This window comes from Xenopus laevis, chromosome 2L (assembly GCF_017654675.1).
Source record: "Xenopus laevis strain J_2021 chromosome 2L, Xenopus_laevis_v10.1, whole genome shotgun sequence".
In the NCBI taxonomy this organism is placed as follows: domain Eukaryota; kingdom Metazoa; phylum Chordata; class Amphibia; order Anura; family Pipidae; genus Xenopus; species Xenopus laevis.
This window is the reverse complement of record NC_054373.1, coordinates 144,328,906-144,473,084: the sequence shown is the minus strand read 5'-3', so window position 1 is coordinate 144,473,084 and position 144,179 is coordinate 144,328,906. Positions and strand designations below refer to the sequence as shown.

General features: G+C 40.4%; 3 protein-coding genes and 1 non-coding gene across 6 annotated transcripts; 3 read left to right on the top strand and 1 right to left on the bottom strand.

Annotated features, from left to right (window-relative positions):
- The first annotated feature begins 2,455 nt into the window (after window positions 1–2,455).
- Window positions 2,456–57,363, top strand: esyt1.L (extended synaptotagmin-like protein 1 L homeolog). 2 transcript variants are annotated; one of them, XM_041582500.1, is made up of 32 exons: window positions 2,456–2,614; window positions 5,477–6,158; window positions 22,807–22,848; window positions 25,828–25,962; window positions 26,839–26,912; window positions 27,058–27,130; window positions 27,231–27,320; window positions 28,343–28,398; window positions 28,658–28,778; window positions 29,438–29,614; window positions 33,138–33,220; window positions 33,418–33,466; window positions 33,549–33,638; window positions 35,986–36,081; window positions 37,864–37,935; window positions 39,616–39,702; window positions 39,803–39,952; window positions 40,633–40,767; window positions 42,018–42,194; window positions 43,753–43,835; window positions 46,282–46,330; window positions 48,280–48,369; window positions 48,455–48,550; window positions 49,400–49,471; window positions 49,663–49,749; window positions 49,830–49,976; window positions 50,280–50,407; window positions 52,659–52,757; window positions 54,062–54,193; window positions 55,024–55,129; window positions 55,547–55,596; window positions 56,486–57,363. In XM_041582500.1, exons 2-32 carry the CDS (start codon window positions 5,874–5,876, stop codon window positions 56,517–56,519), a joined length of 3,165 nt encoding a protein of 1,054 aa, XP_041438434.1. In that variant the 5' UTR covers window positions 2,456–2,614; window positions 5,477–5,873; the 3' UTR covers window positions 56,520–57,363. The 2 variants fall into 2 exon arrangements, with proteins under 2 accessions (XP_041438434.1, XP_041438435.1); XM_041582501.1 differs by lacking the exon at window positions 5,477–6,158 and having other exon boundaries at window positions 2,459–2,614.
- Window positions 57,364–80,871: 23,508 nt separating this feature from the next.
- On the top strand, window positions 80,872–87,595 carry myl6.L (myosin light chain 6 L homeolog). 2 transcript variants are annotated; one of them, NM_001094104.1, is given in 7 exon segments: window positions 80,984–81,004; window positions 81,292–81,319; window positions 83,937–84,080; window positions 84,292–84,465; window positions 84,790–84,867; window positions 85,062–85,103; window positions 87,188–87,595. In NM_001094104.1, coding segments are annotated over 6 exon segments (456 nt in total). In that variant the 5' UTR covers window positions 80,984–81,001; the 3' UTR covers window positions 85,091–85,103; window positions 87,188–87,595.
- Window positions 87,596–91,181: 3,586 nt separating this feature from the next.
- On the bottom strand, window positions 91,182–138,469 carry smarcc2.L (SWI/SNF related, matrix associated, actin dependent regulator of chromatin subfamily c member 2 L homeolog; the record flags this gene model as incomplete). Its single annotated transcript, NM_001091927.1, is given in 29 exon segments — window positions 91,182–92,719; window positions 96,092–96,175; window positions 96,323–96,644; window positions 97,024–97,158; window positions 97,694–97,848; window positions 98,038–98,167; window positions 103,504–103,568; window positions 103,827–103,952; window positions 106,110–106,271; window positions 106,491–106,749; window positions 106,855–106,917; window positions 107,041–107,157; window positions 107,355–107,508; window positions 107,706–107,819; window positions 108,489–108,560; window positions 108,657–108,787; window positions 109,967–110,004; window positions 110,622–110,681; window positions 110,764–110,888; window positions 111,828–111,943; window positions 115,003–115,134; window positions 118,666–118,741; window positions 119,191–119,260; window positions 119,352–119,421; window positions 120,810–120,902; window positions 122,026–122,107; window positions 122,729–122,814; window positions 128,387–128,506; window positions 138,348–138,469. Coding segments are annotated over 29 exon segments (3,330 nt in total). The 3' UTR covers window positions 91,182–92,657.
- A 587-nt stretch (window positions 138,470–139,056) lies between these two features.
- trnas-cga lies at window positions 139,057–139,138 on the top strand. The gene has a single exon. It is a non-coding gene; the product is annotated as a tRNA-Ser (tRNA).
- The last annotated feature ends 5,041 nt before the right edge of the window (window positions 139,139–144,179 follow it).

Below are 144,179 nucleotides of genomic sequence, written 5' to 3'. Positions count from 1 at the left end.
AACATAGTAACTATCATACCTCCCAACAGTCCTGTTTTTCGCGGGACAGTCCCGATTTTGATAGCACATCCAGCAGATTGTTACTGAAATGTCCCGAGTTTCTTTTGATCTCCTGCACTAGAGTCCTGCAGCGGGTCGGGTACAAGCGGGTTACCCGCAAAAACCTGCGGGTAGAAGTTCTGGGTCGGGCCATGGGTCTTCTCAATAGCGATATTTACTCCTTTTTTCTGGTCATGTCTACTTCCGATGATGTCTTTTCCGGTTTACAATGATAGCACTTCCTGATTCTTGGTGGTCAGCAGATCACGGGTCCAGGTTGCGGATAAAGTACTTGAGGGTCGGGTAGCGGTTCCAAGTGGGTAAGAATGCGGGTTGCGGGTCCGGCTTGCGGATTGCAGGTTATGGGTCGGGTATGTGTCTCAAAAAATGGACCCGCGCAGGACTCTACCCTGCACAGAACAGCCAGAAAATGATATAACATTTCTGAAATGTAATTAAATGAGGCTTTTGGCAGAGAGCCCAGAAAACTGAGCACCTTTTCAGAATATTTTTACTGGCCAGTGGTGGGGGCGAGAACATAAAGGGGAGGGCCGTGACATAAAGGGGTGTGCCGTGATGGAAAAGGAGACAGAGCCACAAACTGTGATGCAAATGGAGAGGAGTCACGTCGCATGATGGTCAGAAGATGGAGAAAAGGTAAGTTTACAGTGGAGGGCCAAGGGCTTTTGTTAAGGGTATTATACATTTTTAATACCAGCCTTGGCAGGTGTTTTACCGCCTAGGCCAGTAAAATACCAGCCGTGTGGCAACCCTAGTTACATGGCTGGGAGCACCAGGGAAACCAAGAACATGTCTAACCCAACATCAAATTTCAAAATTAAAAATAAAATCTGGTCTTCTGAAAAACAGATTTAAATGCAGGATTCTGCTGGAGGAGCTATGCATTTTGTTAAAAAAAACAAACCAAAAACCTGTTTTCCTGTGACAGAATCCAGGGGTGTAACTACAGAGGAAGCAGACCCTGTGAATGCAGGGGGGAACAGGAGGTATAGGGGCCCCCTGAGGCCTAAATAAAGAGCAATTTCAACATATACTGATAAAACAGGACAACCTCTGGATATGTTGGGGGCCCTAAAATGAATTTGCTGTGGGGCAAGGCACAGTATATTACCTGGGGTACCAGACCTGGACTGGGAGTCAAAATAGGCCCTGCCATTCCAAGTACGCAGAGGCCCAAACAGCCCCCAACCAGCCCACTCTATGGTAACTTTCTATGGAACCATACAGCAGCCCCTCTGGCATTTGCCAGAACCTACAGATTGCCAGCCCGGGCCTGTGGGGTACAGGCTCAGGTAGCGATTAGCAAAGTTGGTGGTGTAATTGGCGCATGGCCAAGGAAGTAGAGGCTGGACCAGTAGGGTTGCCACCTTTTTTTTTTGTAAAGTCCAAAGCACTTCATGAATACAAACACAATCATTTTGTCAGTGTGCCGCAGTGCTTTGGACTTTGCATGTGTATTTCCTAACCTATCCCATGGCAGGTGGGATATTTTACTGCTGAGCACCTGATTTCAAAAGAAAGCATACAGAGGTAGAGCACTTCAATACTGTGTGGACCTTTTTTTTGTAAGGCCTGTTCGGGTCTGAACTTTCTGATCGGTTGGCAGCCTTATAAAACCCGAACAATAATCTGCTCAATACATGAGAAGCATTTAAATACTAAGATACTCACCTCAACATGGCTTAGTTACTATCAAGTACAGTTCATTTTTATTATTACAGATACAAAAAAGAAGCAAAGCAATCAAAAATAAGAATGTTTTTTTTTTCTAAATTAGATTGCTGTATTTCAGAGCTTTCTGGATAACTGATTTCTGTATAATAGATCTCATACCTATAATTAAAGGATTGGGCTTAATCATCAAGCAGAATATAGGGTTGTCTTCTGTGTGGTTTTGAACTGAGCATCAATACTTCAAAATGGATAGAAATCCAGCCAGTTGCATTTAAGTGCAATATTATTATTATGTGTCATAACTCCACCAACATCATTGCAACCATCTCTGATGTCATCATACCTGCTCCTACATCACTGCCTCACCCCCAATGTTATCTGCCCTGCCCCCCCCCATGTTTGGGTTTAGCCATCAGCAAAGGTTGCAACCCTATGGACCAGACTGGCCCCTGTAAATTCAGGCAAAGGCTATAGGGGGCTGCAGTGAGACGTCACTAGTTATTGGAATGGTCGGGGGCTGCTTAGGTACCTGCACTTCAAATGCCAGGGTCCAACAGAGACCTGACAAGGGGCGTGGTCAAAATACACCAGAAAATAAGTTCCCACGTGTTTATGTTTCTGCATAATACATTTATTTATGTTGCGTTTCTCAGAGCCGTAATTTACTATTTTGCTCATCATCATCATCATCTCCATTGCCCTCCAGCCCAGGTAACCAAGGGGAGGTATAACTGTGGCGGGTCGGCTGAGAGAAAAGTCCCAGTCAATCAGAGTTATGACGACTTCCTCGAGGGCGGGACTTTCTTCCACCCACTTAGGTGGCACTGGGGAAGACGCTGCGAGTCTGATTGTGTAGCTGCTTCGCACAGACGGAGACAAGGTAATTGGGTTTATTTGTGTTATGTTTCAGCCACAGTCAGATGCAGCATTGGAAAGCTCAGCTAGAGGAACAGTGTTTGTCCAATGCATGCGTGTCTGCTGTGCTGCTGCTGCTGAGGGACTTGTGTGATCCCGTTAGCTGGCTGTCCTGCCTTGTCTCTATGTGCGACTGTCTGTCCTTGCTGCGTCTCTCCTTCTCACTCACTCACTTACATCCTATATAGTCCCATATCCAATACCTTTCTGACACTATGGCTCCCATTGACCTGTACTATATATATATATTTTGCTTTTATTTCGTGTTCAACTAAATCTTCAATGATCATATATGAAATAACAAAATAACATTTCATTCTGCTGTTCCCCAGAAAGTAACATTTTAGTTACCTGAGAAGGTGAACTAATCTGCCCCCATCCCAAACCTCTTTATGTGCCTATTACGAGAAACTGGAGAGCCACATACAGTGATGCTTCTCTCATTGATCATATGCATTCTCTCTTTAAAGGATTTATTCATGCACATTTTAATCTTTTTTACTCTCATATTTCTGAAATGTTAAGCTCAGACGGCAGGCTTCCCACTGCTGATTGTTTCTTTGTTCCCGTAGATCCCTCATTTTTCTCATATTACCAATTTTAGAGAAAATGTTGGAACGTTATAAATGAATCAATTAAATGTAATTGTAGTTCTGAACTGACTCATGTAGCAGCGTACTTGCCTTACACATTTGGACCAGTAGGTGGTAGACTTCCCATTTCAACTACATAGGTAAGGCTTGCAGGGAATATTGCTTTCTGTAGTCTCCTGCTCATGATGCTTTTTCGCTCTGTTATATGGTTTACCATAATTTTAGCAAGGTAAGTGTTTTTTCCACATCATGTCCTCAATCTCTAGTGATTTCTTTCTTTAGTTTAGGAAGATGACTAGGTCTACAAGTCTACAACATCTAAAATGACTACATAGAAGTGTTCTGCCACTCATGCATTCATGTGGCAGTTTGTAGTGTGTATATAGTGCCCATACTTTACTAATGCGAGGTCTACTTTAAGCGATGTTTTCCCATTATGAGCTACATCTATAATAGCATTGTTAGCATTCTGTTCAATGGAAAATATTACTTAAATATTGATGAAAATGTATATTGATATATTTTATAACTATTTCTTATATTACCTTAAAATAATAAATATCTGAATAAAATGCATGAAACAGGAGGGTGATTTAGACAAGCTGTTTGTTGACAGTGTCTTGAGATCTACTGATCACCAGCTAAAGGTCTTCTAGCAGATCCCGATCTACCTTTTGGGCACCCCTGGTATAGATTGTCTATATCTCAGATTACATTAGTCTCTGATGACCTTGTTCCTCCAGAGCCTTTTGTTCAGCCTCCAATTCAAGGTGAACACGCCCAACATGCTGCAGGACCCATCATTACACAGAGAAATAAATTGCTGCATCAGGGTGGGGTGGGGAAATATACTGCTGATTATTAGAGATAGGTAATGGGCAGAGATGCACCAATTCAGTTTAGAGCTGTGTGTTTTTCTTTAAAGAAATTCACTGCTGCAGAGGTGGAAATACATCCATGTGAGTTGGGAGAGGGATGGACTGATATACAATGAAAGGCGATAAGGAGACTTGGTATACTAGGTGCTTGTTGGGGAAAAGTGAATGACTGATGCTTCTTGGTGGGGAGGTGGTGGAGGTAAGATACATAAATGTAGGTAAGAAAAAAGTAAAAGGGGAAGACACTGATGTGGATATGTGAGAAGTGGTGGAAGGGGAAGAAAGTGATGGAGGGGGAGACACTTATGGGAGTACATTTGAAGTGGAGGGGGACAATTCTGAGGGTTAACGAGAGGTGTAAGAGGACGATACTGATGCTGGGTAGTGTGAGGTGAAGGAGAAAAAAATACAGATATGAGTTAGAAATAGGTGAAGGGGCAGACACTGATGCAGATTAGTAAGAGCTGGAGGCAGGAGAGACTAAGGCTGAGAAGTAAGAGAAGGAAAGGGCAGACACTGATGCAGGTTAGTGAGCTGTGAATGTGTGAAACACTGAACAGTGGGTTGAAGGTGGGTGATGCAACCAATTGGCCAGTCTGAAAGATTGCTTGGATTTCAGGTATTAGGGGGTAGGATGCACCCTTGTACCTTTATATAGTTTGGGACTTAAAATGACCATCTCTTTTACAATCGGGTGTGCATTATTCCCAGGGCAGCCATCAGGGGGGGACAGGGGGGAGAGTTGTAGGGGGCCCAGAGGGTAAGGGGGGCCCTGGCCACGCCACACTTACTTGATTAGCCGGCCCCCCATCTTTCTGAGAGCTGCTGACTTCGGGAAGGCATGGACGTTTAAGGGGCCCTGGCCACCAATTTTCTTATAATGTGGGGGGGGGGCCTGGCCCCCAATTTTTTTTTCTCATGTGGGGTCCTAGCCACCAATATTTTTTAATGGGGGGGCCCTGGCCACAAATGTTTTTTTTTTATGGGGGGCCCTGACCACCAATATCTTTTTATTTTTTATTAACATGTGGGAACCCTAGCAACCAATATTTTTTTTGTTTTTTTATTGTGTGGTGGGGGGCGGACCTGTGGGGTGGGCGGATCTGTAGGTGGGGCTTGCGGTGGGCGCAGCCAAGGGGGCCCAGGAAATGTTGTCGTATGGGGCCTTGTGATTTCTGATGGCGGTCCTGATTATTCCTATATGAATCTCAATTACTGTATACAATTGAAGAGGCCCCGCATGCTTTAATTGTCCAAAAAAGTAGACGGCAGTGTTTCTGTTTGTTCCCTAAAATCTCAGATTCTTTCATGTGTTTTTTGTGAGTCTCTCAACACCTTTCTGTCATTCTTTTGCAGAGCAAGATTTGATTTGATCTGCGGTTCATTAGCCTTCTCATTTAAAAGCTGTGGTCTCCCCCTTAAACTACCAGAAAGAGCTCTGGAGTATGTGTCTGTATGGAATTTTGTGTCCATCACTCTCAGACCTCATGCAACAAGGAGCAGCACACTTATTAGAAGAGCAACAAAGACAGACTTCAAGGAAAAGCCGCAGAGTGTAGAGACCCACTGGAGTGCTCACTTGAGGCACCTCTTTACTCTTCCCACTAAATACACTTATATTTTTATCAGCGAAATGGCTCTGAAGAGCAATTTTTAAAATTAATTTTATATTCTGCAATTGCAGTATTTACAACACATGTAACTGAAAAAAAGCAGTTATCGTTGCTGTGAAGACTTACCTGCTGACCTAACCATGTCTGATACGGAAACCCTACCTGTGCCCACCTCTGGGTCTGAACTGGTGCCCCATTTACTGTCTATGGGAAAGAAGCTGCTGCTTCTGTTGCCCATATACTTATGTGGTTACTTTGGGATGAGCATATTTTTTGTTATTGCTGGCCTGTTTTTGTACCTGGGCTGGAAGGGTTCTCGTGAAAACAAGTTGAGCAGATTGAAGTCTGCTCAGGAGGCACTGGAGAAAGAAGTAGCCGTCACTGCTAGCACCATGTTCATGAACAAGAGCGAATTACCATCTTGGGTAAGGTTCTTAATTATTACTGCTATATGAGGTTTTTGTTTGATCTTTCATATCCTTTATAACTGGGAATTGGAATATATTTATGAGTAATTTTAGGTTAATATGGAAAAAAGTCACCATTTGTTACATGGAAGGTGCCCTGACTGATGCACAACAAGATTTAACAGACAGCCCTCAGAAAAAAAACATGCTGAATCTTTTTTGCAATTGCCTTGTGACCAGGCCACATGATGGTTTATTGAAAGAGCATAGACAAATACAAGAGGTCCTCTGAACTCAACCCATTATTAGGGGACCTCTTGTATTTGTCTATATGCATTTTGTGGTCACAGCCTCATTGCACCCCTGCTTAATGGTTTAAAAATTAGTGGTGAGCACAACTTTCCCTTGTTTGTTATTGAATGAGCATCCATATGCGTGGCAACAATGGCCTGACAGGCACTTTTCAAACGACTCCAATTGATCTAATGGAGTTTTCTTTACCACAGTATTTTTGGTCTACTTAAAACATAGCTTGATAGAAACAACCTCTTGTACCATTACCCTTACAAGTGCATTATTAATTTTACTTAAGTTCTCTAGAATTTCATCAGATATTTTCTTTTGTTTACTTTGTTATATTCCTACATTTCATAAAGTAGTCACCGTAAGTCACCTGATCCTCTTTATCCCACTTTGGACAGTTCTCAAGGAGCATTGGGTATTTGCTTGGCTGCAACTAACCCTTACATTATTGTTCACTGCATTCCAGAATCAGGGCTCTAGTATGCTACCAGTCAAATGGTTGCACAGCTTGGACCAGCTGTAAATTTTTTTGTACTTCAGCATATGTTAACAAAGCCGTAAAAATGTTAGAAAGACGACTAGTTGTAATCCATTATAAACAACAGAGGCATAGATCGATTTATTGAAATAGATTTATTTTAATATGTTTTCAGAGCTTGTTGTTTATATTTAGTTTTAATGTTTGTCTGTTTGTAACCCTTGTTTGTTTAATTATTGTAAGATCCCTGTTTCTTATAAGCTGCATAAATTGCTGGCACTGTATAAATAAATTATGATCCACATTAGTCAACAAAACTTACCAGGGGTTTCTAATTATGATGCTTCTTACTGTTCCCAGTGAGGGGATATTAATAGTGATCCTTGGCAAATACAAACCGCTATTGTACCATATTTTTAAGGAGTGTTCAATCAAGTTAATATCTGGCCAGTTTTGCCCTGTGATTTTAGGGGTCCTCTTTTATGTGTATGTATATTTTTATTTGTATAGCGCTACTTATAGAAGTAGAATTCACTGTATCTGATATGGTTGGTAAACAGTGGTTCGAGTATCTTCCTGCTCGGTCACGATTTGTTCTCATGTTTGTTTTTTGCCTGGTTTACACTGGTATGTAATCATGTTACTAACATCATGTGCTAAAAGTATCTAAAAATCCAGCTTCTGTAAATTTCACTTTGTAATACTGACAGTTTGCCAAAAAAAAAAGAAGTGTCCATGTCATCTCAAGACCCACTCTTTCGGGTTGTTGTGTACTAAGCATTACAGCCTCTCAGCTGAGATCCTGACGAGAGCACTGCTTGTGAATTAGCAGCTGACAATGAGAAATTATTGGTAAAAAAACAGAGTGCCTTCCGTTGAATTCAGTGGAAACCACTTGACACTGGTGCAACAGGCCCTTTTCAAACGCAGGCCTAAAAACACCTCGGGCATAGTCAGGTCCAGGCTGAGAACAGGTGGGTAAGGGTTGGAAAATTTCCAACCCACACATCACTTAGGTGCATTTATTTACACAAACGATTTCTAGCAATAATCACTACTGAAATCACTGGTTGCCAACTATACTGAGCATTAAGGCCAAAGTCAGATCTGGTATATGATTTGTTCACATCCGCAGCTCCATGTAGCTGTACTGACAGACAGCTTCATCCTGAGAGCAGCTACGTGGAGCAGAGATTGTGCCGGAAAATGTGACGCAGGTATTTTTGGGCTGATCCCTGCTCCAAACGATAAAGCTCCATTCAGATGAAATAGGTCTGTTAGACAGCTACACGGAGCTGTGATTTGTAGGCAGGCAGAGGGGAGCGGACAGTACAATAAGTCTGATTGTAGCCTTACCTTTGGGCAGTTTGTTGACCTGCATAATCCAGGCCTTGGGTGCAAATAATGCAAAGGTTTTAGCTGTGTTGATCACCAGAGTAACCTATATACAATCTCCCAATTAGTGTTGGCAGATGACATGGGGTGTGGCATTACACAGCATTTGCAGTAAGGCAAACTTTTAGGAACAATATAATTATTGTGTATCCCATGGCTGGAAAGTTCACTGTAAATATCTTCATTACAAAAATCTATTTACTTATTTAAACTACAGTTGCACTGAGTTCATACAGAATCTGCCAAGGACTTTAAGCTGGAATTTTTTAGCATCTGGCTGTTGTCTTTGGAACATTGTGGTGTTCTAGATCAGCATGCACTTGGCCAGTGGGAAAAGCATGGCAACAGCACCAGTGTGTTTTGCCACTTCGGGGGTTATTTATTAAAGGTAGAGTTGTGTTTTTCCTGAAAAATTCAAGTTTTCGAGGGAAGTTTCAATAAAAGCTTACATTTTTCAGGATAAAAAAAAACTTGAATTTTTTGAAATTTATTATGCCCAGAATTGGTTTTCACTCAAAAGCTCTATGTATTCGAGCTATTTGAGTTTTTTAAATATTTTTTTTTTTAATAAATAAGCAAACAAAAGTTGTGAGTTTATTCCAGGTAGAAAAAAACCTATCAAACTCGACATTTGATAAATAACCCCCTTACAATAACGTTTTCAGGCAGCTTTACTAGCACTGTCAGGTCAGAAAACTCTTGTTGTGCCATAGCCATTTAAGCATTATTAATAAGCACAAGAGAGTCTTCGTTTTAAAACAATGTCGCTTCCCTTTTATATCTCTTCTAATAACTGTAGAAGAGTGTTAACCACAGGAACTTGTTACTCACTGTTTCAGAGTAAAAATACCCGCACAAGCACGCAGCACATCATTTTGACACTTATTCCCTGTGCTATGTTTTCAGTATCGTCATGGAGATAGCATGCCAAGCGTGGCCTGACTTCCCTTTTGAGTTTCAAATACAGTGAAACCTCAATTTTAAGTCCCCTGATTTTAAGTTTTCCCGCATTTTACATTTTTTATTTGTGGTCCCACCAATTTATAATGCATTTCAATGGGTGCATTTCCCTAATTTTAAGTAATGCTTTCCCAGATTTTACAAAAAAATTTTGTCCTGATGTTCCCAAAAACTGCTTTTTTTTCCCACTATGAATGTTATTTTTGAAATAAAGAGGCTTAAAATACTAACCAGATGTATATTTTGCAATGGTTCTGCCTGCAAATGGTCAATTCCAATCAGTCTGCCCTTTATACAGTCCTGCACCAATCACTTATTGCTTTAGGTTGTGTGACAGAGAGGCCTTGCACATGACCCCATAGTGTAACATTAACCCTGCAATGCTTAACCCTTGTTATTAACACAGTAAATATAGTATATCAAAGTAAAACAGACCCCTGTGCTTATATCCTTTCAGTACTTGAAGAAAAAGTTGGACAGAGGGTGCATCACTCAAATCTGTAAAATCAGGGCTTATAGTTTGGGGCAAGGGAGTGATATAGTGTGCAATGGAAGGTTACAGTGAGGTGGATATGTTGGTGAATGGAAGGGGAGTGGAAGTAGAAACAATATGCAGTAATTGCAGATCAGGGTGGGTACATTGCCAGGGTAATAGAAGAAAGAGGATGTGTTATTTGGGGTCAAGGGAGGAGATGCAATGTATACAAAGGTGTCCATATGATAAAAATAGTAATTTTGCTACTTGGGAGAAGGGCTAAAGAATGAGCACATGGGACCCCCCCCCCCTCAATGTGCAAATGGGCAAAAACTGTGCAGTGTCTAAAAGGGAGTTATAATTCTTGATAAATAACCAGAGGTGATCTGCTCAAAAGAATTTGCACCTTTACCCCCATATGTAATAAATGGCGCTAAGTTTGCCCAAGGGCAGTAACCCATGGCAACCAATAAGATGCTTGCTTTTAAACATGTGACCTGTAAATTCTACCTGCTGATTGGTTGCTCTGGGTTACTGCTCCTGGGCAAACGTAGTGCCTTTTATTGCATAACCCCGTTAGAGTTGTTAAATTGCACCATAAGGTCCTTTGATGAACAGGCTTATGTACCTTTTTATGAAAGTGGCACCACTTGATGAACAGGGCCCTGAGTCTTCCCAGCTGCCAGATTTCCACAGAAAGCTGGAATGCAGAGTTGAAGACCAAACAAGGATGGAGTCTGTGCGACAGGGCCAAGAGTCAAACATTGCAAAAATAGTTTGAGTTCGTAAGCTGTGACTGTGCAGCAATACATACTGAGACTCTGATGTGTGTGCTGATAGAGCTGCATAATATCTCATTGTTGGCTCTAACACTGCATTGGTAAAGGAAATGAGAGCATTATTTTTCTGTTGCGAATATGTACAGTTTTTAATATCATTTAGCTGACACAAGTTTTCTCTAGTGACCTTTTGCAGAGAAACACTGATATCCTTTACATAGCATGGACACATTTATGAAGTGCTTTATTGAAATCATTCACATCAGTCTATGCCGCAGTAGAGCTTACAATCTAACTATGGTCCATTAAACTCCATGTATGTATCTGGAGTGTGGTAATAAACCCATCTTTTGGACTTGAGTCCAAACCGGCGACCAATCTCCCCTACTTCGGGCAATTAATCTCCCCAAATGCCTTCCCGCCGGAAAGAATACGAATTGGCGGGATGGCATACATTTCCAAAGTTGCCCGAAGTTGCCTCACTAGGATACTTCGGAAATCCGAAGCGTTTCGAATGACATCCCACCTGTGATTTGTATTCTTGCTGGCAGAAAGGCATTTCGGGGAGATTAGTTGCCCGAAGAAGAGATTTGTTGCTAGGCGACTTATCTCCCCCGAATCTTCATGTGTGCCACCACCTTAAACTGACTATACAAGCACCAACTTTCAAGATATCTAACCAATTAAACCATTGATCAATTGCTTTGATATCTGGAAACATGGAGGACCAAATGTTACTTATCCCACCATTTAGATTGTCGACTGTACAGTCGGATAATATGTAAATCTGTTGTTTGGCCAGGTTTTCATTTTGACTGATAACACAACTGACCACAATTTTGGAAAAAGGTCAGCATGTGTCCAACTTAAATGAGATAAAAACTGGTTTGACATGTTTACAGCACTGCTATGGTAAGCCTTAGGGTAAGGACACACGAGGAGATTCAGGGAGATTTTGTCGCCTGGCTACTAATCGCCTCGTCTTTTGAGCAACTATCTCCCTGAACTGCCTCATCGTTTTTCCCCATAGACTACAATGAAAAGTTGCCTGCGTTAAGGGTAAGGACACACGAGGAGATTCAGGGAGATTTTGTCGCCTGGCTACTAATCGCCTCATCTTTTGAGCAACTATCTCCCTGAACTGCCTCAGCGTTTTTCCCCATAGGCTACAATGAAAAGTTGCCTGCGTTAATGCACACACGGCGATGCGTTTTCAATAGTTGCCCAAAGTTGCCTCAGTGAGGCAATTTCAGGCAACTATTGAAAACGCATCGCCATGTGTGCATTAACGCAGGCAACTTTTCATTGTAGCCTATGGGGAAAAACGCTGAGGGTAGGGACACACTGGGCGATTTGGGGAGATTTAGTCGCCTGGCGACTAATCGCCGCGACTTTCCACGACCAATCTTCCCCGAATGCCTCCCCTCACTCTGCGCCTGGATAAAATGAAAAATCGCCTGCGCTAATCACACGCGGCGATTTGTTTTCCGAAGTCGCCCGAAGTTTCCTCGTGAGGCAACTTCGGGCGATTTCGGAAAACGAATCGCCGTGTGTGATTAGCGCCGGCGACTTTTAATTTTATCCAGGCGCAGAGTGAGGGGAGGCATTCGGGGAGAAAAGTCGCTGCGATTAGTCGCCAGGCGACTAAATCTCCCCAAATCGCCCAGTGTGTCCCTCCCCTGAGGCAGTTCAGGGAGATAGTTGCTCAAAAGACGAGGCGATTAGTAGCCAGGCGACAAAATCTCCCTGAATCTCCTCGTGTGTCCTTACCCTAATGCACACACGGCGATGCGTTTTCAATAGTTGCCTGAAATTGCCTCACTGAGGCAACTTTGGGCAACTATTGAAAACGCATTGCTGCATGTGCATTAGCGCAGGCGACTTTTCATTGTAGCCTATGGGGAAAAACGCTGAGGCAGTTCAGGGAGATAGTTGCTCAAAAGACGAGGCGATTAGTAGCCAGGGGACAAAATCTCCCTGAATCTCCTCGTGTGTCCTTACCCTTAGAAGTGCTGCTACTCAAGTGTTTTTTTACACCAACGTAACTATCACTTGCTATTAAAAAGTAGGATAATCCAAGATGGTGCTTGATCCCCTCCTGCCCTTACCCTATAGAAGTGATCCCCAACCAGTAGTTTGTGAGCAATAGGTTGCTCTCAGTGGCCTCAAAGCAGGGGCTTCATTTTGAATTCCAAGCTTGGAGACAAGTTGTGGGTGCATAAAAGCCAGGTGTACTGCCAAACTGAGCCTCCTGTATTCTGACAGTCCACATAGGGGCTACCAAATAGCTAATCGCAGCCATTTTTCATGCTTGTGTTGCTCCCTAACTATTTTTCCCTTTGAATGTGGCTCACGGGTAAAAAAGGTTTAGGACCTCTAATTTAGGGCAAGTAATTGCTACTTCTGTCTCTGATTAAATGTAAAGGCCCCCAGCACCTTTAAGCCTTAAAATACTGCATTGAGTAGTGGCTTGGCTATAGAACTGTCCAATCCTAATCATAATTGGCCTCAATCCATTTTCATGACCCTCTTGTAGCTGCCTCATAGGTGGCCATATTTATGCAACTTTCCTATTGATTTTGTACTCCTCATGAAATTAACCTGTCAGTATGCGTTTGTAGGTTCATACAAGAATGTTACAATTCATTTAATGTAAGGACCCAGTACAGGAATAAGTGGCAATGTGCTCCCTTTTGGATTTTGAGAAGTGGTGTATGGATAAATATGTATATAAAAGTATCAGTATGGTGGTTATCTGATGGGTAAGGAAGGGTATAATATGCAATCAATCTGCATTAAATGTTTTAATGATATAGAAATTATTAGATATAGATTGGCAGATTTTACTTCATTGTCTTCAGTGCTGTCTAATATGTTGGCTGAGAGCAAGTAAAAAAGATGAGTTGTCCCACAACAAGCAGCTCTGTTCCTCTTTAAGGGGGTTGTAATCCACAAAATTAATTGGTGTCAATTGAGTGGTCCATAGAATATTAATTTAAACTGCAAATACTTAAAGTGGTTTCTGAGATATAAGCAGTTTTAGACAGGCAGACATTCAGCTCTACAGCTACCCTGAATTGGTTTAGATCCCCTTTAAAGGGATCCTGTCATCGGAAAACATGTTTTTTTCAAAACGCATCAGTTAATAGTGCTATTCCAGCGGAATTCTGCACTGAAATCCATTTCTCAAAAGAGCAAACAGATTTTTTTATATTCAATTTTGAAATCTGACATGGGGCTAGACATTTTGTCAATTTCCCAGCTGCCCCAAGTCATGTGACTTGTGCCTGCACTTTAGGAGAGAAATGCTTTCTGGCAGGCTGCTGTTCTTCCTTCTCAATGTAACTGAATGTGTCTCAGTGGGACATGGGTTTTTACTATTGAGTTGTTCTTAGATCTACCAGGCAGCTGTTATCTTGTTAGGGAGCTGTTATCTGGTTACCTTCCCATTGTTCTTTTGTTTGGCTTCTGGGGGGGGGGTGAAGGGAGGGGGTGATATCACTCCAACTTGCAGTACAGCAGTAAAGAGTAATTGAAGTTTATCAGAGCACAAGTCACATGACTTGGGGCAGCTGGGAAATTGACAATATGTCTAGCCCTATGTCAGATTTCAAAATTGAATATAAAAAAATCTGTTTGCTCTTTTGAGAAATGGATTTCAGCACAAAATTCTGCTGTAGCAGCACTATTAACTGATTCATTTTGAAAAAAAATGTTTTTTCCCATGACAGTATCCCTTTAAGTTTCAAACCCTCAAGCACATGTTCAATGAACCATTGGAGCTTAGAATAGAAGGGTGGAACCAGAGGAACCAGAGGAACCTGGAAGTAGGGGTTGAATAGGGCTGGTGGCAATGACAGGACCCTATGCCATAATACAAATAATCCAGGGTTGCTATGATCAAGGGTTGGTTAATTGGATTTTCTATGTGCTGTAGATAGGGTTGCCACCTTTTCTGTAAAAAAAAAAATTCCGGCCTTCCTATATATTTATCTTTTCTCCCTATAACATTGGGATCAACCATCATTTTTACCAGCCATGCTGGTAAAATACCGGCCAGGTGGCAACCCTAGCTGTATAATATTGAGAAATATACAATTATGTGGCTCTGGTGCTCTACATGAGAATGAATTGCTTTCACTAAATAAACATATGTTTTGTGCTGAACATTATTCAGCTGCTGTCTCACTGTGGCTTTTTACAGCAACTGGGTGCGTCACCATCAGCTGTTTCTTCTTTTCTGTAGAAATGGTGGAGTTAATGGTTTTTGCTCTGAATTTTTGCCCCATCACCCAGCTATCACATGCTCAGTGATTGCTGCATCCAGAAATGACTGCCTCTAGCACAGGCTGACCTGACAGCAAGAACATCCAGGATTAATAAATGTATTTATTAAATATTTACTGAGGGAAAGCGCAGCTGAGCAAACTTCACATTCATCTCTACTGCCAACACATGGCTTAACTCTTAAATTATCTTCTGGGTGTTGCTGATATCTGTTCTCATCTCTTCTTATCCATCATTGGTCTCCTCTTATATTCCTGACCAGTAGAGTTTGGTTCCGCTGCTCAAGTAATTTCTAGGGACATTATACCCCTATATGTATAACCTTTCTTCAACTTGAGCACAATAAATAGGACTTTGATTGTAAAATGCATTCTACCTAGATGCATAGTGTTTTCATTGATAATTGTTTTAACACTCCTCCTCCACCTCTCCCTGTAATGAAAACTGTGAATATTTGTGATGTGAATATTGTTGGTTTTTGGAATTCATTATTTTGCCACTAAGGAAGTGGGTACGTAACCCCTGAAAGGCTGTTCAGTGTGAGCACTAGGATTTAGCACTACCTGCCCTTAATGTGCAAGTAAATTCATTAGGGCTGCTATTAGAATCTCTGTAGCCATGGGGGGCAGCCATTCAGAATTGAAAAAGGAGAAATGGAACAGGATACACAGCAGATAACCGATAAGCTCTGTAGTATACAATGGGATTCTTCTGTTCTACTGTGCATCCTGTGCATGAATGGCTGCCCCCATGGCTACACAGCAGTTTGTTTATATAAACTATAGTAGTCTTTCTGAAGCAAACACATCCTTCATTTCCAGTGCAGGGTAAACGTACATTATATAGTCATTCCTTTAAAACACTTTCATTTTGGGTGTTACTGTTCCTTTAATCAGTCAGCAACTGGACGGAGGGCCACATGGGACATCACTCCAGCCTTAATAGATTACATGTTTGGCTAATTATATTGCAAACCCTTTTATTTTGTGCAGCCCTTCTCTGGGCATTTGAATTGCTGCTTGATTGGAATACTGGTTTGATGCTATAATGAGCAGCTCAGCCCTAGAGTTACCTGTATATACAGTTGAAAGTGAACCATAAGTGTGTGTGAATTCACAGTTTGCATTGTTTACAGCAAAATGGTTAAATAAAGCTATACAAGATAAATATATACTTGTTATCTTTTGGTATTTATGTAGCCCGTATTCTGTTTACAATTAAAGGTCACAATTATCACTTCAAAAAGTCCTTGTAAAAGTCAAATTGTACACTTGCAGATTTGCATGAAATCCCAAGCAAATTATATGGCGGTGTGAAGAAATCCATTCAATCAGAAGAGAGTAGGGTGGGCATAACTAAGGAACAAGAGGGACATTGTCTTAAAAAAATTAGTTGTTTTACTTTTCCTCCCTCTCATTTCTTCTATTTCATTTTTCTTCTTGTTTCAAAAGGTTGCTGCTATTTGAAACCGTTTAAATTTGATACATCAGTTCATACAGTAGCGAACAGCATCAGAAGAATGGCAGCATGGAATGTATCAATTGTAACATTTACTCAGAGAGCATGCCCAGTAGGAACAGAAGCTACTGCTTCTGGGCATAGTATGAGAAACAAACCAAAAAAACAACAACTATTGTCTTGTGGAGTTAAATGTATTTTCACACGTAAAAAGCTTATAAAAGGTCTAAAATCTTGTATCTGCTCTTATCAGCTCTAATTTTCATAACACAGCTTCCTGTTATGCTTTTTTGTAGTGTGCAACTTATCTTGAAAAAATCTGATAGTGTAAAATAAATTCCTGTTTCTCATGCATCGTGCTCTTCTGCCACATGATCTGAGGTTTTAGACTTTCTCACTCAAAAATGGATCTCATGAAAATTGCATTTTTGGGAGGGGATCTTGTTCTATTCTTTATTTTATAAAAACTATTCTAATCTTAAAGATTTCAACAATCCCAAATCATTTTGTTACTGAATACAGTGTTCATAAAGGTACATATTAAATTCTCATTGGATTTTTTTTTTTTTTGTTTAAAGCATTAGTAACACCGAAGAAATTAAATTGCTTTATATGCACTTAAATATACTGTAATGTGCGGTTACCCTGCAATGGTAAAAGTTATTTGCTTGCTTCAGAAGCACTAACACTTTTTAGATAAATAAAGTGATAATATATAATATAGTTTTATATAAAATATATGAATAAACTGAAATTAGGCTGTAGGGCATATGATACAGATTACACATATCCTCTGTACAGTGCAATGGGTTTAGTGCTTAATAGTTTTCTACAAAACTCTAGAATCTAAAGCTAAAATAGTATATTATTTGCCAATAATTAATGTAGGTAGTGGATATTTCAGCCCCACATATAGGATTTATTTACATTTTGGATTAGAGTTAAATGGACTGATGTGTTTGCATTTTTCAGTTCAGTGCCCAATTAGCTTGGACAGCAGCTACAGCAGCATCTGGTTTTATTGATCGAGGATTACTCTTATTGCTTGACTGGTACATTGATCTTGATAAATGTGTATGAACAGGTGGATGTGCTCCCCCGTCAGTTTTTGCTAGGTTTCACCTTCCCAAGGGATTACGCAGTGCCATATTCATCTGCATAGCACATTTCTACTAGGTGTTCACCACTTTTAATCCCTTCCCAGACTTTCTCCCATATTATCAATGACATTGTCATATTAGGGAATGAAAGTACTGCACAAAAACGTTCAGTGGGAGCACTTACCGGACTGCTGGCTCAGCGTGCTGCACATTCCACCGCTATCCCATCGGCCGATACATGTCCAGTTTATATTAGGGAATGGCAAACCCAATTTTCCTCAGCCTGAAGGTCATATGGGGTCATTGGTCAGGTTAAAGGTCAGTTCAGTTAAGATTTGAGAATATGTATCTGCTGTCCTAGATATTTTTGAAGCTATGGCTGCTGCACTGTTTGTTCTCTAGTGATGTCTCAGACTGGATCAGTGCAGAAAAGGGTCGGACTGGGCTGGCGGGACACCAGGAAAAAACCCAGTAGGCCCCAGCCTTTGTTGCCCCCCTCTGTTTCTCAAAGACTTTACTCAGAGACAGTTACTGGCTTTTTTGTTCCCTGTACTGAGCCAAAATGCCAGATCCCTATGTGTGTGTGTGGTAGGTGTGAATACCATATATACTCGTGTATAAGCCGAGGTACCTAATTTTACCTACAAAAACTGGGAAAACTTATTGACTCGCGTATAAGCCTAGGGTGCCATAAAGCAGGACAGGACTGCTGCTTACAATGGGGATCAGATAGGATCTGTGCAGCCACTGGGACAGAATGTTCTGTTATACAGATAGCTAGAATCTCAGCTGCCATAAAGCAGGACAGGAAAGCTGCCAAGAGCTCAAAGCCCCCTCTCCTCCCAGGAACCTAGCCCAGGCTGAACACACAAGCAGGGGGCTCAGGTTACTACTGGGGAGGAGGATGGGAAGAGCAACACAGCTGTGTGGCACTGAAAACAAACTGGTTACAAACATAACCGGTAGGACTTGTCTTGAGCACGCACAAACAGTAGGGGCTGTAGTTACAGAGGATCAGAAGATCTGTAGAATGGAAACATGAAGCAAAGGCATTTCCTTCCCATTAAAAAATCTGAGCTCTGTCAGTATCACTTTAAGTTGTTTTTAAGGATGCACCAAGTCTATAATTTTTGGATTTACCGGTAGACAAATACTGACCTGGACGTCACAGACGTCACCCAGCAGGGAGCAGCGAAGCACAGCGCGTTATACACGTCACGTGACGCACTGACTGGCACCGCACTCCGCACATCACAGCAGGACGGCAGCCAGGCAGCAGTCAGCAAGAGGCGCAGGCGCATTACGCGCAGCTGCGCATATTTAAATTTTTTCCTTACCGTACTGCAGCAGTCTCATTATAGAAGTGCCCCTGCCTGCAGAGACGCGCCAAAGATTTTAAACTGTCTGGTCGGGACTGTGTACCGGTAAATGGCAGCAGTAATGGAATCCAGGACAGCTGCAGGTCGGAAGCGCAGCCATCAGCACGCGCATCAGTCAAATAGGTAATTTTTTTAACTGACCCGCGTATAAGCCGAGGCACCATTTTTCATCTTATTTTGGGTGCTGAAAAACTCGGCTTATACGCGAGTATATACGGTATGTGGTGGGAATGTGTGAGAGCTTTATTGCTCTGTTTATTAATTTTAGCTGCTGAAAATATTCATGTAGAACAGGGCTGTCCAGCTGGCGTCCCCCCTTCTGTGGCCCCCCCACATGCAGTGTCTGCTTACCATATGTAAAATTTAAAAGGTATCACTACAGAGATTAACTGGCCCCTTCATTGTTTAAACCTCAAATGTAGACTGTAATCCCCTGTATTGTTCACACCTGTGATCCCCTTGCATTGTTCACACTTGTGACACCTCTATTGTTCACTCCCCTAAAGCCCTCTACTGTTCACACTTGAGGCCCAGACTGAAACTGCCCACATTGTTCACCTGTTCACACCTTATTCAAAATGCTAATGGGACACCAGCACTGTGTCACTGTATGTAGTACATATTAGAGTGATGTCTTTTCCTGTCTCTTGCTCTGTTCTGCCTTCCCTCCCTGTGTGTGCCATTCTCGGCTTGCCCGGTGCTGCTTGTGTGTGCCATTCGCTGCTTGCCCAGTGCTGCTTGTGTGTGCCATTCTCTGCTTGCCCAGTGCTGCTTGTGTGTGCCATTCTCTGCTTGCCCTATGCTTCCTGTGGAATGTAAGCCTGTTAGGGGTTTGTTCTTGGGGTTTGTTAGCATTTGGAAATTGTTGTTAAGGGCCCCTAAGGTGTTTAATCATGTGTTGGGGGATTGTTGTATTATCCACAGGGGAGGATGAGGCATATGGATTTAAGGGTATGTTTTAACATGACTTAAATTTTTCACATATGAGTGATGAGAGATTTCCCTGCAGTGAGCACCAACCATTTGGTTTTTTCGGTGTGCTACCACCGTTATTGTGGATATGATCTTAAAAGTTCTTGTGGTAACATGGGTGTGGTTTACAGTGGGTGTGGTTTAAAAGGGGGAGTGGCCAACAAAGACTTCCATTATCGGCCCTCCACCACATAGGCCAGTAAAATTTTGGCCCTCGATACCACAGAAGTTTGACAGCACTGATGTAGAAGGTGGTAGAGACCTATTTAACATGGCACAGATGGTTTGAGCTTGAGGCTTGGCTGTAAATTATGTTGTTCCAAAATCTCAGCTACACTGAAAGGCCACTTTGGTTTTCTGTACAAGTTGTGTTTGAAGCCACAATGACCAACAGCTAAGCCGTAGGGCTGGGTGTAGCTGATAGATCCCATTTAAAACTGAATTATCAGGTTATCTTTCTTGTTTAAACCAGATTTTCAACTCTTTTTTTTTAGCTTTTGCTAGTGGCAGTTGGCTGCCTATTTAATTTGCTGCCTAAAGGTGGCCATACACGGAGAGATCTGCTCGTTTGGCGATGTTTACTACCCCATCATAAATTGCTTTTTGTAAACTGCTAACCTACTAATGGTATGTAGTCCTGGACTGCTTTTGGTGGGATGATGTAGAGCTGAAGGAAAGAAATTGAGCTGTGCCCTGACACCCAGTGAAACAAACAACAGGAAAAACAGCATTTGCTGTGATCGTGTTCTTCTCTAATTTCCCTTTATCAACCATAAATCAGTCAACACGTGCCATCTCCTCCCTCGCTCGTTTAGTGGGTAACCTCAGTCTTCACAAACTAATGGTGGCACATTTACTTGTACTATCTGCAGTGAAACCAACGGAAATAAACATAAAGTGGGACAAGCTAACAGCGATGCTTTGCACGTGACTCAACTGCATGTTTGGGAAGGATAACATCTCGGAATAGATACTGTATCTGTATTAGAATTTTAGAATGTTTCAGACTCTATCTCCTATTTGATTGGCAGTTCAGTTTGCATAGGCATTTTATTATTATTTTATGGCTATACTTTATTTATACAGTGCTGGCATATCCCCTGTAGAGAAATACAAAATCCCTATCCCATTCGTATGCAGTAAGGTCAATTTTATCGGGATCCAATTAACCTGACTGTGAGGAAACCAGAGTACCCAGACATGGTTTGTACTTCTTTTTACATTTTAAAGCAAACATAATGATTTGCATACCTCAGTTTCATTTCTTTTGACAAAGATAAAATTCTCCCTGGTAGATCTAAGAACAGCACTTTTAGCTTTACAGAGCATTTGTATTTAGATGGGGTCAGTGATCCCCTCTGAAAGCTGGAAAGAATAAGAAGAAGGCAAATAATTTAAAAAAAACGATAACCAAAAAATAATGAAGACCAATTAAAAAGTTGCTTAGAACTGACCATTTTATAACATACTAAAAGTAAACTTCATGGTGAACATCCCTTTAAAAATATCAATCCTTGTTGTTAATTCTTTCAGCCTCCCATTGGAGATAAGAGATATCTTGTAGGGAGAGCATGTCTTTATTTTCATTTGGTTTTGTCTAATGGTAATATAAGGGGAGATGGATGACATTGCCCATACAGTGTAATAACAGCAGAAACGATGTGTCACTCAGATTCTTTTGAAGTCACACTATTATCTTCCCCTTTACTTTCCCTGCACTTTGCACCTTAAAGGGGAACTCTGGCTTCAAAACCAAAATTTGATAAAGAGGCCCACATAACACAGAAACCCCTAATATACCCATCACAGTTACCTGTTTCTTCAGAAAGTATGAATAAATTCCATTTTCTATGCTGCAATCCAGTTGGTTAACATTTCTTCTCTTTCTGCATCATTTATCCTGGTAGGAAAGGAGGGACTAAACATTGATGTTACAAATTGTAACAACTTCTTACAGACAACATGCAAGAACTACATAACCCACAATGCATTGCACTATGATGTTCTGTTCCTTATTGAAATCACATGTGCAGGGAATTGTGAGGTTTGGAGGATGCAGTCTAAGGACAGCTGGCTGTTGATACAAAGTAACAGTAGTCAGCCAGCTCAGCAAAGAAGTCAGAGAGATCAGCAGAAGAGCAGGGGGTTAGGCTTAGGGAACTGTCAGAAACCATTAAATAAATCATGAAATGCATATTTTTTTTTTTATGTATATTGCAAAGTTGCTTGAAATTATGTTTACTTTTAAAAAAGCTTGGTGCACTTCGGGGTGCCAAATGTTAGGCACCCCAAGTGATTATATTGACTTACCTGAAACCCGGTCCAGTTTTCTGCTGATAGGAGCACTGGCCCGGGGTTATACCAGTGAGAACACGGAGTGATCCACTTCCGTCTTCTTCTTTCTTCAAATTTCCCAAGGCAAACGCATGCGCAGCCGACTTTTTAAAATAGCCGACTTTTTAGTTAAAGTTCGGCTTTTCGCTCTACTGCGCATGCGCAGCCGCGCGAAGGAAAGAGGAAGACGGAAGAGGATCACTCCGTGGTGCTCACTGAAATAACCCGGGGCCGCTTTAGTTTTCTGCTAATAGGAGCACTGGCCCAGGGTTTCAGGTAAGCCAATACAATCACTTGGGGGTGCCTAACATTTGGCACCCCCAAGTGCACCAAGCCTTTCCTTCTCCTTTAAGTTATGTTTTTGTGGAGTTCCCCTTTCATTTTTATCCTTTGCCACTGAAAATCACTGAAACTTCCCTGAATATATCCCATTATACCTCAGAAACAGGCGGTCCATGTGATGTGTCCAAGTTGCGGCCACCTGTCCCTGTCAGTGCCTGCCATTCTTTGGAATGAAAAGCAGACAGGCCTAGAAGAGTCATGTGACTAGTTTGCACTGAAGTTGCACTGAGGCAATTGGAATACCACATATGCCTTAGCCCTGACACTTAAGTATTAAATATATTAAATTCCCTTCCAGGCAGTGGCATTATCAATTTACAGTTGTTTGGAATGTTAAGATCTATCTCAAATAATACATGCAATTGCAAACGCAAGTTTACTTCTGTGTCTTTCTGAATCTCCAGGTCTCTTTCCCTGACACGGAGAAGGCAGAATTCCTCAACAAGGTAAAGGACCCATCTCTTTTATTGTTTGTTTGTGCACAGGGCATTGTGTATAATCCTATGTTATCTAAGTGTGTTTGTCTGACATTGAGAAATCTCTGAACAGAAGCAATAATATATTTATAAAAGGTTAGTGAGTAACAAAAGCATGTTTTATTGATTAAACCACATTGAAACCTAAAATGAGTCATTTTGCAACCTTGGTTTGCAGTAAAGTGCAGTTTAGCTGTTTCTCCCAGTAAATCTCAGCTTTTGGTGCAAATCTGTGATATGTCTATGTTAGTCCCCAAAACACTGAAGGTTACTGAAAACCATTAATAGGAAAAATCATGCAACACATGAGCAGATATCCGTTGAAAACTTTTGTAAGTAATAAGACCACACAATTCCTTTAATATCAGAATTTCAGCACTTTCTCATTACATGGGAAAAAATGCAAAGACAAATGTCATAAGGTACATGTACCTTATTGTGACATGTACAGAGGACTTTGCAACCAAACAGTGGAAACAAATAGTTTTATCCACTCTGCATATTACGTAATTGTGACCAGTGTTTCACTGTGATAAAGCAGTGTCTATGACTTTCAGATGGACTTGTATTATATGCCTAGTATTAAATTCTTGCATTTTTGTGTTACATACTTTATCTTTTTTAACTGTGATCTTTTGGCGTTGGGAAATAATAAATGTGTGTGTGTGTGTGTATATAAAATAAATACCTTAGCTTTGTGTTTGTTCTTAACCTTTGTGGTGTGAAGGGTAATATTGGAATAAAATAAGTGTCCACCAAGTATAATAATGCACGGGTGTTTGATTTTAAACAGTTTACCAGCACTGGGTTACAAGACTTGCTACAATCATTGGTCTCACTACCTCAAAAACTATTTGTTTGGTGTCCAAGCTGCCTTTTGTCTCCATTTAAATTTCTCTTAAAATACATTAAATGTAAGTCCAGTGTCACATGGACACATCTTTTAGTCCGTGTATTTTGGGCAGCTGAAAAGCAGCCACGATCTCTACTCATGACTCCCTTTCACTTGAATGGAAAATGTGCCCGAAGTGCAGGTGTGAGCACAGAAACCATTCACCAGAGCATCTTATATACGCTGAAAAGCTCTTAGACCAGCACTTCCCTGTTTTCATATTTAAGTAAATGGAAGCAGAGAGCTGATCTGCTGTTTATTCTGGCTGAAAAGCGCTGTGTGTGACATTGTACTAAAGGAGACAAGTAAAGGGCCCTATGAGAGAGTTGCCGACACTGCCATTTTCATGGAACTATTTGTTCTTTATTATGTACTGTGTTTTTTATTATGTACATATGTTGTTAAGGTAAAACAATGCCTCTATTTACTTTGGCAAGATACACAGCACCCATTGCTCCCTTTGTCAAGATGTGCCCCGAGAACCATTGCTGCAGAGCATGACACAAAACAAAAGCATTTGTAACTGCATTCAGTAGTGCAGTCACTTTAAGTTGTTTGTGGATATGCAGCTGTTACAGAAGTCTCACAGCAAAAGGGAGTCAGTGGGTTACGGTACAGAGAAATTTCCATCACTACACATAATTCTGTAAATGATGCTGCCTTTAGCCGAAAATGCATCCGCTACTGCCCTGTTTGCTTTGTCGAAGGTATTTTCTATGGATTTTAAAGATCTAAACCCAAAAATCCAATTATTGTAATATTGCTCACAGCACTTTTGAAATGTATAGTAATTGCTTTATGTCTTGAGATTTTGGCAGCTTTTGTCTGTTAAAGGGCCACCCCCTTGTTCAATGCTGAACAAGCTTTTCGCCTTTTTGTTTACACACAAGAATCTATAGTATTCGTTGAGCTAAACCAGAGCACATATAATCCCCATGCATAAAGACAGAGACACGCTGCTATTTTGTGAGATTAGCTGCCCAACGACAAATCGCTTCTTCTTCGGGCGACTAATCTCCCCGAACTGCCTTCCTGCTGGCTAGAATCGAAATCGCCGGCGGGATGGCACTTGGATTTCCGAATTTGCCTGAAGTTTCCTTGTGAGGCAACTTCAGGCGACTTCAGGAAAACGAAGCGTTTGAAGTGCCATCCTGCCAGCGATAACATTCTAGCCGTCAGGAAGGCAGTTCAGGGGAGATTAGTCGATCCGAAGAAGAAGCGATTTGTTGTTGGCCGATTAATCTCCCGAAATAGAAGCGTGTGTCTCTGCCCTAATAGACTTCCTCTAACTAATGTGTCACAAGTTCAGGAAAACAAAGTGACGCATATGTTTTCCCACTGGCGATTTTCCGATTAGTTGCCCATGGTAGTGCAGATTTATGACAGGTATATAATGCCAATGTGTGGCAATATCCTTAGAAGACTATGCAAAGCTGTTTTCAGCCCCACTTTACAGCACACTATGATTGGACTGAGCGGAGTAGTATTTATTACAGATGCTGCCTGTACAATCAATTAACCGCCAAGCCCGAATCTTCCTCTTCGGTGTCCCTAAGCCACCAGGTCCTAGCTCCCACTTACCTTTGCTTTCACCAACCCCCCCACGCGCAAGTGCCAGGGTACTCCTATAATGTAGCTGGCCTGCATGCCGGTCCTGACATTTTGGCACCCCAGGCCAGGGCCCTCTCCACAAATCCGAGCCTGTTAATCCCCAGCAACAGAAGCAGAAGATCTGAAGTTGAAAACTGCTAATATCTCAGGGAACGCTTAGCGTTGTGTATACAAATACTGCTGTAAAAATATACATTAAAACATCAAAACCAAAAATGAATAAAAATTGTTTAAGTGCTCAAATGAGCATTCTAAGCAAATTTATATTTACGGTATTTCAGTTTTGGATGTTTGGATCCCCTATAATGCAAACTGCCATATATTTGTAGGGTTGATATGGGCATATCAGGCTGCCTATAATATGGTTCTGCATGTAAGCAAAAGGGAAATTGTGTACACTTTGTAATGCTGTGTAGTAAATTACGATTCCTGCACTCTTCTATCAGATGGTGGCACAGATGTGGCCTTTTATAGGACAGTATTTGGAGAAGTTGCTCACAGATAGTATAGCACCCACAATCCGTGCCAGCAATCCACATCTATCAACATTCTACTTCACAAAGATCAATCTTGGCGAGAAGGTAAGATATCTAATGTAAACCCTTTGGATTACTACAGTGGCCATCATCACATGGTTTGATGATAGATGGCAAGGGAAAGAAGACATTTTATTTAAAATAAACGCTGATTCAGAGGCTGTGTCACATGACCATTCCCCATATTCAGCTGGTGCACAATGTCAATCACAATATGGCACTCGTTTGCACTCTTGGAACCACTGTTATTGTCACTCATAAATGAACCCCTCTTCAGAGCCAAGCCAAGAAGCTTTAGCACCTAAGGCAAGTGTAGTAACGTGTTTTTACTTAAATGTTGCTATTCTAGTGCAGAAAGCAGAAATGACTCTAGTTTGTGTACAAACTCAAAATGGAAGCTTTTATGAAACTGTTAACAAATCTTCTGTATGTGAGTAAAGGCCCCACATACATGAGCAGATATAAGCTGCCGACAGATTAAGTCGGCCCTCCGACGTGCTTCCTTAATCGATATCTGGTCAAAAGTCGACCAGCCAGGCTTAAAAATCCCGTCGGATCAAGGACCGCATCAGTTTGTTGATGTGGCCCACAATCCGACCGCCAGTTTTCTTCTCCTTAAGATCCAATCGGGCCCAACGATCGGATCAGCCTGATATTGCCCACTGCATATCGGGGAGAGATACGCTTGTTTGATGACCTTGTCGAATGAGTGGATCTCCGTTTGTATGACCAGTTTATGATTTATAGGGTTAATGCCATTGACCGGAAAAGATGGCAAGCTTGTAGTTCTCCAGTTATATTGAATTGCAACCACCTCAATCATAGCAACAGTTGAAGAGTTATGAATTGTCCTTGCCCTCACTGAGACATCCTGCTTGGGGTTCTCCTACCAAACTCATAGCACTCCCATGTGTTCTCTAGGCTCCAAAAGTGACTGGAGTGAAAGTTCATACAGAATTTGACAAGAAGCAGATAATCCTGGATTTGCACCTCAGGTAAATTCACTGCTTGTGACATTATAGCCTGCACCTGATATGTGTTTTCTTTTTCCTGTTATCTCCTCTCACTCATCCCATTCTAGCATGCATCTAGTCTTTGTTTGCCATACCTCCTACAATACATTCATTTTTTGTTCTGCAGTTATGTTGGTGACATAGAAGTAAATGTAGAAGTAAAGAAATATTTCTGCAAAGCTGGAATTAAGGGGATGCAGGTATGTAATGTACAAAGTCCACTGTTTATTGGTGTTTTAGTAATACTTTAACATTCCTTATCTTCTTTATAAATTATAATTAAAATGTATTTTCTAACAGCTGCACGGGATGCTCCGTGTTATCCTGGAACCACTCATTGGTGACGTTCCTATTATTGGAGCCATAACATTATTCTTCATCCGTCGACCGGTAGGTGAATAATAAATGGTGCCCTAGTTCCTGAGAACTGTTCTTTACAAAAACAGATTGTAGGGCTTGCGTTCCCATTGTGCTTTTCTTCATGTTCGGTTAGTAGAATTATTTTGCCAGGCACTTAGGGGCAAATTCACTAAGGCGCGAAGCGCCGAACGCTAGCGTTAATTCGCTAGCGTTTGGCATTTTCGCTACTGCGCAAATTCACTAACGAACGCTGGCGTAGTTTCGCTAGTGTTACTTCGCAACCTTACGCCAGGCGAATTTTCGCTAGCGACGAGACTACGCAAATTCACTAACTTGCGCAGTGTACTGAACGCTACCTTTTACGCTAGACTTCCTTCGCCACCTCAGACGTGGCGAAGCGCAATAGAGTAGATAGGGATTGTTTTAAAAAAAGTCAATTTTTTTTCTAAGTCCCAAAAAACACTGGCGTGTTTTCTACATGATGGCTGATAGGCTGAAAAAGATCGAAAATTTTTTGGGGCTCCCCTTCCTCCCCCCTACATTTCCTGACTCATGGCAACTTACCTAGACAGTGGGCACATGTGTAGGGCAAAATAAAATTTTTATTTGCTGATTTGAAGCTTTTCTAGGCATTTGTAGTGCAGATACGTGTTCCTCCATTGAAATTAGAATTTCGCGCCGTATGCAAATTAGCCTTCGCTAGCGTAACTTCGCTTTATATAGCGAATCAACGCTAGCGCAACTTCGCAACCTTACGGTACCCCTGAGCGCAACTTCGGATTTTAGTGAATTTGCGGAGCGCTGGCGAAACTACGCCTGGCGAAGAGCGGCGAAGTGCAGCGAAGCTCGGCGAAGTTGCGCCTGGCGCAACTTTGCATCTTAGTGAATTTGCCCCTCAGTGCAAAGCTGTGCTGACAGAGCTTGGTTTGAAATGGGTTGAGTTTTTCCATAAACACCATAACCACCATCAATTCACAAATCGTTGGCCCTGATAAAGGGAATCTTCTTTAATGCATGACATAAAGCATCCCAATGTCTGAATATGTTAACAGGTCCTAGACATCAATTGGACTGGACTTACAAATCTGCTGGACATCCCGGGACTTAAGTAAGTAGCCATTTCACCTTGCTTGTAGCCTTACGTTTATTTTCCAGTTTTGTTTTTTTAATGTATTCTCCCTCCCTTTCAGATATTTTAACTATACTTAATGACAAAATTAGTGACCATGGATTTATTCTCATGTATTTTATTTTCCCCTAATTTGACCTTGTGTTTTTTTGTGTTATGATGCTGAATATTTCTTTTTTGTTTCCCTTTTCTTTTTCCTTTGGCTACCAACATCCTTCCTACATCTGATCTTCTAAAGTGTGATGTCTGACACAATGGTTATGGATATTATCTCTGGCTTCTTGGTTCTACCAAATCGTCTTGCCATCCCTTTAACCAGTAATCTTCATGTGGCAGAACTACGCTCCCCACTACCCAGGGTAAAGCTCTCCTCTGTACATATTACAGTAATTTTTGGCTTTGTACTTGTAATTAATTTGCTAATTCATTCATTTTTTCTATATCTTTGATTTTCCTACTTCCCCACTGTGCCTCATTTTTTTTTTTTTACATTTGTCCTACATTTCTGTGACACACACATTTCTTCATCTGAAGCTGGCCTACAATAAAGCAAAAGTTGGGGAAAAAGAGCCATATCTATATGTATGGGCCACATGAGGGATGGTTTTGACAATCATTTTACACAGGATTGACATCTCTATAGGATAAAAATTCATTATTTTGGTTGTTCTCCTTGACCTAATATGGCCTAATAGTCAACCCTTGTGTAAAGGGGAGGCAGCACTCTCCTGCTACTTATTTTGTCGTCATCATTGTGTGCATAGGATATTTTCTCCCAGTTTGAAAGCCTACTGATTGGATTGGCACTGGGGTATTACCTCCAATATGTTCTACTCCTCACTCTCTTTCCCTTTTTCATTTGTTTTATTTATCCTATTTCTATCTTAACAGTTTTTCATTAATCCCCATTTCTTCTTCTTTCTTTTATTTGTTTTTTTCCTGTCTCCGCTGTTCACATTTTTATTTATTTAATCCAATCAGTCACCATGGCCATACGCTTTCCATCTGAACTTTTCAGGGCATTGTCCGTATTCATCTTTTGGAAGCTCGGGACCTGAGTGCCAAGGATCTCCAACTGAAAGGACTATTCGCTGGAAAATCAGATCCATATGCCATAGTGCGCGTAGGGACACAGGTTTTTAACAGTCAGGTCATTAATGAGAACTTGAATCCTGTCTGGAATGAGATGTATGAGGTATGTGTATTAGTATACGTAGAACTGTAGTATGGATGTGGAACAGATCCGAAGCGGCAGTCAAACTGCAAAAAATCCGTTTATTGGGGAGTGTACAACATGTTTCGGGACAAGCCCTTTATCAAGTGTATAGGAACAAACAAAACATCCAACATTTAAATCCTATGTGACCAATCACACCTTCTGTGGGTTGTTACTTCATTTAACCCTTGTGTTAACCCTAGTCATGTGACATCTGAATACAACCAATGCTGCTTAACGCAATAAAAATTTTTCATTCATAAAAACCGTGATAAGTTAAAAACTATTCTAACATAGTTAACATTTAGTGTAAACAGAAAAAACGGTGAATAAATATTTCTTATATTTAAATATATTTAAATATAACAGCCATTCAGCCCAATTGATAAAATGATATTTACTTGATTCTCCTTTTTTGGATAATTCAAAAATGTCCAAATCCGTATATAAGTGCATTAGTGCCAAAAGTGTGAATAATACAATAAAACGTGGTGTCAATAAAAAAATTTATAAACAGCTTAAAATACAGGGAATTGCTCCATTCGGCCTAACCTGTAAAGATAAAGAGAAAATGCTGAACCAGCCTATCTAACCCACTTGTTTCATAACAATGTTGCAAATTTAAATGATTACCATCTACAATTGTTTGGCAACAATAGTTGCTAACTCACTCTATGCTATTAGTTACGTTAGGAACTCTTGCTTAGTTTTTAAATGTATTATAGTAAGACTCCTGTCTTGATGGACTCACCCATCTATGATTCGTAGTATACGTATTTCTATTTCTAACCTTCTCCCTAGGCTTATCTTTGTGCTCAGACTCCCCCTCTCACTCCAATGGTAATGCTCTGGATCTCATATTTACCAGACTCTGTTCAACCTCCAATTTTACTAACTCCCCATTTCCCCTCTCTGATCACAATATGCTCACATTTCAACTCTCACTAACTCCCTCCTCACCCCCTGCTATTCCCCAAACACGTACTTACCGTGACTTGCAAGCTGTAGACGTGTCACATCTCTCTTCTTCCTTTGACTCTCTTCACTCTAATATCTCAGCCATCTCATGTCCTAATGTGGCTACCTCTGTCTACTATAGTACTCTCACCACTGCCCTAAATGAGCTTGCTCCTATAAAAACTAAACGTTCTCGACCCAAACCACTTCAACCTTGGCATACTGCTCATACAAAAGTGTTCCAAAGACACTCACGTGCACTTGAGCGTCGCTGGCGCAAATCCCGTTCAGAATCAGACTTTTGGAGCTACAAATCCGCCCTGCGCTCTTTTAACACCAGCCTCTTCCAAGCCAAACAAACATACTTTACTTCACTCATTAACTCCCTTTCTAAAAAAACAGCACAACTTTTCTCCACCTTTAACACTCTCCTTTCCCCTTCTCCACCCCCTCCATGCACATCTGTCTCTGCTCAAGATATTGCTGAGCACTTCAAAAACAAAATTGACACTATCAGAAGGGACATTACACTACTCAACCCCCCTAGACTTCCACCACCCTCCCTCCACACTGCCCAGTCTCTCCTGTGCTCCTTCACCCCTGTCACTGATGAGGAAGTCTCAAAGCTTCTGGCCTCTTCTCACCTTACCACCTGCCCGCTTGATCCAATTCCCTCAAAACTTCTCCGCAATACCAATCCTTGTCTAATCAAAGCCTTAACTCACCTATTTAATCTTTCGCTCTCAACTGGACTGTTTCCTTCTCAACTAAAACATGCTCTGGTCACCCCCATTCTGAAAAAACCCTCTCTTGATCCCTCCAATCTTGACAACCTCCGACCTATCTCTCTGCTACCTTTCATCTCTAAACTACTTGAGCGCCTAGTCTACAACCGACTTAGCTCATTCCTCTCTGACAATAACCTGCTGGACCCCCTACAATCTGGTTTTAAGCCACAACACTCCACTGAAACTGCCCTGACTCGACTAACGACCTTTTAACCGCTAAAGCCAACAATCATTTCTCACTACTAATACTGCTTGACCTCTCAGCCGCATTTGACACTGTAGATCACCCTCTCCTCCTCCAGTCCCTCCAGTCGCTTGGCCTTCGTGACACAGCCCTGTCCTGGTTCTCTTCTTACATCACCAATTGTTCCTTCAGTGTCTCCTACAATGGAGTATCATCGTCTCCCCTACCTCTTTCTGTTGGAGTTCCTCAAGGCTCTGTCCTGGGACCATTACTATTCTCCCTCTATACTTCCTCCCTTGGCAAATTAATAAATTCATATGGTTTCCACTACCACCTCTATGCTGACGATACTCAGATCTATCTCTCATCTCCTGATCTCAACCCAGAACTCCTAACTCGCGTCTCCTCCTGCCTGTCCGCTATCTCTACCTGGATGTCGCAACGCTACCTTAAATTAAACCTCTCTAAAACTGAAATGGTTGTCTTTCCTCCAACTAACACCAGTAGCATCCCCGAAGTATCCATCATAGTTAACAATTCCACTATCACCCCCTCTCCCCAACCCCGGTGCCTTGGGGTTATCCTAGATTCTGCCCTGTCATTCACTCCTCATATCCAGTCAGTTATTAAATCATGTCACTTCCACCTAAGGAACATATCCAAAATACGATCATTTATCACCCAAGACGCTGCCAAAATTCTTATTCACTCTCTCATCATATCGCGTCTAGACTACTGTAACTCTCTTTTAATTGGCCTCCCCCTCCAGAGACTGTCACCTCTCCAGTCCATAATGAACACTGCTGCGAGGCTCATACACCTCAGCAACCGCTCCTCCTCTGCCTCGCCATTCTGTCAATCCCTGCACTGGCTTCCGTTACATTTCAGAATCAAATTCAAATTAATGACACTGACTTTCAAAGCACTTCACAACTCTGCTCCACCCTACATCTCTGAACTCATCTCTATATACTCACCCACTCGCTTACTACGCTCCTCTACTGACCTGCTACTCAACTCTTCTCTCATTACCTCCTCACATGCTCGCATTCAAGACTTTGGAAGGGCTGCACCCCTCCTCTGGAACGCTCTCCCACGATCTGTCCGACTTTCTCCCAACCTTTCTGCTTTCAAAAAATCTCTGAAAACGCACTTCTTTCGAGAAGCCTACCCTCACTCTGCTTAACTACCAAACGCAACACCACATACAACACCACATTTCTCACCCACTTACTTCGATCTTGCCCACTCCCACACCTTGTGTATTACTCCCTTCCCTTTAGATTGTATGCCTATGCATAGGGCCTTCCTCACCTCTTTGTACCTGTATTGATTGTGATGTTTGTTACTCCATATATTCTATATATGTAATTCATGTGATGTAGTTGTATAATCACATTTACTTTACAGTGCTACGCAATATGTTGGCGCTATATAAATACATGTTAATAATAATAATAATAATATTCAGTATAACTGTACAGGTTTTGGTATAGGTGCATCTCTGTATGTACACATATGTGTTTATGTAGGTATCATTGTAATGTTGCTTTTTTCTTTAATTCCATTTTAGGTAATTGTGCATGAGGTTCCTGGGCAAGAGCTAGAAGTGGAACTTTTTGACAAGGATCCTGACCAGGATGACTTTTTGGGCAGGTTAGAAATGCCTCATTGTTCTCGTTGTCAAACCAAACAAAGTTTTAGTTTCTTTAGTACCCTGTAAACTGAAAATAGGTGTTGAAATTCAATGTTGTCCATTTTACTGTAGAGAAAAAGTGGCCAACTGCTCCATTTATATGGAAAAGATTTGTACTTTGTATTTTAGAAGCAACATATTTTTTTTTTTTTTTAAGAATGAAGTTAGATCTGGGTGAGGTGAAGCAACATGGTTCTCTGGACAAGGTTTGTGCCTTTAAGTGTATTTGGGAAGTGAAGGCCATGCAAAAATGCAAAACGTAATTAGACTGACTTTCTTTTTTTCTAGTGGTTCACCTTAAGCGATACAAAATCAGGGAAACTACACCTCAGACTGGAATGGCTCACACTTATGTCTAATGCTTCACAACTTAAAAAGGTATTAAACTACATTGTGTATAATGGGTTACAAGGCAGGTTTAGGATATGTTATCCGGAAACTAGTTATCCAGAAAACATTGAATTACAGGAGGGCCATCTCCCATAGACTCCATTTTATTCAAATAATTCAACATTTTGTAATAATGAAACAGTACTTGAAATTGACCCCAACTAGGATATAATTAATCTTTATTGGTGGGAAAGCAATCATAATGGGTTTGTTTAATGTTTAAATAATGTTCTGGTAGATTTAAACTATGGAGATCAAAATTACAGATTCTGTATCCAGAAAACCTCAGGTCCTGAGCATTTCCCATACCTGTAGTAATGAATGGGGTTTCTCCAACTTTGTGGGTCTGTTTAAAGATTCACTTCATTTAAGGAGGAGTTTTAGCTGAACCAGTAACAGATTTATATTAATATGTTAAATAAAGATGTATCTGATTAAAAGTAAATCTTTTATGACACCAATATTGCTTTTTACTCCTACAAAATGCTGCTGTGGTCACATATATTCCCAGTCTTGAAGCAATACTGAGATCATGGCTTTGGGCTTAGAGTGCATGGTATGTTTAATGCATACAGAACCCTTTCTATTTTTTTAGGACTACTGGCTGTTTATGTTGGAAAACAACAGACAGAGGTTGTTCCAGTACATGTTACTTAATGCAGGGAGGGTCTATTGTTGCTTAGCAATGTGATCATGTTTGACCAATAACCCTGTGTGATTTTCTTCTTCCTGCGTTTTCTCTCCCTGAAAAGTTCCTGTTGCAGACATGTTATGCTGAAGTGTTATGCTGAGCTCTATAAAGCAATAGGGTTGCCACCTTTTCTGGAAACAAAAACTGGCTTTCCTATATTCTTGCCGTTTTTTCCTATTAATAACATTGGCATCAAGCATAATTTTTACTGGCCGTGCCGGTAAAATACTGGCCAGGTGACAACCCTATAAAGCAACCAAGTTACCGTTCACACAGAAGTTGGTGTGTGTCCTCACTTACAGAGAAGCTGCACATGCAGTTCAGATCAGCTCTCTTTAACGGGGAAAATGATCCAAGCAGTTCTGTATTTTTTCTTAAAGGTTATGGATTGTGCCACATCTTTCTAAGCATCTGCATTGCAGAGCTCGGGTACCCCAGTGCAGCCAGAAACCTATGGGTCATAGAAGGACAAAACCCCTGTTATCTTTTTTTTTTTTTTTAAGTGCCTCATAAAGGGACCCCCTCCGCAGCTGCCCCCTTCTATAAGTGATACTGATACTTAAAAATTACTCTTATAAATATTAATTTACATTAAAATGTACCTCTAAGTTATGCTAATCATTAATTGTGGATAGGGCTGCTTTTGCAATTGTTACTTGAAGTTCCTAAACCTGATTGTTTTGCCAACCTGACTGTCCCTTCTCAGCCTGTCCGTTAGAGATTCTAATGCTAATGGACTACTGCTGCACAAATATGGCAGCCCCCTCTTAAAGGAACATGGGGGATAAGATAGGTAATGTAAAAGCATTGGGCAAATATTTTTATGGCAAAATTATAAATACTATGTTAAGACAATATTATGGAAAAAAGTATTTTGTTTCTGGTGTCGGTATCTCATTAAAGGAGAAACAAACCCCTTATTAAAAAAAACCTACCCCACATAGACCCCCCCTCCTCCCCCCCAGCCTAGCTGCTACCCCTGGCAAATGCCCCTAACTTTTTACTTACCCCTTGGTGCAGATTCAGGGTTTGGAGTTCACGTTCCATCTTCCGGGTCTTCGTGTCTTCTTCCAGCGCTTCTGCAATTTCTGACCATTTCGGTGAATGCGCAGTTGTCCCGGAAGATGACTGCCATGAACTCTGATCCCTAAATCTGCACCGAGGGATAAGTAAAATGTTAGAGGCATTTGCCCGTTGTAGCAGCTAGGCTGGGGGGGGGTAGGAGAGAGGGGGGTCTATGTGGGGTGGGGGTAGGGGTCTTTTTAATAAGTGGTTTGTTTCTCCTTCAAGCGGAAAATGCAAGGTAGTACAGCTGAGTTGGCGCCATTATGTCTGGTTGCGTCATGTCGGATGTGCAGGCTCTCCCAGGAGTTGATTGCCAGAAGGAGCATGTGCAGTTCAGCAGGCCTTGATTTGAGGTGCATGTTCCATGTTGGCAATCAATGAGGGGAGGCTGGACATCAGATGCAACGTGGCCAGACCTGGTGGCTGCCAACCCTGCTGTGCCGCTCTGCATTTTCAGCTTAGACATGTGGCAATGGAGAGTGAAGCCTCCCAGGTTGTTTTGGATCATTGTCAATGATCTGACGGCCCTATAGTTTGTCTGAAAATGACTTTTCTGACTGTTTGTCTGCTTTACATCAGATATTGGAGATCAACCAAGCGATAACTGCTAAAACACAAGAAGAACCCTCTGCAGCAATCCTGATCGTTTATCTAGACCGGGCACAGGACCTTCCTGTAAGTAGGATGTTTATTAAAATACAGTGTTAGAATCATAAGAAAGCCCACAAGGTTAATTTATATAGATGGATGTATAAAGCAAAACAAAAATTCCTTATGAGGTGTTAATGAAATACACTGAAATGGAGGCTTATTTGATAAGGCGGTATGAAGCTAAGAATAATAATGATAAATGCTGTTTAACTCAAAACAACTGTGTGTATGTGTATATATATATATATATATATATATATATATATATATATATATATATATATATATATATATATATATATATATATATATATATATATATATATAAACTATGCCAAAGGAAATGGACGGCACTCCACTTGAAGAGGAAAAGGTACTTTATTGCAAGCTAAAAATAGGGATCAAAAGGCCCTACGCGTTTCGGGATACAATCCCTTAATCATAGCCTATGATTAAGGGATTGTATCCCGAAACGCGTAGGGCCTTTTGATCCCTATTTTTAGCTTGCAATAAAGTACCTTTTCCTCTTCAAGTGGAGTGCCGTCCATTTCCTTTGGCATAGTTTATATCAAGCGGTGGGGACGCTGCGGACCGAGCACCCCTGAAGAAGGATAGGAGCTGTTACAGGAGGGGAGGCTGAGCGGTCTCCTAGGAGCGGCAGAGGGATATATATATATATATATATATATATATATATATATATATATATATATATATATATATATATATATATATATATATATATATATATATATATATGTGTCATCAGTTGCAAAATGATTAAAACATTTACCCCCTGTATGTTATAAAAGGCACTACATTTGCCCAGTTACAGTTCCCCCAGCAGCAAATAAGATAGTTGCTATTAAACAGGTGACCAGTAATTCAATCATCCAGTCATTAATTAATAAAATGTCACTGCACCTCTTATTAATTAATTATTAATTGATTTAGTAATTAGTAAAAGCATGCTTGACAATACTGAGTAGTTGCCATTTGCTCTAATTACACCGCCATTCCCATATGAGTCATTGAAGAAGTCTCTAGACACAATAACAAACAACCTGTCTGCTTTTCAGAAGCTCTGCCCCCTCTCTTAATCAGCACTTCTCACTCAGTGCAACACTAGTCTTTTCAATAAATGTATTGTGCTAAAATATGTATCAATTGGGGCACTGCATTTGGGTTGATTCTCTGCCATACATACAAATACAAGTAATTTTAGATGAGTCCTTAGGGGTATATTTATCAAAAAAGTGAAGTTAGAGATCGCCACAGTCCTCTAGAGTGAAATTCCGCCTTTCTCGATTCATTTCTATGGGATTTTGGAAAGCTTATTTATCACTTTCACCCATTGATAAATACTTTTTAAAAAATCCCATAGTAATAAATGGAAAGAGGCCTGTAGCAATCTCTAACTTTTAACTTTTGATAAACATACCCCTTGTGTCTTATTTGGCTGGCCTGTTAAATAGCTACACAGAGACTGTATTTTGGGAATACTGCTTTTTTCAGGCTGTTCATATCCATTGGGTCTTGTGTGAAAGATATAGCAAAAGGGCATGTTGCTTCTCCTCTACAGAACATATAGTTAATCCAGTATTGGGAGATAGCACTTGACTGAGTGTGTTTGTTATCCTGTATGTAAAATGAGTTACATCACAGTTTGCTACTTCTTTCCAGTATATTAAATGGATTTGTGTATTAATGCATTAATACTCACTAATTTGTAACTCTCCCATTTTAACCTAATTTGTTTAATACTTGGCTAAAATCAAAGTTTATAATGTTTATATATCGTTTTAGCTTAAGAAGAATGTCAAGGAACCAAGCCCAATGGTGCTACTGTCCATTCAGGACGTGAAAAAGGAGAGCAAGGTAACTGACAATAGGGCAGTTGCACATATGATCTTAACATTACTGTCGTATTTTTGAAAATTGGCCTTAGATGCAGCTAATGGTGCCAAACGCCATGTTTTCATGTGGTCGTTGGTCATGTTTTTCTTAGCCTAGAAAAGTAACTTTAATGAAATTTGACTGTTCATATACAGTTGACTCCTAAAGTTTACATACACCTATGCTAAAGATGTTCAAAGTCAAATTTTTACACCTTCGCTCTTATCAGTCAGATAGGGCATCTGCTTTATTTCTGTGTGAGGCAGTGTCAGACTGGCCTACCGGGATACCAGGAAAACTCCCGGTGGGCCCAGATGTCAGTGGGCCCTCAGGCTGCTAAACTTTTGGCTTATTTCATGGTCAACAAAGTGGCTAAATAGGTAGCATAATAGATTATAGTATGTAAAGAAAAGAGACTAGGTGAATAGAGGTTGAGTGAGGAGAGGAAGAAAATAGTACTGAGAGTGGGCCCCTGGTCTAAAAACTTTTTGTGGGCCCCTGGTCCAAGGTTTTTTGGTGGGCCCCTGGTGTCCCAGTCCGACACTGGTAAGAGGTCATTTAAAATTAATAGCTTAGAAACAGTTTTATTTCAGCTTTTATTTATCGCATATAACTTGGGCGAGTCTGGTTAAGTTACTGCAGGTTAGGGTCGGGTGTGGGTCAAACATCACTAATTTCTATGTTTCGTTGTCGTATGTTTATATTTCAGCCTTTATTAATCTGTAGTACCGAAAGAAATATTTTACTTATTATTGTATGCATACGGTTAACACGTTGACTTCTGTTAGGAGAGTGCTGTCTCATACTCCTGTGCTAGCCTCCTCAGCTGTTACTATGATATTTAGCAAGTGTACTAACCATTAAGTGTACTAACATTTTTGTCAAATGAAAATGAAATGAAAAGAAAGACCGAGAGAGGAATGGTCAGTCCAGTTCAGGTTCATGGGTTCTACAGGGTTATGAGACTAGAAATGTCTGAAAGAAATGTTTTATTTGCAATCTAGCTTTTCTTACCCGTTACAGACCATTTTGTTGGGCATTTTGGTTTGCCACATGCTGTTAAAGGAACTATATAATGACATAAGTCACCAATAACATTTTGGTGATTCTCAGTAAGCAGCCAATTGATAGCCAAGCCAATAGTAGTAACCAATAACTATTTGTCTTCTTGTAAGTCTTTCAAAATCTTCTTTATCACCTTTCATTAGTATCCTACAGTTTAATAATGTCCAATAATGGTTCAGTAAGCAGCACTTGTGCCTTTTAGCTACAGGATCCTAAGTTTGATTTCAGTTTTGACACTATATGCAGGGAGCTTTTATATATTCTCCCATGTCCCCCATGGCAAGCTCTACAAGTGACTGGGTAGCACTTGCCCTACCCTCCGATGATGTCTGAGAAGGGCTGGTGCTGGTATATAAACTGTCAGGCTGTGTTGGGTTAGGTTACTGTGGGTTAGCGTCAGGTGCTGGTCAAATATACAGTATTTATGCACCACACATCGCTAGTTTCCATGTTTCATTCTCTTTAGCCATCTGTTTATATTTTATATCAAAATCTGACCAATAGAACACACATTACATCCAATATAGTTAGGTTTTTTTCACCTTAAGGTGCAGCATTCAGTGTATAGTTAGTAATATTTTATATTGCTCCATACAGACTGTGCCCAGCAGTAGCTCTCCTGTTTGGGAAGAACCATTCCGCTTCTTCTTACGTGATCCAAACATTCAAGACCTTAATATTGAAGTAAGGGTGCTGTAATCATTTTTCTTAACTCTTTTCTTCTGTTCTGGATGCCATATATGTAGCACATACTCACAGACGTGTTTCTATCTCTTCTCTCCAGGTAAAGGATGATGACCGTCAGCACAGTCTGGGCTCTTTGTCAGTACCTCTGTCCCGCCTCCTGTCTGCAGATAATCTTACATTAGACCAGTGGTTTCAGCTGGAGAACTCTGGATCTAGAAGTCGAATCTACATGAAATTAGTCATGCGGGTAAACTTGTAATAAACTCAAACAATTTACAAATAATTCAGACTTTATATTCAGCAGAAAAATTATATTTTGCAAATGAATGTCCTGTTTTTAGCATGGTGAATTGTCAGTTATTGTAACCAATCTTCCTATGCTGTTTATTAAAACCACAGGTTATCACATAATAACCTGCATTTATTATCATACCATATCATTGTTTACTCAATCTCCGTAGCATTTTTCATATTTTAGCGATTCAGATTTGTATATATGTATATAGTTCAGGTTGATCACCTGTCTGGTTTTTTTTGGTAGGCCCTGCCCAGTTCTGGAAAGATTATCTAGTTTTTTAAATGTCTGAAAACTGGACAGACTTATTAGTGGACTTTGTAGTTTGTTTGACTACTGTCTCCTCCTAACACTGTTGCTTGTGAAGAAGCACAGGAAATTGGAAAGTCAATCTGTATCCTGTTTAGTGCAAGAAATAGCAAAATCAAAGATATTTCTTTAGTTAAACAATAGGCAAAAATATGCTCCAAAAAAGAATATTCCCTGAGCCCATGCCACAGAAGAAGGCTTATTTCAGCTAGAAGAAAAAAAAGTCACCAGGCATTCATGTATCCCTTTTACACAATAAATGTTAATCAGTTTACCAGTATTATGCAAATAATACAGCTCATGCTGTTTTCTCTTGCATGCAGATACTGTATCTTGACCCAGTAAGCACCCTTATGACTGCAGATCCGGAGAGCATAATTGCCGATGAAGCTGGATCTAGCGTGGATAATCCCCCAAGACCAAGTCATACTACAATTCCTGAGAAGTTTGCTACAGAAGTAATATCATCTCATCCTGTTGGGGTTTTTTTTTGTCTTTATTTTGTCGGGGTTGCTTGAGCTAAAAAGTGTCCATATCTACGTGCCCTAGATATACACGTGGGTGCAATGTATGAAATGGTATTTGTAGGATTTATTGGTATGTAGTTGAAGCCACAAATTATGGCTGTGGTGCTTTCTCCGTATTCGGTAGCTCTCAGTAATGAATTTGTTAATACAATGTTATAGGAAATCTAGATACTGTACTACATTTTTCTTATGCAAGAGGGCATTTTGTAGTATGATTAAATATAATTTTTCTACAGTTCATAGATCATACCCTTGTGCTTTTTTTTAACTCAAGTTGAATCGACTGTTTTCTCCAGAATGTGCTTTGAGACAGAGGAGGCTTGCAAAGGGCAAAAGCTTTGCCAAGAATCTGCAAAACAAAGTTTGTGTTCAATATCTTGCCCGTTGCATTCCTTCTTCTGGGAAAATGAAAATAAGAGAAAAATAATTTTACCCCACTTCTACAAATCAGAATCATCTTAAATATGGCATATAAATAAATTCACAAATGCACCTTATTGTATTATTTGTCATTTCTATGTGTTTCTGTATGCAAGGGGAAAGTAAGCATATCAGTTGGGTTATGCTAATGGAGTACGCTACTACTGTGCAGTTTTAGACCGTGGGTAAGTCCATAATGATCAGCATGGCAGTTCAAGAATGACATCAACCCCCATATGTAATAAAATGCACTAAGTTTGCCCAGGAGCAGTAACCCATTGCAACCTATAAGATGTTTAGTTTTATACAGATGACCAGTAAATTGTACCTGCTGATTGGTTGCTAGGGGTTACTGCTCAAGGGCAAACTTAGTGCCATTTATTACACAACCCCCCAAGAGTTTACCATTCTAAGCTTATTTTTGGGACACAAAGTAAAGCATCTGTATACATCAATTCAATTGAGCACTAAATTTCTTCTCCCGATTGTTGTCAGTGTACAAAGTTGCTCTATTGTTTTGTATTTATTAAAAGTTCAGGCTCCTGATCCCCACCCACCACATCTTTTCTTGAAGGTGAAAACAATGAATTGGGGGGCCATAACATAAGATGCATACAGCTGCCCTTTGCACTAAAAGAAAGCAATAGTAAGCTTTAAGTTCTCACATTCATTTGGTGTGGTTCACTGGTAGAGGGTTTAAAAGGGATATGGATATTTGCTCTGTGTTTTTTTTTTTTCTCTTAAACTCCTTTTATTTGCAGAACCTGCTTCGAATCTTCATACTTGAAGCAGAAAACTTGATCGCCAAAGATAACCTAATGGGAGGTTTGGTTAAGGGCAAGTCTGACCCCTATACCGTGATTTCCAGTGGAGGGAAAAAAGTACGCACCCGCGTTGTGGACAATAACCTAAATCCGTGCTGGAATCAAGCTTTTGAGGTAGCACATTCAGACAATCTCTTTCAACTGTAGTTATTAGATAATGGTAGCAGTGCATAATATGCAGCCAAGGCTTGAGGTAGAATCTCTGTAGCTGTGTGAATAATTTCTGCAGCCCCAAACAGATGCTATATTTATAGTAAACTAACTCCTGAAGTGGCTACACTGCCACTGCCAGACATTTAGACATTAGTGTCTGCACTATAAGTGCTGTGTGAGTTAGTTTCCTTTCTGTTACGTTGCACGTGCATAAGACATGCTCAAACAACAACAAAGCTCTGCTGGTAAACCAATGCCTCGGTTCTTTCCTTGCTGTCCTCCGACCTATAAAACACTGCCATGGCTGAAGTTTATTCCCATGCTTGTCTGAAATTTTAACATTTTTGTAAACAACCTGTTAGGGAAGGGCGTAATTCACAGCAATTCAATAACAGGCAGGCACAACTCCGGAACAGCCATCAAACAAATAGTAGAATCTAAGAGTCAAAGTTTAAATATAAAAATAAAATGTTTCTTTATTTTACATTATGTCTAAAAGATAAAGCCTAAAGACAAGTGGGTAAACCTAGGTTTACCCACTTGTCTTCAGACTTTATCTTTTAGATATAATGTAAAATAATATTTAAATTTATATTTAAACTTTGGCTCTTGGATTCTACTATTTGTTTGATGGGTGTTCCAGAGTGGTGCCTGCCTGTTATTGAACTACTCCCCTATGCTGAAGGTCTGGGGCATGAGCACCCGGACCCAACTGGGAAAGCGGTAAGCTTATCCTGATGATCCTACTGATTCATGCTTTTCATGATTTTCTAGTTAAATGTAACTGGTTGGCAAGGGCATTCATTTTCATTTATATATTGGTTCATGGTTATGTTGAACATTTTAAAAAGGTGTCATCACCTTTTTGTTTTTCTCAAGGAAATTCACAAATTATTTCCCATGGTAGTTAATAAGAGCCTTTAACACCATAAATTAATATGTTTCTCCTCTTTACTCTTTGCAGTTAAATTATCCAAGCTGTTTGGATGAATTGTCTACAAGCCGCCATATAATTGTTGGCTGCTTTTATGTTCTCAGGCCCCTCGGCTGTCAATCTGTCGATTCTGGCAAGTGCCAGAGGGGCTGCTATAAGATGCCATAGACAGTCACTATTTGTTGGGCTTTTTTTGGACCTCTGTTTACTTGAAATGCCAGGGCCTGTTCTGAATCTCAATGTGGACCTGTATGCTTTCCATTTTTTAGCCCATGCACCAATCTGTTGCAGAGCGTATCTGATTATCCTGTCTATGGCTGCCTTTAGCAAATGACTGCTACATGCACAGATATGATGCATTTGTCAGCTGGATTTTAAACTTGTAGAATGTAAACTGAAAGAATGTAGTTCCAACGAAGCTTTACAGCCAGTTGCAAAGAAAAAACAATACAGTTCTATATTACGTTTGTATTGTCATTTTGCAAGAAAGTGGGAGGGGGCCTGATGGAGCGGCAAACATGTTAGCAGCTACAATGAAGTGTGCCAACACAATGCATGACCACCTTCAACTAATATTTTCCCCAGATACTGGTTACTGATGTCCCAGGACAGGACATTGTGTTTGAAGTGTTTGATAAAGATGTGGACAAGGATGACTTTTTGGGAAGGTCAGTATTTTTTGTGTTTTTCAGTCTTTCTTGCTTGACACTTTAATAATAAGCATATGGACATTGTGCTTACAGCAAATACTTAAATGGATACTGTCATGGGAAAACATGTTTTTTTTCAAAACACATCAGTTAATAGTGCTGCTCCAGCAGAATTCTGCATTGAAATCCATTTTTCAAAAGAGCAAACAGATTTTTTTTATATTTAATTTTGAAATCTGACATGGGGCTAGACATATTGTCAGTTTCCCAGGTGCCCCCAGTCATGTGACTTGTGCTCTGATAAACTTCAATCACTCTTTACTGCTGTACTGCAAGTTGGAGTGACATCACCCCCTCCTTTCCCCATCCAGCAGCCTAACAACAGAATGGGAAGGTAAGCAGATAGCAGCTCCCTAACACAAGATAACAGCTGCCTGGGAGATCTAAGAACAGCACTCAATAGAAAAATCCAGGTCCCACTGAGACTGATTCAGTTACATTAAGTAGGAGAAAGAACAGCCTGCCAGAAAGTAGTTCCATCCTACAGCACAGGCACAAGTCACATGACTGGGGCAGCTGGGAAACTGACAATATGTCTAGCCCCATGTCAGATTTCAAAAGTGAATATAAAAAAATCTGTTTGCTCTTTTGAGAAATGGATTTCAGTGCAGAATTCTGCTGGAGCAGCACTATTAACTGATGCATTTTGAAAAAAACATGTTTTCCCATGACATTATCCCTTTAAAAAAATAAAAAGAACTGTTTCATTTTGAAAAATGTATTGCCCTAAAGCTAATTGCTGTGTGTTTTACAGTTAATAACTGTGATGAATAGTGACTTCCTGTTTCACTTTAAGTTGTATGAAGGTTTGTTCCGTGAGTCTCTGATGTGGTGGACAGTCAAATGTGTACTTTCAAAATGGAAATAATGGCTACATACAAGTTGCTCATACATCAAAGACACACTGGTACCTTCTAAAATAGATCGCAAAAAAAATCTATTTATAGATCCTGGAAAGCCCAGGTTCCAAGCTTTTTGTATAATAGATCCCATAGCTGTATTTGAGTTTTAGATAAGCAACCTTACTCTGTTTTCTTCAGTCGTAATGTGTACAATTTCCATGCACCTTGCTGCTGTGGAAATGTGCTTAAGGCACATCAGAGTGAGATATTTCCATCCCTTTTATAAACAGGAGTTGGAAACAGTTTCAAGGTTTTCCTTTGTTTGTTTTTTTTTTTTTTTTTTTAAATGTTAAACTACTCCCACTGCCTGAGTTAAAAATATACCCAAGATCAGGAATGACGGCATCAGTTTAAAACCCAAGGTTAACATTGCACTTATCCTTTTAATATAGGATTTTAAAGGGAAATTAATGTTCTTCTGTAAAGTAATCTTCGAATAAATAGCCTTGAGTTATGAGAAATATTTTATATTCTTAAAGGATCAATATACACCTATGATTACGTTGAGCTACATAATTAAAATGGTTTATCTTTTAATTTTGAAAAAAATCCATATTGTCCTTTCATGTTTACCATAATATTCTTAACATTTTAATTATTATTATGGGTCATTGATCAACTTTTAATACCCCCCCCTCTGAACAAGGGAGTTACTTTTGAGAGAGAAATAATAAACTCTGTGTAAGGCTTACAAATAAGGAGTAGGGTATTTAATGTAATTTAAGGACCATTGTTGTTTAGATTTTCCTAATGAAGATATTATGAGGAGGCTTGTGCGGAGTGATCACCAAACAAGCAGATCTCGCTCAGTTTGATCACACAGAAGGGACTAGGGAGACTTGGCTGACATGATTTTTGGCCAGATATTGATAAGGCTGGTCCTTTGGACCTATACACTAGCCAATAACCTGCAGACTCATTCAGCAGATTTTATTGGCCTGTGTATGGCCAGCTTTACTTTCTATTCCTTTACTAAAGTTCTTTGAACCTAATAGGCCAGTCTTTATTACAAGAAGCCAGAAGTAATCTGTTAGACAAATGATCAAGGGGCAATATGATGTCATTTTAGCCATGGTACGTCAAAGCCACAGACCCAAATATGCCACCCCCTCGACCAGTAATTTTATTTTTTTTTGCACTGGAGGTGGGGGCACTCTCCATTCTTTGGGGGGGTTTACATCGGAGCTGATCGGTGTTGGGGCAAAACTCACCTCAGATGGCAGCACCCCACGTCTCCAGGGGCAGCAAAAAGCTGCTAATGTTTAATAAAGTAAGTGGCAGAACGTCATCACAGCTATTCTCTAAATGCTTGACAAAAGCAGTGGCTTTATGCCCAAAACTTTGTGTTGCCAGTCCACCGGTAACTGTATTATGTAGGTAATCATATATAAATGTGTTCTTCATTTAATTAACACAAAAACCTTCATTGTGCAGGTTTCACAGATACCTCCAATGTGATTTTGATGTAAACATTTTTTTTTTTATTTGTCACCCATGGCTAGCTGTAAAATTAGCGTGAAAGATGCTGTGAAACAGAAATTCATCAATGAGGTAAGAAATCCCAATATGAACGTATCCTTCAAGGATGTACATAAATGTAGGAGAAATAAACTGGTCTGTAAATCTCTCCATTCTATATGTCCCTTTATGCAAATAACTATTGTAACAACAAGAATTTACAAATTAAGAGATATGAGTGGTAGTGATAAGAGTCTGGTCATATCAAGATGTTTGGCAAGTGAGCAGATATTTGGGCTACACACAGAGTGGTTCAAATTTGTACACATTGGCTGTGGTTTCTGGTAAGCTAGTGTAGATGTCCTCGCACTTCTCCATAATACAAACTGGTGTGCAGTGAAAGCTATATTATATATATCATCATGTTTGGCCCATAAGGTTGGCCCAGACTGGGGACTTTTTGGAAACGTTAACTGGCTTTGTGTACCAGTGTCAGTCTGGGGCCCCAAAGGTCCTCCAAAGAACCCAATATCAAGGTTCTACCAATCCTATGAGGACAGTTGTTATGTGTTGTTCATTGCATTGTGCTCCGCTTACAGCCATGTGAGGGCACAAAGCAATACGGTGGATACACACAAGCCTACAAGGGAGAGCACAGACAGCCAGAGTACATCAAACACTGTTTATAGCGCAGATTATTTGGTTTCCCGGCATATCCATTAAATCCTTCATACTGTGAAAATTCTTCCTGAAACACTCACCCTACCATTCCGGTATAATTTGCAGCCTCCCTGGATTCTCCTGCTTATATATGGCAATACATTTGATGTGTACAAGAGACTACATATTTTTTAAACAATATATTGTTTCTTAGATATTCGGGAGAAGTCCTATTATCAAGGAAATACCCCCATTGCTGCATGATGAGCGGAAGTAAAAATATTTTCTTTTCCATGTCAGACTAGGGCTGATCTCGGGCTGCTGAAAAACGCAGGCACTGATATACAAACTCCCACCTTCTAGCACCGTAATCCACGGTGTATGTCTGCACCCAGGTTAATGCAATGGATTGGGTGCAGGCAAGGAAGGAAGGAGATTGGAGCGTGGGGGCTGATTCTTGGCCTATGGTTTTCAGCATGCTGAGATTAGCCCACTGTCTGACATTAGGCTACAGACAGACAATCTCCAGAATCTGCTCCTCCACTACTACCCAAAGTGCCTGCCCCTCGAGCGTAGGCATTGTTTCTGGGTGCAGACACGTCAGGCAGCAGTGGAGGAGTGGATTCTCTGCCTGCAATTCTCCACATGCTGAGATCTGCATTGTCTGTGCCATCTCCCGACCTGTCCGTAACCATTCAGATCCAATAAAGTAGTACTGATATCGTCAGATCAGCAATACATGCAGAGATATTATAGTTAGCCAACAGAAATTTTCTAACCTGTCCGATTGTCTGAAGAACCGATTGACATGGCACGAAAAATGTCAGGACACTCCAAACACGGCCCAAAAATCATACAAAGCGGAGATTTGTACGATCAAATCTTTGCGTCTATGGTCAGTTTGAGTGGCTTTGTTAGCTAGTATATCCTCCAGTATTTTTTTCCACAGCTAGAGACTGTTTTTTGATTCTAAACATGCGATGGAGATAGTGCTCCTCGAATAAATTAAAGGCTTTATATGTATCCAAAGATGCTGTGGCATCTGTGCCTAAAATTATCGTGATTTATCAGGTGATAGCAAGTTCATGAAGAATAAGTTGATACTAGTTGATTTACTTGAGATGAACTCCATTTGTTCTGTAATTATGTTGAGAAGATGGATCACTGCCACCTTTGTACATACAACTCTTTATCATCTATTAACTCTGGACGTTGGGCTTGTTGGGCAGATTTGAGCAATGCTGTACTTCTTCCTGCAGTCTAGTTCTAACAGAGAAGCAGAGTATTGAAACCTTACTTTGCTAGCATGTTAATGAATTTCAATACCTTGCCTTACCGTATAAATAAGGTTTCTTGTGTTCTGATTCGTTGTGTTCTTTTAGTGGCTGCCATTGGAGAAAGTAAAATCTGGGAAACTCCATGTCAAGTTGGAATGTCTCTCACTTGTTGCAGACTCTTCGCAGATTGATCAGGTAACATCCACCTTCCTTTTCACATACTGCTTCAGGCTTATTATTGTATGTTCTCTTTGTGAGGCTAAACTGTTTGTTTTTGTAGGTACTGATGATGAACAGCCTGTTTCAGCCAGCTCACAGTGATAACTTTTCTGCAGCTATTCTCTATGTTTTTATAGAAAGAGCCAGTGGCCTGCAGGTGAGATTGTCAAACAGATTATGCCTTACACTCTTGCCCTTCTCTGCATCTTCTACATGTATGGGACCTTTTGTCCAGAATGCTTGGATAAGGGATCTCCATGCATTGAATACTAAAAATGATTGAAACATTAAATAAACCCTAAATGTCCAGTTAGGATTAATTATATCTTAGTTGAGATCAAGTACAAGGCCTGTATTATTATTAAAGAGAAACAGTAATTCGTTTTTCAAAATGCAAATTATTTGATTAAAATGGAGTCTATGGAAGATGAGCTTTTTGGATAACAGGTTTCCAGTCAACGGACCCCACACCTGTATTTCAGTCTTGTTATTCATTGTGGTCTCTGTGGGACTGTGTAAAGGTTCTGGATTATGGAGGAACAGGTTTGAATTAAAAAAAAAAAATTCCCTTTTGCCCCTTCCCCCACCCCCTCCATTCTGTAATCTGAGCCCAGAGCTATGAGTGGGCAGGGAGAGACTCAGTCAGGAAGTGATGTCACACCAAGCTAATATGGCAGCTGCTATGCTAAACAGAGAGCTTCTAGAGCTGTTTACTCAGGTATGGTAAAGCATTCTACAGAATAGGTATAGTGTTATATCTTGCACTATTGTGGCTAATCTATTGGCAATAATCTGCCTCAGTAGCTTTCCTTCTTTGAGTATGAAGCACTTTTGTCTTTCTCTTTTATTTGGCTGTGATTGTATACCACATTGTTCTTTATCTCTCCGTTGCCATCTGAAACCTAAACCTGTTATTCTCCTAACACTTTCTTTCCGTCTCTCTCACACTTTATTTACATTCTCAGTGACCGATTCATGTTAAATGACTTTTGTTTTTATGTAACAGATGCGGAAAGGAGACAAAAATCCATCACCAAGTGCAGAATTAAAATTGAGGAACGATGTATACAAGACCAAGGTACGGATAATGGCTTATCTGTGTCTGACCTACTGCACTGCAACACTATCATATGAACAATGCTCAACGAGGAGCAGCAATAGTGATGTCATGGGACTTCAGTGTATTTTTGTGATATTGTTAATTTTCCCACCGTTTTGAGAATCTTTTGTTTGAATGTGTGTTTTTTTTTTATTAATGGTATGTTCCAGGTTTCTCAAAATACCAATACACCAGTGTGGGAGGAAAGCTTTGTGTTGCTCCTGAAAACTCCTCACAGTGAGGAACTGGAGCTTATGGTGAGTAGAAAGTTCCATTTTACTCCTACTCCTGTTGCTGTCTGTTGTCTCTATACTACTTACTCAATTGATTTTTGCAGATTCGGGATGAGGGTAAAGGCTCCCTGGGTTCCCTCACTATACCCGTTTTGGACCTCCTGAATAAAGAAGATCTTACCATGGATGGATGGTTCCCACTCAGTACCTCTGGAGCTAACAGTGAAGTTCTCATTAGATTACAGATGAGGGTAAGAAGCTCCCATCCACACCTTAATACAAATGGCACACAATTTCCTTCTGTATCTACAATATAACCAAATTGTATGCAGGAACAGCAAACATCTTATCGGTTGCTTTGGTTTACTGCTTTTGGGCAAACTTAGTGCCTTTTATTACATATGGGGGTTACTGTTTAGGCACCCAGGTGTTCACCTGACTGACGTTTTTGCATGTACTGAGAAACTATTGTATGGTGTTTTATTAAAAAAGAACAAACCTAGCCCTTGAACCTTTTCCTACACCAAATTAATTTAGTTTTATTTGGACCTTAGGTTTTGGTTTCTCCCAGCCCCCCTAAAGAATCTGAAGTGGATCCCTGCCAGCCTACAGTTGAAGACAGTAGCCTCAATAAACAGTTTACAGAGGGGGAGCTCCGTCAGAGACAGCAGCTTGCAAACAGGTAAGGATGAGTCAGATACTAATATGACCGTCTTGGGGTAGTTTCTAAAACATATTACCCAAAAATATCTAATTTATAGTATAAAACATTTTACACCGCAATGCAGTTAAATATAAATAAAATCAACCCCAGTCCCTAACTCTTGACTCTGCATTAATGATCCCCATTCAGTAATGAGTGACTTATAAACCGGTATTGTCATATAATTTACAATATTGTCATTTTCTCATGATCCATACTGTAAATTATATTCATAAGATACACAACAGCCATGAATGTTCTTTAAAAAGTGATATCAACCCCCCCCCCCCCCGCAGCCTAACAACAGAACAATGGGAAGGTAACGATATAGCATCTCCCTAACACAAGATAACAGCTCCCTGGAAGATCTAAGAGAAGCACTCAAGTAAAAGACAAGTCCCACTGAGACTGATTCAGTTACATTAAGTAGGAGAAATAACAGCCTGCCAGGCACAAGTCACATGACTGGGGCAGCTGGGAACCTGACAATATGTCTAGCCCCATGTTAGATTTCAAAATTGAATATAAAAAATTCTGTTTGCTCTTTTGAGAAATGGATTTCAGTGCAGAATTCTGCTTGAGCAGCACTATTAACTGATGCGTTTTGGGAAAAAACACATTTTCCTCATCCTACTTTAATCTTATGTATGCTGCACTCGATCCCTTTCTGTTGCTGTAGATCTCCTCCCAGCTGGTGGTCCTACCCTTTTTTTGTCGCTCTCCTTCTGACTCAGGCCCACTGGTTAGGAGAACAGGAAACATTTAAAGTACCTATGCTAAGTAGAAATAAACTGACCAGAGAATACAGGCTTCAGACAAGGAAGGCCTCCTTTAATATGCAAAGCAAGTCCCAAATATGTAAAGCAGTGAAAGAAGACGAGGAGAGCTGAGTGGCAGCGAGGGGGTCAAGCATTCTAATTACAGCTTGTCACTATTCAGTGTTGCAGATTATGGCCTTTGTGGTTGTGTTTTTTTTATGGTCATAATACTCCTCATTGGCTTCCAATATCTTACAAAGTACAGTGCTGATTACACCAATGTTCCTTGTGGCTTTATTTGTTATATGTTTGGTTTGCTGGCAGGCCTGGACTGGCAATATGTGAGTTATGGCAAATGCCAGAGGGGCTGCTGTAAGACAGTCACTGTGGAGTGGGCTTGTGGGGGGCTGGTTGGGCCTCTGTGTACTTGAAATTCCAGGGCCTATTTTGACTCCTAGTCAAGACCTGGTTGCTGAAAGCTCAAATGCGGAACACTTAAAATTCATCCACAGAAGCCAGGGGTCTTAGCTGTCATTGAAAGTGAGAAGAATGCTTGCCTGCCTTTATGGAGGTATAATATTTGAAGCATCTGCCAAATTTAACAGTAGCCAGGTTTTACTCATCAATTCTTCCTCTAAATACATAGTTACATAGTAGAGCATGTTGAAAAAATGAAAATGTCTATCAAGTTCAACCTTTAAGCTCTGGGTTGAGTTCACTGCTGACTATACATCTACAATTATATGTTTGCATACATTCCTGCTTACAATCAAATTTTGTAGTAGAATGCAGGACAAATCCAAGGCAGTAAACCAATGCTTTTATTGGGGAAAATGTTCCACGACATGTTTTCTTCCTTGGATTTTTTAGCATTCTACTACAAAATTTGATTGTAAGCAGGAATGTATGCAAACATATAATTGTAGACGTATAGTCAGCAGTGAACTCAACCCAGAGCTTAAAGGTTGAACTTGATGGACATTTTCATTTTTTCAACATGCTCTACTATGTAACTATGTATTTAGAGGAAGAATTGATGAGTAAAACCTGGCTACTGTTAAATTTGGCAGATGCTTCAAATATTTTCAGGTGTGGACACAGGACACCCTTGCAGGAGAATCTACTAACAAAAACTGTTCCTGTAAGATACAGATTACCCTAATCTAATACATTCCTGTTTAGTAATCTAACAGAGATGAGTTGGTCCCCTTTAAGACTGTTTGGTTGCATTGTCAGCATCCATGGTCCTGGCTCATTTGAATCTTGAGCTACAGTGACAGATGCCAGACATTCGCATGTGGAGCCCATTAAATCTGATCCACTGAAACCCAACAAATAGGTTGTAAGTTATTGCCCTGCTGGGACTGTATGCATGGGCTGAGTGAAAGTCTCGAATTTGGTTCAATATTGAAGAATAAGGGGACTGAAATATTTGATTGTATAATAACTGCACTCCTCCTCTCTCCTTACAGTGACATGGAGCCCAGTGCCTCACAGTTTGGCCAGTTATGTTTGAAGCTGTATTACCCTGCAAAGGATGGCAGACTGGTGGCTGTTGTATCCAAATGCAGGTATGGCAACCGTACGGAATGGCAAAATATACGACCTCAAGTTGATGTGAAGTCCAGTTGCAAGCCAAAGAACTAGTGATGATGGGAGTTTTTCTGTTCTGAACCATGAGTTTGGAATACCAGATAGATGCACATTATTTTTAAATAATGGTTTCATAGAAAACCTTGTTTTCTATGATTAGGAATGATAAAATCATAGTGATAGTCTGTGCCACTTTGCTTCAGGTTATGGGTAGATGATCTGACAATACACATCCCCATATAATGTGTATATAATATTCCTGCAGCTAACTTTTATTACATGTTGTGCTCCTGTCCCATTATACAATTGCAACAAACCATGGGAGAAACAGAACATGTTCCTGTTTCTCTGCTATTTTACTCCAGGAAAACATTGCCATGCATTGGATGGGGCCACCCCCAGCATACCTGCATTAAAGGGGTGTTTCACCTTAAAGTTATCTTTTAGTATGTTATAGAATGGCCAATTTTAAGCAACTTTTCAGTTGGTCTTGATATAGCTTTTTAATTATTTGCCTTCTTCTTCTGATTCATTCCAGCTTCCAAATAGGGCTCACTGACCCCATTAAAAAATTGTTATTGCTACATTTTATTGCTCATCTTTCTATTCAGGCCTCTCCTAGTCATATTCCAGTCTCTTATTCAAATCAGTGCATAGTTGCTAGGGTAATTTGGACCCTAGAAACCTGATCGCCAGAATTACAAATTGGAAAGCTGCTGAATAAAATATAATAAAAATTGAAAACAAATTGTAAATTGCCACAGAATATCACTCTCTACATCATACTAAAAGTTATCACAAAGGAGAACAACCCCTTTAAAACAATTAGTAAATAAAGCACTGCCATTAATCTTATAGAAAATGCCAGAGGGACTAAAAATCACCAAAATATGGTTTCTCTGGTGGGAAGCAGGACTGGGCTAGGTCTTCCTAATGATCAGGTCAAGTCTACATTTCTTACAAAGCTTATCTCGGCTATATAATAGTCATTGTATCTTGCTCTACTCTGAAGTGCGTTGAAGGTGGGTTTTTTTCTCTGTGGCTTTTTCCAAGTGTCGCAACTTTTTTTTTTTGTTTTACAATCCATGGGGGGGGGAGTTTCCTGCAAAAAAAATGGAAACCTTTACTGGTGAGATGCCTGGATGCAGCACCACACTTGGGAGTTTGGTGTATGAGTTTTTAGTCTTGGCTTTTTCTCATTTGCTTGGATAGCGCCTAGATTTTCTCACTAATTAGTTTTAATTTGGTCTTATTGTATGCTTTCTGGCCCCTTCCTTCACAGAAATCTCAGCACATCTGCCAAGGAGCCGCCAGATCCTTACCTTTCATTCCTTTTGCTTCCGGACAAATCTCGATCAACGAAAAGAAAAACCAGTGTGAAGAAACGCACCCACAATCCTGAGTACAACGAAAAGTGAGTACTGGAATATCCTTCCCTTAGGAATCCATATTCCAGCATTTTCCATTTTCAGGTCAAAGTCCACCTTGTGTATACAGTGACAGACATATTGCATACTTATCACTGCACATGCACAAATATAGGACCGAAGAAACCACTGCCTGTGATATAAGCTTCAGGTTAGTGTCATACTCTGCAAATATAAATACAGGTGAAGAAAAGGGCATTCATACTTTTGTGTCTTTGCACCAAAATCTGTAGAAGCAGACCTGTCACACAGAACAGGGGACAGATCAAAGCAGATTACCCTTCCCTTGGTCTGTGTTTATAGGCAGGCAGAAAAAATGCAGTTTTTGTCGCTAGCCATAAAATAACTTTATAGCTGGAGATAATGGACCTCCTACAATCCTCACCCACAGTTCCCTATTAGTAATGACACCCCCCTTTGTGTGGGAATATTTGGTTATGCCTCCTTAGCTCAATACAAGTTACTAGATGTATGAATTTAGCCGGCACCATTTTTAGTTCCAAGATTATTCCTCTATATGATATTGATTGTACTGCCACCTTTTATCCATTGGCAATGGGCCTTCTGGGGGGGGGGGTGCCTGGGTATATCAACTATGCAGGATATGGGGGTTTGTTTCTACCTTAGCAGCTTTTGCAGGGTTCATATTTGGCTGAATCCTATGTGCTTAGCTAATCTGAAACCTAAAAGTTGTATGACTGTATTATAATTGTGGGTTACTACTTTTTTTTCCTGCTTCACAGTTTGTGTCCACCGAGAGGGTTTCGTTTTGTTTTTTTAAATTTCATTTCATTTGAATTTTTTTTACTTCTTACAGAATTGAATGGGAAATGTCACTGGAAGAGGCCCGGAAAAGGAAACTTGAGATATCCGTAAAAAACAGTGTGTCGTTTATGTCAAGGGAGAAGGAGCTGCTTGGAAAGGTGAAGAGCCTGTGTCATTACTTACCAGATATGTTTCACTCTCTGACAACTTGTTCTGTTCTCCCACCCTCAGAGGGGACTGATTTACTAACACACCTTTGAAAATTCCAGCAGACCCATAACCAGATATTACTAAGAGCCTACACTGAAATTTTTTTTCTGTCATATTTCAAAGCACTTTTCCAATGTATTATTGTTTTATGTGAGAAAAAAATATACCCCCCTCCTTTTTTTTTATTTTTTTTTTATTTTACATGAGCTTATTCAGTTGGGGTTATGTGGATTATGTGGATAATGTGCATAAACACTATCTGAACATCCAGAAATAACTATAAAGGTTTTCCTTTTTACACAGACAAGCTGGGGCTATAGTAGCTACTCACTATTCTTATGTCATGATTCTTACTCTCTTTCCAGGTCCTGATTGACCTCTCTGATGCTGACCTAGCAACAGGACAGAATGGATGGTAGGTAGATTTATGTCTTCCTTGTTGTTTTATTTTATACATCTGTGCCTTTGTCTTAATCCCAGAGGTGTCCAAAATGTAATCTGCCTGGTAGTAAACTATAATTCCCTAACATTCCTAATTAGACGTTACAATACCTTGACAGATTAGACATCCAAGCTGTAGACCAGGGGCCCCCAACCTTTTTTACTTGTGAGCCACATTTAAATGTAAAAAAGTTGGGGAGCAACACAAGCATGAAAAAGTCCATGCTGCCAAATAAGGGCTGTGATTGGCTATTTGGTAGCCCCTATGTGGACTGGCAGCCTACAGGAGACACATGTTACCCGTGAGCTACTGGTAGGGGACCACTGCTGTAGACAGTCAGCCAAAGTCAAGCATTTGGGCATCAAATGTCCAAGCTCGGCAAGAGCAGCAACAGTATGTCGGTTATGTGTGTCACCTTCCAACTCCCCTCTCTTCTTCTATACAAATAATCAGGACACATGAAGAATAGACATAGAACAAAGGGCATGTGTCCCCACTCTGCAGCTGATAATAAGAATACGATACTCCTTCTTTATGCCTCACTACTTTAGAGTCTTAGTAACAGCAAAGGACATTTAAGATGCACTCTACAAATCAATGTGCAATAATTTTTTATTGGGATTTCAACACAAGGTTTTAGAGATAATTCCTCATCTTCAAATGTCCTTAGATCTGGAACCCTTCCCTATTTTTAAGGTACATTATTATATTCACTGATGCAGAACTTAAAAGTATTAAAACACATGAATACTTATAATAAAGTTTTTCCTTTGTGAAATACTAAATCGTAACTAAATTCCAGGAATTTATTTTCCATCAAAACCTGTATCAGTATCTGATCTGTAACACTCTCTTCTAACAGGTATGACGTGGAACCCGAAATAACTAGCGCCTGATTTGATTCCGTGAGAAGAAACCATTTTTGAGGGAGAGCTCCCAGGCAATGCTACTGCCCTATCCAGTCAATTTCTAGAAGCTGAGGAAGGACGACCACAGGACCTGCTTTATTGTGCATTTAATCAAAACTTTCTAACAGAATGAACTTCGTGATAATCTGAAATTTATACAGATATCTGGGAAGAATCCAGGCACAGCCTATAATTAAGCACTGCCTCTTATGCCTCATCATGAACCTGTCCAAAGGCAACTTATTTGTAGTTGTTGCTTCTTAGTATAAATAATGGCTATTACACACTGTTTAGAAATATTTTTAAAACGTTTTTGTATTGCTGATTCAGTTATATAGAAATGCTTAATGGATAACCATCCATCACACATAAATACTTTCATGCTGCTTCACCACAATACCAAATCAGTATTTTTTACTCTGCGCATCCCTTGTCCATTTTGTGACCTGCAGGAATTAAGTACATATTGGGCTCAATATACACAAATCCTGAGTACAAGGAGTGCCCCTGCTAAACATTTTAGTTTGTAGCATTTTTAAAGCTTTTTGTTTACATATTTTAAGCATTTTGTAGTTTTGTTTTTTTAATACTTTCTGTGGCAATTTGTCATTTTATATTTAAAAAGCAGCTTTGATTCCGCAATTATGGCAGCTGCAAGCTCATGACAGACATGGCTGGAGGCAATCTTCATGTTGGAAGTACAATCATTCCTATATAGTAAAAGTGTGAAACATTCCTAAAGCATGTTTATAAAGAGTAGCTCTTCACACCTGTTTCTGGCTCTCTTCACTATGTTAAGATGTGTGGGAAGCAGTTTCATGTGTAGCATTCTTCTGCTGGATAAATGACTCTATAGGTGACAGGGTAGGTCTCTGCTAAAGGTAAATGTATAATGCTTTTTATTTTAAAATCAGACTTATCAATGCCATTGTCTCATTTGGAACACACAACAGAACGGCTACAAGTTTAAGGGGCACATTTACTAAGCTCGAGTGAAGGATTAGAATAAAAAATACTTCGAATTTCGAAGGTTTTTTTTGGCTACTTCGACCATCGAATTGGCTACTTCGACCTTCGACCTTCGACTACGACTTTGAATCAAATGATTCGAACTAAAAATCGTTCGACTATTCAACCATTCGATAGTCGAAGTACTGTCTCTTTAAAAAAAAACTTCGACCACCTACTTCGTCAACTAAAACCTACCAAGGTACAATGTTAGCCTATGGGGAAGGTCCCCATAGGCTTTCCTAGCAATTTGGGATCGAAGGAAAATCATTCGATCGATGAATTAAAATCCTTTGAATCGTTCGATTTGAAGGATTTAATCGTTTGATCGAACGAATTGCGGTAAATCCTTCGACTTCGATATTCAAAGTCGAAGCACTTTGTTGGTCGAATATCGAGGATTAATTAACCCTCGATATTCGACCCATAGTAAATGTGCCCCTAATTCTCACGTTTAGAAGGATTACTATTGGCTGGCCATTAGGTGCAAGTAGGAAACTACAATCAGCAGATTAACATTTTGCTTTCACCCTTCACTAGAAATATATCATAGTTACATAGCTGGGATGAAAAAAAAGACACCTGCATATCAGGTTTAATAGTTGAATATCAGGTTTAATAGCTACTAATGCCAATTGTGCCTCTAGAGCAGGAAAAAGAATGTTTCATCCTGACCCCCTGTGTATAGTCACATGACCGTATTTATGTCTGCCATTGTAATGTCTTATAAGGAGAGAGAAATGAAGGATTCCTAAACAACACATTTGTGTTTTACAGTATTTTGTCCAGTAGGATATACAGGTTTTGTGCCTTTAGATTTAGGTCTAAAACCTGTTTTTTGAGGAGGGGTTGGTAAGAAGAGAGTGAACATGTACAGCACCTTAAATCCAATGCTGATCAGCAGCTGCTGGTCAAAATATCTAGTATTACTTTCTGCAGTGCAGTATCTACTAATGCTTAGAAGGCAACTGCTTAATGTAATAAATCGCTGACATTCTCAGCAGGCCTTAAATGCCACCTTTCATATCTACTGATGTTTGTGGTGAATTTCTATAATGTGATTTACCCGCATGTATTTGGGGTTGACATACTGTTGGGCGTCTTTTATGGGCATTGGCATCTTGCACTCTTATTTATATTGAAAATATTTTATTTGATTTTCATGATAAACAAATAATAACAGTATGACAGCAAATTTTATGCAGATGAAAGACAAGTTATAATCGATACAATGGCATACATCTTGCACTCTTGTTCACTCTCCTGCCCTATTCTATCATAGCCCAAAATATTTTTTGTTAGATCTTATGCTGTTCATTATATTTAAAGTGCAAGAGGAGGGGCAGCAAAATCAATTCTCTTCTATTAATTCACATTCTAGTGTGACATTTGAGAAAATGATTTCTTAGACAGTCGCCATGTTCCTGCTGTTGAAATTCTACTGTCTCCTTTGTTTACCTGAGAGACCAGTCACGTTTATTTACATGTGTTGTATATATTCTGGACCAATGTACCAATCGCCCAATAAATTTTCATTCTGCATCAAATTGTCTTAATTATATGGCAAGTCTGTGTGTATGTATATGTGCATATATAGTGCTTGCACTCTAATGCTTAAAATCCAAAAATGGGGTGCACGGTCAATAAGTGGTCATAACGTGTTGTACATGTTAATAAATAAAGATAATTTATTACAGGCCATGTTACTTGGGGCTGAAATATTTAATTGAATAGCTTATCTAGTTATTGAGCAATTTGACACTGAGGTGACCTGCAAATTTAGCCACAAACTAAATGTGAACGTTACTGCTAGGCAGGGTATCTTTCCACTGACCAATAAAGTTAACGGATGCAACTGGGTACTGAGAAATATAATGAGCCAATGGTAAGAGCAATTGTTCCTAATGAAACGGACCCTCCCTAGTGCATGTGCTTTGTGTGAATGGGATGGCAAACTTAGATTGCTAGCTCTATATAAATAAAGGATAGTAGCAATTATCCCCACCTGACATATCATGAAGGTAATGGCAGCCAATTAGACAACTGATGGCCAATAAACAGTGAGGCAGCGACCACATCTGATAACATGAGTATGAGAACTATGTAGTCTATCACAAAGCGTCTGCACACAGGGGAACAATATAGGCGACTAGACACATACATTGTATGTCAGCACTGTTATTTATCTGTATTGTCCCCTGCAGCAGCATTCTATAGAAGCAGCATTGCCACTTCCTACATCTGCTTTCATCTGCCACAGACCTGATAACAAAACTGATTGAATTTGTAAAGGGCAGTTGCAAATCACATTTACCTCTAGCTATTTTGTATGTAACTGCAAATGATGCTATGCTCACATATACATAAACAGTTTCACCCTATAGAGGGCTTATTCACCTTGCAACAATTTGTTTAGTTTAGTTGTATTCAAGTAGATCACCAGAAATAAAGACTTTTTTTCAGCTACTTTCTATTTTCTGTTTGTGACTTTTTCTAATATTGGAATGTAAAGTTTCATTTTTCACCGTCTTTAAGAAAGCAGCTCGGGGAGGGGGTCGCTGACTCTGTAACTGTTTTTCAATTGATTTAGTTGATACGTTTCTTATCTTTCTCCCTGTTGAGCAGAATCTCTGAGTTTCATTAAAGGCAACTGTTAGAATTGATACAATAGTTGCTAATACTCCACAAATACAGCTGAGAAATGGATCAACTAAAGTAGCAAAATTGTAACCGTTTAGATTCTGCATCTGCATTAATGAGCTGCCAGGCAAACACCAGAGACATGATCATTAATCCTTAAACTTAGATTTTGTAAAGATGGTAAAAAATTTAAATGAATTGAGAAAAGTCTTCATTTCTGTTGAACAATCTGAAAACAATTGAACAACCTCTATAGGTACTAGTCTGTATAATAGAGAAGCATAGTAACATAGTAAGTTAGGTTGAAAAAAGACATGTCCATCAAGTTCAACCTTTTAACTGTTAGTTAGCCCATGCATGCAGTTCGTTCCAAATCCGTTGCTTTTTGAACAAAAGAAATTAAGCTCATTCATTTCATTAAGTCCATACTATAGCTAGAATATATGAAACGCCGTACTATCTGTATAGATACCCAAGTGCACATGCTTAAAGTTGCAACTTTACGTGACCCATGGATGCCTATATAGAAAAAAAATCCCCCATGCCCACTACTGGACTACTAAATTCAGCAGCAGCAGAGCTAACGAAAAAATAAATGGTATTCCATTTCTATCAATGTTGGTGCTTGAACAAAGACTGTCCTGTGCCTGTTCCTAAGGGGAATGGAGTGGAGGGCTGAGCCCTGCAGTACACGGTCTTTACTACTATATATATATATATATATCAGTCTGTGGAGGAGTCAGCACTCGCATAACTTGGTGCAAACGTGCCTGGGTGCAGTGTCCAAAATATAGAATTTCTATCCAACAAAGAAGGTCCGCATTCTCAGGTCTTAAATAAAAATCAAATATGGTTTATTAACTTAAGGACTAACGTTTCGGCCTCTCCGAGGCCTTTCTCGAAGGCCGAAATGTTAGTCCTTAAGTTAATAAACCATATTTGATTTTTATTTAAGACCTGAGTGTGCGGACCTTCTTTGTTGGATAGAAATTATATAAATATAGTAAGAAGGATCAGCACTCACTGTATTTATGTGAAGAAAAATCGCTTTTTATTTTTAAAAATTTACATCATAATCCGACGTTTCTGTCCCACCTGGGGACCTTTTTCAAGTCCTTCTTACTCTATACATGAATGCCTTCATGTATGAGTTTGAAAATAAGCACATATATGGTCATGAAACTTTTAAAAGGCATGGTAGCTTTTTTTGGCGCTACATAGACGATATCTTTTTTCTGTGGACTGGTACATCAGAACAAATGGAATTGTATGTTGATTATCTTAATAAACTGGATACGCCTGTTAAACTCACTTTGAATTACAGCTCACAAGAGATCAATTTTCTTGATGTCCAGCTGTATAAATCCAATCAGGGATTATATACACGGTTATACTCCAAAGAAACTGACAGGAACACGCTACTACATTACACAAGCCACCAAATAGGCATCTTATGGAATCACTTCCCAAGTCCCAGATGATGAGAGTAGTACACATAGATAGTGACCCCAAACAGAAAGAGGTGGACCTGGAGAAAATGGGGCAAACATTTCTGGATAGAGGATATCCAAATGCACTAATCAGGGAAACCATCAACACAGCATTGGCTATGAATCGGGAGGATTTATTAAGTCCAAGAACAAATCGGGTAAAAGTTGAAAACCGTCACGACATGTATTATGTCAGCACATTCAACCCCTATAGTAGCGACATAAGGAGATCTATACTCAAACATTGGGAGATAGTATCCAACGATGAAAGTATAGGTAATAAAATTCCACGCAGACCCAGGTTCAGTTACTCCAGAAATACTAAACTTAAGGAATATCTCAGTCCATCAGACCCGGTGGGGAAATACACCCAGCCCCAAGCCCAACATTTTCTAAGTACCCATCCAGGTGTATACAGATGCACAGGATATGTAGTATGTGGCACATTGATATTGGGATCAGAATTCAGGCATCCAAGGACTGGCAAAAAATACAACATTAAACATAGGTTATCATGTACCTCCTCGATGGGAGGCATTTTGGATATATGAATTAGACTGTGTGACCCCCAAAGGTCTGAATGGACAACTTCAATTGAATTGTTTTTTGGCATAAAGATGAATCTTTTTGTTATTATGAACCTTTTTTGTATAGACACAATTGTTACTAGAATTTCTTTGATACTATATAGGGCATTGGAAGTGCAAACACTGACACCCAGTGGTGAATTGAATTATTGCACCAAGTTCTTCAATGAACTAAAAAGGACAAAAAGACTTTTGGACTCAAATTTTACTTTGTACTCATTGTATGACGTCATGTTGGTGCCAGAATTCACTCAGGGGGTGGGTATTTAAGCCATTGTTTGTTACATCACATTATCCTTGAAAAAGGTTGGATAAGAATGTACTTCACTTAATAACAGTGTGTGCTAATCCTTCGCAAAAATATATATGCTTTATTGATCGTGCACCACTGGCTACATCTGTCTGAGTGCTGGTACTGTAGGACTATATATATATATATATATATATCTATATATATATATATATATATATATATATATATATATATATATATATATATATATATATATATATATATATATATATATATATATATATACACACACACACTTCCAAATGAGTATCCGCACTACTAGGCAAATAACTTCAGTAAAGGGAGGGGTGCACGGTAATTATGTATACTCCAATTATTCTCAGACCAGCACTCCCTATTTTAAGAATCAATCATTTTATTGTTACATCGTATCAACTGCATCAGCCATCACAACATCACCCGGCAGTGCATTCCACAACCTCAGGACAGTGAGGTTGTGGAATGCACTGCCAGGTGATGTTGTGATGGCTGATTCAGTTAATGACTATAAGAATGGCTTGGATGATTTTTTGGACAGACATAATATCCAAGGCTATTGTGATACTAAGCTCTATAGTTAGTATAGGTATGGGTATATAGAATTTAATTAAAAGTAGAGAGGGGTGTGTGTATGGATGCTGGGTTTTCATTTGGAGGGGTTGAACTTGATGGACTTTGTCTTTTTTCAACCCAATTTAACTATGTAACTATGTACTGTATAATAAATTACCCCCTCTTGTAAATTATAAGGATATTATAAGTTACCTCGGAGTTTCATGACCATATAAAAACACGAGGCCGAAGGCCGTGTGTTTTTATACAGATCATGGAACTCTGAGGTAACTTATAATATCCTCATATTTTGCAAAAGGGGGTAATTTATTATAATACACAAGTATCAGTGAGTCTTGTGACAGAAATTACATCACTACTCACCGTTTATAGCTGATGACATCAGAACTCACCGTTTATAAGTATATAATATACAAGATATTCATGGCTTTTGTGTATTATATAGTGAATAAAGTACCCCCTATTGTAAAATATAAGGATATTATAAGTCACAGAGGAGTTTCATGACCATATCAAAGGACAAGGCAGAGTGCTATTATAACCAATGACATCACTAGTCACCATTTATAAGGTTTTAATTTACAATATGCAGGGCTTTTGTATATATATATATATATATATATATATATATATATATATATATATATATATATATATATATATATATATATATATATATATATATATATATAATCTACAGTCTGGCAATTTCCCTATGAGACCAGACTGTAAATTATATCCTTATAAATGTCACGTTCTGACATCAGAACACGCCATTTATAACAGGGGTCCCCGGCCGCCAAATTTGACGCCGGCGACCCGAATTGGATGCCGACCTTTCTGACCCCCCTCCCGACATTTCACACAAAATGTGACCTGTATATGGTCACATAACTCCTCGGTGACATAACATCTTTATAAATTACAGTTGTTGGTACATTATCCACTATATAATACACAGCACTGCAATTTCCCCGCTGTATGTACCTGCCCCCAGGCCGATGTAATGGATCCGCATGCAGACAGAAAGGGAGGCTAATGTCAGCATAGGGGCTGATTCTTGGGCCGGCGTATTGCAGCAGCCGATTAGCCTTAAGGCATACACACCTTTACATTCACGTGCCAGAATGAATAAATAATAAATGCAATCAAAGTAACTTCCAAACAAGAAGTGAAGCATGAATGGAAATCCCGTAACTGCTATTTGGGCTGGACACCTGGCAGCTCAGTTTAGGCTACTGAGCTTTTTAACATTTCTTTTGGAAGGCTGGGGGTAGGAAATTTATGAAATAGGATGTAGTTGTACTCTGGACTTCTTGTAGACCTTCAGGCAAAATGAAATTATACACAAAGTACTCTCTTGAGCATTATTGCAATTTCCTTTTGTAACAGAAACAGAGACATCAAAATCCTCTTTGTTATAATTCTTGTAGCAACCAAGGACTGTCGCATGGCTGATAGCACTGGTATTAAATGCCTATACAGAAGGCTTCTCCAGTCAGAAACTTCCTATAGGGCCGCATTCTGCCCCCCATTGATTCCATAGCTGCACAGAGCTGTAAATTGGGGAAGCAGCTGTTGCCAGAGATATCAGTCTAATAGCAAGTACAGTGGTTATTATTACATATAAATGTATCTATTAAACTTCTCTAAAATTGTTGCTGATCACACTATTATACATATTAAAAATGCAAAGAATTTTCATACATGTAGTTACTAAAATGTATAAATTAACAAAAGAATATATGCAGAATTTATATGCAGCCATACATGGTGCAATACAGATTTCCCCTGAAGGAGAAGCAGCAGAGCAGCAGCAGCAGCAAAAAAAAAAATCTATGGTCACATAGTAACTTGTTGTTATAGTGAGTCAGTTTTAAAGCTATTACCAGTGGAAATATCATTTAGGGACCTTCTGCCATTAGGGACCCAGATTAACATACCTGAGCACAGGGTGGCAGTTGTTTTAGGGCTCTTACACACAGGCCGTTTTTCCTGCGCTCCCCTGCGTTACGCTTTCTTCCGTTCAGCCACAGGGGAGCGCAGGAGTAGACGCAGTCAATTATTCTGAAGGGGGCTGTACTTCTACAGATGCATGTAAGCGCCAAACGCAGGTGGGATGCAGCATGTTACATTTCACCTGCGTTCGGCACATACATGTGTCTGTGTACAGCCCCTTAAAAATAATTGAGTGCGTCTACTTCTGTGCTCCCCTGCGGCTGAAGGAAGAAATCAGAATGCAGGGGAGCGCAGGGAAAACCTCCTGTGTATAAGAGCCCTTAGTCTCAATGTGCATGGGGTGGTGCAGAGAAGTGGAAGTTGATTAAATTTTATGAAAGGCTGTGGCACCTTTATTACAGTGTAATCCACAGAATTGGCTCCCAGTGCTCTGGTAAATTAATGCATGTTGGAATATTAGACCTGTATGTGCTGCTGGACATGGGAGTATGATAGGGAGGAGTTAAAATAAAAATAATAGCACATACCCTATTGAAAGTGATACTGCCACATATCTCTCAACCCCATCAATCAGCCCTTATGTATTTTTATAGATTTCTTACAAATCTTACCCCTAGATTTAATTATAGTCAAAATCTGCATATATGGAGTAAAACATAGAAATACAGCACTGGGACCCCTATAGTAAACCAATGGCACAATGACGCCTAGTTATTAATGGCACAGAGACACCTGAAAACTCATTGACACATAGAAAATCCAACTGGAAGGGCTGCACTCTGCAGTTTATACAAAAACTTCTAGCACTGACTAAGGAACAGATCAAAATGTGCTGCATACATGTGCCACCTGGAGGAAGATATCAGAATAGCACTCAGATAAGAATTGAACAAAAAGCTAAAGCTGGCCGTACATGTAACCATTTTTCTTTACCTAATGACCAATTTCAGAGCAATTCGACATGAATGATTGTAAGGTTTGGGTGCACTGAAATGATTGTACATCTGGTGATCTTTCTTCAGATATCAATCAGAAAATTTTCATTTTTAAACAATAAAATTTGTCTATTGATGGGATGAACAAATTACGATCATTTAAAAGTTTGGAAATTGCATGTACTGCCCATTTGATCTTTGGTATGAACATTTCAATAAATTACAGCTGTAAAGATCTCCAGGGTCGGATTTAAATAGCAGGCACCCCAAGGCCCGCTGCTTTTCATTGCCTCCGTCCCCTCCCCTTCCTTTATGCACATGCACAAATTTTCAATTTTAAAAAGGTATTGTATCTCCTGCAAATCCCCAATGCTTCTGAACCAATGCGGGTGTGGTTGGCCGCATGCCACACCTCTTAAATTTTGCTGACCTAGGCCTGGGCCAATTCACTTTTTTCTTATCCCAATCTTTTCCCACTATTTTCCCACTCTTTTGGAGCAGGACCACCATGAGGCAAGGTGAGTTACCAGGGGCAGCAAAAAGTTAGTTAAAATGGAAGTTTGGCTCAGCTAATGCAAAGGGTGCCTTTGATCCACTCTGATGCTAAAGTTTTAGGCACGGAAGGGGGCATAGGGCAGAGTATGTGCAGTGAATCAGCAGTTAAGAAGATGGGGAGCTACTGGGGCATCTTTGGAGACACAGATCTTTACTGCTAAAGGGCTTTGGTTGCCTTGGCTGGTACAGAAACCCAAAACATAAAGTACAACATTTCTAGCTACTTCTTTAGTTAAGCATAAGTTCTCCTTTAAGCAGGGGACATTATTTGCTCTGTGATGCTTGATTCTTGCCAGTAGTTTAAAGATTAGACTTTGTAGCTCAGTTTAATTTTGTCAGTCATTGACCATGTCCTGGGGCATGTCATTCCTGTACTTATGACGTGTAGGCAGTGTCGGACTGGCCCACTGGGATACCAGGAAAACTCCCGGTGGGCCAAGGTGTCAGTGGGCCCTCATGCTTCTAAACATTTGGCTTATTTCATGGCCATTCCCTATTTCTATGAGAATAAAGAAGTTAAATATATGAATAATAGGTTATAGTATATAAAGAAAAGAGAATATGAGAATAGAGGTTGAGTAAGGAAAGGAAGAAAATAATCCTTAGAGTAGGCCCCTGGTCTATGGGTTTTTGGTGGGCCCCTGGTGTCCCAGTCCGACACTGCGTGTAGATTTTCATTTGTCATATTAAGGGGCTGTTATGTCAGCTGCCCTGTTTCATAGCTGTGAAGCTGACTGCCTTGGAATGGATGCAGAAGAAAATGAGAATTTCAACTTCATATCATAAATTCCATTTCTTCTATTCCCAATATGTCAGTCCAGGGTTTCCCATCCCAAGTTTTTAATATTGCTTACTATATATAAACAGTATATATTAATATTGCTTACTGTACTGCTATGGCCAGGGGCAATGATGCCATGGGGTGAGTTGAGAAGGAGTGGCAGAAAAAAATCCACTCCTGGTAAATTCAAGAGTCTAAATTAGTTTTTTAAATTGAAATTTCAGCTCTGCTAGTACAGAGAGAGCATTTACCCCACTCCAACACTTGAAAATGTAAGTGCTGAAAGGCTGCTTGGGGGTGGCAATGGTCCTGGGAACACCCCTGGCTATGGCAGATATATAACAGTGGTGAGGAGGAAGTCAAGTGGTGTTTTATGTCATATGTCATTGATTTTGATTGGCTATGCTATAGGCCCTAGCTCCTAGCCTGGGAGGGGTAATATTGCCCAACTGTACTTTCTCATTATGTTACACCATACCCTTTTAGTTTTGCCTGAGCTTATATTAAATCTCAAAAGAGGTGTATTATCCTCATTGTTAGGTGGGGAAGCCTCAGTCTTTATACAGTGTATATAATATATTAATTGTACCTGGCTGGCCACAACTTCCCACTCTCCTCCATAGTCATCTAATTGTATCTTTCCCAATGTCCCTTGAAATTTAATTATAATATATCATTGAATATTGCTAGAGCTTGTGATGCCAGACGACACCCCACATAAAGCAGGAATACATCATTTAGTCTGCAATATGTAGGTCTGCACAGACACACAGAGAATAATTGGCCTGTATGCAGCTCTAAGAATAGTTCTTGAAGTGGCATTTCCCCTGCCATACTGACAGTTTCCCATATTTGGTATTCACATCTACAATGATACAGATATTCTCACAGCTGCCTGATTCTACTAACCATCCTGTCTGTATATTGAATGAACATCTACCCAAGTCTGTACAATTTAAATAGACATGGAATTATGGCTAAGCCTTCTTTCTCTTTTTTTCACTTGTCTTGAAGATGATTCTCTTATGTACAGTTGAATGCAAAGGTTTGGGCACCCCTACCAAATTACATATTTAGTTAATGTTGTAATTGAACAGTAGTATCCACAGTGGAACACTCTGCCATCTTGGATTATTTTCTTCAAATACAGGAAGCAGAGAGCTGGCTGGTCGAAGCAAAGAGAAGCCAAGCAATGCATGACTTTAACATCACAATGTGGACTCAAATTAAGGGAGTTGGGAGGTATGTGGGGAGGTATCCGTTATATTTTGGGGTTGTGTATATACGTCTAGGGAAGAATAGACTCCACCAAGTGTTAGAAAATTCTGGATAACAATGTGAAACAGGCAACAAAGAAGCTAAAGCTGAAAAATGTTTGATTGAAATATAACTCAAAAGCTACCATGAGCTATCTGAAGAAAACCAATGTTTCAGAAAGGCCCTCACAGTCCCCTGACTTTATTTTATTTAAACCATGGGGGTTGATCTTAAACATGCAAAAAGTCCCAAAAAGTTCTCAGAATTAATGATCTGCAAGGAAGAATGGGTAAAAATCCCTACAACAAGAACTGTGAGACTCTTAGCTGGATACAAAGGACATTAGAAACTGTGATCTGTTGTCCCAAGCCCCTCCCAATAATCTGTGCACTCGTTCTACCATATACCGAATCTCAATAATGTCTAATCACTCCACCATATGCCGAACCCCAATAATGTCTACTCGTTCCACCACAAGGGGTAAAGGCCCTTTCTCCCCCTCCCCTATATCCTGCTTTGTTGTTCAGGCCATGGAGGGGAGGGTGTAACAGACTTTCTCCAGTACCTACTGATAGGACCAGTAAACTGAGAATGCACTTATTAACCTGATGAACTTGTGTCTCCATCCCTCCTGCAGTGCCAGCTGGTTGAGCTTTGTTTGTCCCATGTAAAAAAATCCACTGGGCAATTGCTGTTGTGTATATTTGTATATATCTGCCTTGTGCTGATGCTGCAGTGGCCTGGCATGGAACCCGGGAGTGTCATTTCATAGGATTTCTTTCTATATAGCTTCTTGGCCACACCATGAACGACAGCATCTATTACACAAAGTGAATAAGAGTCAGCCTCCATGTTGTTTCCTTTTACTGTCTGGGAAGACAAAGTTGGGTACCAGTAACTACAACACACGCCAGTAACAGCACTCGCCAAACCTTAAAGGGGTGGTTAACCTTTGAGTTAAATATTAGTATGTTATAGAATGATTATTTCTAAGCAACTTTTTGGCCTTCATTTTATCTTTTTTATACTTTTTTTTCAATTTGCCTTCTTCTCATTCTAGAAATGTATTCATATTGTTACCTATTATTACTCATCTTTCTGTTCAGACCCTCTCCTATTCATATTCCAGTCTCCTATTCAAATCAGTGCATGGTTACTAGGGGAATTTAGACCCTAGCAACCAGATTGCTGACTTTGCAACCTGGAGAGCAGCTGAATCAAAAGTTAAATAACTCAAAAAAGACAAATAATAAAAAAATTACAACCAATTACAAATTGTCTCAGAATATCACTCTCTACATCATACTGAAAGTTAACTCAAAGGCGAACAAACCCTTTAACAGCTGCCACTATAAAATAGTCAAAAAGGCCAAGAGCAGATGTCAGGCTGTAGAACCATCCACACTGCCCTGCTCTGTCTGTTCTGGAATTTCAAATAAGCTGCTGACGTAATACATGTGTGCTAACACTGATGCCATTGGTAAATGCATACAGTATGCAAGGGTAGGATCAGATTAATTAAACAGCAAAAAGGACATTTACAATTGGGTCTTTACTGGAACTCAACAATGCCTTAGAGTAGCCCAGTCTGAGAGGTCAGCCATTTGCTCAATACAATATTTAAGAATAGTAACAACAGAGGGCTTCTTTGCTTCCTGTTGTAGGTTTGCTTGGGCCCTAGTAGGGTTCCCACCTGGCGGGAATTTGACCATCCTAACCGATAAATCACCAGCTAAATCCAGCACCGGTATTATAAACTCACCAGCAATGTATTTGGCAATAAATTAGAAATGCCCTATAAATCCCTCCTTTTCCTTTACCCTCTCCGCTGCCGATCTCCTCTTCTAACCACAGGTCCGCCCATTTCCTTACCCAGTTTGCCTATTTCCCTACCACTTTCCTGTCCCATTCACCTTTCTTCTTCCTAACCTGCCTGTTTCCTCACCACATTTTTCATAGCCCTGCCCCTAGTGACATCACAACTCACCTTTCTTAGGTAAGAAGAAAAGGTGGCACCCAAGGCTATGGTCACCAGGGGCATATTTATATGTAGGCACCCGAGGGCCTATGCCTAGGGTGGCAGCATTAAGGTGATGGCCCTTGGGTGCATATATATAGTTTTTTTGTAGAAAAATAAAAGCTTTCCCAGCTGCCCAACTGCAGAATTGTGGCAGTGTAGTTGGGGGGGGGGTCAACCACGGGCGATCCTGGGCCCTTTGCCGCCCTCCCCCCCTGTACTCACCTTTTTGGTGCCAGAAGGAGTACAGGGGGTCCACGATGCTAGCACAGAGAAGTGCAATTGCACTCTGCGCAAGAAGAGCTGAGTTTCCTGTGTAAAATTTCAGAACCCTAAAAATGAATGTGGCTAAAAATGGCATATTTTATATACTGAACTTATTGCACCAGCCTAAAAATTCAGCTTGTCAATAGCAGCAATAATTCAGGACTTCAAACTTGTCACAGGGGGTCACCATCTTGGAAAGTGTCTGTGACACCCACATGCTCAGTGGGCTCTGAGCAGCTGTTGAGAAGCTAAGCTTAGGGGTCGTTGCAAATTATCAAGCAGAAAATGACGTTGGCCTGTAATATAAGCTGATGCTACAGGACTGATTATTAAATTCTGATGCTAGTTGCACTGGTTTCTGTGCTGACGTGTAGTAAATATCTGTATTAATCTCTAATCAGTCTTATATTGTGACATTTCTATTCTATGTGTATATTGTGAGTGGGTCCCTAAGCTCAGTAAGTGACAGCAGCACAGAGCATGTGCAGTGAATCAGCAGAAAAGAAGATGAGGAGCTACTGGGGCATCTTTGGAGACACAGATCTTTAATGCTAAAGTGCTGTGGTTGCCTTGGGCTGGTAAAGAAGCCCAAGCATAATGTACAATATTTCTAGCCTACTTCTTTAGTTAAGCTTTAGTTCTCCTTTAAAGTTACCAGGAGCAGAATTTTTACCGCCCCTTGGGTCAGCCTGCAATTCCCTGATGGCCACACCAGGTTCATTCTCAGGCTGCAGATAAGGCCAAGAATCAGCCCCTGCGCCCCGATCAATAGGCACACACAGGGCCACCATCAGAAATCGCAGGGCCCTATATGAAAAAATTTCCTGGGCTCCCTGGGCTGCGCCCACCACAAGCCCCACCTACAGGTCCGCCCTCCCCACCCCGCAGGTCCACCCCCCACCACACACTAAAAAAAAACATTGGTGGCTATGGTTCCCACATGTTAATAAAAAAATATTGGTGGTCAGGGCCCCCCATTGAAAAAAGCATTTGTGGTCAGGGCCCCCCCATTAAAAAAAATGTTTGTGGTCAGGGCCCCCCACTAAAAAATATTGGAGGCTAGGACCCATGGGGAAAAAAAATTGGTGGCCACGCCCCCCCCCCACACGTTATAAGAAAATTGGTGGCCAGGGCCCCCCTTAAACATCCATGTAAAAAAACTTGCACCCCCAGAAGTTTAAAAAAAATATGGTGCCCAGGGCCCCACCACACAACAGGGACCACAAAAGGTTACCTTTAGGGGGGCACTGCCATGTTGCACTTCATTAGTGTGGCCCACCTGCTGTCAGTGAGCAGCCAACTACAGAAGGGAGGAGGGGAGCACAGGTGGCTGCATCTTCTTCCAGTGACAACATTTTCTTCCCTTATTGGTCACAGAATTTAAAGTCCTGGTAAAGCTGCATGGTGATTGGATGAGCTGGAGGAGAAGTTCAAACCTCAGCTATCCAATCCCTGAGCAGCTCAACCGGGACTTGAACTCAGTGACCAATAAGGGGAAGTAATGGACAGAAGATACCTCCCCCTGTGCTCCCGCCCTGCCTTCCCGAATTCAGCAGCTCTCAGAAAGCAGGGGGGCCCCCTTACCCTCGGGGCCTCCTACATCTCCCCTGATGGCTGCCCTGGGCACACAAACAAGATTTTGGCACCAAACTAGATACTTATGCAATTAGATGCCTAAATCCACTCTGTGTGTCTGAATGCAGGCTCATGCACTGGCTCTGGGTTAAGGCACATCCAATAGCTGACATAGGGGCTGTTTCTGCATTTAATTGCAGGCTAAGAACAGCCTGGTGTGGAATTAAACTGCAATTCAAAGCCTCTGCTGTGCCCCACCCCAGCATTGCCTATATTAAAGAACACCACTAACTTGCATGTTGACTAAAACATATTCTTTTTTGTATCTAGATACACATTTGCATTGTTACACTATTATGTAATTTTTGTTCTCTTTTCCTTTGTTAAATTTGAATTTGGTAGATTTTGTTTGCTAATTGTATGATGTAACTTCATTACTGCCTACAAATGGAGTTTTTTTTTTCTTGTACTTTTCTTTATATATTACCTCTGGAACTTACCATACCTCCCATCATTTTGGAAGTAAAAAGAGGGACAAAAAAGTTTTTCGCCACACCCATGTCTGTGGTCACACTCCCTAATTATCATGTTCATTTTATAAAATTTGGCAGGTTATGAAAGTTTGAAAATATTTTTGTGTCTCAAAATTGTTACAAAGTATCTTATTTGCACCTGTTAGCTGTACTGGCCTCTCTGCTAAAAGCCAATTAAGTGAGAAACTTTGTTTCTTTTTCTGGCTGTTCAGTGCAGAGAAAAGAGGGACTTTCCAGTACAAATGAGGGACTGCAGGTTGAGCTGTCAAAAGAGGGACTGTCCCTCCGAAAAAGGGACAGTTGGGAGGTATGACTTACTACTAAACTAAATGCCTTTTTCTTTGGTTTGTAATAATAAATTGTTATAGACAAAGAGTTCTTAAAATGAGCTATAGAAAACATACTGAAAATATTGTTACTCTACTTCCACTGAAGACATTAACATACTTGTATATTTTTTCAGAGCCAGAATGCCTCAGCCACATCACATCCCTTATAAACAGCTCAAATTGTCACAGCTTTACCACCATCTAGTGGATACCTTCATGGGAAACATTCATTTTTTCCTTCAACATAAAAACAACGTGCCAAAACTACACATTTATCATCATCATTTATTTATATAGCGCTGTCAAGATACGCAGTGCTTTACTGCAGTTATAGCAAACAGGGAATAAATGGTGGATAACAGACAAGGATTACAGAGTACAATAGGGTTAGAAGGACCTAGAGATTAGAGTTTACAAACTAAAAGGTCAGGGTACAATTGAGACATTAGGATTGTATAAACACTTTGTCATTTTTGATACAGCAATGATTAATTAAGGTACATTGAATAAGCCTCTTTAAACAGATGGGTCTTTAAGGAGCACTTGAATGTTTGGAAGGAAGGAGAAAGTCTGACAGCTTGTGGCAGAGAGTTCCAGAGAAAAGCAGAAGCCCGAGAGAAGTCTTGTAGACGAGAATGGGCAGAAGTGACCAGAGGAGAAGTCAGGCGAAGATCAGAAGCAGAGCGTAGGTTTCGTGAAGGAGTGTATTTGGAGATTAGAGATGAAATATAGGGAGGGGTTTCATTATTAAGGGCCTTGAATGTGAGTGTAAGTAATTTGAATTTGATTCTAGAAGAGATTGGGAGCCAGTGAAGGGACATACATATGGGAGCAGCTGATGTTGAGCGGCGAGCTAGATGAATGAGTCTAGCGGCCGCGTTTAGAACAGATTGGAGTTGTGAAAGGTGACTTGTTGGAATACCTGTGAGGAGTCAGTTGCAGTAATCAAGGCGGGAGATGATGAGAGACTGAATCAGTGTTTTAGTTGATTCTGAACTGAGATAGGGTCGTATTCGAGCAATGTTGCGCAGTTGAATACGGCAAGATTTTGCAAGTGTTTGAATGTGTGGTGAAAAAGACAGATGAGAGTCTAAGACGACTCCTAGGCAGCGTGCCTGTGTGGTGGAATGAAAGGTGGTGTTGTTTACGGTGAGTGATATCTGAGGGACAGGGGAAGATCTTGGAGGAAATATAATGAGTTCTGTTTTAGAAAGGTTCATTTTCAGGTGGCGCTGTGACATCCAGGAGGAGACAGCAGAGAGACAGTCTGTGACTTGGGAAAGGACAGAATTAGAAAGATCAGGAGTAGACAAGTAGAGTTGGGTGTCATCACTCATCAGCATAAAGGTGATACTGAAGTCCAAATGACTGAATGAGTTTTCCTAGTGAAGTTGTATAGAGCGAGAACAGCAGGGGGCCAAGAACAGAGCCTTGAGGAACTCCAACAGAGAGTGGGAAAGTAGTAGAAGTAGAGTTAGAGAAGGAAACTTTAAAGGAACGGTCAGACAGATAAGATGTAAACCATAAAAGAGCAGTGTCACAAATGCCAGATGAGTGTAGAATGTCTAGGAGGAGTGTGTGGTCAACTGTGTCAAAGGCTGCAGAGAGATCTAGAAGGATTAGAATGGAATAATGACCTTTAGACTTTGCCAATAGAAGATCATTGGTTACTTTGGTGAGTGCAGTTTCAGTTGAGTGTGATGGACGGAAGCCAGATTGCAAGGGGTCGAGGAGGGAGTTGTGAGTGAGATGCTGGATCAGGCGTTTGTAAACAAGCCTTTCTAGTAATTTGGATGCGAATTTATTATTCTTATACACAGCCCTTAATTAAGGGAACTGAGCAGCTTTTCAAGAAGATCGGCAACAAGACTGGGTGTAAGTAGGCATGGCCTTGGGTGGATGGGGGTCTTCTCTCTAGTGTCCTGTTTTTTATTTTCAGTTTTTGCAGACTTTCCTAAAAACTGAAAATTATGCATACACTTATGAGGTATAAAATGCTCGTAGTGATTGGCTAAAATGACCAACCATCAAGTCAAGTGGGGGCCTTCCTAAAATACAATTTTTTAATACCATCTGTCCTGAAGATCACTAGACATTTTGTCAGTTTCCCAGGAGCCCCCAGTCATGTGACTTGTGCTCTGATAAACTTCAGTGACTCTTTACTGCTGTACTGGAAATTTGAGTGATATCACCCTTCACTGTTGTACTGCAAATTTGAGTGATATCATGTACACAGCAAGGCCACCAGCCCACCTCTCACATAGATCTTAATGCATTTGGTTTTTTAACATAACTGGAACACTGGTAACAAAATTTACATAAAACTGGGTAAACAAAAATTGATACAGCATATGTGTAAAACAGCAGGGAAATGCACAGCCACTGTTGTGTTACACAGCAAGGCCACCAGCCCACTTACATTACAACAGGCAGTTATTACTAGATATCCCTGGAAATATATTACAGGATTTGTATAGAGTATAACACAAAATACATTATATATACAGTATAACATTATATATACATATTATTTTATTAATCCAAAGCATGCCAGCACTCTCGATAAAGTTGTTAAATATGCCTGGGTGCAGTGCCAATAAATTATCTGTAACTACTGCAAGAAGGTCCGCACTCACAGGACTTATAAAAAGTAAAAAATATTTATTCCATTGGACTGACGTTTTGGCATCCCCAAGGCCTTTCTCAAAGTAACAAACTGAACACACAACCGCCTTAAATTAAGGGCAGGAAAAGACAGCTGGTACATGTCACATGATCAGTATTGCAATCACTAATAATACGTATCACTTTAATCCAAGATCTACATTTAAACACAGAAAAAACTAGACAATATATCCCCTAGTCATAACACTAACAATTAAAAACAAGACATTTTGTAACCACAAGTGTTTTCTATTAAGTTACTTAGACATATAAACAATCTAGATTAATAATGTTACAATAATGTCAAAACTAGCGAGTAAATAGCACAATATATCAATATACATAACTCCACTGGGTTATTGGATCCATATTTCATTTAGTTATATGCTGAAAGTTCTGTATTTCCCCATTCCTCATATCTATTCATTAAGAGCTCTCTCTGAATTGCAATAGCCTATGGCTAAACAATTACGTGTCACTGATTTAACACACCTAATTTAATTTAATTTGTTCTTTAGGGAATGGGTCCTAACTTAATCGTAATTATTTTATTATATATACATTATAAATATAGTATAACACAAAATACATTAAACACTAGTAGATAACAAACAATCTCCTTGCAGTGTGATGAGAAACTCATAATCAGGAAAGAGGGTGCTGCTCAAACTGGGCAGAATTCTTGGGATGTACCATGTGCTCTGCAGGACTTCGCTATATAGTTAATCTGCAGTGCAAACTCACTAAAGTTGCTGCACAACACACAGTAACTACATCAGAGCACATGCAACATGAGACAGAGTTGATATTTACTTCTAGAACAGAGTTTTATATTTTTTTCATTAACAGGACACTGACAAAGCTCTTACCTCTCCATAGATCTTCATTTCATGCACTGGCAGGACCAGACCATTTGGCTGTATTCACTAGGGGGTTTAGGAAGGGCTCATTATAGTGACATAGTCTGATATACTGTATGTTCTCTACTGATTTAATCTATGATATCAAACAATTAGGTTTAACTTCTGTCAGAAATCATTTTTCAGTTTTCATTGCAAATCCTGTTAAGCAAATTCATATGCATACATTCACTGTGTTACAGCAGCATGAAAAATGTTCAGAGCTCAGGGGTATTGCAAAATAAGGGATGGGATTATTCATCTGGTAGCCCCTATGTGGACTCGACTGGCATCCTACGGGAAGGTCTGTTTGGCAGTACACATGTTTTTTTATGCAGCCAAAACTTGCCTCCAAGCCTGGAATTCAAAAATAAGCACCTGCTTTGATGCCACTGGAAGCAACATCCAAGGGGTTGGAGAGCAACATTGGGGACATTGAGGATCACAGATGCTATTGGCAGAGAGCCCAGAATATTTTCTTTTTTTTTCATTTGAACATTTTATTGATTTTCAAAGAATTATAGGTTAAACAGTCATAATACTGAGAACACCGTACAAATAAACGTAGGACAGTGTCACTTCGTATGTCACAATTACACATTTGTATGCATTTAGTCATTGAGATAGATATGATTAGGTATTGCGCTCATTGGCAACATAATGTGCTACAGTTTATCTCTTTTGTCAAGCCAGTAGTGGAGAAGGGTAGGTTTGGAAAGACAAAAGAAATAATAAGGGTTAGGGTAAGAGTTTTTGTACAGGTTCCATAATGACACTATAATCTGACTGCAATAATAAAAGTCATGAGGGCTGAATAACCGATATATGTGCTAAATTGTGCAAGTCGAGTTGCCAAAAGCAATCATTTAGAAATTAATTTTTCAACAATTTACTACAAGTTGGAAAATTGAACCTGACAATTGTTTTGCTATAAGAATGGCCAATAAACATGTCACCGTGCATACTTTTTTTCTTCTTCCAATTAGGGAAGCAATGGCAAAGGCCTTGTGCAGGGAGCAGGTCTGGACCAAATTTATATTTTTTTATGCTGGAAATTCGACTCTTCTAGTGCAAGAGAGTGTAATTGCACTCTCTGCATTAGCAATGTGGTCCCCTTTGGACCACCACCAGCACAGGGAAGGTAAGCACTGGGCGACATTGCAGGATCCACATCAGCCAGCTCCAGACACAGAATCACTGCTGTGTGGAACTCATTCTATATTCTCTATGTTATACAAAAGCCAAGACTAACTGTAAATGATGGTTCTTTGTGATGTTATCAGTTATAATTGTGCTTAGTAATGAAACATGTGCATTATAATAAATTATAATAAATAAGTATCCCATCTTTTCTGGAAAAAATACCGGCCTTCCTATATATTTATCTTTTTTCCCTATTAATAACATTGGGATCAACCAGGTGGCAACCCTAGTTGTAACATATAATGGTGTTAAAAGTCATCTTGTCATTCTGTCACCTGTTTAAAAGTAGCCAGCCTTTGGCCTTGTGCCTTTATAGGATCATGAAACTCCTCAGTGACTTATATTTTACAGTGTTGGGAGGGGTACATTATTCACTATATCCACAAAAGCCTAGCAACCAAGTATAGATAATATTTTTAAATGTTGGCTATCACAGAATAATACAATTCATTTTATAATCACTCCACTGGTCACAACCTCCATCCACTTAAACACACAAGACCCCAGTATAAAATCACAAATTGTATGTATAAACATATAGGTTTAGTTAGTTCATGAGGCATCAGTAAATGCTCCAGTGTCCAAAGAGTATCTAGCAGTTCTGGACTGAGAATCAAAATAGGCCCTGGCATTTTAAGTACACAGAGGCTCAAACAGCTCAAATAGAGGCCCAAAGGCCCCACCAGCCTAATAAATAGTGACTGTCTATAGTCATTTACAGCAGCCCTTATGCCATTTGCCAGAACCCACAGACTGCCAGTCCTGGCCTGGTATTTAGTCAGTGGCCTGCAAGTTTTTAGTCTGCTGCATGAAGGTACAGACAATATGTTCCATCCAGACTGGGCTATTTACCCAGCACTAAAAGTCCTGATGCCCAATAAATCCTCAGCACTCCTACAGTGACAACAGTCAGTATATAATGTAGGTAGTCACAATCATCAGCCAACAACATATGTTTTACTGTTAAGCTTCTTTCAGGCCTCAAATTTGTAAATAGCCCACTGTGGTCATAATCCATTTTCTAGACCAAAACAGGGAGGTGATTGGTAGTGACTTGTTCTTCAAAAAAGAAAGCTATTGGAGTCATACGCTGGGTACTGTAAAACCAAAGGGACACTAATTTTAAGTTATCTTCCATTTTGCCTACTCCATTGGCTTAATAAGGGTAGAACTACATGGGCGACTTCAGTGCATTTCCAGCGCGGAACCAAAACGCAGGCGTCAAATCGGAAGCTATGGAAAATAAGTTAAGAAATACAAATGTCGGATCTTGATGCAGCATTCATCCGACAGAACACGACTGCAGATGCAGACAATCTGAAGCTATTGCTTCTGATTTGACGCGTGCATTTTGGTGACCGAAAACGGTGCCGGAAACGCACTAAAGTCAGCCATGTAGTTCTACCCTTAGCGTGTGCTGGACCTCCTGGCCAAATAAAATCTTCAGAGGGCCACCGTGCATAGCGGCCAACAATCGCAACCCCCACCCCTGCCACATGCGATTGCAAAAAAATGAATGTAGAAGAGCAGTGGGGAGGGGGATTTTAATGCTATAGGGGCATGACCCCTGTTCCCCATATCCACCGCAGAGTCTGCTTATTCTATAGTTACACCACTGGCCTACTCAGTAATTGTATTCGGTAGACAAGGGGTTAACATAGTAACATAGTAAGTTAGGTTGAAAAAAGACACACGTCCATCAAGTCCCCAGAAGGAGGCAAAAAAACCCATATGAAGCCTCTTCAATTTGCCTCAGAGGGGGAAAAAAATCCTTTCTGACTCATTAAACATTATTTGGACAGGTATTGGTGGGCAGAGCTAGATTTATAGGTAAGTAGCAAAGACGAGCTCCGCACAGCTGGGGACTGGGGTGCAATAAAAGGTGAAACGCTCGTGGGGAACCCCTGTGGGTAGTAAAATGGTAGCTGGTTAGTGACATGGGGACTGGGCCAGAGGGTGGCACTGGGGGACTGTTGCAGAATGAGTGGGTTGGGGTAAGTGTAAAGGGCTCGAGATCAAGTAGTTTTGGCTTGGGTGTCAATACTTTTCAGCCAAGTTCTGTTGGTGGGAGGGATGTTCATGGCTAATTGTGATTGTTGCACTAAAGAAGGGTCACATTGCTTCTCTGAAACTACAGTTATTTTAATAAGGATTTTTTAATTCTATAAGTACAATATGGGAATATGAATGGGACGTGCTATCTCAGTGAGCACCAAGTCATTTTTATGCTGAATGCATGTTGATAGGAGTTTACTCCATTAAGTATATGCCTGGAGCAGCATTTTTCTGACAATTTCATTGGCATGAAATATCTATTTCTCCAGGTGGGGTCATTATGGTGCCACTGGCAAAACTAATGGTGGCTCTTGGATTGTTATTAACAGCAGAGGATGTTCTCACTCATGTCAACATATCTGAAATGAATTTCCGGTGTCATGCAGCCATGGGCCACCTCAGACCCATATATGGACTGTGAGCAGCAGCCAGGAAGTCCCACTGGCAGGCGCATAGAACAGTTTACTTTTTCTAAACCAAAAAGTGTCTTTATATCCAGGGGGTTGTGTATTTAATTATGTTGGGCCTTCCTTGCAGAAACCACTTTAGAACTATAAACCAACAGTAAAATGTTACGTAGTGAAAGAAAATATATTATAATGTATACGGTCAATTCTATTTGTTGTACGAACCCATCGCATGCAGTACCCTTTATTCACCAGCAGAGAGCGCACGGAATAAAGACTTCGACGCTAAGCTCTTCCTTATTTTTTGCATTGGACGTTGATGGGGCTTGGGCTCATTTGATTGGTTGTCGATAAGTTGGGATGGGGCGATGACGCAGTTAGCGCTAGAAAGGTAACAAGCCGGGAGCTGCAGCTTACATTCCGGAAGGGAGAAGCCGAGGCAAGATGGTGAGGAAGGGCCGGGAGTTTCTGCTTAGGAATAGTCCAACGTGCGGCCTCCTAGTAGCTGATAAGACAGCAGTCTCTTATATATACATTATGTGAAGTCCGTGGGGTTGAATTAGTAATAACTGTAGGGCCGCACGTTGGTTGTGTCATTGTTAGTGAGGAGATTACGCAACGTTACAGGATTCCATTGACCTTGCGCTGTTACATTTAGCCCAATGCCGCTCTTATACGTGTAGCGGGCGGGGGAGGCTGTGTCTGTCTGATGCCTTGTCTTTCTCTTTCTACAGTGCGACTTTTCAGAAGATCAGATTATCGGTAAGTTCCCCAATTGCCACTTTCCTTGGGCTGGGCACTTAGTGATGCTCCCCCTATACTCATCATACTCATCACTTGTTCTCCTCTACTTCCTAATCCATTTCATCCCTGCGCCTCCATCTGTCCTTCCTCACCCTGTGTCTCTCCTCTCTCTCTTCTCAAGATTGTCTTTAGCCCAGAGCATCCAGATGGTAAGTGACTGTTCTGCCCCTCACACTAACTGCCATCTAACCCTAACTGCCATCTAACCCTTGCACTTATCCCCTCCCTACTCAACTTGTTCTCTTTTGTTTTTCTAATCTTGTGCTTTTCAACTGATCTGGGCAACCCTTTCCCTCCCAGATATTGTGCCCCTTATATACCAGCAGTGATTGGCTGCCTGTCAGATGTGGAGCTGTCTAGTTCAGTTGCCCCTCCCTGTCGTGCAGTGCTGCATGCTTCTCCCCATATCAAAGTTAGCCAGAGTGATGTGTTTCTTTGCTAAACTTTGGAATTGGCATGAAGTGCGTTGTTGTCTCTGCCCTAAATTCTGTTTAGTTACTTGCGTGAGCTGCAGGAAGTTGTACTAACTGGCAGTTGTGCAAGGCCGCACCATTCTTGCAGTTGCACAGCTGGGGGTGTTGTTGCAGAAGGCTCAGTAGTCTGATGGCTCAGGTGCACATCCCAGCACTACATGTAATTAGGGTTGCCCCCTGGATGGTATTTTACTGGCCAGTAAAAATGATGCTTGATGTCAATGTTATTAATAAGAAAAAACTGCAAGAATATAGGAAGGCCGGTATTCTTTTTCTAGAAAAGGTGTCAACCCTACATGTAATAGGCTTGTGTCAGAAGTCATGTCGTTTGATGCGTCCGAACTAAAGACGCCTGTGTGGGTTTAATGCAGGGCTCTGGGTGTGTTGGTGCACACAGTGTTTATGTTCCTACTGCACCTATATTGTTCTTTGACACACACTCCCTCCCTCTCCCCTCACAGTAAAATGGCTGCCAGGCTGTTCTCTGGATGCCTTATATGGTAACAAAGCCTCATTCTGAGTCTGTCAGTGCACAACTGTCAGCGGAGGAGGATGGGGCTGAGCTCCCTGCATTCCTGTCGGGCTATCTGCCTGCGGGCTGCATTATCTCTGCTTGGGTTGTGTGCTGCTTCTCTCAGTTGCTGCAATGTTGCCTCATATCTGATGTGGGTTCTACTGGGCTCGCTCTGCGGGAGATAAAGAGCAAAGTGCCCGGGAAATGATTTCCTCTAAAAGGAATCCAGCAGGAGGGGTCAGGTTAGGGATTGGCACAGGAAGGAAACTGCTGGGATCCCCCCCCCCGCTTAATTGCTTACAGTCTCCTCTAGCCAATAACAGTCTGTACCAGAATCTTATGTGATACTGACATTAGTATAGATCTTACAGCTGCACAACTAATATTGGTGGAAAATTATATCTATTGTATTGAATATTCTGTGCAGCAGAGTCCTGCTTCTTAACTTTAGTTCCCCTGATGTTGCTGTACAACAACAACAACCACCAATATATTGGCAATATTAAAAGGTTGGTCACCTCCCAAACACTATTTTTAGTTCAATTGTTTTCAGACTGTTCACCAAAAATAAAGACTTTTTTTCAATTACTTGTTTTAATGTTTCCAAAATCTAAGTTTAAAGTTTAATGTTTGAGTCTGGCAGCTCAGTAATTCAGGTACAGAATCTGAACTGTTACAATTTTGCAACATTTAGTTGATACATTTCTCAGCAGCATCTCTGGAGTATTAGCAACTATTGTATCAATTCTAACATCTCTCTTTAATGAAACTCAGAGATTCTGCTCAGCAGGCATAAAGATATAAGAAATATATCAATTTGGAACAGTTTACAGGGTCAGCGGCCCCCCCGCCCCATCCCAGAGCTGCTTCAGAATTTAGTTATAAAAATGAAACGTTAGACTTCAATATTAGAAAAACAGTCACTCATAGAAATAAAAAAGTAATACAGGCGTTTGTGAGTTCAGGTGGCTGCCAGGGGGCCCATGGAGGGTGATTCTGTGCTGTCTTCTTGGGATTATTAAACAAAGCTCCTGAAATGTTCTTGTCTTGTATCATTGCTTCCCAAACTGTGCTGTGACCCTGCAGTGTTGGCATGGGAACTTGTATGAACATTTATTAGCAGCTCTAGATATTCACCACTACATGTATAATTAATATAAGAAAGCAATGACAGAATATTGAGCCTGCATGCTTGAACTGGAAAAGGGCCTAAATCTTTATTTGGTAAATTCCAAAGCGTGCAAGTGGTTACTGCATGAGTGAGTGTCACCTTGTGATAGTGTTTTGTTAAAGCTCTGCCCTCGTCTGTGAGGCAATAGATCTGTCAATGCCCAGCAGGCCCAGACTGGCAATCTGTGGGTTCAGGCAAATGCCAGAGGGGCTGCTGTAAGTTGCAATAGACAATCACTATTTATTGGGCTGGTGGGGGGCTGTTTGCTCCTCTGTGGGCTTATGTAGAATCCCAGTTGGGTTGTGCAGCCCTGTGATTGAGCAGCCACTATTATATCACTAGGTGAGTTGCCATTCGGTGCTTTCTTTCCCAGCCATTCATGCTCTAAAATGATTTCAATCAATTTTTATGTGACAGACTTCAAGGAGTCCTTCCAACTATTTGACCGTGTCGGCGATGGCAAAATCTACTACAGCCAGTGTGGGGACGTCATGCGGGCACTGGGGCAGAACCCCACTAATGCCGAGGTGATGAAGGTTTTGGGAAACCCAAAGTCTGAAGGTGGGTGGAAATGACAAGGAATGAGTGCTGTCCTCCGTGCCATAATCCTGTATGGTGGGCAGTGTCCACTGTTTCTTTAATGTTGAAGGAGAGTGTCCCATTCCTTTGCTTATATTATATACACTTTTTCCTTTAAAAAGCTTTCTGTCAAACTATTGGCTTCAACTGTATGGCTGGAGTGCTAGTTATTTCTGTCTTTTCTTTCCTACAGACCTGAACACAAAGACCCTTGAGTTTGAACAGTTCCTCCCCATGCTGCAAGCAATTGCCAAGAACAAGGATTTGCCTGGACTGGAAGAATTGCTCGAAGGGTTCAAAGTCTTTGACAAGGAAGGAAATGGCTTTGTTATGGGCTCTGAGATGCGTCATGTCCTTGTTTCTCTGGGTAATAATGTTTTCAAAACTGTGTTGCTTGTTGACTCTCCCCCTCTGTTGTCCTCAGAATCACTGACTGGCATAGCATAACTGATAGCTTTTAGTAAGTCTTTCTCTCCTGGTGTGAGATGCCATTTAGCTCCCCATTGAATTGACAAAGCAAAACTGGACTCGCTATATAAGGCATCTAAGCTTATGGAGCACACTATGTATTCTCTGCTGGTGTTTTTCAGCTTGCAGAAGGCCTGTTGGGAAGCCCAAGCCCTACACTTGTTTGTGATGAAAGGTGTTTTATATCTGGTGTTATATATCGCTGAATTTGTCTGTTCCATAGGAGAGAAGTTGTCAGAAGATGAAGTAGAGACCCTTTTAAGTGCTCATGAAGATGCAAATGGCTCCATTAATTATGAAGGTGAGCAGTTGGCAGGCGTTTTGCTGTAGAAGTGTTTTATCTCCTTAATGAATGATATTGACAACCCATACTGGGCTTCTGAATTAGGAATGTTCTGGGGGTGTTACAGGGGTACAGCTGTAGTTTGGGTGGGAGGCCCCTTTGTGCAATATTGGTATATGATATCTTGTCTCTGATGATTTTCGTTCCCACAGAGTTTGTCAGGCAGATCTTATCTTCGTGACTTCACTCCGTGGGTATGCTGGTTCCTACTACTAGTTTCAGTATATTTGGCCCCGTTTTTCTCTTCTGGGTGCCCCTGGCCTGTCTGCATGTTCCTTGCTGTATGTAGGTAGCATTTAACAGACTGCTGCTAACTCAATATATTATTGCAGCTTATCTGGCTTGGCTAACGAGCGTCTTCGGCTGGTAGCCAGCTACTGTCTCTTAACTGACTGTGTTTGCGTAATTATATGTATTCATGTATGTGTGTTTGCTGTGCATTCTGGGACCATTTTTTTAGAACAGGTAGCTTCCTTCATCTGGAACTATAGTGACAAGTGACATGCCAATTATGTGAAATTTAGTGTCTTAAATGTCACTGTCAAATAATCTGAGCTGCATAATCTTCATTAACCTAGACTACAAACTGAAAATACTCTAAAAGATGGGCCATTCCTTTAAAAGGAATTGGCAACTATTATATTTTAAATTTATCACTCGTAATATTTGGTTGTGGCATGTGCTATATGGCCGTGACCAGTGGCTTGGCCGCAACATGTTTCTCACCTTGGCTGTTGTTCTCAGTCGCGTCAAGGTGCAGTGATTATTTTAGAATTCTTGACGGTAAGTTTTGGTTACAAAAAAGCAGATATACTGCCCAACAGAAACGCATGTGGGCTGCAAGTAAACATCACGGCAACTGAATAGCCAATCACAGCCCTTATTTGGCATCCCCAGGGACTTGTGTTGCTCCTCAACTCTTTACAGTTGAATGTGGCTCATGGGTAAAAAAAAAAGGGTCGGGGACCCCTGCTCTATAGATAGACTGCTCCCTAAACTCATTGGGGTAAATTTATCAAAGAGTTAAATTCCGCAGCTCTCAATTCATTTCTATGGGATTTTGAAAGGCGTATTTATCAATGGGTGAAAGTTTAAGTTCACCCTTTGATAAATACGCCTATAAAAATCCCTTAGAAATGAATGGAGAGTGGCGGAATTTCACTCTAGTGGCGGAACTTCACTCTTTGATAAATATACCCCATAGTGACCAGACAAGACAATGAAAGGTTGCAGTTATGGTATCAGAGGGCACAGTTATTCATGGAGGTAACCCAAAGGAATCCGTTCTTTGCTGAGAATATGTGATGAGGTTGAGCTGAATATGTTCCCTGCTGCTTGTGCAGATTGGAAATAGATCTGACGATTGCGTGTATAGCAGCTTCCTTCTGCTCCAGCATAGAACCCTTTTGCTTCTCTTGCCTCCAGACCTTAGCCCTGCTCTAGATGTTAGAGACCTTTTCTGGTCTTTCATGCTTTTGGCCGAAACTTCCATACTTCAGTCTTGAATTGATGCCATAACTTCCTGTTCTGCTGATTATGTAGACAAACTTGATGTTGGAGCATACCATTCTTAAAACATGTGGGGATTGGGTCTCCTGTGAGTGGGTTTGTCTTTTTTCCATGCAGTGCCATCTGGGTTCTTTGTTGGAGGAAACAGACTGGACTGCACACAGGAGCCCCATCCTTTCAGCAGTGGGTTGTGTACTGTGACTTGCTGTTTGACGGGACTTGTTGATTCTCCCTTAATTGGGGCACTTTATAAATGGATGGGGTAAACATCCCTAAGATGTCTGTAAAAAAAAAAAAAAAAAGGCATGAGCCCATTCAGTTGGGCTTATATAAACGCATGCATAAACACAGTATTTATTTCTGACATACCTGATTCCACAGATTGAAAGGAAACCAATTGTTTGGATGACTCTAAGCCAGAGGGTTGGGAAATGGTTCTTGCAAGTCACAGAGTATCCTAGTTCCCTTTCAACCTGTGTATGCAGTTATGTGTGCAAAAAATGTTGTTGGCAGTTTACAGTGTTTATGCACATTATTTTATGTCGGCCCAACTGAATGAGCTCGTAAACTAATCTAGAGGTGCCAAGGGAGCAAATGCCAGTTTCTGCAGACTTGGAGATCTCAGCATCCCACAGGAAGCTCTTACTGGACTTCTGCCACCGCTCCCTGGCCTAAACTATATAGACTGTGACAAACAGCTCGGTGCACATCCCATCTGCTGCCACTGCCACATGTTTGACATGTTTGTTTTTTTTTATATTCTTTACAGAACTTATCCGGACGGTGTTAAACGGCTGAAGTTTCTCCATAGTTCCTCTGCTCAGTGGGGATGAAGTGTGTATGTGGGGGGGAATTAGTTAATTTACTCCAACCGTTCACTAGAGTGGAATACAGTCTATGTAGCAAGTGCCTTTTCTGCTTCCTCGTCATCCAAGCCCCTTCTTTGCTCAGAAGTGATGAATTCTCATTCTTTCTATGACACGGCAGGAGAGGCCGAGAGCTACAGATTAAACGATCATCAGAAGAAATTGTGGCTAAAGAAGTTTTTGTATTCCCCCCCATACTCTTCCTTAATGCAGAAGTGTGCAGAGAAAGATAAATTATTTCAAATTTCTATATATCCCCCCTTCCAACCTCAAATAAACGGGAGTGATTTTTTTTTTTTTTTTTCAAAACATTTTGTGATTTGTTTTATTTCTCTTCACTGCGCTGTTACAACAGTAAAGTCGTTTTTATTCTCTTACTTAGATGGGTCAGGAAAAAAGTGGAAGGTTGAATGTAATAGGACTTGTGCTGAACATACTTTTAATTAAGTCATATCAATGAAATCTGTTAGTCCTTGCAATAGGCAAGTCACTTCCTGGTTCTGCCCAGTCATACAACTAACAGAGATATATAGAAATCGAGATATAAATATATATGGCATTTGACCTGTTTATCCTCCAATGTAAGAACTAAACACGTTGCATTCTACAGAGCGTATCTGCTGTGTAACCTGTTCCTTTTATTCAGCATAGGTTTTGGAATTACTGGCTTTAGGGTTAGTCCACACGAGGAGATTCGGGGAGATTTAGCCGCGACAATCTCCCCGAAATGCCTTTGCGTGTCTTCCCATCTGCTATAATGAAAAGTCGCCTGCGCTACAGCACGTGTGGCGCTTTGTTTTCCGAAGTTGCCTGAAGTTTTTATTTTTTTTTTTTAAAAAGGTACCCCCCCATCCCCTTCTTTACTAAAACAATTGTTCTTCAATATGGATGAAGAACTACAGAGCTAGACAATGGTTTTGGCTGCAGCACTTCCAGTCCCAGGTTCCACTGCAGTGATTTGCTACAGAGACCAGTGGCCCTGCTCCAGTGTTTATGAAGAAGCATTCAGCCACGACTAGGAGCAGAAGCATTTAAGATGGAAATGGTTGGGTTCAGAAGGAAGCAGGGGAACTGCTCTAAAAGTTCTTAACTGAGGAAATAATTTTAGTTGTCATTTGACTTCAAGGTTGTAGATCTAATTTGGCTCAATACTAAGGATTTGACCAAATCCTGCAAAATGTCCTATGTGATTGGTGCATCCCTGTAACCCTTTAAGGACAAGGTGACAGTATCTGTGCCTCCATACAGTTGTGGAAGCCCCTGTAGGTTGTAGCTGAAGTGCCTAATTAAGTAAGAGTAAGGCAGTCTAACATCCCGATTGGTTGATGCATTACACAAAATGACAATGTAAAAGGCCCAGGGTCAGTTTGTGGCATCTCCCTTTTCACTATACCTGTACTGACTAGAAAACACAGTTGTTCTAAATTTCACAGTGATCCTTAACTTATTGGCTCTGTATGCTGTTTGAATGCAAATACATGCTGTACAATTTCCTTCTGCAGCAGACAATAGTAAGTAGAAGAAAATAAATAATTTTATAGAGAATCATGGGTACTATGGAATCTTCAGACTTTAACTTCCACCTATACAAATGATGTTTGGCTGCATAAGAAAAATATTAAATACATTTTGCTATTTATCTTCCATGTTACTTTTTTCTGTGGTTTGGTAGGCTTAACTGGCCATATACAATGGTTGATAAAAGCAGTTAACTTGGCCCCTCCAGACCATGTCTTCAGCTTATTGGCCATTTTAGGGAGGCCCTCTGTCGTCTGGATGATGTTCAGTTGGGCAGGCTGTTCAGACAAAATGGCAGCCGGAGATGCTACATACTGGGCCGGACAATGGCTACACTGCAGTATTACAGCTTATCCCAGAGCAGCTTTCACATGAGACATACGGTACTGCAGGAGTGACATTGCATCGCCATGACTAGCTTCATTAATAAACATGTTTATCAGCTGAAATAGAAATGTGGTTAGTTTTTAGGAGCAAGAAGTGGCCGCTTTATCTTCCTGTTCTTTTCATTTTACACTGAGTCCCTGGATCCACTGCACAGGCAGGCAGCAATATAAACAGATCCAGACATTCTTTCCTTCTTCTCAGCAGCCACCTAATAAGGACACGTTTACCTCTCCACCCCCACCCCATCTTCTCCATGACACGGAGGATCCCATTGTCATTCTTACATGGTTCTCATACTTTCTTACACAGTTCCATAAACAGCCCTTTTAGGGCAGAGACACATGCTCAGATTCGGGGAGATTAGTCGGCCATCGACAAATCTCTTCTTCGGGCGACTAATCTCCCCGAACTGCCTCCCGCCGGCTAGAATGTAAATTGCCTGTGGGATGACAATTGGTGAGCTTCGTTTTCCAAAGTCGCCCGAAGTTGCCTCCGAAGTGCTCCGAGTGCCATCCAGCCGGCGATTTCAATTCTACCCCGTGGGAGGCAGTTCAGGGAGATTAGTCGCCTGAAGAATAGGAGATTTGTTGCTGGGCGACTGAATCTCCCCGAATCTGAGCGTGTGTCTTCCCTCATAAAGAAGCCCCACTACGCCCTGTTTCCCATACACACTAGCAATGGGTTCAGCAGCAATTAGGAATTCTGATCAGTGCCACACTCCTATAAAGACCGAAATACACACACACAAAGTAGATGGCAACACTCGTAGCGTAGCAAAAAGTGAAATCCTGTGTTTATTGTAGATGTATTTAACAACTGAATAATGTAAACAAAATGGGAAAAAAGTTTTGGGAGTAGGCGAACCCCCTTTCCTTAAATGATGAGTGAACAAGTCACCTCCAAAGTTTGGGATAGAAACACTATAAACCATGCTCAATGTAAAACCACTCTCTGACTAGCAAGATGGTGTCTGGCCATGACACTGGCGAGCGCTTGAGAGAGTGAGAGTGGGATCAGCATTCACTAATGCCCAGGCCACTGATCAATAGCAGGACCAGCAAGAAAGAGACGGAGCTTCACGGTACATGACTTCAAGCCTAATCACTTGTTGGACTTTAGCTGCCCTTGAGATGAGCAACAAGCAAGACCCTTTTGTTTTTATAAATAGAATAATGACCAGTTTTTGTTACAAACCAGCTCAGGGGGGAGTCTTCTTCCCACCACTTATACACTTAAAGGGATCCTGTCATCGGAAAACATGGTTTTTTCAAAACGCATCAGTTAATAGTGCTACTCCAGCAGAATTCTGCACTGAAATCCATTTCTCAAAAGAGCAAACAGATTTTTTTATATTCAATTTTGAAATCTGACATGGGGCTAGACATTTTGTCAATTTCCCAGCTGCCCCTGGTCATGTGACTTGTGCCTGCACTTTAGGAGAGAAATGCTTTCTGGCAGGCTGCTGTTTTTCCTTCACAATGTAACTGAATGTGTCTCAGTGGGACATGGGTTTTTACTATTGAGTGCTGTTCTTAGATCTACCAGGCAGCTGTTATCCTGTTGTTAGGCTGCTGGGGGTGAAGGTAGGGGGGTGATATCACTATAACTTGCAGTGCAGCAGTAGAGTGATTGAAGTTTATCAGAGCACAAGTCACATGACTTGGGGTAGCTGGGAAATTGACAATATGTCTAGCCCCATGTCAGATTTCAAAATTGAATATAAAAAAATCTGTTTGCTCTTTTGAGAAATGGATTTCAGTGCAGAATTCTGCCGGATTAGCACTATTAACTGATTCATTTTGAAAAATTTTTTTTTTCCCATGACAGTATCCCTTTAAGCCTTCAGGTTTTGTCCCAGATATGGTTTATCAGAACAAGTTCTAGGAGCAAGTCACAAAACATAAAATAAATACATATACACAGAGATTTTGATGATCAGCAAACACGGTTCAATCCCACAAGCAAAAGAAAAGAAACTTTTGAAAGTCCAGGAAAGGCAATGTACATTTTGAAGATTTTAATGCCCCGTGCCCTGGGGGAAGGGGTTAAGATGCACAGACACAGGATAAGGTACAGGTCACATGAACAGAGTCAACACATCAAGATGGCGGAACGCCAGTCCTAGTTTCTGAATATACTCCCCTCAGAAGGGCACGGATCTCACCATTCCAAAACCTTCCAGCCAATACATTTACAGGGGGCAGGTAGTGCTCACTCCTCTAACAGATAAAATCATGAATGTTAAAGGGAGTTACCAATGGATATTAGCAGCCACCCGTGTCTCTATAAAGTGCACTCTGCTCTCCTTTTCCTGGCCAACATATTTCAAATATAATTCAAAACTATAAAAAAACAAAAACAGTTGATATAGTTAAAAGCTAAAATATGTTACTAATAGTGCACAGTGGTGCGAGACATATCACTTCCCCGGGTCCTTACTCACCAGGGATAACGTATCTCACAGACACAAACTGCTCACTCAGCTATATCAGTGCCTTTCTCCTTACACAATCCATCACAACTCCTTCATGAAATAAAACAAAAACACTGAGAAAGAGATTTGATGAGAGAGCCTCTGACAGATATAAAATGACACCAGTAAAAAACAGGCTTTCCGACCGTTACTAGCTAAATGTTGCCATCTTAGCAGTCATGAACATAGTCTGTTTATAACTGATCCATTTAAAAGCATTATATAGGTTAAAACCATAAAAAAGAAACAAAACAAAATACAAATATTTTTTTGAATGCCGAGGGCAGTCTGATACTGGTCAATGGGAGACATGAAGCAAACAAGCGCTGTACTCGGGGTTGTGGTTCTTCCAATATGGTGACAATACTTTTGCAGGTTACTCTATAATAATGTCGATGCTTCTTAAGGACAGTCACACAACAAATGTCAGTCCTGTTCCTTCAGTGACTCCATCCATTCTCATCCCATGCTCCACTGACCAGGCAAGTTACTGTAGATAAGCGCTGCCCAAACAGAGCTCCACTACCCAGATGCCAACCTCTAATGCCCCAACCAACTCTACATTCTGCTTTGTATGGCATCAATTTCAAATAATCTGTAGTCAGATAATCAATAAATCTGTCCAACATGTGGAGACGTTGGACTGGTCTGTTGCAGGTAAACGTCCCACCCAGTGAACTTCTGAACCACTTGAGAAAATGTTGTTTTTTTTGTTATTGTAACCTTCATACAAAAAATGCTGCTTTTTTTCATTAACAATTCAGAATTTTCTACATTTACACCTGAGACTTCATGGTGTAGATCAGTGAGCAATAACCAAAGGAACGACGGAGATGAGGCAAATGAGGAACACTTGCTCTTTGGGGGGGCTGGGGTTTGTGTGACTCAAGCAGTTTGGAAGGTGATGGTGACAAACATTGGGACTGAACACAAGTAGATGAATGGAAGAACTCCATCTCCCTTCTGCTCCTTTTCCAAAACTCCAGACAGAGAGGCTACGGCTGGGGCTGGGCCACTGTGTTTACAATGGAGTCTGGAGGCAGCGGTGTTGCAGGGTCTGAAAGAGAAATATAACGTTAAAAGTAAATGTGCAGTCAACTTCCTTCCATAGTCTGGTTACTCTTCTGGAATAGGTGCAAGTTATTTCTGAACCAGACGTGAGGATTTAGGAAGGAGAAATGAGGTGAAAAATGAAACACTGTGAAAAGAAAGGGACACTATTAGAAAGTGTTACATGGAGCTACCCATGCTGCTTCCTACGACTATGCACCATGATGGGAGCTCGAGCCACCATAAAGCTCACATTTGTACAAGTGTTGGGGGCTTTACCAAAAGACACTTCCCTTGCAACGGGGTTAATATATAAATAGAGAAAAAAATGAAGCCCACCAAGCTGAGCTGAGTCCAAGGTGATTTATTTAGCCCATATACACCTGTAACAAGAGCTTTGCAATGACTTATGTAAAACTGCCTGAGATACACAAGCTGTTAATGGCTCTGAAATACCAAAATGTTTAAATCTGCTCAAATACGTACTAGTGAGCATTTTCAGGCCTATAAATTTCTGTAGCTGCTGTGTCTCATGTGACATTAGTCATAGTTACAGACAGTAGCCAAGGAACATGGTGATTTATATTGATTTTGAAAACCTTATTTCCACTTCTTTGATAACAGGTATCATTGGTTGTTGGACTTTTTCCATTCAACCAACCCTTGGGGGCCCAAATTTGGTCAGTACCCCCATATACAGAGAGAGGAAAACATTAGGTTTCATTTATTCTCCATAGTTTTTACCCCAACTGGTCTTAAAGGAGAACCAAACCCTTTTTATTAAAATCCCCTACCCACATAGACCCCCTCCCTGCTTCCCCCCCCAGCCTAGGTGTTATCCTGGGTAAATGCCCCTAACTCTTTACTTACCAATTGGTGCAGATTCAGGGTATCTGAGTTCACAGAGTTCATCTTCTCTTCGGTAATCTTTGGGAAGAGAATGGCGTGTTGGCGCATGTGCAGTTGGCTCAATCTGCAGGTCCCGAACAACTGTGCATGCCCTGAAAGCAACGGAAATTGCCGAAGCGCAGGAAGAAGACCCGAAGATTACCGAAGAGAACAAGATGGCGTCTGTGAACTCTGAGGGTAGGGGGTTTTAATAAAAAGGGTTTGGTTCTCCTTTGGCCCTCAGCCCCTCCTCCAGTCCCCTCAAGAAAGTCAGCGCCACAGTATGGGAAACAGTGGTCTGAAATCCTTTTATTCTTTTATAATACACAAGAGCCATAAACATCCTGTAAATAATATCATTATAAATGGACCTTAGTGATGTCATCGGTTATAATCGGAGCTTAGTGATATCATTTCTGTCACATGACTCACTGAAACTTCTGTATTGTAATAAATAAAGTACCACTTTAAATAAACACTTGCCTCGTGTTTTTATGGTCCTTGGCAACTTATAATATCCTTATATTTTACAAGAGGGGCTACTGTATTCACTATATATCGTAACCTTCCATATATACTTTATATATTTTAGTACCTTCTTCTCTTCTCTTCCCAGGCTTTAAAGGAATAATTCAGAAGTCCTGGCTTATAAACGGCTATACAATTAACTTCCTGCAATGGAAGTAGAATGAAATATACTCCCTTATACTTCAAAATATAAATCCACACAACTAAATCTATATCATTCCCAACTTGTTCTAATAAAGTAAACATTTCCCTTTGGCTATGAGCCCCTTCCTCTGAGGGTGGCAGAGGGAAATTTGTAAAGGGGTCTGTGTGTCTCAGGAGAGTTAAAAAAGGACTGGACATTTGTTTATGTGATAGTCCCTCTGCAGCCAGAAACCAACCAAACATGGTAATAACGGGATCCACCATAAATGTCTCTAAAAGGCCTAGAGGGGATTTCTGGAACGTCTGTTCCCCCACAGAACCCCAGCGACATGCTCTCAGCTCCACCTTGTGGAAAATTCCATGTAAACATTCAGAGTTAATGTACTTTTTAGGAATGGTCTTAGGTTAAAGTGGTTTATACATGGTTAGTGCAATGTATAATGATGTAAACTGAAATCTGCACTTATCTTTATCATACATGTTTTTTTTTGTTATTAAAAGAGAACTAAAGCACAGAAAACAAGTTCTAGGCATTTTACATCCAGTGTCGTTTAATAAAAGGGTAAAATGGGCAACTCCCCAGGGCCCACTGTGTGTTTCATAACATTCCCTGGTTGTTTTTATCCAACTACACATACTACCATACCTGACTTCTGGCCACGAGATCTCCCAATATTATAACCCCCTCTCCTGCCACCGTCCTGCCAAAAACGTTTGTACTATGGTGGAAGGCCTGCTGATTGACAGTAACAGAGGGCAACCATGTGCGGATGTCTCACATAACAGAACATTACCTGCTTTGCGGCTCTCTAGGTTTCCACTGATTGGTTACCAGGCAGTAACTTTGGGGGGGAGGCATGGGTCATAACTGTTGCTTTTGAATCTGAGCAGAATGCTGAGGATCAATTGCAAACTCACAGAACATTTATGTCCCATGTTGCCCCCCTTCAAGTCCCTGACAGAGAGCGAAAAAGCAGGAAGTAATGTTCTGGCTATTATGTTAGACATCCAGTCACTCCAGCCTTTATACATTACATTTTTGGCTAACTAACTATATTAGAAACATTTGTTATTTTGCACAGCCTATCTATCTAACCAGTTTTTATTTTTACACTGAACTGTTCCTTTAAGCTTTAGTTCTCCTTTAAGGCTCATGCTTTCCTTCTCTTTTACCTTCATATTTGGAAGCATCCCTCTAAGCTATGTAAGAATACACTAACATGACATAGCATGCTACAAGACTAAAAGCTTGATGTGGGGATCCAATACTTATGCTAACAGAATATTCCAGCTTTTGATATTCCATAAGAATTGTTACTAACACAACACAAAGTTACATTCATTTTGAGTGCTATGGAATTTAAATATCACAGTTTAGATTTATGTTATGTTCAAGATTTCATGGGATTTACACTTCTCATCAAACAAAATTCTTCAGCTCTGAGCTTGAATTCTTTGCAATACCAAATACACAGGGAAACCTCTGACCCAACCCAAATTCTTTAACTGTTGATAAGCTCACCTGGCACAGGACTGGTAGTGAGGGCGGCCCCGCCCTGCATTGCGGCTACGATGGCTGGGCTGTGTGTGACAGCTGAACCAAGATTGGACGGCAAGTTAGAAGCTGAGGAAACCATAATGGAAGGGTTATGTGGGGTAAGGGGGCCCCCACTGACCCGACATGCTGCAGGGGGAAAGGTGCCATGCATGGGATGGTGAGGAGCATACAGGTTAGTTGGTGGATTGTGATGAACAGAGTCAACTAATTCACTACCCAGATTATACTGGACAGGGAAGTGCATGCTGGGGTGATGATTACCGGGCACCGGTGGCTGGGCAGGAACCAGTACTGCTGATGAAACCAGTGGGGTAGATTGTGATTGGCTTGTATATGTGCCAGAAGCTGCAGGAGAGAAAAAGCAAATAAAAACAAAATGAACTATAACAAATAGAAAAGGGGATGCGCAAAGGGAATGCTTCAATTATAATAATAACAACTGATGTAGTTAATCCATACAGTGCTGGGGAAGTTTGCTACCAAGATACTCACGTTGTGATGGGCTGGGCTGTGTTCCAAGTTGCTGCTGCTGACTACTGGCCGGTGGCTGTGTGGATGGTGCTGAAGGCTGAACCAGACTTTCAGCACTGCTGGCTGAGCTCACCGGGGCTTGAATCAGTGATGACTGTGGCACTGGAATGGTATGGCCAGTGGGTGGCACAGGTTGGCTACTGGAAGTGGTCTGCTGCTGCTGCTGATGTTGGCTTTGGATCTGCTGGAAGTGCTGTTGACGGGCTCGTATCTCAGCATATTTCAGTTGCTCCATGTGAAAGTTCTGCCTATCAGCTAGAAGCTGCTGTCTCTGATATTCCAGCTGGAAAATGGAAAACCTTTAATCAAAAGCAATATTCACAACAAGAAAAAGGAATGAAGATGCCCTTTCTTTTGTTTTTAGCAGTTTCTGAAATATCCAGTTCCTTTCTTTTCTAGGGGACAAAAGTACTGTGCTGTACCGCCCCATTAATCAGGAAAATGGACACCAAGGAAAGTGAAACTCCTGCTGATGCTAAACTTTATTCCCTGTCTGGCTTCTCCCTACAGTTTTGTCTCACCAGAAAAAGAGAACAGCTGGCATCATCTCATACTGCACTTCCCAGTAAAATCAGTCTGCCAAAAGATTTACAGGGAACTCGTTATTCCCATCGATTTCATTTAGGTGTATCAAGTTCCCCCTCTTTTATACTGCCACCTACCGCCTCCCTTTCTCTGTCCATGATGGTCTCCAACTCTTCAAAATGTCTCAGTTTGATTTCTAGCTTCTTCATCTGAGTTTCCACCAGAAGTGCAACAAGTGATTTTATCTTCCTTTCTTCCACTGCTGCCAAATGCTAAGGAGAGAAATGAAAATAACATAAATGTGCAATCTTTACACTCATGCTACAGAGTTCCTGTTTAGAATGAGTTAGGCATATAAACCATAACAAAGAATACAATGAACACATATAATTACACTGTACTACCAATCAATCTCAGTACCTTGTACCTAGCTACAGCTGTATGAAACTATATTGTTTGGTAATCAAGAACACTATAGTGAAATTTCGGGGGGTTGTATTATGGTATAGGCATGAAACACCTCATTCTAATTTGACAAACTTAAGAACAAAGGCTCTTATTTACATCAAATGACTGTATTATGCAAACCATAACAACTAAGACTACTCCTCTGGAAGACTTATACTAGCAACATTTTCTTAAAGATTAGAAATTTTGAAAACAATGTTAACATATTTTGCTACTTTCAGTAGTAACATTACACCAGACTGAACCATTTTTAACGTGCTTTTGATATCAAAGCTACTGTAACTGAAAAATAAAAACAAGGTCTAGCCTGAAAAGTATCACTATGCTAACAATACTCACCTTGGCCTTTACAGCAGCAGCAGCTAGAGCCGCCGCAGCAGCTGTAGAAAGGTTGCCTTCTCCAATATCTCTCTCCACCTTGTTCTTTAAATCACCCTCTTCCTTTTCTGTCTCCTCAACTCCTTCCTTGCTGTCAGTGACCTTCTCCCCATCAGCTGAACAAAAAGGAACTACTTATTGTGTTTTCAGTGGATATAAGCACATTTCACAAATCTGTAGAGGTATGTCCATACTATTGTCTTCTTCATTAAAAAGAAATCACAGATTGCACTGCTATATACTCCAGTAGCTGAATGTTCAACATCTAATGCTCAGCACAATAAGTACATTATTAACAGACCTACCCATGTCAATATCACTTTTCTCAGATTCTTTGTCAGTGTCTCCATCTTTGCTTTTTTCTTCCTCTTTCTTTGCTACTTCACTGATTTTCTCCTTACCCTCATCTTCGGGGAGTGTTTCACCGGGTGAATCCTGATACACAAAGCAGTGGTGTCAGTTTCTCATTGCACATAACTGGAAGATGTACAGAGACTTATGTTTTTGCTCCTTGAAGTAGTGACTTATTTAAACACATGAGGCATTAAAGCTACAAAGGCAGTTTATTTCTAACAGATTAGCCACAATAGTGCAAGCTAGAACGCCATTTTTATTCTTTAGAATGCTTTACCATACCGGAGTAAACAACTCTAGAACTCTCTCTGTTTGTTTACGATAGCAGCTGGCATATTAGCTTGCTGTGACATCACTTCCTGCCTGAGTCTCTCCCTGCTCACTCATAGCTCTGAGCTCAGATTACAGCAGGGAGGGGAGGAGGGAGGGAGAGAGAGAGGAGGAAACTGAGCATGCTCAAGCCCTAGCCCTGGTGGTTTATGCTGTACACAATAGAAAGAAAAGCAGTGATTCTTTTGACAGAGGACTCAGAGCAGCATTACTTTGAGGGTTTACTAGAGTATTCATATAGACCTTTCTGATAAAGCTTACTTAGTTTTAACCTTTCATTTTCCTTTAACATGCACCAACAGCTCATTAGAACAAAAGACCAGTTAATCCACTTTAAAATTGTATACGATGTTTATCTTATTTCCCACACGTAATTTATTTCAAATAGGGAAACGTCCTGAGATGTGGGGCCAGAAGTGAAAGGTTTATACAAGACTGTCCTCCTGGTCAGAGCTATTGACAGGAAGTGCTCCAGTTCCCTGCTGATATACTGGCTTTGCCAAATCGTATGTATCCAAGAGTATGTTAATTATATGTAATTTATGCTCTGTTACCTAACACAAACTTCTGTGCCCTGCTGCTATTTTATGCCAAGAAATTGGTTGTGAAGACATGGATGGGCGCTTCTTTGCCAACTCTTGCCAGATAGAAAGGCCATGTGAATAAACATCTACATCTATCTGACCTAAGATACATATATCTGACCTAATATGGGGCACCTGAATGTTTGAACTACATTCTTTATGCTAACGGACACTCATTATTCCTTATTTTCTAGTTATTAAAGGAACAGTAACATCAAAAAATAAAAGTGTCTAAAAGAAATTAAAATAAATAGATTTTTGTACTTACCGGTAAATCCTTTTCTCTTGTCCTACATTGGGGGACACAGGCACCATGGGGATGAAGATCCTGTTGCTTGGAGAAAGGACACTAAAAGGTTAATGTGGCTCCTCCTCCTCCTGCTCTGGGCTTCATCCCCTCCTACCTCCTCAAGCCTCAGTTTTCTGACCGAAGAAGAGATGACAAGCCCTACCTATTGCCCATGTGAAGAGAAGGAGCACCTCCCCAATGCAAGCTAAGCACGGTATGAACCACCTGCTGTTTGAACTCAATCTAAGGTCTCTCGGCTGAGAAAATCTGCTATCCAATTGTCCACTTCTGGGAGGGCCACTTGACTCCTTGTGCCTCCTGTGGTTGATGTAAGCCACCACTGTTACATTGTCTGACTGTATTCTTACAGGTAGATCTCAAAGTATCTGTCTGACCAGTGGAGCAATAAGAGGTGGATTGCTCTTAATACCAGGATGTTGATGGGGAGTAGTTGTTTTCTGTGACCAAAGTCCCTACACTGTTAGGTCTTCCAATACTACTCCCCAACCTTGTAGACTGGCATCTGTTGTGATGACTGTCCACTGGTGACTATCCACTGGTGATTGGGGAAGGTTTTTCCTGACCGAAATGTTGTCGGTCGAAGCCACCAATTGATTAAGGTTCAAACTAGTTCTGATAGGGGAATCCTGCGGTTTTGGTCCTCTCGGTTCCTCCTCTGGTGTTGGAGTATCAGTCTCTGTAAGGCTCTGGTGTGGAGCTGCGTCTATGGAATCGCAGGATTACACCATAGTCTCCAGCACTCTCATGGCAAATCGTAAAGGTACCTCATCCGCTTTCTGCAGAACTGACAGGAGCCCCTGCATTGAGGTGATCTTGGATTGGGGAAGGAAGGCTCTTCCCACTGAAGAATTTAGGACAAGCCCTAAATAATCTGTATTCTGAGAAGGTATGAGTCGAGATTTTTGGAAGTTTTTCTGCCAGCCTAACAGAGTTAGTATCTGCATCACTGTCTGGAGATGAGTTGCGGCCAGTGCCATGGAACGGGCCTTTACCAGTAGGTTGTCCAGGTATGGTATGACACTCACTCCCTGCAGTCGCAGGTCCTCTAGAGCCACAGGCATGACCTTGGTGAATACCCTTGGCGCGGAGGATAGTCCGAAGGGGAGTGCCACGAATTGCCAATGTTCTCCTGCCCTGAAAAACGAAGGAACCGGTGGTGGTTGGGATGTATGGGGACATGCAGGTGTGCATCTTTGATGTCAATCACCACCATGAAATCCTCTAAGTCCAGGGACATTAGGACTGACGATGGATTCCATTTAAAGTGGCGCTTCTTTCAAGGTAGTTTAGTGCCTTTAGGTGTAACACTGGGCAAAAAGATCCGTAATTTTTAGGTACCATAAACAGGTTTAAGTAGAAACCAAAACCCCTTCCCCTTTGAGGGACTGCATGTACTACCCCGGAGGCGGTCAGGGCATGTAGAACCCCGTGGAACGCTGAGTGCCTGGGTTCTCCGGTACGAGTGAATTCTATGAGATAGCCCTGGGATATGATCTGTAGGACCCAGGGGTCCAGAACTCTCTGCTGTCACACCTCCCAAAAGTGAATTAAGCGTCCGCCTAAGGGTAAGCTTTTGGGGGTGGGCACCTCCTCATGCGGAGGCTGTTGGTCCTGTATGGGCATAGGTGCAGCTCTACCTCCTGACCAAGAAGTGCTCTCCCTTGACTGGAATCTGGGGCAGGTTGGAGCTTGTTGTTTTTCATGTTGGGACCTTTGTCTCTGATTTTGGCGAAAGGGACAAAAAATGCTCGCCTTTTGAAGGTAGTCCTTTTGGGTCTGTTTTGTGGAAGTAAAGTGCTCTTGCCTCCTGTAGCTTGAGAAATTATCTTCTCTAGTTCAGCGCAGAAATTTTTTTTCCGAGAAATGGGAGACCAACCAGAGACCGCTTTAAGGTAAGATCTGCTGACCAGTTCTTTAGTCAAGGGAAATGTCTGGCTGCAATGGATTGTGCCAAAGACCTTGCGTCGAGCTTAACCGCGTCCAGGGCCACCAGCAAATATATGTGTTTGTGTCCGCTATCTGAGCTAGAAGGAGGACTGTGGAGGGGCCTTCTGAGCCAATGAGTTGGGCCACCTGTTCCACCCAAACCTCCATTGCCCTGGATACCCATGTGGTGGCAAAATAGGTGAAATCGCCTTGCAGAAACCCTCAAGGCGTTTGTTGATAGGATCCTTGAAGGAAGCCGCATCGTTACTGGAATGGTGGTGGTCTTTGACAGTCTTGAGACTGGTGGGTCCACTGCTGGGGGTGAAGACCAGAGGACTTCTTTTGACTCTTGAAAATGTTTTTGGTTGGCTCTGCTCAAGGCGGGGTGTCTACTAGACATAGTGCCTGTAATACTGCCTGAATCAGGCTCTCGACCTCTCTTTGTGATCTAGGAGCATCCTGATCCTGATCGGATTCATCTCCGGATAGGATCTGTCCCTCTTCCCCTGATGCCTCTACCTGTTCATCAGGCGATACAGGTGGGGAAAGGGGAGCTCGCTTTGTGGCCGACTGCTGAGTGACCGGTCTGTGAGGCTGTGTAGATAGGTGCTGTAGGACCTTATCTAGAGTCTCTGGTATTCTGGCTAGGTTCTGTAGACCCGCTAGAGATAGAGCACGCCCGTGAGGTGCGTGCACAATGACAAGACGCAGCGCCAGATAGTGACGCAAAAGGACGCTGGGAAATGGCGCTGGGAACCCGGGAAGGAAGGTAAATATGTGGTTACAGGTGCAAGAGGGAGAAAAGGATAGAAGAAGCTGTGTCTTATTCCCCCTGTAGGGAATTCTCTGTCAGAAGTGAAAGTGAAACAACTAAATGCATAGGGAAATCTCTGTCAGAGAATAGCAGTGAAAGTGAAACTAAATGCCTTTTCTGCAGAGCTGACAATGCAGCAAATAATGGGGGGAGGGAGGAGGGAATCGGCTTACCTCCTCGTGCCAGCCAGGAATGCTCAATAAAAGGTGTACCCTCCGTTGTGGCTACTGGTGCAGCCTCCGGGGAGCGGGAACCAGTTGCCCAGGGTAGTGTGGGGGGAGCCCCCAGCCTGCAGCCTCCATAGAGCGGGAAGGCTACAGAGCATCTTCAGATCAGAAGTCCTTGGCTGGAGGGGTTCTGGAAAAGAAACACTGACCCCCAGTAGTGGCATGATACTGAAATCTGTACCATTGCTCCCAGCCACGAAGTGTCCGTCCTCCTTCTGAGGACACTAAAAGAAACCTGAGGATTGAGGAGGTAGGCGGGAATGAAGCCCAGAGCAGGAGGAGGAGGAGCTACTTTAACCTTTTAGTGACCTTTCTCCAAGCAACAGGATATTCGTCCCCATGGTGCCTGTGTCCCCCAATCTAGGCAAGAGAAATAACGTTCTGCTGCCCTGCACTGGTAAAAGTTCTGTTTGCTTTGGAAAGGCTACTATAGCTTATATAAACAAGCTGCTGTGTAGCCATGGGGGCAGCCATTCAAGTTGAAAAAAAGGCACAGGTTACATAGCAGATAACAGATAAGCCCTGTAGAATACAATGGTGTTTTCTGTTATCTCCTATGTGACCTGTGCCTTTTCTCCTTTTTTCCAACTTGAATGACTGCCCCCATGGCTACACTGCAGCGTGTTTATATAAACTATATTAGTCTTTCTGAATCAAACCCAGAACTTCTATCAGTGCAGGGCAGCAGTGCATTATATTTTAATTTCTTTTATTTTTTTGGTGTTACTGTTCCTTTAATTGCTTTTTGTAATGCAAAATGAAAACCTTTAAAAAAAACACAAAAGGAATTCAAAGCCTAGCACCTGTTTCTACCACATCGAGTGTTATGCCTGTATCTGTCTGTTTGGCAGCACTAGGAGTAAATAAAATAAAAATCAATATCATTTTACAAGTGACCACAATGATTCAATGAGTTATACAGTAGTGAGAGTGGAAAGTGGGAGTCAGTAGAAAAAATTCTTAACAAGCAGAGCCTTCTACACTTCACTTTTCCATTATGGAGGATGAGGCTGGTTAAAGCATAACCGGGCAGCTAAAGAAAATACTGGAGTGCTTGTGGAGACATTGTTCTTGTTTTATTTTTGCAGGTTTATCTGAGAAATAAAATTATATAGCACTTCATAGCGGCTACATGATTTTATGAATAATTTATACAACCTACAATATGTATAATTCTACATAAATATAAATACATTAGGATGGCTGGGCCACAGTTCAGTTCATACCTTTGGCTCTTTCTTCTCATCTGTAGGCTGCGCATCTGTCTGGGGCTCTTCTGAACTGCTGTCTTCTGGAAGCAGTAATGAAAACATTTACATTAAAGCTACAAATCATAAGAAGCACAGAAAGATTTTAATGTTTTACTGAAAGTCATTTATCTAATGTCATATTTGGAATACATTAAAGTAGGCTTACATTCTTTTGTAATACAAAGCCCTGTAAGGTGTAAGAAGGTAAAGGATATTTTTCAACAGGAACCTATAATTTTATTAGAACCTCATACAATTTGTATTTTGTGTTAAATAAAAAAAAATCTCTTCCAACTTTCCATTGTTATGATGTAGGGTTGTTGAAATAGAATGTCTCCTGTCAGATTCACTTTGTAAAGAAGTCTTGTGTGTAGGAGAGGAATGTTTCCTACCATGGATTTCAGGGGTGTTCATTTTAGGACAATCTGCGAAAGGCATCAATAAACACATAGAAAGAAATTATTACTCACTTTCCAACTGCTGTTTGTCAGATAATAAGGGCCTTATACAGTACATCTCCAAACTAAACATATAATAAAAAGTTATTTTCTTTTTCATTTGGTACTGAACATAATTGGGCTCATTTATAAACACACAGGAAATTTGCACTTGGGCAGGAACCCATGACAACCAATCATTTGGTTTATTATTCAACCTTCAGGCGGCTGAAAAATTGGATGAGTGATCGGGTGGAATGAATTACGGCTCATGTGCAGATTTGCCCAGCATTTATAAATGAGCCCGATGACTATTGTTCCTCTGTATACAATATTAAAGGGGTTGTTCAACTTTAAATTTACTTTTTGTATGATGTAAAGAGTGATATTCTGAAACAATTTGCAATTAGTTTTAATTTTTTTTATTATTTGTAGTTTTTTTATTTCGTTTTTTGCCTAGCAGCTCTCCAGTTTGCAATTTCAGCAATCTGGTTGGTAGACTCCAAATTACTCTAGCAACCATGCATTGATTTGAATAAGAGACTGGAATATGAAAAGGAGATGGTCTGAATAGAAAGATGAGTAATAAAAAGTATCAATGATAATTCATTTGTGGCCTTACAGAGAATTATTTTTTTTTAGATGATGTGCACAAAATGCAAATGTGCTGCTACGTGCTGCTTCATTTTCTGCCTATTTACAGGGCTCTCTGAAAATGTACATGCCACATGATGCCAGGACCAACATATGGCACCAATGAAGGAATAACATTGGATATATGAGCTAGCAGGATCAAAATAAAATGAATCTGTATTACGCTGTCTTATTTCGAACACACCCCTCAGGCCCAAGGGTATGTAAACTGAGATAAAAATGAACATGCCCACAGATGTGCTTGCTAGACAGAAGTCAAGGAGAGTTTTGCCTAACAATCACTACATTTGACATAGGCCTATAGGTGTGGTTTTCAATAACAAATGTGTTTTTCTGTCCATTAAGATTCGCATATTAAAGTCTGCCATATAATTAATGCCTAATTCAGCATTATAGAGTGGAGTAGTCATTTCTTAAGTGCTCCCTTGTCTGACTATTGACAGCAAATTGATAGAATTCACAGATAAATACATCCAACAACAGTAAAAATACAAGCTCAGCTCTAACAACATTCTGCCTTTTTATTAAAACCATAAATATATGCAATAATTAGTGATGCACTGAATCCTCTATTTCAGATTCGGCCGAACCTCCGAATCCTTCGCAAAAGATTTGGCCGAATACTGTATCCTAATTTGCATATTTATTACTTCCTTGTTTTGTGACAAAAAGTCATGTGATTTCCCTCCCTGCCCCTAATTTGCATATGCAAATTAGGATTCAGATTTGGTTCTGCTGGCAAAAGGATTCAGCCGAATCCTGCTGAAAAAGGGCGAATCCTGGCCAAATCCCGAACCGAATCCTGGATTCGGGGCATCCCTAGCAATAATCTAAAGTCTTTTATGCAGCATGATTTGGAAAGTCATATAATTGTAAGCAATGTAGTGTTTAGACAAATAACTTATTATTTATAATATTCTTACTGAACTTAACATGAATCCATATTTGTGGCAAAAAAATAATATTATTTACCGGTTATAGGATTTTAGCCGATTTTAGATAAGGGGCAGATTTATCAAATGTTGAGACAAAAGAAAATAGTCACGCTTCACAAAAGATTGTGTTTCTTCCGTACGTGATTTCTTCTCCAAAATACTTTGAGGGTTCAGGGCTATGAAAATCCATTCAAACCAAAGACCATATCAATGTTTTTACCACAAAACTTACTTGAGAATTCTCATGGATTGGACAGTTTCTTTACCATTCAAGTCTGAGCAATTTTCAAAATCAAAAAATGATAAATCAACAAATGATAAATACGGAGAGTGAGAAATGTTTTGCTAGTTTTGCTTTCAATAAAGCTTTGGCATAACTATTGATCTTGCTAAAGTTGCCATTTTGGTATTCTAGATTTTTTTTGGGGGGGGGGGGGAGCCATTGTCCTGAAAACCTCAGTTTCCAATCATTAAGCATAACAGAGCCAATAACTGCATTAATATTTCTTTAAAACAGAGAAGCTGTATGTGACTAGTCTGCTATTGCCTAGCTCACCTATCCTCTCGTTTTCTTCACAAGCTGTTCCAGCAATACCACTGCTCTCAAGGCCATAATTGGGATCAGCTTTTCCAGTGATTTTGGCTGCATCCTCAACCTTCCTGACATGAGCTTCCACCAGTGCTGTAGGAACCTCCTCCTTCATCTTGGAAAATTCATCTAATAAAACAGAAATATTATAAAGGTTATAACTATTCCCAGCAAACAAGGTACATGCATGCTGTACCATTCAAATTATGAAATAAAAGGGAAAGTTAAAAATAATCCCATTTTGGTGGTTAATAATCAAAGAAAACGATGTACATGACATTATCTTTTTCATGAGCATTTATATTACAGCAGAGGATTTACTAAGAAGTAAATATAAGAATGACAAACCCAAAGCTGATTTTGCAGCAGCTGATGCTACCCGCGGATCTACTACAGATGCAAGGAAGGCTACTGTGCTCATCACAGGATTCCCTGATTGGCTAAAGGGTATGGGCTGAAAGGCCAATGGTCCCAGAGAGGCATCAGAGTCCTCTAGATATGGATCCTCAATAGGAAGTCGTAAGAAATGCAAGATACACTCGTCCTGCGTCCGGCTCCCCACATGCTCAGATACCTTGTTCCAATCATCTTTATACATTTCCAGTGCCTGTGTTAAGTATGCAAAGGTAATTGGAATATGCTTTCTAACAAAGCTGATCAAATCCTAAGTACTAAAGCATTTATTTCATTGAACCACGTATAGATTTCTCACCTCAAGGAGCAACAGGGTCTCCTGCTCGTTCCATTCACGCGTTGCACTGGCAGCAGCCTTGCTCTGTTGGGGCAACATCAAATCCACATATCATTGAACTCTGGGTATAACTAGTAGTGACACCCTAAATGAATATACAGACTGGAGAACATTTTGTAAGTGATTAAATACACCCTTCTGACTGACCTTGGATGTTGTGTTCTTCTTACTATACATATCTGTCCGTAAGCCGAAGTTTTGAAGGTCACTTGGTTTATCCTTACTTTTATCAGGGAAAGTGAGCATCTGTTGTGAAGCAGAGCTCTGCTGGGAAAAAGAAAAGTGTATGTTGGTAATTCAAAGAGAATCGGGCGATTCAGGCATGTCCCTGACTGCAGGGAACGAGCCAAACGAGCTATGAAAAAAAATACGTACTGAATATATAAAAAGGACATAAAACAGTGTAATGACTTTTAAAAAGGATCAAACAAACACCTTGCTCATCCACCTGTCATGCCTACCTGTGGAGTTTTAGGCTGCAGTGGAACCAGTCCTGATGGAGTATCCGCTAAGACATGGAAATGTGATGTTGGGGGAGGGCCCATTGGGGTAGGACGACTTTCAGCATCCACTTGGTAGTTAATGAGCCCCCACTGTTCTAGGAAGGCATGAACCCTAGAGCAAGAACAACATCAGAGCTGGGACAATAATATTCTCCTCTTAATGTGATAATAGACTGTGTAACACTAACTTATATATAATCATAGTGTGCTCCCAAACTTTCTAGTATTCACAGCTATTCATTTCTACCCCTACTACATATGATCATTGCCTTTTATTCCTCTGAGATGACGTTCCCATGTCATCCGCACCTCATGATAGCACAGACATCCCCTGCCAAGTTGCGACGACATGCTGTAGAAGTAAGGTATTCCTGAGGGTTTAGTCTGTAGGTGTCAATCATGAAGTTTCTATAGGCCAGGTATCTAGAAAAAAATGGGGAAAAGAATGTAAGGGGTCACGTGTTTTGGTTTGTGAAAAGTACGATTATATAGTGAATAAAGTACCCCTCTTGTAAAATATAAGGATATTATAAGTTACAGAGGAGTTTCATGACCATATAAAAGTACGAGGATGAAGGCCAAGTGTTTTTATACAGGTCATAGAACTCTGAGGGGATGTCTCATATTTTGCAACAGGGAGTACTTTTTTTATTATAATACACACTTTTCAGTGAATCGTGTGACAGAAATGACATCACTAAGCTCCGATTATAACCAATAACATCACTAAGCACCGTTTATAAGGATATAATTTACAGGATATTCATGGCTCTTGTGTATTATAAGACCATAGCATGTTCTTTGCTCAAAGTCTGTAAAATAAATCTTGTGCTATAACTTGTATTAGTTATACATTTAATTTAAAATATAATAAACACATAAACAGCCCTCCGTTATGCAATGCTCATGCAGTCAATTCTCATATATGCTAGTTGTGGCTGAATAAAATAAGTCAATGTTTTCTATGGAAGAAAAACATTTCTATGAATGTCTTAGAATGATCTTGTAGAGCGCTGGCTACTCTTTTCTGGAAAATCTTTTCATGCAATTTTTATCAACCCCGTCTGATACAATATATTGAGCAAGACTCACATCTCTGGTGTTTTGGACTTGTTCTTGCCATTGAAGAACTCTGGTAAAGCCCGACGTTCAATAGCATGCACGCTGTAGGAGGAAGTGAGATATTAAAATCAATATACAATAAAAGAAATAAAAGGATAGTTGCATTACAAAATATTAAAAGTAAGATGGAAACATTACCTGTTATAGTCAAACCAAGCAGCATAGCTAGGGATGATGATATGGTGTGTTTGTTCAGTCACATTGTCCTCATGAAGATCGGAGGTTTTTATTTGCTCGCCTTTATTCCCAGATGAGTTCTCATCTTCCTCCTAAAAGTATACAAGTGAAGAAACCATTGCTTTTAACCTGGAAAATGTTTCTCCTGTTAAATATAGGACATTCACAAAATTAAGACTAAAAAACATTGTCCTAATCCCAGAGTGCATGGGAAAAATACAGTGATAAATATATAGAGCATCTGAGCTATGCTGAAAGTAGAAATTTGTTCAGTGACTACAAAGTTTAGGTTTAAATAAACAAAAGGAATCCTAGGAATGAATTCCAAACAAGTTCCAAGAAAATCCCATTTACATGGGTTTATCCTATAGGCTAAAACTCACCTACTGGGTTTTTAAAGCAGAAGCCAGGATAATAGCTTATCAGATTCCCAACTACAGACCAGTTTCTCCTTTCTTGAGGCTCATCAGTGTAGCACAGGGCTATCTAATCAGCTTAGATAGAGTCACTGTGTGGTTTCGCATACAAGTCATTAGGGTTGAGGAGACTGCCTCATACAGATTTAAATAAACAAAAGGAATCCTGGGAATGAATTCCAAACAAGCTCCAAGAAAATCCCATTTACATGGGTGCTGGGATAGTGTTGGGGCACATTATAGGCAAAGGAAAGGAATGAAGAGAAAATCACAGAAAGCATCTAAAAATGCCTTTGATAAGGACGGTGCAAACCGAGGAACAAGGTGAAGGCTGACCGTAATACTTTCCAGGCCTTATCCATAGAGGGCAATGAAAGCTGTTGTGGGTATTTAATAGGGATGCACTGAATCCACTATTTTGGATTCGGCCGAACCCCGAATCCTTCGCGACAAATTTGTCCGAATACCGAACTGAATCCTAATTTGCATATGCAAATTATGGGTGGGAAGGGGAAAACATTTTTTACTTCCTTGTTTTGTGACAAAAAGTCATGCGATTTCCCTCCCTGCCCCTAATTTGCAAATGCAAATTAGGATCCTGGATTTGGTGCATCCCTAGTATTTAATACATTTCCTTTATGGATAGCCTTTACTTTTTCCAATACTTTATGAGCGAGCTCTATCACTTTAACATAATTGGTATAAAAGTTCCCCATATAGATACAAGACGCTCCCAGTAATCAAGTTTTGTACAAAGCCCCAGAACATTCAGGTAGAACAACCCAAGGTGGATTTATGAACTCTTTGTTATACAAGTGTTTAAATTATCTGTATATACAGTAAGACAGCCCATACCTTGGTCACTGCTTCCATGCTTTCGTCCTCCTGTTCATCTGAGAGAAAAAAAGCAAATACAATTAAGAGAGATGCTTGTAGTTCACCAGTTTCTGAAGAATTTCCCCAGGTAGACACAGCATAAATGGAAATGGTTCCAAATCACACTATTAATATTCAGTGTCCAACTAGAGAATTGTGTTCTATATAAAACAGAAGTAAAAATAATAAATTAATCAAAAATGTATGATTGAATCAAGGTGCAGTATTTTCCAAACGTAGGTAACTTTACTTTTTAGTTATGCTTGCAAATAAGGTGAGGTTCAAGCGTACCTAATACTCACAGTACAGTGAAATAGCTGCTGCTATCGCTATATAGAGCCTATCAACAGTCCCTCACAGCACTCCAACAATTTAACTAGGTTTCCCAAAATAAAGAATTTAGAAGTGTCCATGGTTTCTATTCAACAGTTCTAGCTGGCCACATTTTCAATGCATAAATCTGCCACTGTGCAGGTACCTCTCACAGATTCCTCTTTAGGAGCCTTGCAAACAAGGAAGTATAACAGTACAGTTTACAGACACCTATACTCCAGCTGAACATTTCAAATGGTGTTTCTCTGTTCTTACATACTGAAATGACAAACAGGACCCATATGACCCAAAACACACTTACCCAGGTCTGTCACAGTCCCTCCTTTTACTGGTGCAGATTCAGAGTCCTTCTTGGTGTTCACTAAAACAGAAAAAAATGTCACTACAGTGATGCAGTACAGCATGAAATGTACACAATAGATTTCAAAGGACCTTGCATCTACCTGCTTTAGGGAGAGTAACTTCTTCCACATTAGGAACTGGGGAGGGTTCATCCATATCTTTGGTCAGATCTTCTTGCTCCTCCTCTCGGTGACCCCTCTTTGATTTGGTATATGGGGTCGAAGGGCTGCAAGAAATGTTTTCAGTAAATAAACTCATAAGCAGATCCACAAATGTACGCGCTTCTGCTCTTGCCCAGTGGTGACATCACTCATTTGCACTGCATTAATTCCACCGTCAGAAAACTGGATTAATGTACAAATGAATGGGGACAGCTGGGGCACACGCAGTAGAACTTAAAGCCGTGGCAGTCCTCACAGAAGTTTTGTACGTTCTACTGATCCCTGCAACAGCACTTACCCTGAGATTGGGTAAGCACAAAATTTGATTCTGGATACAATGATAACTATACATTTTTTTTATTTGTTTTACAGTGAGAGCTGTGAAGATGTGGAATTCTCTCCCTGAATCAGTTGTACAGGCTGATACATTAGATAGCTTTAAGAAGGGGTTGGATGGCTTTTTAGCAAGTGAGGGAATACAGGGTTATGGGAAATAGCTCATAGTCCAAGCTGATCCAGGGACTAGTCTCATTGCCATTTTGGAGTCAGGAAGGAATTTTTCCCCCTCTAAGGCAAATTGGAGAGGCTTCAGATGGGTTTTTTGCCTTCCTCTGGCTCAACTGGCAGATAGGTAGTTAATTAAAAAAAAAAAAAGGTTGAAGGACATGTGTCTTTTTTCAACCTTACTTACTATGTTACTATGTTACATTTTTGCTAATTGATTGTATCTGTAAAAGTTTTTCTTTTTTTTTCTTTTTACCACTTTAGTAGGACTTTGTGAAAGGTGAATGTCCCCGGATTATGTAAATTTTGCTAAATAAAACATCTTTTTTTTTTCCTTGATCTATAGTGCTGGCTTCTGCTTCCTGGCCTGTGTATCCAGACCCCACAACTGCTTTGATGAGTGCCACCTTGGTATTAAATTTTAACTGAGAAGTGAGCAGAATGTTACGTCTGTTTCAAAATGCGTCCAAGGCAGCTAGAAACAAATGTGAAAAAATTACCCCTTTTTGACAGCCTTTTTCTTTGCTTCAGCGCTGGGAGGAGGGGAAGGGGAGCGTTTCCTCTTCTTGTAGTTAGGTCCCTTTTTGTCTCTGCGGTCTGAGTCAGGGCTACTTACCTTTGGGAAGATATTAACACAAAAGGTGAAGAAAAGCAAAAAATGAATGTGCCAAGATATTTAATGAAGAAATATAAAGTTCTTATCTTGAAAGGTAAACATTGCTTCATTTCAAATTAGGGTCATCATATGCTTGATTTGCCTTCTCATTCATTTTAAATATATACAGCAAAGCACATTATATCGGAAGACAACAAGAACCAAGGTAATTTTTTTTTTCTTCAGGGTCTTAAGGAGAATTCAACCGTTAACCAAAAAAACCCAACCCCATTACCCTACGTAGACCCCCCTCCCCCCCAGCCTAGCTGCCCCCCCGGAAATGCCCCTAACTTTTTACTTACCCCTCGGTGCAGATTCAGGGATCACAGTTCACGGCAGCCATCTTCCGGGTCTTCTTCCGGCAGTTCGGCAATTTCCGACCAATTTGGCGCATGCACAGTTGTCGCAAAGCGGGAAATTGCTCCAACTGCGCATGCGTCTGTCTCATTCCGAACATTACCGAAGACCCAGAAGATGATTGCCATGAACTGCGATCCCTGATTCTGCACCGAGGGTTAAGTTAAAAGTTAGAGGCAATTCCCAAGGGGGCAGGAGGGATAGGGTCTACGTAGGGTAGGTTTTTTTTAGATAACGGTTACATTTCCGTTTAAGGGCGTACAGTTATGTGATCCGTTATCTGGAAACCCCTTATCGAGAAAGATCCGAATTACGGAAAGGCCTTATCACATAGACTCCATAATTCTGGACAACAGGTCCCATACCTGTACCTGTTATTGGCAAAGTCAGTCACAACAGAGTACTATAACATCGGGCGAATTTTCTCCCTGGCGAATGGACATAACTCTGCACATTCACTAAGATGCGGATTTTACTGAACATTAACTAATTCGCCAGCTCAGACCAGACAAAGTGCAATGGACAATGTAATTATCCTACCGCACACCTGTAGATCACCAATCCTGCAAGCTGGTGGTGCGTTCCTTCCGTTGACCTGGCCGGGTCCCTTAGCAACCAATGTGTAAAAGAAACGGATCCGCACACACACCGATTAGTGCAGTCGGGGATTATCCCCTTTTATTCAGCCACCAAACATCAACGTTTCGGGGGGGAACACCCACCCTTCATCAGGATCCTGATGAAGGGTGGGTGTTCCCCCCCGAAACGTTGATGTTTGGTGGCTGAATAAAAGGGGATAATCCCCGACTGCACTAATCGGTGAAAGTGCAATGGACTGCATAGGACTTCCTCAATTTTTAGTGCAAAATTTTTCTAAGTCCCAAAAAATGCTGGCGTCTTTTCCTTTTTTCAGAGTGATAGCCTGCAAAGGTCCGTAAATTTTTTTTGGGGTAACCGGATTCCACCCTCCATTTTCTAACATATGGAACATAAACTATACACTGGGCTCATGTGTAGGGCATTATAACAACTCTATTTTCTTTATTAAGGTTCCCTGGACTTGTGTAATGTAATGTATTTGCTGCAACATATACGTCCATGTAACTATCATTTCCATCCGTATGCAAATTAGGCAACGCAAGCGCATCTTCACTTTGATTGCCTAGTGAAAATTCGCCAGCGTTTGGCGCCCTGGACGCAACTTCGCACTTTAGTGAATTAGCGTTGTCCTACCAAATTTACGCCTGGCCAAGTGTTGGTGCAGCCGTCGCTGGCAAATTTTCACCGGTTAGGGAATCTGCCCCCTAGAATTTCGCACCCCCCCCATTATTTTAACTTTCTTTCTTAACTACTATGTATCTAACTATATTTTGTCAGTTGTAGGGTATCTTTCTTTTATCATAAGGCATCGTATAACACTACCAAAAACAATGCACACCTTTTTGTGTAGTCTCTAGAGCCACAAATCTTTTTTGTTGCCCAATATATTTAAAGTGCAGTATTTGAATTCTGTGCATAACCCCAGTTCTGGGGAATACTCCCAGTGAATGTAAATCTCAGACAATGGTATAATGAAGCTGTTTAAGTCACAAAAGGACAGGTGTGCAGGGGTGGATTAACGTCTAGGGGCCCGTGGGTTTTCTACTGAATTTTTTTTTTATTTAAAAAAATTAACCAGGTCAGGGGGTCCGGGTCTGGGTCAAGGCCCCCCAGGCTTGCTGCCTGGAACTGGAAGACAATTTTCGGCAGCAAGGCAGTGGCACTGAAGGCAACCACAGGCAGGTGTGCATCTCTCTGCGTGTGTGCAAGTGCAACCAAACCAATCTCTCTAAGCCTTCCCGGGCTGACTATCTTCTTTGGAAGGTGCTCACCAGTGACATCACTGGTGTGCGCCGAAGGCTTAAGAGAGTTGAGCATGGCGCACTCTCGCACACACGCGGTCAGAGCAGAAACGCAGTCTGACTCTGTCTGCCTTCTTCGTCAGACTCACTCAGTCGTCAGCACTCTTGCCACCCAAGCCCAAGAGTTGCCTATTTTATTAGCTTGCAGCTTACTGCACAATTTAAGCATCTGCACACGGTTGTCTCTCAGACTCCGTCCCAGGCAGGCAGCTAGCTACAACAGGACACTGGGGTTAATTGCAGATCTATGTGGAATAATTATGCAGAATAATTCAGAATAATTCGGAAGTTAATTGCAGATTTTTGCTGTGTTTTTGGCACGGTCCGCACTGCGGTTTTTAAAAAAGCTGACCACTGCGTAAATAAGATATTGTCATGCGCCATTGCCTAAGCTTTAAACCACTAGCATATTTACACGGCGGTCGTTTAAAAAAAAAAAAAACATGGCGCGTCCCGTGCCAAAATAAAGCCCTGCCCTAGAAAAGGGGCCATGTGGAAAGTGTAGCCTAGGGGCCTCAATCCGCCACTGCAAGTGTGCCATGTAACTGCATGACATCTATATGAACAGCTCAGGTACAGTGAATTCCAGACGCTTCGGACTTTTAATTTAAGTTTGGTAAATTAGACACAGGGTGCATCACATATCAGGATGACCTATAAAATAATAACTGAAAAACTAGAAAACTTAAGAGACACAGTGATGAGTTCTATACCAGTAAGTGTTTGTAAAAAAAAATTTAGGATAAAAGAACATGTCCTCACCTCATCAGTGAAGGTCTTGGCAGAGATTTTCTTACGCCGTACGACAGGATTCTTCTCATCAGTCACCTCATAGTCCTCTTCATTCATCCACTCATTGAATGAGTCAGTATCCAGAATCCATTTGGCATGGACCTACTCAAAATACCAAAGCAGACAGAACATCACTCTGTGATCATCGGCCAGGTGTCACCTGTAAATACTGCTTTGTAGTATGTAAATATGTCTTTGTCATCTTTAAATACTGAATTAGGCTTGAAATATACTGAGATGCTAGAATCATGAATTTTGCTTGGTGCAGGTAAAATCGAGAGCTACAATCAGAATGCTGGTTAAGCCATTGGAAAATGTAATAATGATAAAACTGACAAGGAGGCCATTATCTGGCAAACAGCAGCCTGCCAGTGCAACCAAGATATAGTTGCCATGGCAGCCTTTGCTCAGCAGAGTATCAAAAAAAGGGGGGAAAAAAGAGAAAAACATCATCAAACAAATATGCGTAAGTCTCTTCCAAAACGGACACAAAGAAATTGCTGTGTGCATAAAGGATGTGCTTCTGTATGTGCCTATGTGCTTTTATAATCAATATTTAAAAAGAATCTTATTTCAAAGCGAGTGTGCTTATCCAGAAACAAAGTGGCAAAGCACCACACACACATACATGCAGCAGGTATCAAAGGGAGGATGAGCAAGCGCAGTATAAAGGTATTATTCTTCCTTTGCTTAAATATTTAATACATGAACAAGGGCTGGGCCTCCTCTCTCTGACATGTTGCATATTCACAATCATAGGGGACCAGACTATTTGGCTGTACCATTTAAACTGAAAATCCTGGCTAACCAGAAAGATTGAAAATAATGCATCCACTGTCGGACTGGCCCACCGGGATACCAGGAACACTCCCGGTGGGCCCAGGTGTCAGGTGGCCCTTGTGCTGCTAAAGATTTGGTCTATTTCATGGCCATTCTCTATTTCTTTGAGAACAAAGAGGCTAAATAGATGGAATAGATCATAGTATGTAAAGAATAGAGACTAGGAGAAAAGAGGTTGAGTGAGAAGAATAATAACAGTACTGAAAGTGGGCACCTGGTCTATGGTTCTTTGGTGGGCCCCTGGTCTAAGGTTTTTAGGTGGACCCCTGGTGTCCCAGTCCGACATTGAATGCATCTAAAGTAAGAGGTTACAGTGCTAATTTAATAATACAGCTGTTACACTGCATGATTTCATATAGCCATTGCAACCAACCAGATTTTTGTTTCATTTTCTAACTTGCTGTTGATTGATTCGAAATCATTCTTGATTGGGTTCTATTGATAACTGCAGTGGTTCAATTTATTAATAAATGAGCGCATTGGAGGGCAGCTTCGAGGCCTACACCAATATGATCATATATCACAATATCTGTAGATTAAATAATAATTAATTCTAACAACCCACAGCACTCAGTACTGAGGTATATAACAAAGTGGAAGAATGGAATAAAAAGAAAAAAGTAAAATGTAAAAATGTGCATATAGGTTCTAGTAGTAATCATTTCTAAACTCATGAAGAACTATGTAACTCCATTATTACATAGCAGATTGTTCAGGCCGAAACTGTTTTTAAGCAGTCCAATCATTCAAATGTAACACACGGAAATAAAACATGGATGACACAGACATCATCAAATCTACGGCCAATGGCACAAACAGAATTTTCTTCCCAAGTGGAGTAATCTCTGATTCGGCCGGCTTTTGCCCAGTAAGTGTGTGTGTGGACAGGACTGGAATTCACCTGTCACTACAAACACAGGGCAGACTTTGGCCGAAAAATGCTCGAGAGTTTAATATTGAGCCAAAACCTGCTCAACGTGCAATGTAGCTTCCAGCTGTCTGTGTGCACGCATATGGGGAAAAAGGTGACAAAATGTCTATTATCTCACTTGGCATTTTGCTCTGCGAGTCTACAGTTTTATTGTTACATTTATTTTCAGGCCCTATTCTATTTATATTTGAGTCTCTCATTTAAACCACTGCCTGGTTGGTAGGAGAAATAGATCTCTATAGTGGCATAAATTCCAAACCAGAGAGTCGCAGAACAAAAAGCTAAATAATACAAAAGGCAACAAAAAAGAAAAAGTAAACACTAACTGCGGTACATCACTGTCTACAACATACTTAAAGTTAATTTAAAGGTGAACTACCCCTTTAAGTGCTCAGAAATATGCACTGACTTTAATACAAATATTTATTAATGAGGTAACATACACCTTTGCACAATATCAACCAATATTTCAACTGAAAATGTGTCCTTCCTTCATTTAAATTAAATTTTTTAATTTTACATTTATTTAATACCTCCCTTTTCCAATACATTTTTATTGGTTTTAACATCATAGATACACATAACAACATAAGTACATAAGAACATCTCAGGTTTATTTCCCATCATTTTATTATATTGGAGTTGAGTCCATTCCCTCTTGCTCCAACCATGGTCCCCATACTTTTTTGTATTTACCTGGCCATCCCCTGTTTATAGTAAGTCAGTTTATAGAAAGATAATATTGTGTTTACCAGTTTCTTTTACCCCATTCAGTGCATGAGTATGGTCTTTATGGCATAAAAGACTAGTATTTTGATTAAGGTACGGTCCACTTTGGTTTGGCTAGGTCTTCAAAAACATCTAGTAAGATTTGTTCAGCGTCTGATCAGTGGCGTGACTAGATGTTGCTGGGCCCCACAGCAAATTAATTTTAGGGCCCCCACCATATCCAGTGTTTGTCCTGTTTTACCAATATATGTTCAAATTGCTCATCAATGAGAGCCTCATGGGGCCCCCTGTACCTCCTGGGCCCCCCTGCAGCCGCAGGGTCTGCTTCCTCTGTAGTTACGCCCCTGCGTCTGATATGGGTGGCATGCCCAGTTCGTTTGTCAGGTATTTTGTGATCATCTCCCAGTATTTGGAGATGTGGGAACATTCCCACCACATATGCATACATCGAGCTGGGAATTGATTACATCTGTGACAGGTATTATTATCTTTATGCTCAATAGAATACAATTTGTGTGGTGTTATGTACACCCTATGTAGAAATACGCACTGTATGAGTTCTATAGGAGTCCCTTCCTGATACCAACTACATCCCTTTAATGAGCCCCTTCCTTTCCACAGTTGCTGCCAGTGAATTTAACTGTGACCAGAGTCGGACTGGGGTCCTGGAGTGATTTAACTCACTGGGGGGTGTCTAACATCTTGCCCCCCCCCCAAGTAAAATTAGACTTTCCTTATCCTTAAAAAAACACAAAAAATAAAGTATGTACCCAAACTGTTATATGACATACATACATTAAGCTGAACAGAAAACTTGACTAATTACATTCCTGCACAAGCACCAGTGTCAAAGACCTATCTGCCAGTGCCACAGGTTTTACATTTCTCTGTTCTTAGATCTACGCTGATCCATGAGTTGTCTGTTCAAAATGGTGTACCAAGGTAAAAGGTACTCAGCAGGAACAAGGAAAATGCAGATATTGTTTTCAAGTTCAGGGACAAACACCAATTTGTCACTAGGCATGCACTCTACAAATAAACTTGGGAGTCAAAATGCTCATTAGCTTATATCAGATTCAGCTGCTATTTTTTACCAAAAGAGTCATATAGTCCACAACACTGGAGGTGGTTACCTTGCGTGGTTTTTCCACTGTGGGAGCATCTTCCACTGAGGCTTCAACCTCACTTGCAGGAACCCACGTGTCATAACTAAGACAGAATAAGTAACAATTTCAGTTAGCCATTTCATTATTCACAAGAACATCCTGAGCTCATAGAATACTGCATGGTAGGCTATAAGCTAAACCAATGATGTCCAATAGTTCCCCCACTCTTGCTCCACTGCAGAGATCTCTGAACTCTGCCCACACAGTTCTTATGGAGTGCACAGAAATATTGGTATAGATGCACATAAAGTAAAATCACAATTGAAACTGCCAGATTTGATTAAATTGCAATATGATTATCTGCTGCATGTGCATCGTATGTGCATCGTATATTTCCTCCCACATGCTGGAGTTCAGATTCGGAAAAATTAAGTAGTAATCAGCTGAGCACATGATTACATTCATTAAATAAATGGAGAAGCCTTTTGGGATATTTTGAGGATCTAACCGAAGGGCAGCAGAATATGCTGAACAATGATCATTCTGACTAACCTGTCAGGATAATAACCCCAGTGCAGAAGAACCTGTTTGTCCCTCTTAAGAATGGGTCGCACCCACTCCTCTAAGAATAAAAACAAAACAATAAAAATTAACAAATGCTTTTTTTGGATAAACAACACTTTCTGAACAATAAAAAAAAAAAAATATCTCACCATCTTCTAAATTGCTAGGAACGGGAACAACGATGTGAGATGCATGACTCTTGTCTTCTGTTACAGTGCCCTGCAAGAATATGAGATATGGAGGTGTATGAGATATGGAGGTGTAATTGCACAGTGCTGTAAAAATGCTGATTATCCTGCACATAAAGATCATTTGCTGTTCATATGAAGCGTAGTTCAAACACCGTTTGGTGGTTCTCTATCTGTGCTCCAGTGAATAGGTAGCTTTCCTGTTTTAGCACTACTCATTGCCAGTAGAAGGCTGGAATGCAGCCATACATACAGTACATACATACATACATACATAAAGAAAGGAATAAACAAAAAAAACACTGTTTCATTTTTAATTACATCTAGTCTTAGAACAATGATAAATTTGTAATTCATTAACTCTAATATTTTTTTTGGAGAACCTCTTTGAATACTTTGTCAGGCTAGCTGTCTGCATGGAATGAAAAAGATAAGAGATCAAAACAAATCCATGCTACTATTGATGGACTGTCTTGAATGAAACAAGGGTATTTGTTTTGTAAGCAACATTTTTTTATCATTGTTTATTGGTGCATGGCATGTAATACAGCAGCACCCAATTATATTAATAAAGATTCAGATAATGAAGGTTCTCTAATCAGAGTATATCTTTTCTGTGAGTAAGAAGTGAGTGTGCTCCCCTCTTTTTTGAAAACAACAGGTTTATAAGAATAGGTTACGGGTCCACTTTAAGCTGGCCAACTACATCAAAGTCATCACCAGTGTGGCCAATTCCTACACTCAACTTGCACCTGATTCATTAAGAATTCAATTGCTTAATTATACATTTTATAAAGGGACTACGTTTTACCTGCAACTTACTTGCTGCTTTCAAAGTAAAACTCCCAAACTCGGTGGCCCTTTTATTGGCCACCTGTGGGATCACCTGACATTAGCTGGAAAGGGTGGGAGCTACAACATGGAGCTGGTCACTGCTCCTGTATAAATTATAACAAACGAGAAAGTTGTGTTCACCACTAATTTTTAAAAATAATTATTTTTGTGGTCACAACCTCATTGCACCCCCACTTAATGTTTTTAAAAAATTAGTGGTGATCACAACTTTCCCTTGTTTTGTAAGCAATCCTGCTACTCCACTTGTAAAGCAGAAGAGCAGGACTTACCTACCAATGCACTTATACGTTGTGGTCATCTGGAAGTGAACACCAAAACAACAGGTCCCAAGTTTTCACTATAATAGATCCTATACCTGTACTACGCAAATAATGAACTAGTTCTGAAGAAAGCTATTGGCCAGTCAGATGTTGCAAAACTACAGCTCTTACAGGGATCAGTGATGCTGAGAGCTTAGTTCTGCAACATCTGGCCCTCCAGTGCTTGTCCATGACTGCAAAAAGAATTGATGTTACATATGAGAACTGAACAAATTCTAAGTAGGTTAAAAAAAACAGCTGGCACCTGATGTCGTTTCACGATATCTTTCAGCTTACTCTGTAGTTTTGAGTCTATATCTGGGTGAAGGTATATGTTAGGTCGGGACAGGCAGTTGTTCTGTTTGAGTGAAGGAAACAAGACAAGCATTACATCTTTGTGATTCCATAAAATTAACCAAACCAGCAATAAACATTTATATAAAGTACATGAAATTGCACGTGGAGCTTTTAACAAGCAGAAAAACGTGTCAAACATCCATGACACTAAATTCTTCAGTTTTTCTTGTTTTGGTACATTTCATGATGCTTGTACATTTAGCCTTTTGTACGTTGAGCAAAAAACATTCATTGCTGATCATTGTATGTATGTGTGATAAGGACCTTAGACTGTAACTTCCACAGGAGTAGGACTGATGTAAATGAGATATAATCTCTCTCTCTCTATAGTCTATAATGTAGACTGCTACCATCTCTGGGTACTTTTTTCAAAGGGTAGCAAAGCTAGCAAAATGTTGTGAATAAATAAACAATAAACAATGGAACTGTATTATAATAAAAGGGGATATATTTGTGATGTCATGTTATCTTATTAAAGGGATACTGTCATGGGGGAAAAATTCAAAATACATCAGTTAATAGAGCTGCTCCAATAGATTTCTGCACTGAAATCCATTTCTCAAAAGAGCAAATAGATTTTTTAATATTTAGTTTTGAAATCTAACATAGGGGTAGACATATTGTCACTTTCCCAGGTGCCCCCAGTCATGTGACTTGTGCTCCAATAAACTTCAGTCACTCTTTACTGCTGTACTGCAAGTTGGAGTGATATCACCCCTCCTCCCCATCAGCCTACCAACAGCACAATGGCAAGGTAACCAGATAACAGCTCCTTAACACAAGATAACAGCTGCCTGGTAGATCTAAGAACAGCACTCAGTAGTAAAATCCAGGTCCCACTCATATACATTGAATAGGAGAAACAACAGCCTGCCAGAAAGCAGTTCCATCCTAGTGCTGGCTCTTTCTGAAAACACATGACCAGGCAAAATGACCTGAGATGGCTGCCTACACACCAATATTACAATGAAACAAAATACATTTGCTGGTTCAGGAATGAAATTTTATATTGTAGAGTGAATTGTTTGCAGTGTGATTTAGAAATAAAATCTACATCATGGCAGAATCCCTTTAAAGTGCTATATTCAGAGTTGGAGAGATCAGCGCAAATGAAAACTCATTACCTGTACCAGAGACTTCTCAATGGTCATGAACATTTCCACATTCCGATCCATACGTGAAGGATTCTGAAAATCAAACCTTCGCCTATGATGAATATGAAACATGTCATTAGGGGTTTGCAGAATTTAGTTGCATCAGGAACGTCAAAACATAGTTGGTTTATACACTAGGCGCAGTGATCCCCAACCAGTAGCTTGTGAGTAACATGTTGCTCTCCAAACCCTTGGATGTTGCTCCCAGTGGCCTCAAAGCAGGTGCTTATTTTGAATTCCAGGCTTGGAGGCAAGTTTTGGTTTCATAAAAACCAGGTGTACTGCCAAATAGAGTCTCATTGTAGGTTGACAATCCACATAGGGGCTACCAAATGGCCAATCACAGCACTTATTAGGCAGCCCAAGAACATTTTTCATGCTATCGTTGCTCCCCCAACTCCTTTTACTTCTGAATGTTACTCATGGGTTCAAAAGGTTGGGGATCCCTGCACTAGGGGGTCTATTTATCATGCTGTGTAAAAACTGGAGAGAAGCACTGCCGGTAAAGTTGCTCAGAGCAACCAATCAGCAATTAGATTTCAACAGTTAGAAAACAAAAGCAAGCATCTGATTGGCTGCTATGAGCAACATCTCTGGTAATGTTTCATTCAACTTTTCACACATCCTAATAAATAGATAGGTAAATGTACTTCCAGAAAATTATATCTCTTACCATCCCTGGTCACTTTTAAATTTATATGCAGCAGCAAGGATGTGACAGAGAGCTCCACTCACTTTAAAGTCCAAGAAGCATTTCATCTGCAAATCAAAAACATATTTAATTAGACTTTATTCCTCATTTGTCAAAACAATAATATATATCCTGTGGTGGAACAGCTTTTCATCAAGGTGGACTGGTGATATTCTGTAAGAGAACCTTCATCAGTCTTACAAAATTTTACATTTTTCAGCAGTACAATAATCCCAAACACAAGGCAAAGCAACAGTGAGGTGGACACCTCTAAGTTAACTTGTGCTATGTTATAGAATTGGCAATTCTAAGCAACTTTTCAATTGGTCCTCATTTTTTATAGTTTTGAAACTATTATGCTTCTTCTTCCAGCTTTCAAACGGAGGTCACTGACACCAGCAGCCAAAAAACATTGCTCTGTGAGGCTACAACTGTATTGTTAATGTCATTATATTTCTATTCAGACCCTCTCCAATTCATATTCAAATCTCTTATTCAAACCACTGCTTAGTTACTAGTATACTTTGGACCCTAGCAACCTAATAGCTTCTGAAACTCCCAAACAGTGAGCTGCTAAACAAAAAACAACATAATTTAAAAATAAATTAGGACCAATTGCAAATTGTTTCAGAACATAACGCTCTACATCATACTAAAAGTAAATTTTAAGGTGAACAACTCCTTTAAAGAAGCAGTTATCATTCACATAATGTAAATAAATAACCACTTTTTATTACTATCTTGCTAATACCACTATGAAAATTTTTAAGAAACCCACATATACTAAAATGTCTGATCTTATGTTTAAAATAGGACATTGGTGATATCCAAATAATTGCATGGTTATCAGAAATGAATTCAAATGCATTTTGAGGCTGTGCTGGATATTTTGTATCTAAATGAAATACGAATTTGTTGTTCATAATCAGAACAGCAACCCTATGAGATACAAAATAGTAGGGATGCACCGAATACCCAATACCGAACCCTCATTTGCATATGCAAATTAGGGGTGGGAAGGGGAAACATTTTTTTACTTCATTGTTTTCTGACAAAAAGTCACGCAACTTCCCTCCCCACCCCTAATTTGCATATACAAATTAGGATTCGGTTCGGCTGGGCAGAAGGGTTCGTCCGAATCAGAATTCTGCTGAAAAAGGCAGAATCCTGGCCGAATCCCGAACCGAATCTATAAAATAGATTCCCAATGTACTCCAATGTGCTGCATAAGTATCTTAGATGAGACACTCTATATCATGTGTTTTAGTAGACTTTAGGAATGGTGATCCAAATTACAGAAAGATCCCTTATGAAAAAAAAATTCAGATAATAGAATATATATCTATATAACTCAATTAAAGGGGTGATTCGCCTTAGTATGGTATAGAATGCATAATACTAAGCAACTTCTCAACTGGTCTTCATTATTTATTTTTTAAAGTTTTTGAATTACTTGCCATCTTCTTCCGATTCTTTCAAGCTTTCACATGGGGTCACTGACCTCTTTTTAAAAATAAATACTCTTTAAGGCTACAAATGTATTGCTAATACTACTCTTTAGTGTTCATCTTTCTATTCAGCCCCTCTCTTATTCATATTCAAGTCTCTTCTTCAAATCAGTGCATGGTTGCTAGGGTAATTTGAACCATATCGACCAGACTGCTTAAACTGTAAACTGCAGAGCTGCTGAATTAAAAGATAAATAACTCAAAAACCACAAATAATAAGACATTTAGCATCTAATTCAGCAGCTCTCCAGTTTGCAATTTCATCAATCTGGTTGCTAGGGTCCACATTACCCTAGCAACCATGCATTGACTTGAATAAGAGACTGGAATATGAATAGCAGAGGGCTGAATAGAAAGATGAACAATTAAAAGTAGCAATAACAAAGAATGTGTAGCTTTACTGAGCATTTGTTTTTTAGACGGGGTCGATGAACCCCATTTGGAAGTTGGAAAGATTCAGAAGTTAAAAAACTATAGAAAAAAATAAATAATGAAGTTGCTTAAAATTGGCCATTCTATAACATACTAAAAATAAACTTAAAGTTGAACCACTCCTTTAAACTAAAAGCTGCATAACTAAAATACTACCATGGCTACAAGCCAATTAAAACACATAAATATATTGCTGAAAAGGCATAATCTGAAATGTTTCCATTTCTAACTTGACTCCAATATTGATCAAACAGAAACAACCTTTTCTTGCAGTTTTTCTAATAAGCAATAAAAGCAATATGTTCATGCTCTAGGGCTGACTGCAAATCATCTCTAAAACATATAACAGACTGCAATGATTTCTACAGAGCAATGCAGTACATATGTGAAGTCATTTGTAACTGGACCTTAAAGCATGTGGTTTTTCATAACTTCCATTTATATGGTCTGGCAGGGTTGCCACATCGCCCCTTTAGTACTAGACACCCCTAATATGACACTTGCTCTATACACAATACACTCTGCAACATGAACCCAACATAATTAGCCTAGAATGAGCATTCTATATTAAAGGAAAAACTATACCCCCAAAATGAATACTTGAGCAACACATAGTTTATATCAAATTAATCGGCATATTAAAGAATCTTACCAAACTGTAATATATTTAAGTAAATAATGCCCTTTTACATCTCTTGCCTTGAACCACCATTTTGTGGTGGTCTGTGTGCTGCCTCAGAGATCACTTGACCAGAAACACTACAACTCTAACTGTAACAGGAAGAAGTGAGGAAGCAAAAGACTGAACTCTGTCTGCTAATTGGCTCATGTGACCTTACATGTGGTATGTTTGTGTGCACAGTAAATCCTACGATCCCAGGGGGCGGCCCTTATTTTTTAAAATGGCAATTTTCTTTTTATGATTACCCAATGGCACATACTACTAAAAAAGTATATTATTATATAAATGGTTTATTTACATGAAGCAGGGTTTTACACATGAGCTGTTTTATGGAATATCTTTTTTATAGAGACCTACATTGTTTGAAAGCTATAGTTTTCCTTTAAGCTCTCTGAGAATCAATGGCAGGTCCGGACTGGGATTTAAAATAGGCCCTGGCATTCCAAGTACACAGAGGCCCAAGCAGCCCCCAACACCCCAATAAATAGTGACTGTGTATGGCAACTTACAGCAGACACTCTGCCATTTGCCAGAACCCACAGATTGCCAGTCCGGGCCTGATCAATGGTACTTTTATTTTATTATATTTGAAAGTTTCAAAGCAAAGGCATTACTTGAATTTGATAATACACAGCTGGTACAGAATGGAAGAGGCTTTTCAGTTCTTATAGTTCACTGTTTGTCAGCAATATACTTATGTGCTTTAATTGGCTTGTAGCCATGGTAAGTGTTATAAATAGCTAGGTTTTGAGTCACTAGCAATTTAAAATGATTTAGACATTTGCTCAGCCATATACTCTAAATCAGTTTAATGGACATTTGAAATTCCCTATCCAATACCTCTGCCAACTGTATAATGTGCATAATCGATGTGGATATTGCAGGGAGGTTTAATCTGCTGAACAAGGCCTGCTGGTCACAAAAGAGTTAATTACATTTCTGGCACACTGGTTCCTCGCTACAGAAAGCATCTTATTAACAGAGGTAAACTCTATATAGATATATATATATATATATATATATATATATATATATAAGTGTAAAACCTTTTGGGGGGTAGGAACACCCTACCCCCCATAGTTATGAAAGCACACTTAGAATCCCAATATCACCTGCCACCTTAGAACATTCTCTACTGTTATTTATATTCTCCTTCATCTGCAATTACCTTCTGTTTTCATCTAATGGTCCTGTCTTTCTGCCCTTTTGTCGGTTCCATTTCACCTTTCTACCCCCTATATTTTATTTCCTCACCGTTTTTTCTTTCCACCTTTCTTATTGGCCGGAAACAAATGTTTCCCGCACATGGCAGGTTTGGGTTAAATGTGGACGTGAACATAAGAACATATAGGCATGGGTTAATATAGGTTAGATCTTGCAGCCAACATGACAAAGATACAACAATCTCCTCATATGATGTTAACCACTGATGGTTGATTGACCAATAAGATCATTTGCAGGGTGGAGAAAAAATCTGTCCTTGTATGGTCAAGCTTTACAAGTCTTTCCCCTTCAGCTCCAACTTTATCCTTTTCTACTGTTCTCTCTACATCGCCTTCTTCTGATCTCTTCCTCAGCTCCATTATAATAATACTATTCTCAATGCATTCCTTTCACACTCATTCATTTGATTCCTGCTTTCCCTTTTCTATTGCCAAAGTGCAGCAATGAACTGTTCACAATGCTCCCCACTGCACAAATCCTTCCACAGAGTAGCAGCGAATTGATGTCCCATCCCAACAGTAAAGTTCCTCTTTAAAGGAATTGTTCAGTGTAAAAATAAAAACTGGGTAAATAGATAGGTTGTGCAAACTATAAAATGTTTATAATATAGTTAGATAGCCAAAAATGTAATGTGGACATCTAACATAATAGCCAGAACACTACTTCCTGCTTTTCAGCTTTCTTCATTTTCACGGATTGGTTACCGGGCAGTAACCAGTGACTTGAGAGGCGGCACATGGGTCATAACTGCTTTTGAATCTGAGCTGAATGCTGAGGATCAATTGCAAACTCACTGAACAATTATGTCCCATGTGGCCCGTCTTCAAGTCTCTGACTAACTCAGAGTTAGAGAGCTGAAAAGCAGGAAGTAGTGTTCTGGCTATTATTTTAGACATCCAGTCACTCCAGTCTTTATACATTACATTTTTGCCTAACTAACTATATTAGAATTTTTTTTATTTTGCACAGCCTGACTATTAACCCAGTTTTTATTTTTATACTGAACAATTCCTTTAAGGAGTCTATTTTCCTGTGCAGTTAATATTCAGAGTGATCCCTTGTTAGTGCACTATCCACTTTCACCACACTTCTATAGTAAAGGAAATTCTTATATTTTTACAATTAAATTAGGATTTAAAAACATCTTTATTAGTGTTGCACGGGTCGAGTGTGTTTGGGTCTTTTTAGTAGGTTGTGGGCCTGACTCTGCCCATGGCCTTCTCCTTCCGTAACCTCGGTACGCACAAACACCTCCAGCATTCCCTCACCGACATCTTTCATTTATATACTGGCCTTTTCCCCATCAATAGATGTCAGTAACAGAAGGGTTGGAAATAGATAATAAGTGAACAGAGGATTCGATTGGGTACAGGATGGGACTTGTCAGATAAGGGTGTGATACCAGAGTCGGACGGACTAAAACCTTAGACCAGGGGCCCAACAAAACCTTAGACCAGGGTCCCACTCTCAGTACTATTATTCTTCCTTTCCTCACTAAACCTCTATTCTCCTAGTCTCTTCTTTACATACTATAATTCATTATTCCATCTATTTAGCCTCTTTTTGTCATAGAAATAGGGAATGACCATGAAATAGGACAAATGTTTAGCAGCATGAGGGCCCACTGACACCTGGGCCCACCAGGACTTTTACTGGTAAACCTGTGGGCCAGTCAGACACTGAGTGATACAGGAAGACAAAATAAACTAAAATGTTCTCCATTAAACGCCCCCATTGTATCCAAAATCTCTCCAGAGCAAATCCAGAAAAGGCATGCAAAATCAAGATATTTACCGGAAGTTTCGTGAGAGGAGCATTGCTGACATGTTTCCCAAATACCTCTTCTTGGAACTGAAGCAGCTGTACCACCAGGCTGGACAGTGACTTGTTAGTAGGAGGCTCTGCTTGGATATACTGTAAAGAAAGAAGATATGTTATAATTATATTTAAATAATGTTCCCATATAACAGTATATAATAAATATATATTCAAATAATGTTCCCATTTAAAGACATCAAAGATTCCCCATTGTCTCATCATATTTCTGTATGAATAGACAGCACAAATAGTTATTTTTCATAGATATTTGTTGAAACTGGGTGCCAGGATAAAACAGCAGTATATAGTCAGAGCCAAGCCACTACTATCTATGTGGCAGTTCCCATCATCATCAGTAACAATTTATATAGTGCCAGTAAGCTACGCAATGCCTTTCATTAATTTATAACAAACCTCCCAATTTAACAAATAAGGATTACAGAATAAAAAAAGGCATCAGACAGCCCTGCTCCTCATTAAAATGCAAATACACAAAGAAGGATTTTACCAAAATTACCCTTACATTAACTTTTAGAATGATGTAGAGAGTGATATTTTGAGACAATTTGCAATTGGTTTTCATTTTTTAATATGTGTGGTTTTCCAGTTATTTTGCTTTTTATTCAGCAGCTCTCCAGTTTGCAATCTCAACAATCTAGTTGCTACGGTCCAAATTTTCCTAGAAACCATGCATTGATTTGAATAAAAGACTGGAATATAAATAGGAGAGAGTCTGAGTAGAAAGATGAGTAATTAAAATTAGCAATAACAATACATGTGTAGCTTTACAGAACCTTGGTTTTACAGATGGGGTCAGTGACCACCATTTGAAAGTTGGAAAGAGTCAGAAGAAGAAGGCAAAAAATTCAAAAATTATAAAAACCAATTGAAAATTGTCCATTTTAGAACATACTTAAAGGGGACCCATCACCCAAAAGAATTATACCAAGTCCTATCATGTTAGTCAAGCAAAATGAAGTTTATTAACACTGTATACATTATCTAAATATTGTTTCCATCAGTCTGGGAACTCATAATTGTAGCAAGCAGGCAGGAGCTATTTTGTGGACACTGTTATTAAGGCAAGCCTTCCATCATCTAGAATCTTGTTTGTGCACCAGAATGGGGGACCTGATGTCCATCCCCATGCACTGGCTACACAATTAAATGGGGGAATGTGAGAGCAGTGACATCTGGGAAGTGCTGAATGGAAAGTGAAAGTAATTGCTTGCTTCACCTAAGGCATAGAGGAGGGGCAGGCAAAATTTGATCGACATCTGAGATTTTTAAATGCGTTTACAAAGCAATGAATACTTTAATAAAAAAATAATAATTTAGATTTAATGTTTAATTTGAAAAGGACTTTTATTATACAGCTTTTTGGGTGACAGGTCCACTTTAACGGTGAACCAGCCCTTGAAGGCAGCCATAAACAGGCCGATTGGTACCCTCTCTGACTAATTGCTCCAGGGGCCTAAAGTAAGACGAGTGTATGAGGGACACCTTGCTGTTGTTCAGAGCATTCATGCAAATATCAATGAGAACAGCAAGAAATGAGGAGGAGCTAGACATCCTCATCTGTCACTGCACCATAGACTGGTCAAAATATTGACTCAAATGATGACATTTGATGACATTTTTAAACCTGCCCCATTCCAGAACAAATAAATATTCACAATACATGAATATTGTTGGGATTGGGAGGCCACCATACACATATCAATAATGGTGGCCAGAATCTAGGGATAGGCAGAAGAGGCACATACCGTAACCTAGGGTGTAACATGGATGGGTATTAGGACTATGGGCACATACCTCTGCTGCCTTCTCCAACTTGGGCCCTGTGAATCAGGATTAGCTAGCAGGCCAATGATGCAGGCCACTGTACAATCCAATGTATATTCATTTATTCAAACACTAAAATAGACTTCCACTATAATATCATTACATGGGCTAGACACTCATTTTGACCAATCCACATTTCACAATAAATACTCAAATACAACAATCATTAGTGGAAAATGACTATTCGACATGCTTAAAAAAGCACTCTGATGTCAACTTCAACCATTCACTCTTTTAATTGTGGCTTAAATTACCAATCGCTAAGCAAAAAATTCAGATCCACAGGATATTCAGTCATTTCAATCTGCATCTACTTATTACTCAACATAATACCAGACGCTCCTATTTCAAGTCAAGTTTATTGCCTTTTAGTACTTAAGTATGTGTGAATTAGTATTGAGGTATGGACAGTACAAAGTTCAGTATATCCCCTTATTCAACACTAGTGCAATGAATAGGGCTTGTGCTAAACATGCTTTTCACCTATTGTTTTAATTGTGAAAAGTCTATAGTTTTTGTATCTCTTGATGGAGATTGAAGCTATTCCATATTTGGTCCTTGCAGGTAAATCGTTTACCAGCATACAAAACCCCTTCTCTTCACCCTTCATTACTTTAGTAAGGGACAGTAAATATTTGTTCCCCCCTACGAATTCAGCATTGGCCAAAAGGTTCTTGGGAATAAGGCCAGTGATATTTGTAATCATAAGGTATACCTAAAGGTGGCCATACACAGAGATCTGCTCGTTTGTCAATTTCGCCAATCAAGCGGATCTCCCCCCCCATATGCCAACCTTGAAATGGGCAATATCGGGCTTATTCGATTGTGGGCCCTAGGGCCCAACGATCAGATCATATCGGCGGTTGGATCGTAGGACCGCATCAATGAACAGATGCGGGCCGACAGGATTTTTAACCCTGCCCGATCAACATCTGGTAAACTCTTGGCAAGATATTGATCGAGGAAGCCCGGGCCAATAAGCTGCAGACTCAGTCTGTCGGCAGCTTTTATCGGCCCATGTATGGCCACCTTAACACCAAAATCTGACCGCATTTGGGCAATGCCACCAAAGTTTTAAAAAAGAAACATGTTACCATAATCATAAATAAGAAGAGGAAGAGTACCAGTTTAGATTTTCAGCAAGTACCACTTACCCATAATAAATTGTTTAAAGGAGAACTAAACCCTAAAAATTAATATGGCTAAAAATGCCATACTTTATATACTGCACTTATTGCACTGGCCTAAAGTTTCAGCTTGTCAACAGCAGCAATGATTCAGGATTTCAAACTTGTCACAGGGGGTCACCATCGTGGAAACTGTCTGCGACACTCACATGCTCAGTGGGCTCTGAGCAGCTGTTGCAAATTATCCAGCAGAAAATTAGGTTTGTCTGTAATATAATGAAATTAATATAATGATGCTACAGGGCTGATTATAAAATTCTGATGCTAATTGCACTGGTTTCTGTGCTCCCATGTAGTAATTATCTGTATTAATTACTAATGAGTCTTATATTGTGACATTTCTGGTCTATGTGTATTATATTTTGTGAGTGGGTCCCTAAGCTCAGTAAGTGACAGCAGCACAGAGCATGTGCAGTGAATTAGTAGAAAAGAAGATGGGGAGCTACTGGGGCATCTTTGGAGAAACAGATCTTTACTGCTAAAGGACTGTGGTTGCCTTGGGCTGGTACAGAATCACAAAACATAATGTACAACATTTCTACCCTACATCTTTAGTTACGCTTTAGTTCATAGTAGATTAACAACTGACAGTCCCAAACCAGTTTCATGCACTGAGATTGGAATTAGCCAAAGCTTTCGGAGTAGTGATGAGCGAGATTCAATGCAAAAATGACACGCATAGACTCCAACGGGTATAAAAATTTGACACAGCGCATCAGGCGACAAAATTTTTTATACCCATAGACTTCAATACATTTTGGTGAATTTTTGTCGTTTTACAAATTTTTGGCAAGGCTTAATGGGTTAGATTCACCCATAACTATTTCAAAGGAGTGATAAGGAGAGAACGGAATAAATCAGGTTAGAAATATTGACATTTTGAGTGCATAGACACTTCCTAGCCAAGATAACTGTAAATTCCTCCAAAAATGAAGCATTAAGGATAATTTTCTAAAAAACAGATTATAACTTGCCTGGGATAACTTCTAAAAGTTTCTGAATATATTTTGGAAGGTTACATTTTGCAATGTTTTATATAATAAAAGCCAATGGCTGTCAAGAGGTTTAGGGAGTGGAAAGCCACAGGTCGCATTTTCCAGATTTAAACAGATCTATGCCCAGTTGGTTGCACTAAAGTTACACTGCATGATTTGTTTTCAGTTGTCACTAGGAATTCTATAGGCAGTACAAGGATACAGATGCTGCTAGACATTGAAAAATGGAATGCAAGCAGCAGGTAGAAGTTTGAAGAGTGACAGGGACAAATGGAGAAAGTGATCTAAACAAAAAACATAGGGCACAGAGTCAGAGTATGTGTGGGTGGTTCAAAAAGGAGGAAATAGAACAGGGAAAAGTAAATGTAGAGGCTACTGGAGGCACGATAAATGTAGTAGAGTAGGGATGAATTCAGAACCCCACTTTTGACACCAGGGTTAAGTATAACAATTTTTAAAAGTGCACCAGTTCCATACCAAATATGTACTAGAAGTATATGAACATAGGATATTTAGATACACCCCCCAAGCACCACTGCAAGAATTTCATATATATTCTGCCAGCATGCCTTGATATCAGAAGTGTACAGTAAAATTTTGCCTTTACGTTTTAATATTTTAGAGTTTTTTTGCAGTCCCACCAATTTTGAAAAGTTTTCCTAAAAACTGTCTATCGTACGTAGGGCTGCTCCAGAAAATGTGATGACCCTAATTTTATGTTGGTGTTATTTTGAGTAAAATGCTCTACTTAGGGCTTTCAAGTGAATTTTAGTTAGTTGGCACATCCTATGGCCATCTACAAATCGCTTATAAGAGATAGTATACAACCGTCCGAACATACTTTTTGCCTACTATTTTCATTAAGAAGTATCTATAGGTTTTGATATTTCTCACACTAAAGATAAAACCAGTTTCACTTTAGCACTTCCTGGTTCTGATGAGCGAAGGAGTAGTTAATAAAAATAATCATCAGTTGACTGAGAAGCCCTCAGAAGCAGGCTATTTTAGGCTTAAAGATAAGGAACAGCTCATTATAAACATGGATTCCTGGTGTATTGGGTATATGTTTGCACCAGCTCTTAAGAATCATAAACTGGAATAGGACGTACTTTCTTAAGCCAATATATTTTCTATTAAGTTGGCCAAAAGTGTAGTCACACATAAAAAACATTTTCTGTTCTGGCTCCATCAAGGCATGAAACATATAATTTTTGACATGTTGTTTGAATAAAGAATTTCCACTTCATTTGGAGTTTGTAGAAGCGTGAGCCCTTTTTTCTTATCTGCAGGGTAATGCAGACTTTTGTCATGAAGTCCCTGGGTTTGAACCAGCGAACTGTTGGATATGGACAGCTGCTCCTGCTTGAGCCACAGGAGGCAGTATTGGCATCAGCCTGACAAAATAATAACTTGAATCTGCCTCCAATGCAATCCTCCATCATTTAAGCCCCTGTCCAGCTGTGGGCAATAGCTCGTGAAAGGGTTATTTAAGCCAGCTTCCCCATCTCACCAATGCTGGATCATTGGTCACCCTGCCTTATCCTAGACTCATGGCGATCTTGTTCCTGATTTTTCTCTGGTTCCTGTTCCTAACCCCTTGTTCCTGATAACCTGCAACTGCCTAATAAGTCCTGCTCCTGCTCCCTTTGGTTCTGACAACCTGGTTTGACCTTGGCCTGTTTCCTGACTCTGCAAGCTTGTCCTGACCTTCGGCCTATGTCCTGGTTTACGATTGTCTGCCGCCCGCCCTTGACCCTCAGCCTGTATTAAGGACTTGTTTTACTGCCTGTCATCATTTGTGCTCTTCTGCAGAGGTGTGTACTAGTTTTTTCTTTATTAAAACTGTTTGTTAAACAGCACATCACTCCTGTCCGTTTAATCTCCAGCACTAGTCCTAACACCGTTCATCTATACGGTAGACATCAATAGATCTTTTTGTTGAGTTCAGTGATCTATTTCTATAACTAGAAGATTTACAGCACTGTTAAAGAAGCTGTTCCTGAATCTGTTCTAATTTGTCAAGGAACTATCAGGTGTCTTTTTCCTCAGAATGTACTGGTAGTCTGGTTATTAACAGGTGAGTTGAATCCTTGGTAACTACATTTAGCCTACATTTGCAGTGGGGTCATTTTATGGAGTCTAAATTCAAATGGTTCTCTCAAATAATTTCTTCTACTACCCTAATAATTTGTGGCAGAGAGTTTCTATCCTGTGGTGCATTGCCATGCCAGATAGTGACAGTGCAGTATCAACGACTTGTAAAATGTGGAGAGTTCTTTGTTGAGTCTGCAACTTTTCAGTCTCCTTGGGAAGTGTAGCCTTTAATGGGCTTTCTTCCGTATGGTTTCTGTTATCTTTCCAGCTTTGGTAATGTTCAGGCGAAAGAATCTAATAATGTGAACCTGCTCTCCATACCTTTTATTTGTAGTTTGTAATACTTGCTAAGAATTCACCTCAAGTCCACAAAACATTTTAAAGGTTTTTCTGTGTTCAGGCCTAGATCATGGTCCTTTCCATACTTGAAATCTCAAAAGTTGATAACAGTCATGTGTAAACAGTTTTTGTATACGGATACACAGTCATAGTTTGGGGTTTCCTTGTGGTTAGGGATATTGTGGACAGTGGTGTCCCAGGGGTACTTGGTACCCCCTCAGACCAAGCTTACCTCTGCGAGAGGTCCAAGGGGGGGCGCATCGCTAGTGTGGAGAGTGCTGCTCGCTCTCTGCACTAGCTGAAATTCTGATTTAAAAGCCATTATTTAATCTCTTTTAATTTTTTAAATTACATACTCAATTGGAACTTTCACTTCCTGGTTCCAAATTGTCTCTGGAGACAAAGCAAGCACAAGAAGTATTAATTATTCATTGAATATGAGGATTTTTTGAGCAGTCACACACGTCTAACATCACCGCTCACAATGTGAGGCATCATTTGGTGTCACTGCCATTGGACTAAAGAGTAGTAATTTGGAGTGGTGAATCCCACTTCATCATTTCGTAGTCTAACAGCTGTAATGCCTGTTGGAAAAGGAATAATTACCAGAGGCTGTATGGATTGAGTTAGGGTCCTAACAAAAGCTACAATTTACAAAGATAGTCTTGACAATTCCACGTTTCTATTTTGGGAGTGAAAGAACTTGAATTCAATGCACAGAGCCTCAATTCAACTGAACACTTTTGGGATTATTTGGATTGTGCAACATCACTGCCCCATCTCACAAACTCTCTTGCAGCTGAATGGAAACAAATCCCATCAACAATGTTTCAAAGTGCTGAGGAAAGCCTTCCCAGATATGAAGACTGGCAAAAAAAAGACTGGCTTCATGTTAATCTTATTGGTTTCAGAAAGCTGGTCATAGATTAAAAGATCAGCTCTTTCCCCAATATGGCCACCCTGAGGTGGGAGATTTTGGATAATTTTATAGTTTGGCTGTTGGGCCAAACAATCAGATTACAAAAATGGTAAATGCAGGCAGTTGGGCAGAGGACCACATTGGTTTGTCTCCTTGTTATTAAACCTGCCTGATTTTGGCCAGATATAAATAGTCCCAGATAAGATGCAGACTAAAGGTGGCCATACATGGGCAGATATAAAATGCCAATTTGAGCGCTTTAGACCTATCTGTCTGCTTATCTAACCGTTTAGTGGTCCCTCCGATGGGCCCATCCGACTGATATCTGACCAAAAATTGCCACAGGTTGATTGGGCAGGTTTGATTTTTCCTATGGTTCAAGGATCACATCAGCTAATTTATGCAGTCCTTGCTTTGATGGCTAGTATTTCCATTGTTGTAATTCAATCATTGGCTAGGGACAAGGTGGGCATACCTGAGGAAAGATCCACTCTTTTGGCAGCCTCACCAAAATGATGGTGCATGGTCAACTTCAATGTAAAGGGGATGGTTCGGTAGCTTAAATATGGCTGTGTATGGCCACCTTAAGTTGTGGACATGGGTGTCTGGATACATTTGGTAATATTGCATATAATATTTACTGTAAATAAGAGTAGTTTCACTTTCTGGTGTTATGGACCCTTTAAAAACCTCTATAAAAGAAAGGACTATTCCATGTTATCTCTTTTGAATGTATGTATGGTATATGTTATTTGTCTAAAGATGGGTCTTTATTCTATTTTTCATCAAACAAAAATCAGCCATGTACAGCTGTAGAACAGGTACCAAGGAGTATATCAAAGGGAATGCACTCGGGTGACTCACACATCAGTACTAGGGCAAAGGTAAGTCTGAGGATAACCACACTAGCACGTGTTACTAACATGCTCACACTACAGGACATGCAGTTGTAAACAGTGTATGTGCTATTTGCTTCCTTTTATGTGCTGTTGTCAATACATAAATTAAAAGCAAACAGCATAAACCCAATTATCTGGAAAGTATCTAAATATCATATACTTTCCCTGAATGAGGAGGATGATCCAAACACGCTGAACTGCATGAAACGTGTATTGAGCATATGGTATAGAGTATCCTTATAAGTAGGGATGCACCAAATCCAGGATTCGGTTCGGGATTCAGCCTTTTTCAGCAGAATTCAGATTCGGCCGAATCCTTCTGCCTGGCCGAACCAAATCCTAATTTACATATGCAAATTAGGGACGGGGAGGGAAATTGCGTGATTTTTTGTCACAAACCAAGGAAGTAAAAAATGTTTTCCCCTTCCCACCCCTAATTTTCATATGCAAATTAGGGTTCGGATTTGGTTTGGTATTCGGACGAATCTTTCGCAAAGGATTCGGGGGTTGGGCCGAATCCAAAGTAGTGGATTCAGTGCATCCCTACTTATAAGGTACACTCTAACCCCCAAAACCTGCATGTGAGGGGTGTCCCTAGCTTAGAATTTCCCAGAGGGGTTAAAGGGTTAATCATCTGGAGGATCAGTGTGTGTAAAACAGATGCTGACACTTAGGAACCGGCAATGCAGGAATTCAGGAGAATTCTGCTTTCCCAGGAACCAAAAGCAACAGGCCCGGACTGACAATCTGTGGGTTCTGGCAAATGCCACATGGGCTGCTGTAAGATGCCATAGAAAGGGAATAATTAGTGGGCTGATGGGGGCTGTTTGGCCTCTTTTTACTTGCAATGCAAGGGCCTATTTTGAATCCCAGTCCAGACCTGAAGAGAAACATAATACTGGCAGAACCCTGATACAAGGCTCTGCTAAAGGGATAATACTAGGGGGCTCATCCTTGTTTAGTACAACGATTGTGAATGGCACAGACAGCCGTGTCTGACATTATGACAGTTAGAGGAGAAGATGAATGTGGGGTTTGGAGCTGTCAGTGATGACAAAGTAGTGAGATGAAATTGTTAGTATTATACCCACAGAGCTAACACTTGGCGGGGTGCAGAGTTTCTCCTTTATAATAGAATAGTGCAGAGGTACCACCTGCACTTGTATATATATATTGAATTATTTGTGAGACAGGGGACCAGGGAATGTGCATTGATTAATAGGATAAATCAGTTGCACTTCCATTGTACTTAAACGTATTATTTTTTTCTTTGTAGCCTGTAGTGCTTCCACTTTCTCCTCCCTGTGCAGTAGGTATAATATATATGTCATATATATATGTTCCTATACGAGTGACAGATGTCATGTCTGAGTCTGTGGATTGTGTAGCCCAGAGGGACACATTCAGCTCATGTTTGTTACACTATTCAGCTTGCTGGGCAGGGGAAGGCCTCACAGAACTATTTCACAGAGAAAGCATCAGTGTGGGTAACCTAGGTGACAGCCAGAGCTGGGGCCATCGCGGGGCCTCCTGTAGCTCAGTGCCCTCCAGTCTAACACTCCCTCCTCGGGCCTGTCTCTTTGTTCTAGCTGTGCAGCTCAGGGAGAGACACTAGGGGACTCCGTTTCCCGCAGGACTCGAAGTCCCTCATTCCAGTACCTTTTTATAATTCTTGCCCAGCCAAAGCCGCACGTTGTCGAACTGTGAGACAGTGTCGGATGCCTCATAAAATTTCACATTCGGGCCGCCGTCCTTCTTCCGCACCGCCATCTTCTGCTAGCCTTGCCCGGCACCTCAGAGCCGACAGCTGAGCGACACCTAGCGATCGCAACGATCAGTGCAGCGGGAGAGCAGCAACCCGTGGCCCTCCAATTGAGAGCGAACTACATGTCCCAGCATACCACAGCGGGATTCAACTGGAATGCTGGGAGTTGTAGTTACAGCTGCGCTAAAATCGGCAACACAGTGGTAGAATGAGTAATAATGATGAGATTCACTGGTTGGAAGAAGTGGCGGACATGACGAGCACAGGAGTCCGGTGCCGGTGGTATTAGGGTGTTTTTGGTTCACATTCAGCCGGGTGCGAGGAGTGTGACTCAAATAAGAGTCTCAGTTAGTTTCTGCTACGGCTGAACTCACAGGTTGAATAGACCTGCCCAATAGCGAGCGACTGACATATACTCGCTTCAGGCAGCGGGCACACGGTTCTGTCTGATCTAACTCATAACTGTGCCCCTCCATGTGCATCCTTCCCCCCCGGCCCCTCCGTGCATTACTTGGCCCGCCACCATGCAGCCGCCATATTGGAGTGAAGCTCACGCAGACTCACGCGCTGTGTCAGAAAGCTTTGTGAGGTGGTTGGCCGACAGTCACGGTGGCCGAGTGGTTAAGGCGTTGGACTCGAAATCCAATGGGGTTTCCCCGCACAGGTTCGAATCCTGTCCGTGACGACTCCTTTTTATTTATTTATTTTGTTTCTTGCACACAACAGACTTAGTGACTTTACACCCCTCCCTATACGAGATGTACTCTGTAAATCCTACTGCAGGTACTTAATTAGGCAATGCTGGGTGAGCTGAACTACAATTCCCACTCAAGTGGTGCAGGCGAACTGTCTGTCCCTTAAGTGGGTTGTTCACCTTTGAATTAACTTTTAGTATGACGTAGATAATAATATTCTGAGACAATTTCCAATTGGTTTTCATTTTTTATTATTTGTGGTTTTTGAGTTATTTAGCTTTTTATTCAGCAGCTCTCCAGTTTGTGTTTTAAGATATCTGGTAACTAGGGCCCAAATTCCCCTAGCAACCATACATTGATTTGAATAAGAGACTGGAATATGAATAGGAGAGGCCTAAATTGAAGGACCAGTAATAAAAAGTAACAATAACGATACATTTGTAGCCTTACAGAGCATTTGCTTTTTAGAAGGGGTCAGCGACGCCCATTTGAAAGCGGCAAAGAGTCAGAAGAAAGGCAAATAACTATAAAACTATAAAAAATAAATAATGTAAACCAACTGAAAAGTTGCTTAGAATTGGCCGTTCTATAACATACTTAGATTTGCCTTAAAGGTGAGCGGCATCCCAGGTGCAGGGAGAAGAGAATCAGCCCTGGCAATCAGAGAAGGAACACATTTATGTGGCCTGGGCATATTAGGGGTAGAGTAGGCAGGGCCCAGATACACCAGGGCTTTAGTATGTGTTTGTACCTCTCCTATGGATTGGTTGATTTTGGGTAATAAACCTGGTGTACATTATATACATAATTACATTGGTCCTACAATTTGTTACCTGTAACAGTCCTATATATATTGAGATGCAAAAGAGACAGGGCATTTGCTGGAAAGTGGATAGATCAGTATATTGATCAGTGGAGTTGCAAAACAAAAACAAAACTCATTTTCATTTACAATATTTGGCAGGTAAGGAAAGTACTATTTTTGGGCACTTCCACACCCATTACAACAGGTTAATCTAAGCACACGTGATGCTCAATTGAGTCCCTTACCTTTGAAGAAATGTTGCTGTAGTCTCTCTCTGCTCCATTGGACATTCATAAACTGCAGATTTGGGCTGTAGAATTAGTGTACAATACATTTTCACTTAATGTAATATACATAATAAATGCATCTGCTTTTTGTGGATTGTTATACTTTTCTATAAGTTGTGAAGTATGTTTGATTTGTAATACATTGTTTTAAAGGCTGAAAAACACCCCTCGTTTGGCTTGTAAATATGTGGCTAATTTTAGTCCTTTGTTCCCCTCCACTTACACCACATGGCCAGGGCTGTATTTAGTTCTGGTCCCACTGGACCTCAGCCCTTTCATTAGCTCATGCACAAACAGTCCTGTTTTACTATGTAAGTGCCCATATTAGAGGCTCCAGATATCTACCCCTCATCTCTGCTGTCTGATTTAGTAGATTAAGTGTCTAATGCCAGGCTGGGGAAATTTTTATTCCCACAATTTTTATTTACCAAATAGGCACCTAATTGCATGTCCTAGGCACAGGCCTTTCAGTGTCTATATGGTAAATAAGGCTCACATTTGGCCAAAAATATCCAAACGTATGCCTTCTAAAAGCTCTGTCTCAAACCAAGGTTAGGAATATAAACAGGTCCTTTGTTTGCTGCTATATCAGCCTCTACTCTTCTGGGAAGGCTTTCCACTCAATGGGGGTATTTTTATCAAAAAGTGAAGTTAGAGATCACCACAGTCCTCTAGAGTGAAATTCCGCCACTCTCCATTCATTTCTATAGGATTTTTAAAAGAGTATTTATCAATGGGTGAAAGTGAAAATTAATCCTTTGATAAATTCCCCTTTCAAAATCCCATAGAAATTTATGGAGAGTGGCGGAATTTCACTCTTGAGGACTGTGGCGATCTTTAACGTCACTCTTTGATAACTATACCCCAAAGTTGGAATATTGTTGGTGTGAATTGCTTCCATTCAGTCACATGAGCATTAATGAGGTTGGGCACTGACATTGGGCCTAGAGTGCAGTTGACATCCCAGTTTATTCCATGGGTATTCCGCTGAGTTGAGGCCCGATAAATACTGTACCAGTTCCATATGTCTTGCCCCCAGAACACGACATGTCTAAAAAACCAAAAACACAGCAAAATAAATGCTGTGCCAACTGTGTACACTATTAGCTTTATCATGTTTGTTGTAGTAAAGTTTATTGTAGTTTTAGAGATCATTAAAATCTGCCAATGGAAAGAGCCTTTACCATCTGTTGCCCAAAGTATGAAACGGAGCGATCTTCTTATGTCTTCCTCCTTCTTCGCGCAGCTGAGCATTCACAGAACGAAAAGCTGAACTTTGACGAAAAAGTTGGCTATTTCGTTAAACTGCGCATGCGTTTGCCTGGGGTTTCAGGTAAGTAACTACAATCAATTGGGGGTGCCTAACATTTGGCATCCCCAAGTGTATAATGTCTTTCCTTCTCCTTTCAGGGGTGCCCAGACTTTGTCACCTCGCGATCTGCTCTTGCCATCTGACGCCGCCATGAGATCTACCTTAAAAACTGCACAGAGGCAATTCAATGTATAAATACCCCCATAACTCATATCAGGATGGTAGAGAGGCAATACCAGGTATAATATCCCCAGAATGTATATCACTATGGTACAGTGGCAATTCCAATTATAAATACCCCAGAACTCATATCAGGATTGTAGAGAGACAATACCATGTATAATACCCCCAGAACTTATATCAAGATGGTACAGTGGCAATTCGAAGTATAAATACCCCCAGAACTTTATATATATTTGTGTTAAAAACAAAAGAAATCATCATTTTGCTGCAGTATACAAACAATACAAAAAAACTCCAAACACTCAGATTTTGCATATCCATTATTGCATGTGAACTGAAAATGTGTTTCACTGTGTTAAGATAGAAGGAAAGGATGCGCAATATGATCTGGTAAGGACGCTTATTCCCGGAGAAGGCCATTTTAATTTTAGCCAAACTCTACTCACTAAAGCTCGGGGAAATATCCCCCAGCAACGTGAGAACATGGGGAAGAAAAAGAACTATGAAGCAGCTGGCACACTGACACCATTCCTACATAAAAACACAGCTAAAGACAAACTGCGCAAAACTCAAAATGGTGGCGCTATGCCTGGAGCATACTCAGATACCAATTCCACCCCCAGAGTGACCTCGTGGACACCCTCCCGGTATGAAACAGCGGCCACAGATAAGCTGCACAATCCTCTAGATGGAGGTGATGACCTGTACCCGGAACAAGCATTGTCCTCAAGCTCCCCTACTACTGAACCGGCTTCTTCTCAGCATGCATCAGCGGCCATAGATAAGCTGCGCAGAGCCCAGGATGGAGGTAGGGACCCAGACCGGGAACATGGGTTGACTTCCAATTCCCTTACCGACTGGCAAAGACTGGATGATCGGTCTGAACCATCTTCCTACAAGGGGGATGATATTCAAGCATCTATTCTGGGAACTGCTGAAATATTGGCACAGCAGCTCTCAGCTTTACATAACTCTTTGTCAGCAGCAATGGCAGGGGCAGTCAAAGATGCAATGCAAGAATTTAAGACTGAATTACACTCCCTAGGCCAGAGAATTGTTATATCGGATAACTTAATTTTAAGACATAATACTCTAGAAGACGACCAGCTCACTCTACAAGAAGAACTGGCCAGCCTTAAATCATACTGCGAAAACCTATTAAATAGAAATCGCAGACAAAACCTCAGAATCAGAGGTGTCCCAGAAAGCATTACACCAAAGGTCATCAGACAATATCTGAGGGCTCTGTTCTCTAAACTCTGCTAGGACTTACCAGTAGAAGCATTGAGATTTGACAGGGCACATAGCCCTTTGGGTCCCAAAAAAACCCGGCCAATCAAACCCCAGGGATATCATAGTGTGTTGCCACTACTTTGAAAGCAAAGAGAAAGTTCTTAAAGAAACTCAACACACATTGAAATCAAAGGGCAAAGCTACAAATCTATAATAACAAATCTCCAATCACACTGGCGAAAAGAAGCTACGAGCACAACCTACAGTATATAGGAAGGACTAAAAGACCATTGAAAACTAGAATAAAAGAACATATGAATAATATCAAAAAGGATTATTAACACACAGTGTATCAGCCCATTTTAAAACTTATTACAATGCTGATCTCTCTCTATTGAAGTTTGTGGGCATAATACAAAAGAAAACCACTGGAGAGGGAGTGATATCATACAGATGATATCACATGAAGAAACCTTTTGGATTCACAAACTTAAAACATTGACTCCAAGAGGTCTAAATATAGAAATAGATTTAAAATGTTTTTTTTTAACATAAACAACCGTTTTTTTAATTATATTTAATTGATCTTAAGACTGTATAAAATTAAATTGATTACGGTTCTATGAATTTATTTATTATATATGAATTAATCTGATTGTTTCTTACTAAATTTCTGTATTTTTAAACGAAATCTCGCATTTTTAAAAAACTAATTAATTAATGATAATTGCCAATTAGGCTAATGAATTAATTATGGAACCTATTTAACCTGTGACGTGATGTAACACGTATTAAGCCACTGAGGAAGTATTATGAGATATGAAACGCGTTGGGCTTGTATTCGTTTTTAATAAATAACTTATCTAAAATTTACTCCATACTATCTGCATCATTAAGTTACCCTAATTACGCCGGGACGGCTGAGCCGACAAGACTGGGAGAGATCAAATCAATGCTGAACTGAACACACTCAGGGCCGCTGTCTGAAATCACAGGGCCCAGTACGAAAAAATTTCCTGGGCCCCCTGGGCTGCGCCCACCACAAGCCCCACCTACAGGTCCGCCCTCCCCACAGGTCCACCCCCCACCACACACTAAAAAAAAAAAAAACATTGGTGGAGAGGGTTCCCACATGTTAATAAAAAAAAAAAAAAAAATATTGGTGGTCAGGGCCCCCCCCATTGAAAAAAACATTGGTGGTCAGGGCCCCC

What these genes read in the sequence shown, in the direction of transcription:
- esyt1.L (XM_041582500.1), top strand. Translation starts at nt 5,874, where the DNA reads ATGTCTGATACGGAAACCCTACCTGTGCCCACCTCTGGGTCTGAACTG. An exon ending in GCTGGAATCAAGCTTTTGAG is followed by an intron (nt 42,195 to 43,752) that starts GTAGCACATTCA and finishes TATTTTCCCCAG; the next exon opens with ATACTGGTTACTGATGTCCC. An exon ending in AACAGAAATTCATCAATGAG is followed by an intron (nt 46,331 to 48,279) that starts GTAAGAAATCCC and finishes GTGTTCTTTTAG; the next exon opens with TGGCTGCCATTGGAGAAAGT.
- myl6.L (XM_018245187.2), top strand. An exon ending in TCATGTCCTTGTTTCTCTGG is followed by an intron (nt 84,466 to 84,789) that starts GTAATAATGTTT and finishes TCTGTTCCATAG; the next exon opens with GAGAGAAGTTGTCAGAAGAT. An exon ending in TGGCTCCATTAATTATGAAG is followed by an intron (nt 84,868 to 87,187) that starts GTGAGCAGTTGG and finishes TATTCTTTACAG; the next exon opens with AACTTATCCGGACGGTGTTA.